The sequence below is a fragment of the Astatotilapia calliptera genome, chromosome 7 (genome assembly GCF_900246225.1).
Source record: "Astatotilapia calliptera chromosome 7, fAstCal1.2, whole genome shotgun sequence".
NCBI lineage: Eukaryota > Metazoa > Chordata > Actinopteri > Cichliformes > Cichlidae > Astatotilapia > Astatotilapia calliptera.
The window spans coordinates 44,889,292-45,033,470 of record NC_039308.1 but is presented as its reverse complement, the minus strand read 5'-3'; the positions used below and the strand labels follow the sequence as shown (position 1 = coordinate 45,033,470).

Genomic DNA, 144,179 nt, shown 5'->3' with positions numbered 1-144,179 from the left:
TATTGACTTGAAGAAATATAATGCAATGGCCCTTGAAGTGGGGAGGATTTGTTTGTTGTTGAGTGCAATGTTAAAATAATTTATTTAAAAAGCAAAAAACTTATTTAATATGAAGGCAATATGAGCACAGAGTACAAACATGTTGAGGGATTGGCTGTGTTAGTTCAGTGAGCGAGTTATTTGTAAGTTTTCACTAGCAGTCAAAAACGAATGTGTACACTTATGCCTGCTTTTTTATTTTGTTAAATACGAATAAAATCATAGCAGAAGTGTCGCCACATGTCTGACATAAAGAGAGTAGCAATGTGTTTATTTGGTAGTTCAATGAAAGGCTTCAGGTAGTTAAGAGTGAGAAATGAGAGCCGTTTGGAAAGAATCCATACATGTAAATGTGTTTTACACTCTGATCATGAATGGCTTTGGAAAACACTATCTGATAGGGTTAAGGTTAAGGTTAAGGTTAGGGCTGGAATAGATGGCTGAGGGTGTGTTACCACTGCGAGCGGCGTCCTATTGCATTCAACTGAGAATCTGCAGCGTATCATAAGGACGCTGAAGGGTACCTTTCACGTTACTATGAGACGCCTCGGGACGTGACAAATCGTTGGTATGTTATGCACTGAGAATGAGAACGCTCTGCCTGAGATGTGTGCAAACCTGATGAACAACTACAAGAAGCATTTTACTACTGTCTCGATTCATGCTCAATTACTCAGGTAAGCAAATCCCAGAAAGTTGATTCCGTTCATCTGGATGTTGCATTTTCAGTGTTTCTCCCACAGGAAACACAACATCCAGATAAACAGAATATCAGCTTTCTAGGATCTTACCACTGTGTTTGCCAAAAACAGTGATGTGGTTTTTTTTGGATTTTCGGTTGATATTCTATCTCTTCCTGTTAAAATGAAATTACAGTACACCATTCAGTTCTAATGTTGACTGGGTGACCAGATGGAGAACCATTTAGAGATTTCTTCAATCATCAGAATGTGTGACGCACATCTAAGCAAACAGTTTGATCCACCATTACCAGTACACTCAAATACCTTTGGTCAGACATAACAGTCACTGGGACAACTAACCAGACTGTAGATACAACACTGCTTCTACACAGGATAATCAGAAAAATAGCCTTAATAAGATCTTCACCCTTTCAGCGGTCTATAGGTAAATATTTGTCACAGGAGGTTCTAATGTTACTCACCTACTGCTCATTACTCCTTTACAAACTGAGAGATCAGATCCAAACAGCTAGGCGTGTATTTCAGAGATTAAACAGCAGCAGAGTGAATGTGTTCGTTAACATGCGCATGTCCTTCTGAACGCAGCTACAGCAGTGAATGACAAAACATGTCGTCTCCTGTAGCAGCTCTGTGTCCTTCATAGCACAAATGTGCAATGAAGCAACAAAGTGCTTTATTAGATGTCCCCGGATAAATCTGGTCTGAGGCACAATTCGTCTTTCTACTACACCAGAAATGTTTGGCTGCAACTCAAGAGGGAGGATCCACTGGGTGTCTATCACTGGAGGGGACTGCCTACAAGTTTCTTTTTAAACCATGTAGGTTGATTCTTCAGAATGAAAGTCGATACATTCAATACAGGCATTCGTCTAAAAACAACCTTTGCTTTTCCTCAAACTACTCACAGGTACAATATTTACAACAGTTCTGGGCCACATGGCTTCAACCTGATAAGACGATGATTTTTTTTGTAGAAAAAAAATCTCACAGTCATCTCCAAGCAAACCTGCCATGTCTTTCTTTATATTCAGTCATATATTGTTTACAATGGGACCCTTATACTAAATATGGCCAAAGGTTTAAATAATAAGGCATTTTAAAAAATAACAAAGATTCCTCAGAAGCAGCTTGTTCAGCTGACTTCAGTTTACTTTTATTTAGATAGCACCAATTCACAACAACAGCTGACTCAGTTTTATTTTGCAGAGTAATGATGCTACAATATTAGAGAGGAAACCCCAACAATCACACAGTCTGCTCAGAGAGAAAGGAAAACTTCTGGCAGGTCCTCGTGGAGGTGCAGACCTCTGCTGGGACCTGTTGGTGGGTGGAGAAGAAATGCTCTGTTAGGTCCCAGACCCAAGTATGTCAAACAAATATATTGTTTTTTAGTTATCAAATAATCAGTCAATTTTTAACTGTTCAGAATAATAGACAGACAAAATTGTTCCTATTAGTTGCACAGTTACTGTTTTCAGTCTCAGCTGATCAGCTCAGTATTATTTTATTTCTTTGGATAGGAATTACGAGGGGAAAATGCATGTCTTAGATTCCAAGGAAGCTTCTGTACTTTTACTTCATGTCTTGTGCAACCAACATCAAAATGGCACATTCAGTTTCCAGTCACAGAAAACAATCTTCACTCTGGACTAAAAAAGTTATTTTATTATTTACTTTTTGGAAAATAAATTAATTTATAGTTTAATCACAATCAGAAGTTGGAAGCAGATATGAAAGATAAATAAAATGACTTCTGTCATTCACATAATTATCTGAACTCTGTGAATTATTTTCTTCTTTAAATGAGCACAGAGACATAAAACATAACAATTATCTGGCAAATTTCCACTCTTATTGCAGAAAAACAACCAGTGCCGGTTCGTATTTTTGACCTGAGAGATGATGGGGATAAGAGGCCTGGACTTATTTTTATGTTTCTAATTTTAAGTGGGTAAAACAGGAAGGAAAAAGGCAGCAAACCAGCCTTTGATTTATATTCAAATGAGAAGTATACAGAGGAAATTGGATTTCTCTTTCATTTCAGAGAATGAATTTCCTGGTGGCAGATCGTATTGTATCATCTTGTGGCGTTAATATCCAGCTCTGAGCGTCGGTAGCTGCTCTTCATTACAAAGACTTGGAGGAACTTTTACACCTCCTTGCTGCATAAATGCAATGACAATTTCCATTTCTGTTCCAATGTTCAAACAATACCCCCACGGCCATTTAAGACATTTTTTAACCCATTTGAATTTACACATGAAAGGCGATAACATATCAAAGGAGTTCTACTTTAAATTCAAACAGAAAAGTTGTCTCTGCCTTATGTACCATATGTCAACGAACTGCGCTAATTCTGCACCTCAAAGCAATCCAGCCGGAGGAGGATCCTTTTGTAGGTGTAATTGAGTTTGGGGTGTTTATACGCTGATGAAAAATTCAACAACATACACAAGAACTCTAATCAGACCACACTGGCTCAAGGGGGGAAGAAAAAAAAACCCGACCACCAGCCACTCGCCATTAGCAGCGAGCTTTTTCTGAGGCAACATCCTTTAATCACTGATTCTGATTTAGTCTTTAAGTTTGGTCCGTATGTGGTGTAAACCCCAGTGGGAATCACCAGGCTTCCAGGCTTCTGTGATGTTGCTCATCCAAGCACACACGAAGGAAGCTGCAAGTTGATACCACAGCACCCTATGTAACTCTGAGGACCAGCCAAGGGCGCCAACAGATTTGTTCCTTTCTATTTTTCATGCTTTAGTAGTAGAAATACATATTAAAATTTAGTACAATACATGCACAGTCAATACAAAATACAGTAAGCTGACAGCCATATCAAAACACAGGAACAATGTCAGGAAATTGTTCTTAGTATGCTCTTCAACTACTGTCAGACATGTGCTAAAGAGAACCTGTTATTCTCATTTCAAAGTCTTTATTTTTATTCTTGGACTCTACCAGAGTAGTTTGTCGTAATTTAAAGTTTGTAATAATCCCTGTTTATCTTATTATTCAACCTTGATTTTCACTATCAGAAAAAAAGCAGTTTGAGTTACTCTGATCTTTCTTTAGATTGGCTGCAGCTCATAAACAGAAGCCTGGTTCTGCCTGCGGTTTCTTCCTGTTAAAAGGGATATTTTTCACTTTCCACTGTCACCAAAGTGCTAATACTGAGTCTTATGATTGATGGAGTTTTGGCTGTTTTCTCTTTATTTAGGATCTTCATCTTCACCTTGAGGCAACTGTTGTTGCAATTTGGCGCTATATAAATAAAACTGATTTGAACTGAATTCCTGCTTCCATCTTTCCGCTGTAGTACCCTTGGGCAAGATGCTCTCTAATGCACCCATCTGTGTTCGACTGTTAGAGAATCAGTGTTTTTACCATACAGGTCTGGCAGTGGGGAAAACTGTTTGGGGCAGTCTGTAGTCTAAGGCTCACGGAGTTTCCTTGCAAATATTTTTATGTCATTATTTGGGATTGAATGTGGGCACTGCCACTGTAACAGTGTACATTCTGTCCACTCACCAGCCACTTTATTGGGTATACCTTGCAAGTATCTGGTTGGATCCTCTTTTGCCTTTAGACCTGACTTAATTCTGTGCGGCACAGATCCAACAAGATTCTGGAAACATTCCTCAGAGATTTCGATCTATGTTTTTTTTTTTTTTTTGCCTGTCCTGTTTGGCTCTTTTGCCCTCAGAATTGTTGTCTAAAGGCAAAGAAAGATGCCCAACGGATTTACTTTACCAAACTGACCATCCCAGCCTTGCCATAATGGTCCATTTGATTCACCTTTTATTGTTTATTTTATTTTCACTTACTGAATACAGGACAGACTTGACTGGGGGAAAGAAGGGGAGAAAGAAAGAGGGAAAGAGAAACAGCTGAGAAGAGGGACGGGGGAGAAGGGCAAAAGACAAAAACCAACAGAACGGGCAGAAAAAAAAAATGCATCTATCGATCACCTGGATCACCTGCTGAGAAAGAAAAAAGAAAACAAGCAGAACAGAACAAGAGTAATAGAATAAACAACATCACAATGATATATGGGAATATGACAGTAAATACTAAATATTAAACATTATTGTGCAGCACATAAGATCAACAGAACACAGTGTGCTTTGAGGTAGGAGCCAAAAAGGGTGTAGTTTGTGGGTGTGATCACCCGTGTGTACACCTGTGAGCATGGACGCGCTTGTTTTTTTTTTAAAAAAGGTTCCTTCATGTAATGATCTGCTAGAGGGTGTGGGGGGGCCACAGCCCCGTCCTCCAGGGTATGAAGCAGGTATGGAGGAGATCAAAACTCCAGACATCCAGAGGCCCCCAGAACACAAGAGACCAAGGAAGACCAACAGAGGGGCAGCTGCGCCACTGTCCCAGAAAGAGCTGAGGAGAGTCCCAGATGAGGGTTCACTCAGCAGCCGCGGAGCAGAAGCCAGGGGGAGTTGCAGTGACGCGCCCGTGAGCTCCGCTGGCAGCCAGCTGTGCCTGAGTGACCGAGCCCCAGGCCGAGAGGCCGGGGGCACCCCACCTCCGAAGTGGCCCGAGCGAGCCCCAGGCTCCAGGCCCCGATAAGCGGCCGCCAAGGAGTGAGCCAGTGTGTACCTGGACGCCCATCCCCGGACACAAAGAACCACCAACGCACCGATGTCTGAGGGGGTCCGCCACTGGCAGGGGAAGTGGTGGTAGGGGGAGATAGGCCTCCAAACCTTGGAGGGCCTGAGATGTCCCCAGAGAGGTGGCGCCTGACACCCAACCTGACATATAGACACAGACATACAGGCACACACAGACACAAACATCCATTCCCACCCTCATGCTCTCATATGCACTTACTCCACACTCAACCAACGTGGAGACAGACATAAAGAGACGCTGTACACACGATCACACTCCCCAAGCGTACTCTACGAACCGGGTCTAGGTGCCCCCGCCCCTGGAGGGGGGAACTGCACCCAGACCAAGGTGGTGTTTCCCTTTTCCCTTCGGTGGGGGGAGGCAGACCGCCCCGACTCCGCAGCAGCAGGAAGGCTCCACACTCCAGACCGCAGTCGGACGGCCAACTCCTCCTCCTAGCCCCCCCGCTCCAGCAGGTCGCAGAGAATGGGGGTGAGAGAAGACTCCAAACCTCCCTCCACCCGCTCATTGTAATGTTGATGCATGTGTGTTCTAAGGTGCATTTAAAACCCAGGAGGGCTTGGAGCTACCTGCCAGAGAGCAGCAGGTAAGCGCATGGTCCCTCCTGCTAGCCCTCAATGTCTACGTGTATTTAACATTGAGAGGTGGGCAACGACGCCAGGGGTGAGGTGTACACCCTGATGGTACTTTGGACTCCGTGTATCGTGCCCACCCCCAAGATCCTATATGTATGTGTAATGAGAGTGTGAGTAATGTGAATGTCTAAGTTGTGGGATAAAATTGAGGCAGAGGCAGCCAGAAGGGGACGGGGGGGAGGGGGGGGGGGGGGTTAGCCTCCTCTGCACCCTGGTGACATACCCCTACTCCAAGGCGCTGCATGTGTGGGTGGTTGTGGTGGAGCGGGAAGAGGGAGGCAGCTGGAGATGGGGAGGGAAGGAAGGGAGGGGCAAGTGACCCCAGGGAGGGGTCACTTGCCTGTGTGCTGTCATGATCTATGTTAACATGACAGCACACAGATTTGTGGCTGCACATCAATGATGTGAATCGCCCGTTCCACCACATCCCAAAGGTGCTCTGTGGGATTGAGATCTGTTGACTGTGGACGTCCTTTGCGTACAGTAAGGTCATTATTATGTCTAAGAAACCAGTTTGAGATTAACTGAGTTTTGTGGCATTGGACATGGTCAGCAACAATACTCATGTAGGCCGTGACGTTTCATTGATGCTCAGTTGGTGGCCAAAGAGAGCCAAGAAATCACTACCACATTTATGCACATTTCTGACCCTACCATCCAAATGTTGCAGCAGAAATCAAGACTCATTAAATTAAACCAGACTGAAGAAGTCACTTGGGTGAGTGACGAAACGTTTCTCCCACTGAAAACGTTACGTCCAGACGAACAGAAACCTTTGGAAACCAGGCAATGTATTTCTAGTCTTCTATTTTTGTGAGACTGTGTGAAAAGTAGCCCCAGTTTCCTGTTCTTAGCTAACAGGAGTGGCACACAGTGTGGTCTTCTGCTGTTGTAGCCCATCTGCATACCTCAGTTGTAACAAGTGGCTATGTGAGTTACTTTTGCCTTCTCATAAGCTCGAAGCAGTCAGGCCAATCTCTTTTCATTTCTGACATTAATGCATTTTCACCCAGGTAAAATGCGTGAGCTTAGAGCCTAAATTACCAGACTTTTGCCCATTTTCCTAGAAATGTTTTCTCTTCCTCAGAGAAATATAAACAGGAAATGGGTACACTCGCCCACTAGCTTTGGTCCAGCTCAAAATTGAAACAGCACTAATCAAAAATCTCCAAAGCAGCAGGTTATTGGAAGCTGTTATTGTTTCTGAGATTTTTTATACAATAAAGAAGATTAAAAGTCAGATATTAAAACACAGGAAAGAAGTAGCATCCATTAAAGCTGGTCGATTGAGCATTTATGCCACAGGCTCTGTTAGTGATTGGTGTAACATATGTTTTGTTTTTATTATTATTATTATTATTGAAGTTCCTGCCTTCACAACACTTAATTCATTATTTTGCCTAATGCTTTCCTGCCCATGCAGGATTAGGATTATCATTGATTAAATGTAAAAAATTAAATTAAATTAAAGTTGTGAAAAACAGACATTAGAGTCCAAAGTGGTGTCTTTAAGTGCTTAATGTAATTTATCAGCAGTCTTCAGTACAGTCGATTTATTATCAGACACAACAAACTTCGAAATTATTAAGACAATTTCACATTCCCTTTTAAAAAGTGATTAACAGATTCAACTAATGTTATCGCTCTAAAGCACTACAAATGTTGATCAGGGTAAATAAAACACTAGGGCTGCACAGTGAGGGCAGCTAAGCTTTAATCTTAACTTGAGGTTTTCATTGCTGTTAGACATGAGCATCCATCACTGTTAAAAAGGATATGACATAAATCAGTGTGTTATAAACTCTGTTCTAACCACAAATGAAGCTCTGACACAAGGAATGAAAAATAAAAACAGGTGGCCTCACAGGAGAAAGCTGTTTTATTTATTTTTACAGTGACAGTGAGCATGTACAAGCTAACAATCATTCACTCTCAAGTCCTAACATCCACACTCAAACAGCTGTTTATGGGCAATGAGACACTCAGCCAGTGAAATGTGTTATACATGCACCACCTAGTGGACCAACATGTCCTCACTACAGCTGCTGCAAAGTGTTCAGGGCCACCTTAAAGCCAATTTCTAAATTAGTTTTACTGGCATTTACACACACACACAAAGGTCAGTGATGCATCAAGAAGAGAAAAAGTGTCTATTTTCTACCTAATAGAAAATAAATTGTTGAGAGCATGTTACACGGGCACGTCTTCTTGACAGCTTTTTTCTCTGCTTTCTCTTCTTAAAAAGAATAGAGGCAGTGAACATGAAACCACATAAAATCCCAAATCCATCCCCTGTAAGGGTAGCGAACATGGCAACTACTCAGTAGATGAAGCCATCAAGTTAACCTGATCAATTTCCCCAAAGAGATCAAAATATAGCAAACTGTTATTACATTTCTGCTTATTAACAGGTCAGCATGTAAACCTTTGGTGTGCAGACCAACAGTCAAAGTTAATGCTGACATTTGGTGCAGTGATCTGAAAGCCTTTTTTGTAACAGAAGTCAGAATCCAAATGTTTTGTGTCCACCTCAATTTACGTGTTTTTATCCTTCCTTACGAAACCTGAGCTATCAGCGTCTATATACAGTCCAAACTTTCTATTTTTCACATATTTTGATTGTGAACAGGCTTGTCACAGCTGCTCAAGCAAAAGCATCCATTTAAGGTCTCCCTTCCCACAAAAACCCAAGTACACAAGATTTCTGATTTTACTTCCACTGCACAATTTCGATGCTCATTATGCAATAATACTTCTTTTTGCTCTTTATATCCCAAAATGAAATTTTAACATTGCAAAGAATGCACACAAGCACTTCCAGGATGGGATATGATGACAAAGTAACTCAAACATCATGATTACAAACACACATTTGTAACGATCCAAAACTAACGCATCACAAATTATGGAGCAGGTGGCAAGTGTTAGGAGGCTGTCCACAAACCTCCAGATCAGCAGCTTTAGATGTTTTTATGTTGCTCACATTCATATCAGAATCTTTAAAACATGCAAAACATCTCAACAACTCCCAGCTTGATTCCCTTGGGTCACGTGTCACGTGTACCTATGAATGCACCCAGAAGGTTATTGATCAGGATAGCTTGCAGGTGTGAAAATGTATTTGCTGATCTATTGATTACTGGCATGTGTGTTCAGCAAACCCGGCTGCAATAAATAAAAGAATACACATAATTGTTTGTGACTTGGAGAACGAACCCAAGCAGCTGCAATCGCACACAGCCAAGCTGCAGGCCTCTTTAAATGTTACAAGTCTTAGATTCTCTCCAGCTGGACAGAGCTGCTGTTCCTCCTGGATGGAGAGTTGCACGGAGACTCAGGTAGGAAGCAGCTGTGTTTATTTTCAAGAGTCTACTTGGTGGCGGATTCCCCATCAGGCCTCATGCTGAAGGGCTCCAGGCGTTCACTCTCAGGCAGCATGTTGTTGAGGCGCTCCATCAGCGGCACCGTCTGGTCGATTCCCATCTGGATGCGTCTCAGGATCATGGACATCTCGTTGACCTTCTGGATCTGCTCGGCGTACTTGGCATACCGTTTCTGGCGTTCCTGCATTATACTGAACAAGGTTTCCACCGACATGTCCATCTGCAGAAAAACAGATAAGATAAGATAACCTTTATTAGTCCCACACGTGGGAAATTTGTTTTGTCACAGCAGGAAGTGGACAGTGCAAAAGTTATGAGGCAAAAATTAGAATACAATAAGAATAAATACAGTACACAGCTGTACAGAATAGAATAAAATAATATACTATATACAGTAGAATAAAATAAAATAAATATACAATAAGATAAAAATAGAATACAAATACAAATACTATATACAACTGAGTAAAAATAATAATATAAATAATATATATATAAATAATAATAATATAAAAATAATAATATAGAGTAAACAGAGGTGAAAAAAACCAAAATGTCCTTTTAATTTGATTATTTATTTATATTCTTTTCATTTTTCTTCTACGATATGTAACAATTTTAGATTGATAAGGAGGCCCAATTTTATTTTAATGCACAGACTTGTACATGTTTATTGTTTTTGTGAGCAGCTGTGTGCTTGCACTGAATTGTGGTTCAGCATTACTGTTTATCTATTCATTAAGAACATTCCACTGTGTCTTTAGTTAAAGGAGGTAATAAAGAAAGCACAGAGGCTCCTTTCCCGAGTATTTAGGGAATCTGTCCAGCTCTTAATACAGCTGCCCTGTGGACATTTGAGTCACTTCTCTCAGTTAGGAAACTTTCTAAGTAAAACAGACTATTCCCACCCACAACTGAGTTAATGGAGATTATATGGCTATAGGTCAAATCTGCAGAATGGCCTCATTCTCCTCACCTGGTCTTCTCCCTGACCTTTTCTTAGTGATTTCTGTTTTACACCCTCCACACCTACCATTTAGCAAGTGCACACCCTGCAGACTTGTTCCATCTAACTGTATATTGTATATTTAATTGGGATATTTTGAGTTTATTTAAACATGTTTGTGGTCTTTGTGAGTGGCTCCATAGTGTAGTGGTTTACACATGCACCCAACAAGCAAGAGATAAACGGCTCAGTCCTGGGAGGAGACGGAAATCCCTTTGGTGCTGCGTCACAAAGAGAATCTGGAGTAAAAATCTGCCCTTGTAGAGAGAGCAGCCAGCCTGTGACAACAGCCAGCAGTGCTTATGGTACTGGTACAAAATATGTTTACATCCCATGTAGTTAATATAGTTATTTAAGGACTTAAAAACAGTCTTACCTCTTTGATCCTCTTTACAAGAGCATTCTGGTCGAAAGCCACAGCCTCAGCACACTGGTGTAGGTGGTCCTGGTACCGGATGCAGAGCTGCAGAACCTGAGCGGTGTCCAACCTTTCAAGACACACACTGCTGGGTGACGTCTGGCCGCTCAGCACTCCTGTGGAGAGAAAAGCCAAAAAATGACTTACTTGAACATGGAGGAACACGGTAACACTTGACAACAGTGTAACACTTGGTAATTACAGTAATTAGCAATGCACAGGATGTGACAGAGCTTTGCAGGCTGCTATTTCAGGAGTGTGCCTACACAGGAACTTTGGTTCATTATCAGCCTTCTAACACAGTGCTAATAGGTTGCAGCGGCATTCAGCTCCACTACACAGAATTTTAAAATGAACTGATTGGAATCAAGATGAAAACTCAGCACATGTGAAAACTGAAAAGAAGGATGCCAGACAAAACATCTGAAGAGAGTAATGAAGGCGTACCTCAGGTGATCACAGAAATCCAAACACTGTTACACTGCCTTTACAGCTAATGTTGCAGTGCGAAGTTATTTAGTTTTCTATTTTTCAATCAAGCAAAAAATAAATAACTAAATAAAAACTGTGGTCACTATGCAGTCTATGTATTTCAGCTAACGTGTACATTGCACCAAATTGGATTTGCTGCCACTTGATAAATGTAAAAATACAACATAGGTCATATATTGTGCTACGGATGCATTTAAATGCATATTCTGTTATTTACATCAATTATTTCCAGGACCCAGTGCACCAGCGTAGGGTCTGACAGTGAGTCCAAGGATTTTATTCCGATACCCAATGGGAGTGAGGTTGCTGTCACATGCACTCGGAGTGTACCTGCTCTCATCTTTTCACAGATGAGAGCAGGTACACTACGAGATGGACCTGCCAATTCGGGTATTTAATGGCCAACGGTGCCAAGCAGTAAGCACAGGGCCCGCTAGAACATGCTGGGCCCTCAGGCTACCATCATGAAGTATGTTTCGCATTGTTTTTTCAGAGACATTCACATCAGTGGCCTGCTGGAGGTTATTTTGCAGCTCTGGCAGTAATGATTGGTTATGGACCTTCTACAACCCTGTCCAGTTCTCCTAGAGTAAGAGTCTGTCTCCCGGAATCTCCTCCATGCTCTTGAGACTGTGCTGGGAAACACAGCAAACCCTCTGGCAAAGGCACGTATTGACGAACCAACGTGGAGGAGTTGGACCACCTGTGCAACCTCTATATCTATCTATATATCTTTAAGAGAGAGAAATTGTAACAAATATCAAATCAAATCACTTTTATTGTCACATCACATGTGCAGGTACATTGGTACAGCACATGTGAGTGAAATTCTTGTGTGCGAGCTTCACAAGCAACAGAGTTGTGCAAAAAACAATAATGTAAACAAGCAAAATACAAGAATGGCTACATCTGAAACTAATAAATATATGTACAATATATAATAGTATATGCATTTCTGGATGTGTATACTAAATATTTTTCTACGTGTGTGTGTGTGTGTGTGTGTGTGTGTGTGTGTGTGTGTGTGTGTGTGTACACATATTTTACAAATTAAATAGAGTAAACAATAAATAAAATATATAAAAATATTCAGAGTTGAGACATGTATCAAATATATCATTATAGTTCTTTAAACATACTTTGGGTCACCAAAAAGAACTAGATTAACTACAAAGGGGGCAGGGATAGCTCAGTAGGTAGAGTGGTGGCCCTATGATCGGAAGGTCGGGGGTTCGACTCCACTGAATGGCTACCCTGAGGTACCCCTGAGCAAGGTACCGTCCCTACACACTGCTCCCTGGGCGCTGCACTGGCGGCTGCCCGCTGCTTCACTGGGTGAATGGGTTAAATGCAGAGGAACTATTTCCCTATGGGGACTAACACGCACACTTTACTTTACACTTTACACATGTAGTAAAATTAAGGTAATTATAAACATACCATGTATTTACCAATATAAGTTAAGATATAAGAAACACAGAAATCACTTTTTTGGCACAACATCAGTCCTTGTAAATAGGAATGCAAAGATCTGGTACTGTATTTTTATTTCATTTAATTGAAATCGGTCCAAAACTGACTTGGGTATGGGACATGAGTCAATCTTGCCCTGTGTTTACTCCACCATGCAGCAGCACACCGGGTGGTATACTGCTTGTTTTAAACTCTGGCCATATTTAATATGAGCACCCGCCACTAAAACCCTATACCCAGATCCTCTTTTACAGTCTCTTAAAGTGCCAAACAAAAATCCGTGACAGCACTCCGGAGACTTAAACGTTACCTTTCAAAAGCGGCTGAAATGTAGGTATCTCCTGAAGCTTGATGACATCTGGGTCGTTGTGGATATTTCGCATTGACTGAGTCCCCTGAGCCACAACCACAATATCATCCATCTTTGCCTTCTGTTTTGCTGGAGATGGCACCACTGCAACGACAGAAATGTAATGAAAACCAAATCTGAAGCACAGCACATGTGGAATATGTGTAACTTTTAAAAAGCTCAGTACCCACACAATTTGACAGCAGGACTTTCATTATTATATGTATACTACTAGTAGTGGTGCTACTACTGGAGGGTGAACGGAAATAGGATTTGTAATACCGATGACTGTTGGTGGAGGTGGCTTGACATATAATCCTAACCTCAGCTCGGTTTACTTTTCATTAAAACTAACCTTAACAGAGAAAACCACCACGGCAGACAGCCTTACCTGATGAGCTGTAATCGGAATGTTTGTGCTCCACATCTCCGCTCTGTTCCGCTCCCATGGTGCTGACGTTAGGTTAGCAAACTAGCAGTTAGCTTCAGTTAACGTTTTCAAAAACTGGAGTTTCCTGCTAAAAACCAGTTTGTGCAGAGTTCATACGGTCTACAAACGGACCAAGTATGTAGGACCAGAGGAAGTAAAAGGGCTGTGGGCTCACCGGTTTAGGCTAGCTACTAATTGCCAGCTAGGATGTGTTACAAACGGGGTTACCGGAAGCTCGTTTGATAAATGAATCCCGAGCAAATGCTTTTCAATGTAGCGATTTAGCTCTGAATAATTAAGAAATATCTGCATGACAGCACAACAAAAATGCCTGTGAGCAGACTTCAATTCGAAACGAGGATACACTTCCGTAAATAGTGATCACGGGGTCTGCTTCTTAGCTGTAAAGTGCTCAATATTACCGCCCCCTACTGGTGGCCAGGTCGCATATACAGCCTTATTGTACGTATATTTATGTCTAAGGCTCTGCGTAAACAAGACTGTATCTCAACAAAAAATGTCAGTGGAGCCCCTACAAAGTGCTATTTTTTTATTTCAAGTTATTTATTTTGTAGTTTACTGTGAATACTTTCAGATGCAAACAGCCATCACAGAAATAACTCAGCTACTCAGCTACAACCTTTACTTCCACCTCACTATTATTAAGATCTTTTTATAACCAGGTCTCATTGCTTTTCAAGCTATGCAGTATGGAGTCTTTAACACTTTGCTACTTTTTAATATCTACAGTAAATTGTATCTTAATGTTGAATCAGCAAGAATTTCAGTGAATCACAAAAATATAAAACACATTGCTGTGTTCTCAATTATATGGTAGCTGTGTGCATCCTAAATTCAATTTAGCACTAAAATTATGTTATGACTGTATCTATCCTGTGCATACATAATAAGTTATTTGCATATTAATGCGACAGATGGTCAGGAGGTTGATATCACAGTATCTTCTACACTACATCTTATTAGCACAAATAATTTGTCTGCAGTAGACAAAATATCTGTCATGATCCTGGGTCTTTTGACCCAGCGTTTTAAGTTTTGAGTTTATTTTGTTCATTGGGTTATCTAAGTTCATTTGTTATTAGATTCCCCTTGTGTATCCAACCCCATTAAGTCTCCCTTGTCCTTCATGTGCTTCATGTCTGTGTTTCTTATGTTGTCATGTTTGCGTTTCATTATGTTTCCCATTTTATTTTGAAAGAGGTCCTGTGTTCCTGCATTTTGTTTTACTCTTCCCCTGTGGCGTTATGTTCATGTTGTATCTACTGTGCCTTTCTGTTCCATGTTTCAGGTCCTTATGTTCTGTCTCCCCAGTCTGTTAAGTTTACATATCTTGAGTTCCGTCAGTGTGTTTCCTGTTTTACTTTCACAGTCTGTCCTATGTTAATGTTTCTAGTTTTGCTTCCCTTGCCTCGTCCTGCCTAATTACTCTCAGCTGTGCTCTCCTCCTGTGGCTCATTCCCCCTCGTTATCCCTCAGTGTATTTAAGTCCCATGTTTCTCTTTGTCAGTGTTGCGTCCTCCCTCATAGCTGTGTGATTTTTCCCTGTGGCTCATTGTGCTTTCGTTAGTTTAGTTTAGTTTAGTTTAGTTTAGTATTGTTTTTCGTGTCCCACGCCAGCAATAAAGCTGTGTTTTTTGAGTTTACTTTTTGTCTCTGTGAGTTTGGGTAATATCACCTTATGCACCTTCATGGGCTCTGTAATTTGTACATGGCAAATAATATAAAACAACGATATTATGCTTTTATCATAACTCAATCCACAATGGTACTGGGTAATGGGTAGTAAAGCAGAATTTGTTGCATTTAAATGGGAAACACTTTTTAAAAAAGGCTGAAAATATAACAGCAACACATCACACTTATTAAACTTAGTGGATTTAATGAACAGAGCATTTTCCAACTTCAGTGGTAACATTTACACCAATAACTTCAAAGTGCCTAATGGGAGAACAAGCACATAAACACAGTCCTTCAAAGGCTGTAATGTGTGGTTGCTACATTTTATATGAAGGGTTTTTTCTTCTTCTTTCATTTTTCACCTCAGTTAAAAACTTTGCTTTGTAAGCAAATTAAAACACACAACCTTCTCATAAACATAACTTGAGGTCAAAATTTATCTGAAAAAAAAATATTCAGTGAATTGCAATTACTTTAAAGAACAAGAACGACTCTAAAACAGTCAAACATAAAGATCATCATTTGATATCCAAGATAACTCCACTGCCTGCACATTTAGTCTGGACAGTTCCTCTGTGTAGTCAAAATAGAAGAACACTAAGAAACAACCACATCCATTAAACAATGCAACAGGCCACTAGACAAGAAGAAAACATAATGGCTTCATGCAGCTGATTCCTGTAAAGCTCAATCCTGCCTTTTGTCGGAGCTGGTCTCTTTGTCAGTCTGTTTCCCATTGTCATCTTCAACCAGAGGATAGGGACGCAGGTCTAGGGTCAGAACGCAGCTGAACATGCATTCATCAAACTGCCAAACACAAAAGAATAATGACTCTATTGCCTGGCATTGTAGGAATTTAAACTTCTTCACTAATTTTCATAATTAATGAAAGCTATGTTACATCTGAATAGACGCCCAGCAGAGCGTCTGCCTTGGAGAAAAATTCCTCCTTGAGAGAGATGATGATGATCTGCATGTTCTCCCTGGACTCCTCTCTGATGAAACTGGTCACCTGGAGACAGTGAATATTTGCACTTGATATATCGCCCACAAAAGTTTCCTTTCAGAATGCAGTAGGCAAAATGTATTTGGTAAATATACAAAAATAATATAATCTGAATAATAATACATGGTTCTCCTGCTGCAGTGCATCCCTTTCTATTAGAAGCCCCCAATCCAATCCCCCAATCCAACACCAGCTTATGTCACTGCTTCTTACAACTAAGAATAAGTTATTAGCATAATTATGTCCCATCCACAGTGCAGGTCAAACAGTTCTGCATTAAGGTGCTTCTGTGCCAAACTGAATAGTCCTTTAAATCTAGTCTTCAGTCTGACAGGCTACTATTCAAAGAGTACCAGTAGTGTGTATCTGTGGGTCAAGTTCCGTACCCACAACCACAATCATGGAGAAGATTGGTGACACTTTCTCCTGAGGTTGATCAATGGATATAATCAATATATTAATAGTTTCCAGCCAACTCCAAATCACGCCTAAACATGTAATATACACACTGGTCCACCGTGTCGATTTCACGTCTTGAAAGGCAAAGCGTGAAATAGACACGGTGGACTGGTGTGTCTATTACACGTTTTGCCGGGATACTGGGTTGTCCCAGTGGTGGATATTAATAGTGAATGTTTATGCAGCTTGACTCTTACCTTTCCAATGTTAGTGTTGTCCAGGGCTGCATCCACCTCATCCAAGATTAAGAAAGGAGCAGGCCGGAAGCTGAGAGAAGGAAACAGAACAGACACAGTATACTGGGAACGTGGGTCAGGAATATGGCATCACTTTGTGTCAGTCAACATAATCAAATACTGATCACTAGGGCTGCTCAAAAACCATAATCACATTATTTTGGTCAATAGTAGTTTATTATTTAACATGATTATTCTGCAGCTTAACAAGCGACATACATTTATTAAAATAAAAAAACAGGGTTTTCTTTGACCTTAAACTATAATTCACTGAAAAGAATACATTTAATATATGTAACACATTTTTCATGTATTCTACCATGGGGTGACTTCAGTGTTACCTGTGTATGGCGAATATGAAAGCAAGGGCTGCGATGGCTTTTTCTCCACCAGACAGGTTGTCCATGGACATGAAGCGTTTCCCTGGTGCTACACAGTTGTAGTTGATGCCACCCAAGTACGGCTCTTCTGGATTTTCTGCACTCAAAATGGCCTGGAGCACAAATCACAGACAGCCTAAATTTTTAATGAGGTTTTATTATTTAAGGTAACAGCTTCTAAAATGCTCAAGTTAACGAAAATTATGTCCAGTTTAGCTTGTGCTGGATCACATATATTCAACTGTACTAAATGCCCTTCATGAGGAAATCAGAGCAGGAGAGAAACTTTGATATATGCCAGTAGATATACAGTGGCTTGCAAAAGTATTCGGCCCTCTTGAACTTTTCCACATTTTGTCACATTACAGCCACAAACATGAATCAATTTTATTGGAATTCCACGTGAAAGACCAACACAAAGTGCTGTACACGTGAGAAGTGGAACGAAAATCATACATGATTCCAAACATTTTTTACAAATGAATAACTGCAAAGTGGGGTGTGCGTAATTATTCAGCCCCCAGAGTCAATACTTTGTAGAACCACCTTTTGCTGCAATTACAGCTGCCAGTCTTTTAGGGTTTGTCTCTACCAGCTTTGCACAGAGACTGAACTTCTTGCCCATTCTTCTTTGCAAACAGCTCCAGCTCAGTCAGATTAGATGGACATCGTTTGTGAACAGCAGTTTTCAGATCTTGCCACAGATTCTCGATTGGATTTAGATCTGGACTTTGACTGGGCCATTCTAACACATGGATATGTTTTGTTTTAAACCGTTCCATTGTTGCCCTGGCTTTATGTTTAGGGTCGTTGTCCTGCTGGAAGGTGAACCTCCGCCCCAGTCTCAAGTCTTTTGCAGACTCCAAGAGGTTTTCTTCCAATACTGCCCTGTATTTGGCTCCATCCATCTTCCCATCAACTCTGACCAGCCTCCCTGTCCCTGCTAAAGAGAAGCACCCCCAGAGCATGATGCTGCCACCACCATATTTGACAGTGGGGATGGTGTGTTCAGAGGGATGTGCAGTGTTAGTTTTCCGCCACACATAGCGTTTTGCATTTTGGCCAAAAAGTTCCATTTTGGTCTCATCTGACCAGAGCACCTTCTTCCACATGTTTGCTGTGTCCCCCACGTGGCTTGTGACAAACTGCAAACAGGACTTCTTATGGTTTTCTGTTAACAATGGCTTTCTTCTTGCCGCTCTTCCATAAAGGCCAACTTTGTGCAGTGCACGACTAATAGTTGTCCTATGGACAGATTCCCCCACCTGAGCTGTAGATCTCTGCAGCTCGTCCAGAGTCACCATGGGCCTCTTGGCTGCATTTTTGATCAGCGCTCTCCTTGTTCGGCCTGTGAGTTTAGGTGGACGGCCTTGTCTTGGTAGGTTCACAGTTGTGCCATACTCCTTCCATTTCTGAATGATTGCTTGAACAGTGCTCTGTGGGATGTTCAAGGCTTGGGAAATCTTTCTGTAGCCTAAGCCTGCTTTAAATTTCTCAATAACTTTATCCCTGACCTGTCTGGTGTCTAAATCCAATCGAGAATCTGTAGCAAGATCTGAAAACTGCTGTTCACAAACACTGTCCATCTAATCTGACTGAGCTGGAGCTGTTTTGCCAAGAAGAATGGGCAAGGATTTCAGTCTCTAAATGTGCAACGCTGGTAGAGACAAACCCTAAAAGACTGGCAGCTGTAATTGCAGCAAAAGGTGGTTCTACAAAGTATTGACTCTGGGGGCTGAATAATTACGCACACCCCACTTTTCAGTTATTTATTTGTAAAAAATGTTTGGAAACATGTATGATTTTCGTTCCACTTCTCACGTGTGCACCACTTTGTGTTGGTCTTTCACGTGGAATTCCAATAAAATTGATTCATGTTTGTGGCTGTAATGTGACAAAATGTGGAAAAGTTCAAGAGGGCCGAATACTTTTGCAAGCCGCTGTATTCTTATATATACTGTTTCCTGTATACAGTGTAATGTATAGTAAATCATCACTGAAGACTTATATACAACATAATACATATTCAATATGAATATATACAAAATTCACTGTTTTTGTTCCGCATACGGAGAAGTAATTAAACACATTTTACAAACATAACGTTGAAGGAGAAAAGAACAACGAAAATGTAAAAATTGAAGAAAAAACATCAAAGTGAGGTTTGTCTGTCTCACCTGGGCGCTGTTGTTCCTGCAAATTCTTTTATAGACCTGATCGATTATGACAGACACGTGCTCAAAACACTGACTGAAGAGGTGCAGGCGCTGGGATCTGACTTGCTGAAACTCCTGATTACACTTCCTGGCTGCTTTAGTGCTGGCTTCAAAGGCTGAGTGACAGAAAGAGGAAGCTTAATCATCAGTCCAGGTGCTTCACTTAACACACTATAACATGCAAAATGCACCCGTGGGAATAAATGAATTTCAACATGAAAAATCTGTCTGCTTAGACAGAAGCAGTCCTCTGTTCATTAATTAATCAAATAAACAGTTTGAATATCTTATGAAAACAATATAAACGTATAGATAAACTGGTTCTGCTGATTGTAGAAATACACCAATCAGATATCACATTATGAGCACTTGTGTAATATTGTGTTGTTCTCCCTCCTTCTGCATGCAATGTAGCCCTAACCTGTCGAGGAATGAACTCCACTTGACCCCTGAAGTTGTGCAGTTGTATCTGCCACCAAGATGCGACCAAGAATCCTGACACCTTAAGGTTTTCAGCAATCACTGTTCCTTCTTTTGATAAATGCTGACCACTACAGACGGGGAGGTTTGGAAATGCTCTGACCCAGTCGTCTGGCCATCACAATTGCTAAACTCGCTCAAATCTTTACACTTGTCCATTTTCCCTGCTTGTAACACGTCAGCTTTGAGGACAAAATGTTCACTGCTCCCATTAAATAATCAGTTTTATTCGGTTCACCTGTCAGTGGTCATAATGTTATGCCTGATGGGTTTATATTGCACCAGCTGTTTCAGTTTGAGGTGAAAAACTCAACAGATTCATACAAATACCTTCCTTCACTCCCTGTAACTTGTCCTTCACCTCCCTCATTTTGTCCAGTGCTTTCAGGTTAGGGGCAGTGGTGCGCTGCAGCGCTGTCTCTATGGAGGAAACTGACTCCCTCAGGTTCTCCAGGGAGGCCTCTACTTCCTGCTCAGCCTGCAAATTCTGACCATACACAATGGGTGATACTTGCTGGTTCTATAACCAAAGAACACCAATAGAGAATAAGTATGCTGCCCTGTTTTTCACCTTGAGCTCTGTCTCCAGCTCAGAGTAGTCAATGACTAGTCGTGCCTCTCTCTCATAGATGTCCATGGTGGCTGTAGTGCTTTCAGAATCTGTGTCCAGCTGCATAGACCGGACAAATCAATGATCATCTATACCAACACTACAGTACTTTAAACCTTTCTTTCAAATTATAATTTGAGCTGAATTTGATAAACAGTCCAGGACAGGAATGATCAGTCAAGTCAGAGTAGATACCAAACATCTCTGTGTCCTACCTGCACCTCGCTGATTTCATTCAGGCTCCCTGACAACAGGCTAATGGGCAGGTTCTGGATTTTGCAGGCCAGCAACAAGTTGTGTCTAGTCAAGCGCTTTTGCTCTATAGCCGTCTCTGTTGTCATCACCTCTCGCTGAAGCTTCGCCAAATCCCTATTTGGCAAAATAAAAAGAAATAAAGTCAGAGAACAGAGTCCATGACAAAACATGATACACAAGTCAAGTTTTGACATGGACTTATATGGTAACTCATGGCATTAGGTTGCTTAGGAAGAAGGGAACGTTTTGGGAGTGATGGTGGAGAGAAAACAGCCAATTATAACACATTATTGTTACTGGAAACAAAGCTCAAAGAAACTCATTTCATGTATATTACTGATGGAAAAAATTACTTAAATGCATCAAAAACAGAATACTTTTTTAAATAACAGAAATAAAGGCATATCAGCAACTGTAGTGGGTTAGATGCAACTTTTCTGCTACCTAACAAACGGGAAACCTCACAGCAACACAACAATCAATACAATCAGCAGTGGTGCAAATGGTGACAGTAATAACTGCACAAAATGTCAAAAACAGTGGCACTAGAAGCATTGCAGAGATGTTACCTGTTCATCTCTTGAAGGACTTGAGTTTTTTGATCCAGCTCAGCCTTGGCAGCAGCCACCTCACTTTTCTTAGCTAAAAGCTTGTTCTTGTGCTCAAGTAGCTTATTCTGACCTTCCTCAACCACTGCCAACAACTTTTGCTCTTCCTGGAAGGGAAAACGAGCGCTTGGTTGAAAAATCTGCAAAAATCGAACTTAAGATCCACAAAGGTAACAGCCAGAAATAACCAGAAGTAACCAGCACTGTTGCCTCATAGCCAGAAGGTCCTGATATCAAGTTCACCATCACCCCGGGGCTAATCTGTGTGGAGTTTGCATGTTCTCCCTGTGTTTGCGTAAGTTCTCTCCGGGTACTCTGGCTTTATCCCACAATCCAAAGACATGTAATTAGTGGGGTTAGGTTAATTGGTAACTCTGAATGTTGAGTGTGTAGGGTTGTCTGTTTGTATGTGTAAGCCCTGTGGCAGACTGGTGACCTTTTCAGGGTGTAACCTGCCTCTCGCCCTAAGACAGCTGGGAAACCCCCCCCCCCCCCCCCCCCCCCCCCCCAAGGATAAGAAGGGGAGAATGGGATGGATGGAAAATATATTGCTATGAATGTTTGTCATGTGCTTTATAACAACATAAAAAACTGAGACTTACCTTTCTCTGCTCAGTCATAAATTTCTCTTCCTTACTGATGGTGTCCTCCAGTTTTTGGACCTTCTTTCTCTGTTGCTCAAGCTGTTTTTGTTCATATTCAATGCATGTATTTAAGCGGGCATGTTGACTCTCAAACTCCAGCCTGAGTTGTTTATCATAAAAACCCATTAAAGATTTGGCTTTTAAAGTTCGTCATGTGACACAGAAAATACTGGTGTGTGACTGAAGTACCGTTTCTTATCAAGCTCTGTCTGCTGTTTCAAGCGCTCCTGCTCAAACTGTCTGATGCTGTCCACTCCGATCTCAGCGCAGAAGTCAGAAAACACCAAGTTTTCTATCTAAATACAGAGAATAGAGAGGATCCATACAACATCCGATATGTGCAAGTGTAACCAGCCACAAGACAAACACTGTATTTGGAAACCCACCATTCTAGCAGACCGTTAATAAAGTTACTCACTGAACACTTCAAATTCCATTTTGCTTTTGTAAAAGTCTAAATCACTTTACAGTGTTAAGAATTAAATGGGCCAACATTCATGAAGCCAGCACAAAACACTGCAAAAGTTATAAGTTCTGTCAATTGTTAGGATTTACTGATTAAAAATACTGAAAAACTGAAAATTCAGAGACAAAGAAATTTCTCCAACAATGAATTCACTTGCAACAGAAGTTCAACGGCAAACATTTCAATCTAAGTCATGATATGTTGAGAGCAGCACCTGGTCAAGCTTGTCTCTGATCTCCTTAATCTTTGCCTCTTTTGTCTTCACACTCTCCATCTGCATCTGAATCTGAGAGTCCAGGTTTGCCAATTCACTCTCCAGACAAGAAATGTCCTGAAAACATATGACAGAGTAAATACCAAGAAACTGTAAGCTCAGATGATTTCAACACCTGTGTGAAAAACACTTTTGCGCCCTATTAAGTCTCTAAACTTAGAATGATTGTGGCAGTCCAGAACATTTTATATCAGATCATACCGCTTGGCATTTAGGGATATTTTTCTTCTGAAGGTTTTCCAAGTCATTTTTGGAGTATTTGAGCCGGGTTTGAGCACCCTGAGCCTGTGCAACGATCTGTTTCAGGTCCAGCTCTTTTCTCTTCAGCCTCATCAAATCCTGTTACATAACCAAAACACAACTTGATTCCTGTGCATAAAATACAGTGTGTATAAACCAAAACAACAACAAAAAATACAACAATTTATTATATTTCAGAGTTCTAAATTCCTTTTCTTTGCACTAACACATGCTCACAGATTTCAAACACATAGTGAGAGGAGTGCCTACTTGTTAAGCTGGTAGTTTAGTATATTTATCAGTTCTCCTGGTTGTAATAGAATAATCCTTTATTCCCCCACAAGACAAAATTTGGTTGTATCAGCAACCAAATGTAATATCCCAGTGACTACTGAAATTATCATCTATCTTTAAATATTTAATTGCTCTGTTCTCTGGTTTTCATGTCCCAGTCCTAAAACATCTCTGCATGCTTGAAAAACGTCTGCAAAGGATATCAGAGTAGATTATTATTGCTGTGTTCACAGCTCCTCCAGCTAGCGTTCCCTCAATTAACATGTATTATAAGAATTGAGACATCCTTCAAATAATGGACTGAGACGTCAAAGGGAAGAGGACAAAGGAGGAGGAGAGGAGGCAGAAAACAGAGAATAAGGAGAGCACTTAGTGTGACTCACGCGTAACTCAGTGGTCAGCTGGGTCTTGCGCTCCTTCAGCTGCAACACGTCCTTCTCTTCCCAGCAGCGAGCTTTAGTTCGCAGGTTGCTGGAGCCTCCGGAGATTACGCCTGACTTTTCAAACATTGTCCCTTCAAGAGACACTGTCTAGAGTAGACGTGACAGATTAAATTTTTTTATGGTTCCGTCTCAAATTAGTGGATCTCAAAAGAGGAAAGTTTACCTTAAAGCGTTCCTGTCCATCAAAGGCCATACTCCTGGCTTCTTTGACTGTTTCACACACAAGAGTGTTACCACAGACAAACTGCACCACTTTCCTCAGCTGGGTAGCAACTGTGGTAGCAATAACCTGCACAACATCCACCACCATCTTGGCACCAGGCATCTCCCTCAGTCGCCCGTTCAGTGGACTCAGCTGTGCACACAGAAGTGATGTTAGGAACGACAAATTTATACTACTTGGTCTACTTGAACTACACCATTATTTCTCAGGGCCTTTTATAAGGTTTTCCATTTTTAACAAACCCAAAAAGTCAAGCTATGATTTAGAAAGCACAGCTTGATTTTTCCCTTACAATCAAGTTGTCGATGGGAAGAAACGTCTCGCGTCCCCTCCGCTCCTCCTTGATGAAAGCGATACATTCGCAGGCTACTTTCTCTGATGCTACGACGATTGCATTCATGTAGCGGCCAAACACCTTAGTGACAGCCAGCTGGTACTTCTTATGGATAGGGCTGCACAGGTCGGACAGACGGCCATACTGAAACAGCACGTGTCACAAATTAGTTAAGAAAATTGTACAGGCAGTGCTAGTGTTAAGAAGAACAAGGTACGTTAGGTGTTATGTCCCGAACCACAGTTTTGGGGAATTGCTGCAGCCTCACTATTTACTGCTTCTCACCACAGTTTCCGGGTAGAGTCTGCGGAGCTTTTCTAGCAGCTCTTTGTGCTGCAGCTGCCTTTTGTTCTCCTGTTTGTCCAAACAGGCATTCCCCAACTCCTCCATCACCTGATTCAGCTCCTGGTTCACCTCCTTAGTACGCTGGTGGCCCCGCTGCAGCTCTGCACTAAGGCTCTCCTCCTGCTGCCGGTACTCCTCAAGGGATGACCTGAGGCATACAGTGCTTTCAAAACAACATATATATATCTAACGACCAACTATACAACATATATTAACACCTCGCTGAGAGTGAAAAAAAAAAAGAACAAAAACAGCACAACTTCCTTTTAGCGTTTAGTGGTTGAGCTAAACACAACATACTTGCAGGTCTTGGTGTACTCCTCTAGCTTCTCTGCTCTGCATGTCAAATCTTCCAGCTGTGTTTGGTTGTACTTGATAGCGTTCTGTGATGTGAAACAGAGGTAAGATTAGACTGAACAGCTATTTTATTGATTTAAATATATCAATGCTACAAAAAGAACTGTGTCATAGAAAGTACCTCAACTTCCTTCTTTCTGCGCTCATCAAAGGCTATCTTTACCCAGTCTGCTTTCACCTCCCAGTGAAGCTTCTCTGCCTGCTGGCTGAGGACAGCCCCCTGCTTCAAGGCAAGCTCCTTCAGCTCTTTGTATCGCTCTGACTGTAGCATAAAAAAAAAATAATAATCATAACAGAGTCCCTATATAACTATAACTTTTAAATGTTACTTCACCAGCCGGGCCCACATCCTCATTTTAGGTTTGACAGCATTTTTAGTAGATAAGGGCAGAAGACTTGAACATGAATTGAGGCTGCCGTTTGGGGAAGTGAGTCACCGCCAGTGCTGTACTAATGAGAAGTGAAAGAATTGAAAAAGGGAGGATGGGGCATGAAAACGAGAACAACAGCTTGTAGAGCCGGGGGTCATATATAGATCGAGAACCGGAAGGGGCATGCTGGGAGGTATAGTCCCGCTCCTAAAATTCAGATAATTTATCTCCAGTTATTGTTTCTTTTAAGGCATGGTGTAGTGAAAAGTACCCGACACTTCAAACAAAAATTAGCAGGAATGAAATCTAACAGACCTGATCCATGTCGAGCTCAATGTCTCTTCCACGGGCAGCTCCCTGTTCCTGGACCTGCTTCTCATAGTTCCTCCAGGACCTCTTAAGTTGAGAAATCTCCTGCTGATGCTCTTCCAGCTCCTGCTCTTTGGTTGAAAACATCCTCTGACTCTTCTTCAGGGCATCACGGAGATCCTCAGCCTTCTTTACGTGATGAGACGTGTTCACTTTCGCTTTTATGTATTGGGACCGAGACTGGGACAGGATTTGCTCCTGTGTGCTGTGTGAAAGAATGTTTCCAGTTTACTTAATTTAATAACAGATTTTTAATTATATCTGATTTGATTTGGATTAAAAAGGTGTCACCAGTGGCTTTCCTGTAAATGAAAACAAAATTAGTGAAATGAAAATATAATGCATCCATTTATAGACCTTCAAATTTGAAGCCATATACGAAAACTAACACACCAGATCTCTTTGTCAATGTGTTGCTGCTCTCTTGTGAGCCGTCCGTGTTCTTTCTTTTGAGTTTTGACTGTCTGCTCCCCAATCAGCAGTTTACTGTTCATTGCAGCTGCAGCCTCCTGTCTCTTCTTCAGGGTGTCACTAAGAGCACTGATCCCCTGCTCATTATGGTAGAGCTCAGCGAGGCTCAGCTGCAGGCGGCTTTGGTGAAGTTCATCCAACAGTGCCTGGTATTTCTGTGCCTGGAAATATGAGCAAAGATGAATAACGGCAACTCACTGTCATTCTGACGCAAAGGCCCGCGGAACATCACTAACCCTCTCATATATCGGATCGAAAAAACTGTTTATTGGCAACTATTCTCAGAAACATGGAGGTAGAGATTCTATCAACCATACCTGACTGTATTCATGGGGCCAGAGCAGGCTGGGTAAGGTTAAATGTGGATTTGGTAAGACTGTAGGGCCGTTCGATATATCGATATATATCAGTTGACGATATGAAAACGTCTATCGTTTCATTTTATGCTATCGTTTGTTTCGTGGTGTCGCAAAATAAACCGTTTACAGCAACATTTTTTCATCGTTTTGATGGTCACTGTAGAATTTCTTAAACTTCTATCTTTCTCTTATATTTAATATAACCACACTACGGAAGGACAAGCGACTGTTTTTATGCGTTGTCGTTGTTTATTTTCCACATAAACCTTTCACAATAAAGCTGATGATCCTTTTGAGATTTTTCAAAATAAATTGAATCACATGAAATAGTATGTAGAGTGTTTACAGACGAGAAGCTAAAAAGAACCGTCAGGTGCTAAAAAAAAATAAACCTTAGAACAGGCTTTTCCCCGCAGCACACCGTGTAATACGTACTCACAAAGAAAATTGCGGCCGTTTCAACTTATTTAACACTCGACTCCAGGTACACAACGCCCAGCTGAAAACACTTCACGCAAGTCAAGTTGCCCGAGATTCACAGAATTTACAGAAGATGTAACATTTTTGTGATATATATTGTTGTCGGGACGATAAATGTCTTATATCGGGATATGAGATTTTGGTCATATCACACAGCCCTACAAGACTGTAATTCACATTGGGAGTGATGACACACTGCATCAATCCAAGGTCACTAAAATTAGTCGGTGTGTAATTCTGCTAAATCATTGCCATACTCTGTAGTTTTCTCTAGTGACATCTTGAGCTCTATGCTCTCCTTATAACTGCCTTCTGAGTGGTGTCTAAATATGGGCTTCATGGATAATTGGAGAAATTTTGGGTAAAACCTGGTCATGTTAAATGGAGTGATTCAACAATTAGCTTTACTCCTCATTGTAATGTTGGCTTGGTAATGGTGACTATGAAGATGTTTCCAACGCAAATGAATTCACACAGGTAATACCAGGGAAAACGTGAATTTGCAAGGATGTGAACACCCCATTAGATCTCACAAGTTTAGACTGGGAGAGGAAAACTGTTCTTCAACATCATTTGAGACTTTTGGGGTGTTTGTGTTTGTGACATTATAATCTATCTGCTGTCAGGCACACTTATGCCATTTGTAGGCGCATGTATCTAGAGACTCCACATTTGGGGATGTAGAAGCATGACAGAATAGAGAAAAATAATTTCTTGGTATGCTACCTCTATTTTTTCCTGAGACACCTGTTTCCTCTCGACAGTAGCAGATTTCTTCTTGTTAAAGTGAAACTGAGTGTCTTCTTTGGCCTTCAGCAGGGCCTCTTTCTTCTTGTTGTATTCTGCAGCATATTCTTTGGACTGACTGATCGATTCCAGCATCTTGGTTCTCTCCTTTGGGTCCTTCAAAGCTATGGACTCCACTGCCCCCTGGTGAGAAGCAAGCGGAGTACAATCTTTGTAAGACATCTCTTACCAACAGTGCCAGTTAAAAAAAACTCTCACATTTAGTTATTTATTAACAATTAGATGCAAATGGCCTGGTGAGCTTGCTTTTATGCAATGTCTACACATATCTACACATTCAGCATTCAGATAAGGATTCAATCCTTGTCTGAGTGTCACTGTGGATGAACAGCTTGTGCCATTCAGGGTTAGGTTCAAATTTCTACAGTACATGCCAAACAAGCCCATTAAGTATAGCCTAATGATCTTCTGGGTTTATGATGCATGCATCCCCTGTGCAATACTTGGAATGGTTTACAAACAGGGGAAGAAGGTAAGAAGAATCTGAGGGGAAAACATTGTCCAGCACTTGTGCAGTAAATTGCGAAATACAAGAGACAACATCACCACAGATAACTGTTTCTCCAGTGTGCCTCTTCCACAGTGTCTGCTGCAGACACTATTGTGGGGACTCTACAATAGAACGAGGCAGACATCCTTCCTAAGATGAAGGTTTCCGAGTCCAGGGAGGTTTACAGCACAGAGTTTACACTCAAACCTTTGCATGGTCAGCTACATCACCAAGAAAGGAATAGCTGTATGGCTATGAGTCCTCAGCATGATGATCACAACAAAATGGTGGATGAAAATACCAGAAAGAGGAAAAACATAATTTATCACATTCTACAACAAGCCCAAAGGAGGTGTAGATACCAGTGCCTACACCTTTTTCATGGCTCAGCACCCTGAATTAAAGAACGGCATCACCACAGCATGGCAGGCCTTCCTCACTGAGCTCTCAAAGGAGCTTGTCACACCACATATGAGAAGTCAACTGGAAAGTTGCCCCCAACTGCAAACCCCGATCACTGAAGCAATGGGAAGGTGTGGGTGACAAAAGCCACAACTGAGCCACAGAAAAAAAGCAGACCCACTTATGGAAGAGTGTAGGGTCCAGTCTCTTGTGCATCTAAGGATTAATGCAAGGGTTAATGTGACAGTTTACTGTTAGCAATCTTCTATGTTTGAGTTAGTATTTTTAGCGTGTTATATTTGACTGGTTATGTGTTAATTAACTTCTTATTGTTTGTAAATCACTGACCCTAATCCCTGCACCACAAAATATGCCATTATATGGTAAATACAAACACTTTGGGGCATATTTTTCAGTTTGTTGTACAATACTGCAGTCACCACAGCTATAATGTGAAAACTGACAAAAAAAAAAACACTACAGCAAACAAATCTGGCAAAGTTAATTTTTTTCATGTTGACTTTCAGTAAATCAGTGAAGTGCAAGGCTCTGGCACTTTACCTGGAACACCAGACAGTTTTGAGCTTTAGTCAAAATGCCAATCTTCTCAAGCTCCTCCACATACTTGGCAAAAGTGACACGTAGGCCATTAATGTGATACTCAGAGGAGTCCCCTGAAAAATACAACAGATATCAAATGAAAATGATTGGATTAAAAACTGTATCCTAAGGTAAAACATGAATCAGCCTTGGGTGCCAAAAACCTGATTACTTCTAAAAATCAAACAAAACACTTAACCTCCATAAATCACACAAGGAAAATTATCAACAGCCACAAATACAATTTTTTTGTATTTTTAGGAAAAAATCGAATCATTCCTGTCTTAATGGTTCTTTAAGTTACATGTGAGAATAAAGTATAAATAATAATAAAATCATATCCAAATTATTGCTCATTATACCAAATTATGAAAAATGTAACCACTGTGAATCACAACTAAAGGAACACTTGGGATAATAAGTATTAGGTAAGATCACTAATCATGCTATGCTGGTGTATAATAGTTATAACTGTGTACTTTGTGTATGCTTATTATATGATCATTGCCAGTACATGATAATAAAGGTGGTTGCTGCTTTATTAGCATTTTCCATATAAATCTGGCTTCTTTATGAGTCAGCACCCAGCTGTCAGTTTATATTATCTTTTTTTCTTAGATGATTCTCTTATCCTAGATAAATATTGAATGTTATTAATGTGATAAACTTATATTAAAGGACCATCATTATATATGAAAACATGCATAAACAAATATACACATTATTCGCTATAATTTTAATTTACGTTTTACAGTTGTTATTTTTGGCCTTGCATATGCAATATGTAAGTAAGAAAAAACTTGGCAGAGTCTACTGACCTGTAATGATCCTACAAAAGACCGTCTCTTCCTCTTTATCACTGCAGTACCTCATGGCCACCCTGGCAGTGTTGGAGACGGGCTTACCAACGTGAGCTCCATGGATCAGGTCTTTCAAGTGCTTGACTCGGAGAGAAGAAACCCGCTCACCCATGACAAAGCTTAGGGCATCCATCACATTAGATTTACCTAGTATGATTTAAAATCATTGACATAAAGTTTTCAATATGAATTTATTTTAAATAACCCAGCTCTGGTAGGACGACCATACAGCTAGCCTGACTTTTTAGGCAAAGTCTGTTAACATAACAGGCGGGATTTAGAGGTTGTTTAACTATTTTCTGTATTCCTTACATGAAAAATATAATTTCTAAGTAGATGATGTAGTCCTAAGAACTACATCATCTACTTAGAAATTGTATCTTTACTTAGCAAACCAAAAAGAAAGAAAGATATACTCCGCAGGCTAGCCGCTAGCTTAACAATTATTTACCATTAGCTAGCTAGCTAGAACACGTCACCAATAAAAACTTTACTTACCTGAGCCATTTGTGCCAATTATGCAATTAAATCGCAAGAATGGCCCAATAATTTGTTTTCCTCTCCATGACTTAAAGTTTTCAATATCTAGTTGTTTTAAATAACCCATCTTTGTAAGTGAACCCTGAAGCTAATCTTAGTGTCTGAGGCCAGGCCCTCTAATGTGGCAGACAGGACGTGGAGAGGCGGGAAACTACTGTCTGCGTTTCCTCACATTAAAAATATAATTTCTAGTTTCTAGTTTTAAACTGAGTCAGCCGCTGATCTGTTGTTGTTTGTTTGTTTTTGTTTTTTTCATTTTGTTTCACATGTACTTATATATGCTTTATTATTACAAAGGGCTACTAAAAGTATGAAAAAAATAAGAGGCAGGTGTGGGGGGAAATTCAAAAGATTTTCTACATTAAAATGCAAAATTTGTGAGGGAAAACTATCAAATGTATAAGGAAAAAATGGCAAATCTTCAAGATGAAAGTTGCAAATTTATAAGAAAAAAGTAGGAAATTTGAAGTAAGGAAAGTTACAAATTTTAGAGTAAAAAATGGCAAGATTTACTAGAAATTTTACAAGACATTTCTAAGAAAATCCTCTCTGGAAAACCACCCAAGCACTTAACACTATAATCCCTATACCATAAGGCTTCAGTTTATCATTTATTGTGGTCCATGTGCCAAACAGCTAAAGATTAATTTTATAATCTGTCAGTTGTTTCTCGCTGTACCAAAAATCCCATTTCAATAGCACGAAGGTGTAACCAGCGAGCATCTGTTCATACTGTAGTAGTTTTTGATACACAATACACAAGAGTTGGGCGTTCGCCTTGTAATCGGAAGGTTGCCGGTTCGAGTCCCGGCTTGGACAGTCTCGGTCGTTGTGTCCTTGGGCAAGACACTTCACCCGTTGCCTACTGGTGGTGGTCAGAGGGCCCGGTGGCGCCAGTGTCCAGCAGCCTCGCCTCTGTCAGTGCACCCCAGGGTGGCTGTGGCTACAATGTAGCTTGCTGTCACCAGTGTGTGAATGGGTGGATGACTGGATATGTAAAGCGCTTTGGGGTCCTTAGGGACTAGAAAAGCGCTATATAAATACAGGCCATTTACCATTTACCCACAAGGCTCATTAATTTAAGAAAAACAGCTCAGTGTAACATCTGCAGCTTAATAAATCAAAGCAGTGAGCAAACCTGATTTGCATCCATTCTGGTTTTGTCACGATCCTGAGTCGTGACCCAGTGTTTAGAGTTTTTTGTTATTATCTTCTAGTTTATTCTGATTTTGTATTAATTCTTTAGGTTTGGTTCTCGTGCCTTACTATCCCTACCTGTGTCTTCCCTTTGTGCTCTGTTTGTGTCCCCGGGTTTTGTGTTGTAAAACAGTCTGTGAGTTTCCTGTTTTACTTTGTAGGTCTGTGTCTCCTCTTGTGAATTAGGTTCAGCTGTGCTCCCCTTCTGTGTGTCATTCCCTCTTTACCCTGTGTGTATTTTTAGTGTGTGTCTGCCTGTGTTCCTGGTCATGTCGTTTGTGTTTCTCCGTGTAAGTCAGTGTTACTCCGCATCTCTCTGCCCAGCCTTCTTCGTGTCATCTCTGTGTATTCCCCGCTGCCCTTATGTTTTCAGATTTGTCTGTTAGTTTTTCTCAGTTTAGGTTCAGTTCTGCCCTCACCTTGGTTTATTGTTCACTGTAAATAAAATCTCACTCGCATCTCCACCGCCGTCTGGATCTTGGGTCCTCATTCATTCCACCACACAACTGCTGCCCCATGTGAACTCATGGGCTTTGATCAGTGGCTTTGGGTCAGTGGCTTTGGGTCAGTGGCTTTGGGTCAGTGGTTGTTGATCAATGGTCATGAGAATTTGCATAATTAAGATTAAGGAACTGACCTCCCAGCGTGTTGTTCCTTCACTGGGCTGGTTTCAGTCATTATGCAAATGTACTGTTTATAAGATGAAACCTGCAGTCAGCTGAGACTGAAGAAGTCACTTGGATGAGTGACGAAACGTTTCTCCCACAAAACGCTACGTCCAGATGAACAGAATCCACTTTTGGAGATTTACTTACCTGGACGATTGAGCATGCATCAAGACATATTATACTGTATTTTAACTGCATATATGAGATTATTTCCTATAGGACTGCTGTTATGGATATGGGTCATGTTAGATAAGATCCCAAAATCTCATTTTACCAAAATCCTGCTTCTGCTACATTAGCTTTATTTACCTGCCGTGGAAACACCAGTTTTGGTCAAAGCCATGGTATTGATAGGATCTTGAAACACTGTGTGCACAACTTTCATGTTACTTCCAGGTAAGTGAGACATCCTCATTATTTCTTAGCAACAGCAAAACCCTGAGAAACTAAAAAACCCTTCATGCTGGTGATGCTATCGTCAACCAAATCCTGTGTTCATTTATTTAGATAGTTCTCTATTTGTGGTCAGTTTGTGTATTTGTGTGTGTATGTGTGTGTTCACTTATACAGTAGTTTATTTATAATGCATTCACATATTTTCCTGTTGGGCACGACTGCAGTTTTTAACAATAAAAGTTTCAATACCGATATGATGCCCAGAGATGTATGAGCATAGACTCTGCTACAGCAGTCAGTTGGAGTCTGCTCTATGCATGACATATTTGACTGATCTGGATAGAGTCCTTGCTAACTTCAAGCTGGTGTTCCACAAAATCAAATTGCAGCATTATTTGAAATGAGATCTAGTCTAGACTGTTCTGACTGTGTGTGGTTCTTCCACATGCTACCTGATTGTTAAATGAATAAATCGCTAAATTGTAAAAATATCTTCAAAATTCAATCAGTCAGTTCAATAATTGCCAACAAACAAGAGTCAAAAGGAGGATAATCTGTCTGGTTTATTCTGCAGGAGATGATGTTAAAAGTCTGATCTATAGCTCCAGCTGATGACAGGACCTGAAGGATCTGCTGCTAATGTTTTAGTGCCAGATACCTTTAGTCCATTGTAAGGAACCTATATAGGCTTGTATCTCATTTTATATGGGTTCTTTAAATAAATATACTGAACTTAATGAAATATTCATTAAATGTAACTTATATTTCGAGTCATGAACAAAGAGCATTCTTTGAATATATGTCCAACAGTCTATACTGAACAGTGGTTCCTCTAAAGGCTTTTCAAGGATTCTTGATGGATATTCTGATTTCTGATTGTTTTAAGCCATCTTTTCCACAACTACCCTCAGATTTGCTATGGAAGCCTGTTCAAAAAAGGGCTTACGATGATCTGAGTTACTAAATCGTTTAGTTAAATAGGAGCAAACCACAGTAGTGGCATAGAATCTGAAATAAAATAGCTCAAATTTTATTCTGTGAAACTGAAATGGATTTAAAAAAATACTATCTTAGCATTTTGTGTAAAAAATGTCAATGTTAAAGACTGAGTGAATGCTTAATTTCTCTACTTTTGCTAAACCCAGCCAGTAAATCAAAGTAAGGTCAGATATAAATAACTGATCATAACTGCCTCATTTCCCCTCACACAATTAATCTTTGCACTCCCAAATTATTCTTGTGTAAAACTATTTCACTCAAAAGAAGGACTACAAGGTCTGCTGAAAGACAGATAAAACGGGTATGTTGGGTTTTTATTGGTCTCACAATGATAAAGTCGAGGAAGCTTTAAATTCAAAGCTGAGTCAGCCAATTTTTAAGTTTCTCCTCTATCTGTGGTTATACAGTCCTCAATAAGGATGGTCACGGACATACTCCATGATATGCTTCAAGGCCAGCCATGTCTCTGAGGCAGTGGGGATGATCTGATCAGCTGGCAGGATAAAACCGTAGCGGCCAGTGTCCCTCAGCTCGAAGGCAAAGGAGTATTTGATTCCCGAATTGTAGGACCAGTCAATGCTACCCCCGCTGGCTTGATCTGAGCACGAAAAAATATAAAAGATGTATTACTAGCAAGAATACAAGAACTCTTATTAATACTGCTAGTCATAACAATAGCTATATCACTTTTAGTTTTGATTTGGGTTGTTTATTAAGCTATAAAACATAACGTGAAATGGAAATTAAACAAACATAGGCACAATAAATAAATAAATAATAAAAATAACTGTGCTTGCACTCGAGCGAGTATTTATTTTCCTCAACCAATTATTCTGCATGATTGCAGCTCGTCGTTTCATTTATCCATCTGTAACTTTAGTATTGAAGTCACTGTGTACTGGTCTGGTTAAATGAGAGAAAAGATTTACTTACAGATGATATTGCAGATGCTTCCAACCTGGTAGGCGGTGCCATAGAGAGACGTCAGTTTCTGCGCTGCTGCTCTGCCAACAGAATGCTGCAGAGAAGCAAAGCGAACAACACTGTAGCGAAGAAGCCGTATCAACTCCTCTCCCTTTATTGGCATTGCCCTTAAAGCCAACTTTTCTCACTTGGTTGCTGCTTGCAAACAGAAGGACTGAAGAGCTGCTTACAGCCAGAGCTGTGTACCTAACACCATGGTGAACTAAACGTGGAGGTAAAAACATCTCACTTGCCCATCAGCTAATTTTATTTTTTTGAGACTTTAGGAACTTTGACCATGCTCCATTGTAACAGTTTTTGAAACGATCAGAGAAACAGATGATGGGAACTGAATCCTTGCAGGCTATTTGGAGGGAGAAAATCACCCAATGTCCAATTACAAGAACACAGGCCACAAATCACTGCTGATGTAGGGGTGGCTGTGGCTCAAAAGGTAAAGCAAGCTATGTACTATTTGGAAGGTTTTTGGTTTGATCCCCGACTACTCCACCCTGCATGCCGAATGTGGGCCGTGGGTAAGATACTAACCCAAGTTGCTCTCTGATGCTTCCATTGGAGTGTCAAAGTTTGTAAAGAAAATACTTGATTGATCAGGTAGAGTAGAAAAGTGTTGTGTAAGAAACAGTCCATTTACAGAGAATACACATGATAGTGTAAAATCAGGGGACTTTATCATCAGTTGAAAGTGACTCTCCTGTTCAGGAGTTTTACAGTTCATGGCAGCTTGATTAATATAGCCCAAAACCACAAATTTGTATCACGGGGGTTTAGTCATGTATGAATAACTGCAGGATTATGGGTCCATTAGGCATTTTTCTCAGACTTCATTTGCAGTGCTGTATGAATATGAAGCAGAGTACTGCTGAAAAAGAGCGTACCTGGCTAAGTTAAGGCAGACAATTTGTCATGTTTAGTAGTGATGAGTTTATAATTCACCTACCCCAAAGCTAATTATTCACATTCACAGCTATAAAACTTTAATTAGGTGGAAAATTGCAATCCCCAGCTGAATGATATCAACAGTCAAAAAGCAGCCTACAGGAAGACCTCAGATCAGGTTATCAGACCAGAATCCTTTGTCTTTTTGACAATACGCATAACTCACAGATGACACTTACTTACCTCTCGCACGTATAAGATTACTCTTGAAAACATTGTTTAAGCAATGGCAAACATTTCGAGCTTGCTCTGTTTTCTGCTTTCTTACCAGCTCGGCCTGATGGTTTGCGCTGCTACAGACATAGCCGTAGGGGTACATGAGCAGCTGGGAGTAGGAGTGGACAGAAATGAAGGCCTTGAAGTTGCCGTGGCTCTGGATCAGGTTCACCACGTTCTTCACCTCAATCTCAGAGTTCGCCGAGGGGCCGTGGTAGGAATCGGAGCAGGGGTAGCTACTGGCACCGGGGCCTGGACATATCGCAGAGAGATCATCACAGAGCAAACGCTCACAAATGACAGACATATGTCAGAAGTTTTTTGTAACATCTCATTAGAATGTAAGAGGGCTTAAGGAATTTCACTGACGTGTTACAAGCAAACATTTTGCACTGAGTCATTGGGTATTCCAGAGGAATCCGGTTCATTCAACTACAACAATTCTAAAGTCTAAAGTGACTACAAGTCTAAATCCTTAACACACGTACGAGCGGTTAACAGTAGTAGTAGTAAATGATGCTATTCAGATTCTTTTTGATAACAAGTAAAAAGAATGTGATTATTTACCCGGCAGGTAATTGACAAAATCATGAGATGCATTCAGTTTTTATAATACTGACCACCAAAGCCTGCGTCCCAGTTCCTGTTTGGATCGACTCCACGGCACGCATAGCCAGGGTTCACAGAGCGGGTCTTGCGCCACATCCGATCCTGTGTTTCACAAAACGTCATTCGGTGTGAATCATCATTTCTTTTTCTCTCTCAGATGATACTGTATTGATGGAAAACAAACACAGTTCTACTTGTTTCTGCATGACTAACATCTTGCTCTTCTTTCGAGTATCTACTCTATATATGCGACACATAAATAACATTATCTGAGGAGTGCCAGTGACGTACATTGGTGTGGGAGAAAACATAGCCATCAGGGTTGGCAACGATCAGCATGTAAAGATCCATGGTGTTCAGGAGGGAAGTGAGGGAGGCGTCGGTACCGTAATCCGTGGCAATCTAAGCAAGGATGAAAGGTTTTGTAGAAACGTAGAAAAAAAGACACGCTTTCACATATTACATATTTAAGATGAAGCTTTATAAATAAGGTAAACAAGGTCTGCGAGAACAGAGAAGAAGGAACTGATTAAAATAAGAAAATGATAGGAAGGAAAGTGAGGCCCAGTGCACTCAGACAATAACTCATGCTTTTTTAACATAAACACCCAGTAATATGTTTAAAAGGAAAAAACTTAATAAGTACAGAAAATTAATTTGGTTCAAAAGCACAAAGTTCTTGCAAAAAATAAGTCAATTATGATCATTTAAATTCAGTTTACTCAGTTTAATTGACATCTTGTACCTTGTTGGCGGTCCACACTCCAGTAGCCTGAGTAACCCATTCTCTGGCGTGGATACCAGTGTCAACCCAGATAGCAGGACGATTGTAACCACCGGTGCTGAACTAAACACGAACACAGATTCAGACATGCTTTTACATTTTGCTTCTAAAGGTGCAGTCAATCACGATTAACACATGTAGATGTATGCACAAAATAAAGCGCATCCTCTCTTTACCCCACTGTGTGAGTGACTTGATATTTGATACCGGATTAATTTTATTAGATAGTTAATATTAGCTATATTTGTCCACATTTTTATAGAGCTCAAAAGTGCAGTGCTGCTGCATTCTGTGAGGCATAACCAGAGTATCTTACCTTGAGCACATACATGGGCCTGTTCTCATAGGACACCCCAATATGCTGCTTGGTGATCAGGTTAGGGTAATCGGCCACCAGCGTGTCCATCCAGCTGTAAATCTGCATAGATTCAGTTCTGACATTAAAACACACATAGGTACACACAAAGTTGACTGGATCCAGTCATGTTTTTTTTCTCTAGAGCAGCATACTGTATTGAGATCATGATAGGCTCCAAAGTTTAAGCTCCTGGTGCTGCGTTCCTTCATCTGGTTCGCCTCCATCTCAGCTTTCTCTTTGTCAAGAAGTTCCTACAGGTGACAGGCAGGAGATTAAAAATTCACTCTCTGTGCCACCGAGTCTCCCAGTGGAAATCAGCTCTATGTTAATACACAACTGTGTTTTGAGGATGACAGACCTGGACGTTTTCAATCATGACGGTGAAGGGAATGTTGTGGAAAGTAAGGTGCTCCTTCACAGGGATCAGACTGAAGCGGGGCACTCGGATGTCCACAGGGAGCTCAGTGGAGACTGGGTCAAGCCAGAAGTCCACCTGTAAACAGATGCGCAATGAGATATCACACATGGGAATGAAGGAACATGCTGCGGGGAAGTCCTGTACATGTTGCATCTAGCATATTCCATAATAAACTAAATAATTTAGAAGAATTCAACTTAAGATGTTTCTCCAGACAGAGTGTGCTGCTGTAAGATCTATCATCTGTAGTTGCTTCAATCTTAAAGGAGCAACAAAATATCTTATTTAATAAATAAATAATGGCAAGGTTAATGTCTGGGAATTTAATGCAGTAAAAGGTGAAGTCCAAAATGACTGCAGGGCCAGAGACGAGCACCTAACTTTCTGTGTTAACCTTCGACCCAGCTGAACTTGATTTGCCTTTTGCGCTGCTAGAAAATTGATGAGAAATCACTTGGCACAAGCTGCCGAGAAAACATGAACATCAATTTCTGTGCTGTTTACCAAAGCTGTGCGTGTGTGTTTGCGTGCGCATACCTCCCACTCCTGCGCCGTCTCCAACGCCTGCAGGAGATGGATCTGTTCCTCTGACTTCACATTGACCCGGATAACCTGATCTCTGCACATCATTATGTTAAGTTTGTAGTTAAAACTTTTAAATGCTGAAATGTGAGCTCAGCAGAAGAGAAGAACTTTATTTATTGGTTACTGATATAACAAGCAATTACTGGTGCAGCACAGGTACAGACCGTCACTATATTCCTTAATGAGACTGTAGCAGAGACTTAAGCTTTCTCTTAGCATAAGCTGTGGATTGTGCTACCATTTGAATAACAGTTACAGATACAAGAACAGTGCAAGACTGCATAGCTGAAAATCTCCTCCACATAATCTACCAATTAATACCCTGGATTTAGAGGGATGTCTGGTTTTAAAAAGGTTTGCAGTTTGTTTTTTGAGAGGATAAAAGACATGACACAAAAGTTTAATGTAAATAGGTATTGGTTTCTTTGTTAGCAATTCAGCTATAACCTGCAGAGTTAATGAACAGAAAAATACTTGACATTTGCAGCCAAATGGAGGATTCCTCTCTTGTACTGGTTCTTTTATTTAGAAGAAGGTACAGTTCAAAAAATGCTTTCACCTTAACCACAAATAATGGTTATTCAGATTATTGTTGTTGAACTGTGCACTGTTGTTATTGCTGTGCAAAAGGTTAATAAGAAGTTCCTGCCAAAGCAAAAGGGGACCGAACCCTAAAATGTTATTCTGCGATTCCATTTTAGTCACTTTAAACTCATAGTAGGAGTACTAAAGAATGACCACATGAATTATTAATAAGTAAATCATGTTAGTGTGCACTTTAAACTTACCCAGTGAAGCCCTTTTCAGCTTTGGCCGCAGCCACAAGCACCAGCAGCAACCAGAGGCCTTTCATCTCACCTGTATAGTTCTGGACTGTTCAGAGGAAGCAAGTGAAGCACCTGCTCCTCTGCTCTCCTAATATCCTGTGGATGCAGGTGGGCTGTTCTCATACGTGTGAGTTAGGTCACTCTACTGATAATGACACAGCTCTACTGGAAAAACAGCTATTTTGAGCAAAGAACATGCAGAGTAAGCACTGATCAGTCTTTTCAGTTCTCAGGAGCAGATAGTGGAAATTTCCACAGATACAGTATGTTAGTGGCTTTGGTGATTTAGTCTGTTCTCATTATACACTCTAGTCATCATATGCAGAGTGTCACTTGGAAAGCAGCCCACAGATTAAGGCACATTAACTGTCATTATCTGAATATCACTGTTCTGGATCATAGAGGTTAGTCATGAATAATAAGCCTTTATACACACAGACTGACTGAATGAAAAACGGTTCAGATTGTGTGACAGATGATGTCTTTCTGTTTTTTTGGCCTAAAACGACGTATGCATGTTGCTAATTGCTGTTAGCAGGTTAGATGTGAAAGTTTCAGTCAAAAAGTAATCCTTCATTGTTACACTGCACTTTTATTTCGTCTAGTTTTTGAAAGGTAAATACACAAAAAACAGATCCAAACTAATTATAGTGATTTGTCATATTTCCCAGTTTATTGTAATGGAAATTTCTTTATTTTATGTATTGATCACTTTAGTAATAGTAATATTACTTTGTCACTTAGTTATATATACATATAGAATAGCATCACAACTGAAGTTATGCTTATCACACTTCCACAGTGAGGCCATTGTGAGTAGGCCAGAGACATCCAGGCGCCATGTGTGACGAGGGGCTGGATTGACAGCGTGGGGCCCTCCTGCTCTTCTCTGGAAGCAGGGAGGCAACAGCTAAGTTGCCTCCCAGTCGTAATTCTCTTTTGGAAGGGAAGGTTTCACGGACGTAAAGATGTAAACACCTGATCCATGTTTACTTTTGTCCCAAAGGCAGGGCCCTAGAGAGCTCAACACAGCCAAGCTTTCTTTGGCTTAACTGGCTTAAAAAAAAACCCTGAAACTCCAGTTATCACAATCTTTATCAAATTTTCTGTTTCCTTTCTTCTTTAGGTTCTTTGTGGGCTCACAAGAAAATGGGCGTCTCATGACTCTTCTTCCACAAGAAGTGATCCCTGTGAGTGCCCACATGATCAGAAGATGGGAAAATAGTGATAGAAAAATATAAATGATAAAGAATATAACAGTAAAATCAAACACTGTTGCAAATAAGACAAGATACTTTTTTTCACCAGAAAACCAAAACGAGTCATACCTTTAAAACCAGTCAGAGCGGGCACGCTCCGTTTTGTGTAACTAATTTTAAATCCCTCTAGAACCGCAACCACATAAACTAGCGCAATAATTTTGTTTTGCATATGAAACCGGAGGAGTTGTACTTACATATTATGCCATCAGCTTGTCCTAAGTCAAGGTTTCCTTCCACATATAGCTTTGCAAAAATTGCATAAAAAGCATTTGCAACAACAAAAACATACTATTCCAGAAACACGTTCAGCTGTTCATTACACTTCCTACGTTGGAATAGATGTCAGCACGAACTATGCAGGGTTTTTTGGTTTTTTTTTTTACCTTCAGGGCCTTATGATCCTGTACTGGTGTTTGGCTTTATGCTTTTTTATATCGTTTCTGGGATGCTTAGACAGACAGGCTTTTTTTTTTTTGCATCAGCCGGTTTAACAAAACGACAGATTAAGTAATAAATACTTGCATATGCACAAACTAACCAGCAGATGGCAGTGCATTACTAGAATAAAACAACAAGGGAAACTACCATTTATAGCTAGGGTGAGTGATGTCAGGATGGAATTACCTTCAGTCTTAAATTATTCATCTCCAGCTGAGGAACTTTTTGTTTTTGTTGTTTTCACCAGTCCTCGTTTGACTTATAGCATAGTTTATAATGTGCATAAAATGAAATGGCAGAGTTGTAATACAGCATAAAAAAACAGCAACAAAACTAGTATCCACCTTTTAAATGTGAATACTTTGCAAATATAGTTGTATTACATTTTGTTTGATATTTAAAAAATCATTGTAGTAATTGGTAGATTGGTAGATAAACAAATTATGAAAAAATACATTAGTTGCAGACTTGAAACATCCACATCATTAAATGTAACCAGCTGATGTTACTGAAATGTATCAAATTAAACATCTCCAAAGTACTCATGGTAGACCTGAAATATAGGTCAGCTAATTAATTTTCAAACATAGTTTACGTGGATGGCACGTAAACTATTTCAATGGCCATCTTACTCTGGTAATATTTAACAACCAACTCCTCTTTTAAGAAATCAGGCTGCAATATTGTTCCTGAGCATCTCTCCCAGCATTTCTCGAGTGGGATAAACACAATCATATTTTATTACTGTTCGCAGAGGATTTGGGGTTTGGCATTAACTTATTCATGCTGATATCCGCAGCATTGATATCAGGCTGTGCATCACTCAGCCTCCCTACTCACATCAGCTGCTGTGACATCCCGCCAAACCCTCCCTGACTCTCAGAATTAATAAAAAGAGGTTTTAACATGTCACTTCCCTTCCATTTCACTCCCAAACAATCCCACGAGACAACGTGAGAGGAGGGGGTTTAATAGGTGTGGGAAGTGAGCTGGGACTTTCCATCTTTCTTGCCATGGAAATTATTTATTGCTATTCCTGCCGTGTGTGTCTAAAACTTTAAGGGGCTCTACATGCAAATGTGGGTGTAGTTTGCTTCCCCATCTCTTTGTCCGCTGTCATTTGCTGCTAAAAGATATATGAACAAGGCAACTCCCAGCCAGCTTGCTCTACATGAGCTCCTTTGCTGGGCTATAAATAGATCCATTGACATTGCATCCCATGGGTAAGCAGCCTCTCAGCATTTCTGAGGTTCACCGGTAAATTGATCATTATTTATTTACTGTATTGCTCATTTGTACATCTCATTTATGAGCAGATGTCACAGAACATTTTCAAATGGTAATGAGTCTTTTTGATGTCTATTGTCGATGTTTACCATTTACAAAAAATACAGCATGAGAAACAATATCACAATACTAAGAAATTTATAATCAGACTAATCCAATGTCATTGGGGGGTTTTTAAAAAAATTTTTTTAGATAGTCTTGAAAACTAGGGTGCACAAAGACTACATACACTCACCAGTTGCATCATTAGGTAACCCTGTTCAACTACTTGTTAGCATAAATCTCTAAACAGCCGATCAAATGGCAGAAACTCAATGTATGCTGGCATGTAGATACAGTCAAGATGACAGGCTAACGTTGAAACCGAGCGTCAGAATGGAAAAGAAAGGTGATTTAAGTAACATGCTTTTTAACCAGATGGGCTTGTCTGAGTATTTAAGAAACTGCTGATCTGGTGTGATCTGATTTCCCACACAACTATCTCTATGGTTTACAGAGAATGGTCAGAAAAAGAAAAAATATACAAGTTTGTTAAAAATTCCTTTTTCATATCAGAGGTCACAGGACAAGAGCCAGATGGCTTCAAGTTGATATGAATAGAAATTCAAGTAATCACTTGTTACAACCAAGTTATGGTCGGTCAACCAAGATGATTGTGAAAGGAGTCCGATACAATGAGTCAGTGAAACTCACTTCAGACACTCTGTAATTTAAAGATGTGAGAATGTAATCGAACTGCTGATCAGAGGGAAAGTGTGATTTATAGGATACTCAAGCCTAACATTAGCTGGCATAATGTTAGCTTATAAATCAGCTGTTTTTGTGACTTAGCAGGTTGTCAGCTGTCTGATGACAAGAGGGTCACATGTCTAACCTGCTGACAATAATTAATTAAGACAATATCAGGAATCAGCGAGCACATTTATGAATGTTTTTGCATGCATGAGCCATGACTTCAGTTCAGGAGATGGGGCTCGAGGTGAGGAGGAAGAGGATGACGTGTTATGCCATTTGTGTTTTCTCTTTCCTTTCCATTTTGGCTTCTTTGGTGAAGGGGAGCCTTTTCAGATGATAAAGCCGAGATAAATCAAGATGCGATCCATCATATCTTTCCTCTGAAGGTGCAGACACAAATTAAAACTTGCCTAGAAGTTCTCTCCTCCTCCACCTTCGGCGTACTCCATGTGTGGTCGGTTTCTAGCCACATCTCGGCTGCTGTAGTCAAGACAACAGGACAACGTGGTGGCTTACGTAGACCAGCAAGTGCGTCTATGCATTATTATTGTTATTATTAGATAATTCTAAGCTTATGAGAATGCAGCTGTTAATTGGAAGATGTAATTACACACTCAATCCATAATTATGAGTACAGTATTCTGTTTTCTATTAAATAACCTGAAAGTAAAACTGACCATACCTTTAAATCTTGTGTTTGCAGTACCAGTGTCGGTCTGTGTTTTCTAATCTTGGTCAGTTTTTGTAGTTCTTCTGAGTGCTCTTTGTTGTCACTTCCTCTTTTACATTAGCACATAGTTTTCTTTTGTGTCTCAGTAAATTGGACTTCTTGTTTTCTCAGCGTCTACAATATTTACACCTGTTCCCAACTATTGCAATGTATTTAGCCTTGTGTTTGCCACTCTATTCAACCTGTAGTGTATCCTGTTGCCTTTCCTGAGTTTCTCCTCATGTCTCTCTCCTCTTTGCTTTTGCATTGTCATTCTGGTTATTATTGTCTTTCAGTTCTAGTAGATTTTTTTGGACTTTTATTGGTGGATCTCTTTTCACCTTCATTAGATCATTAAAGACACCTGTATTCTTTCTACTTTCCTCATCTTACCCTAAAGCAAAATTAGTTGGCAGTTGGCAGTGAAAAAGGTTAATAGCACAAGCAATATTAAGTGGCACTTTAAAGTCCCATCTACTTCTCTATTTACTTTGACACTGAGGCAGAGCCAGTCAACATTTATTAAGCTGGAACCATTATTTATATTTATCTGGCACAGAAACTGATATCTATTTTTTTTTCTTTTTGTTTATTTTGTTCTTTCTCTGAATAGCAAACTGTTGTAGGGAAGTCATGTTTTGTGTATGAGTGTGTATGTGGGAACAACAACGCTAGAGAAATGGATCCAAAAAGTTCTGGAAACATAATAACGGGTGTAACTCCAGTTCAAATTAGCTTCACAGTGGTCTGTCCCCTGCTCGCAAAGATAATCACACAAAAAAAGGAAAAAAAATCGATCATTTTCCCATCAAAAGTTCTTGTCCTGGATCTATACACATTATTTTTCTGTTCGAGAATTAATGAAGGATGCATTAAGGTGCACTCAATCATCAAGGTGCTGCTGATTTGAAAACATCTATTAATGTACTAAATATAATCAAACCTCCAAAACAGAGACGCAGCTTCTTTGTTGACAGGAATTTCCATTCACATCGACTTTGTTTTTAAAAAAAATGCATTCAGGCGTTTACACTGATCTGCATAAAGATTTTATAAGCTCTGAAACCGAGCCATATCTCTAGAAAATCCTCTATGGCACTGTCACATTTATATTCTCCATTTTTGCCAATTGAGTCTTGATGGAGCTGTACATCTGTGAGACATCACAGATGCAAAGTCTGGCTCTGCTAGCTTGTTCTCACTAAATGAGGACGAACTGTGAATGTTAACTGTCCCAAGGCGCATATTTTAATGCTGAAAATCAGCATTTTCCCCCCCTTTTAAATGTTGTTACTTCTGCATACTCAAGGCGACATATCTCCCCGAAGACAAACTCATTACCTATCCCTCCCTGTCAAGCGTCTGAGCTCACAGCGAGCTGACAAACTGTCCTTTGGGCTGCTTAACTCTGTCAAGATTCCAGCACATATTAGGCTTGTTTTTCTTTTTGTTGTTTTTTTCATTGCTTCACTGCTGCCCAGAAATCCCCAAGATACATCCTGCATCAAAACCATTTAAAACCTATCTAGTATTGGACTTAGATTCCTCAGTCTGGATTGGATGATGGGGGACTTCACTCTGTGTCAGACTCCGCATCATTGCATCATGCCTTGAGATTGGTTCATTACATAATAGACTAAGAAAAGACCACAACATCCCAGGAAGGCCTCAGCATGTGTAAAAATAGATTGGTAGGCACAAAACAATCTGGCAATTTTTAGCAACAAACCGCCTCCTCCCCGCCTTCCCCCCACCCTCCCAACCTCCATCCAGGTCTAAGAATAGCAGCAGAGACGTTTCATATCCATACTTAGCCTCATACTTGCCAGCACGCTTTTACCCTTGTACTTTCTGAGTCGAGTGGACAGACGCTGCATTCTGCAGGGTTGGTGTATGTTTGTGCGCTGGCTGCAGGGTTTTCTGGGTGTGTCATCAAAATTTTACGCACACTTCCTTATTCCATTACTCATCACCACCTATTTCAGCACGCAGGCATCTCGCAGTTGATAAGCTTAAAAAGGGGGAGCGAGGGAAATAAAAGTGGCGAAAACGGCAGCTCAGAGACACTTGTAGCTCCGCATATTGGATCAAGTCATATTAGGCTCATGCTGAGCTTGTTCAAGGCAGCTTTAGAGTCTCAGCACTCATCGCAATCAGTCCCCATAGTGAGAAAGGCCCGGAAATGCGATTCCCTTAGAGGTGCCTATAAAAAAGTCATTTTTAGTGGGACAGATAGAAATGGGGATTCCAGTGAAACTGTGAAAACTATCTTTGGGGAAATGATTCCTTAATTTAGGTTATAATGTTGTGAGATATTGTACTATTTAATTAGATCAGTCAAATAAGTATCCTCTAAAACACTTTACAGCTTACTCAGACTATCAGTCTTGCCATTCTTATTAAAGGAGCGATCTGACGTTTGGGAAATATGCTTATTCCTGTTCCTGCTGAGGGGACGATTGGGAAGATCAACATCCCTCTTATCCCACCCAGCAAAAACACAATGAAACAGTGCTGAAGATGGCTGCGCCAGAGGTCTGAACAACATTTAGATTTAGTTAAAGAAGATAAAAATCACCTTCTCAGGGGAGGCTAACTGCTCCATCATGCAGCCCTAGCGTAATATGAGACCAGCAAGTTCTGACTGTCACAACAGCTCTGCAGAGCAACTCAACATTTAGAACATGAGACATAAGAAACAGAGTTTACATGCAGCACTGTGGCTGTGTAACCATAACCACTCCACAGCAAAAATTCAGTCAATTAAGTGTAAAAAAAAAAAACCCCAAACCAAACAAAAACAAAAACAAAATAGAGACATGCTTGAATTTATTTGAAGCAAAGGATTTCCCATTTTGCTAGAAGAAAGATTGGAGAGAAGAGACTTTGCTGGCGGAGTTTTAATTTAGGATCCATAGGTGTATCCTTTGGCATTTTTCCGTCCTCCAAGCACAAAAGGTATGGCACAGAGGTGCAATATACAAACCATATCCATGGTGAGCGTAGGACTCTTTTTATTCATGCTGTTTCAGTTATTTAAGATTTAAACTTTCAGTTTGTTGGTATGTGATTTTTTTAAAAATCTATCCAATTGTACAACACTGAGAAGTGAATTAAAAGTAAATATAATTTGTCATGTCACCATTATGCTGAGATTGTGGCAAACGGTGGTATTTTGGCTATTTAGAAAACAAAAAACCAACATATTTGTGCCAATTGTGTCAGAGGCTGACATTGCTCTAAATCATGGCTGGAAGGCAAAGGTGTCTCATTTCATTTAACGTGCGTTCCCTCGAATTCTCTCTCTCCTCGTGTAACTGTCTTGCCACTTTCTCTGCTCGTGTCTCCAGTGGGTAAGGAGTCAAGGGAAGGATGTGCAATTTGGGAAATGTGAAAGGCGGGACGGGGCTATTTTAAGTCGAAGATGGGAAAAATATAAATGCATGGGGTAGCTGCTGGGCAAAGAAGAACAGAAAAACAGCTCACACATGACACATAGTGTCGTTTTGTGATGGGCCACTTTCTTGTCTACCCATAGTAGGTTCGGTTTGGGCTTACTGTATGTAGGCATCTAATGAACTTTGCTTTTCTTAAAAACCAAATTTAACCAATTTTAGCCTTGATAAAATTGGTTAAATGTACCATTTACATAGCTTTTAGGCCCTCGATAAAGAATAATCTTCAGTGGGTGAAGATGAATTAGTGAATGATTAGAATAATGCTGGATTCCAGTCTTTGTAAAAGCTTAAAAAGACTACATTTCAAGGGATGTCTTTTTAAATGCAGTAAGTGGCATTAAAATAGTTATGAATGGAGGTGACCAGGAGACGGATACAACAATAAATGTCTGCAGCCATCTGTAAAACATGGTGGAGGCTCTGTTGTGGTTTGGGGCTGCATTTCAGCCAGTGTTGTTGGGAATCTTGTTATAAAAGCTGAAACGTCAGAATTTAGTCTACAGCAACACCAACTGGAAAGCATCTGACTGACAACAGCAGAGAATTGAACAAAAGCTAACAGCATTCACCCAAGCCTGGGGGACTATTCCTGAAGACTACTAGACAAATGACGAGAAAGCTTGCCTAAGACAGTTCAGGCTGTGCTGAAAAATAAAAGGTGATCACACCAAACACTGACTATTCAATTTACTGAGTTAAATCATCCCCATCATACCACAGAAACCGTAGTATCATGCCTGCAAGGTATGTCCAAATCAGCCTATTTTACACTTACAAATCTTTAATCTTGAAAATCAACTCGTATTCCTAACCTACATTCCTTCTCCTTATATTTAATAATACGTATTATTATTACATTTTGGTTATTTACAACAAAGTGAGGTAACTGACTACAAACCAACTGAAAGTTGACCATGAGGAACAAATTAAATTCTCAACTCTAAAACAAGTTTTCATATATTTAAGCTGAAATACTATATGGCTCCAGCTGCTCACTGTGTTGATTTCTTATTTTCTCTGGCACTACCTACAGAGTCTGCAAACATTAAGTGAACTGTGTTTGGGTCACACAATAAATATTGGTATGTTATATAACTCTTTGTGCTTTTTCTTTTTCTTGTTGTGTTTTTCTGCTGACCTTCCAGTTTCATTAATAACTGCTTTATAAGGTATAGATGAGGTGACACAAAACCCTGAACTAACAACTAAACCCCCGAATTAACCACAAATGAAAGAAGTCAAACCTCTATTAACCTCTAATACTTAGACTTTCTAAAAGAGACCATTAACAGTCATTAACAGTTCCTAAATAACTTCACCTATAAATACTTCATATAAGACTTTAGAAACAGTTATTCCATTGTCCATTAATGCACTTATATCCATGTTTATAAATGACATACCAAGGAGGACTAATGCTTTATAAACAATACCTTACTAATTCTTAATATTGTGTAGTATAAGGCATTAGCTTACTTTTTTTTAATCATTCACACAAAATTCTAATGCCTATAATGGTGATAAAAACTGAATCCTTTATGGATATCAAAGGTGATATGTGCAAACATGACTAATATCAAGTCATATCGAATGTACTGTGATTCTAACATTCCTACCAGTAAATTATAGTTCCAGCCACTGCATTTCATTTCCTCTGGTTGTTATTTTTCTTCTATTTTACATTATTAAGTTAAGTTAAGAAATGGATGGTTAGATATTAGCCTACCATTATTTTGTGTGAGAGCATCTGAAAACACCAATTAAAGCTTCTGATTATAGCCTCAAGTGGGAGGCGACCATAATAATATAATATCTCATCATGAAGTTAAAAGTAATATGCAGATAAACACAGAGAACAGATAGCGGCGGCGACTCATTAAAATCTTGGAAAGAACAGAAACAAGGAGGAGAGAAAAGTGTACTAGCTGTAATTAGCACAATGACACTTGTTACAAAGCAGCCCCCGCTCTGAGCGCGTCAGATCACTTCCAAGCAGCATCAAGCGATTGTTTTGTTGCTGCTCTGAAAAGCAGCAGGAAAACAATTCCTATCCATCAAGGCTGGCGGTCTGCAACCACTGGACATTTTCAGTGGATCTGTCATGAGGCATTTGAGTGAGAGCATGTAAAAACTGGACTAGATAATAAAGCAGAAAGCCTCAGACTTATAAGAGAAACGCTGCACTGTATATTTTAGACAGGAACCTACTGCACTCTCACACAAAACACTGTCTCTGCATTTCTTGCTGGATGACCAATTCAGCAAACCACTGATTAAGTACTGTAGCACACAAAATAAAACAATATTCACTGCACTGCACATTGTGCACATTGTGGAACATTAATTTAGAGGTCCGAATTCCTTCATTATGAACAGAAAGTTCCATAATGTGTTGGTATTTCAGCTATTTAAAAAAAAAAAAAAAGCCATGTCATTTCTTTGGTCTTTTGACATTCCACATGGTACAAAATAACAAATTAGAGAGTCCATAAAATGGAATAGCGAAACAAAGGTCATTGTCACAAAAATAAGAGGGCATTGATGAATCGTTATGCTGTAAATTCCATATGGGCCACCAAGAGAAGGAAAATTCCTAAGTATCTGATGGCGGCAGCGTCTGACTGCTACCATGAGAAAACATCATTAATCCCTTTCAAAATCCTTCAGATCCAGAACAGGAAAATTCATGGGAGTCCAAATATAGTCACGTCTTATTGGTTTGCTCAGATTGTCTGGTATTACTTTAAAACTGAAATAAATTTCTCTTCTTTGTCCCTCCCCTAGAGATCATTATATACACTATATTGCCAAAAGTACTTCCTACTCTGCCTTCACACACATATGAAATTGAGAGGCATCACATTCTTAATCTATAGGGTTGAATATGATGTTGGCCCAACTTTGCTATAACAGTTGTAACTCTGGGAAGGCTTTCCACAAGGTTTAGGAGTGTATTAATGGGATTTCCCCCCCATAAATACACTGATTTTACTCATTTTTCCAGAAGCACATTTCTGAGTTCAGACATTGTTGGATGAGAAGGCCTGGCTCCAAGTCTCCACTCTAATTTGTATTGGGTTGCAGTTTGGACTCTGTGCAGGCCAGTCCAGTTCTTCCACACCAAACGTGCTTGATTTGTGCACTAGTGTGCCGTTGTGTTAGAACAGGAAGGAGCCATCCCCAAACTGTTCCCACAAAGTTGGGAGAATGAAGGTGTCCAAAATGTAGCATTAAAAGTCTTTCACTGGAACTAAGAGGCCAAGCTAAACCCCTGAAAGACACCCCCACATCCCCATAGCTCTCACTCCACCAAACACTTTACACTCGACATGATGCAGTCAGACAAGTACCATTCTCCTGGAAACCTCCAAAACCAGTTTCATCCATTGGATTGTCAGATGAATAAGCGTGATTCGTCACTCCAGAGAAGATATCTCCACTGCTCCGGAGTCCAGTGGCAGCATGCTTTATACCACTGCATCCAGCATTTTGCACTGTGCTCATTATGCAGAAGCTCTCAGCACACTGTTCTTGAGTTAATCTGAAGACCTCAGGAAGTCTGTAGCAACTGACGAAAGTTGAAGGAAATTGGCAACTTCTGCACACGATGTGCCCGACTACCCTGACTACACTCTGTCACATGTCTGCTATTCAAATGTTTTACATACTAACATGCTAACTAGTTGCGATTATTTAAAACATCCTGCTGCAAGCTGCTAATTATAACTTATTACAACCGCAGTTTGGTATTATTCTTGTGTGAGGTGACATCAGCTGTTTCGGTAAATGCTTTAAAAGGACATTTCATGAACTTAACTTCAGGTTTATTAACATAATTATTTGACTATGTCAACCATTTTCTATGCTTAACCAAACATTTTTCATTCAAGTCCAGGGCTCATTTAAATTACAAGTTTTAGTAAGGATTAGGCTGATACCACACATAGGGTACAAAGTAATCAACTACTGTATTTGTTGCACATAGTTTGTTTCCTGGTGCTTAAGGCTTAATATTATCTTATATTACAAAATAATACCACCCTTATCTTTCCCACAGCTGGCTAGTCCGTTATAGTTTTTACTGTAACAAGGATGCAAGGGCTACACTCATTTCTTCTCAATATTCAGGCAAAACGTTGCATTTCTGAGCCACATTTTTTGGACTCCTTGGAAGCATTTCAGCCTGTTACTCTGCTGTAATGCATTCAATTTTAAGATGAACACTTTAAAGGTGTAATGGTGTGAATCTATTCCAGCGTGCTGGCTCTTTTGATTTTATTGGCAACACTGACAAGGACAGGTGTCCAATAACAGAGTGGGTTGAGTTGCTTCAGTTTTGTGTTTTACAGCAGTGTAAGTGGTGTAGGGCTTACTTTTTAGGTACATTATGTAGCATGTTTAGGAAATGTTTGTGAAACAGTTTGTGAAAACTTAGTCATGTAGGCATCCCAGGTTCAATCAACATTAATACGAATGCTAGCTTTTTGTTTTTCTGCAAAAATATTTTTTCTACACTTGATTTTGACAAAATGGCATTATTCAATACATTGGAAAAATGAACCAGTTGGAGAAAGATGCTAATGCTATGCAAATTAACCTTATGGATCTTTAATTTGATCAACGCCGGCTTCCTGAGAACTTTTGAGGAATTCTAAATTGGATTTTCAATCAAATTTTATTTTATTTCATGCATATAGCCCCACTTCACAACTGTTTGATTGAGTCAATTTATATTGCAAGGTAAAGAGCTTACATTAAAGAGAAAATCTCAGTTAGCAGCACTTTGTGAAAGTGGTAAAGAACTCCCTAACAAGAAGACACTTCTCCCTGAACCAGCCTGAGCCTATAGCAGCATAAGCAAGCAATGGTTCAGGGTCACCTGATCCTGTACTAATTATTGATGATTAAAAAATCAAAAAGGAAAGTTTTAACATGGGTTACTGGTTTCCCAAACTGGGAAGTGGTTCCACAGGAGAGGCTCCCATAGACCATGTAATGGGGTCTGATTATTCAAAGCTCTGTACATGAGAAGATGGGTTCTGAGCACACAAACAACAAATAAACAAAGAACAAGCTTAGATAGGGATATTTATTTAAAGACGTCAGTTGTTACAGAAACAGTCATTTTTATCAGTAAGTTGTTTGTGGCCTTTATGTTTCCTGTTAGAACAGTAAAACCTGTGCTGTCTTGTAACATCACTAAGCTCGAGAACTGGTTTAAAATAATTATATATCAATGGAGAAATCATATTTGATTGGCCTTGTGTGCCACTACAAGCATCATGCAAAATTGTGAATCACCCCTGATGAAATAAAATGGGGCAGATGAACAGTTTCAGTATTATCTCACGGTAAATAAACATGGCTGCATGATGCCACACAGCACTATCCCCAGCCCAATAATTCTGTCCTCTCAGCGAGACAGACCATTTTTTTGTTTTTCGTCTAGTTTTGTTTTTTTCTGTTTGGATCATACACCCTGTTATTCACATCACTTCAACCACTGACTCTGAGCGAACAATGCCGAGACGAGTCTGACAGAGAAGTGGCCGTGCATCAATGTACTGACAGATAAAACTAAAAAAAAGAGAAGAAAAGAAAAGTCATCAGAGAAGAAGAAGGAAACATCTGAAGGCATTGCACATTTCCAAGACTAATCAGTTGACATTTTTAAGGCAAAAATGTTTTCTTAAATATTCTGAAGTAACGCACAAAGATGTCACAGTACAATTTTTCCTTTAACCTCACAGGTGCATGTCTGATAGAAAAAAAAAAAAAAGTTGCACACATGCAGTTTTAATCCATGCTATAAAAACATCAGGATAAAACAGGATATTCATCACAAGCATTCAGTTAAACCACTTTATCAAGATAATTTACAGCAAACAGAGTTCATGTTATTTGTGCAGATCACATGGGCGTTCATGTGGCCTGGCATGCTGACATGCTGCTGCTTTAGCAGAGTGACGTGGATGCGACGATGAGCAGTGGGAGGCAGCGAGGTGTAAGCCTACTTCATTAAAGCTGGTTTGTTTACCAGCAGTGATTTTTTTTTCTGTCCTACACAATAAATGCTTTTGATTGTTACTCCTACACTGACACAGCCTCACAGAATCAGTGATTTCTGAAGTCTTCTTCTTGAGGGCAAACCTATGTATCCCAAAGAAACGATCTACATAATCTCACATGGGATAGTGTTAAAGTCATTTAGTTGTAGAATGTGATATTTTATTCTTGAGGACTTGTGGAATTAATGGAATTTCTTGAGTTTAAGACACTGTTGAATGCTCACCTACGTACGATGCATAAAACATTTTTGTCAGTAAAAACAAAACAAAAAAGAAAAATCAACTAACCGCTCTGTAGTTTGACAACTTTAGAGTTTCTTCCCATATTGAAGCAAGAGTGAGAGCAGCACTGTAATCTGGAACTGCTGCTATTTAAGAATTCTATACATCCTGTCACACCCATTGACTAAGAGTTCATTTTAAATGGTACCTATTATACTTTTACAAAGGTGGAAATAATACGTAAATGTGCAAATAACCCGTATGAGCTCAGCTCTTATCCATAACATAACCAGCTATGCAGCTCTGGCTTTGAAAAGGTTCAGCCCGACTGTTGTTCAAAACTTGTTTTTGTGAGGTGCAGCCAGTTAGTAGAAAAATGTGTTAGAGGCATAGTTAAGTGTGCTAAAAACAAAAAAAAAGGTTTCTTTCTGACGGAGGATAAACAAGGTTTTTAGCTGTGACTTCGAAGCTGCTTTCACACAAAGAAAAATCCTACTTTAATAGAGTCCAAGATTAAAATATGGACTTAATAAAACAGGTTCCCCTCTAACTGAAACTATACAAACTATATAAACTTCATATATTTATGGCCCTTTTATAAGATTGTGTAATGAAAGAGAAGTCAAGTTACATTTACTTTTCACGAAAATCAGAGGCTGATTGTTAGGGACAAACAAACAAAAAAAGCACTACACCTCCCATAGTTATCATTGTATATTGTCCTGTACGAGACCAGAAAGCTCAATGGGCGCACAGAGTACAAGGGTCAGAGCATAGCAAATGGTAATAACTATAAACAGATATCTACATATGAATATGCTGAATTAACAGGCAAGAGATGAGGCATTTGGTCATTTTTCTCCCATTTGTTTAATTAGTGAAAATGTCAACCATGCTTCCCATGCTAACACTTTTAGTAGGAACCTGAGCCATTTTTAAATGATCTCTAGCTCTGCCAGTTGGGCATTTCTGAGGATTTCTGCACTGATACTAAAAGAAAATAAATTGGTAAAATTATTCTCTATCATGTGCAGATTTTTAATAAGATCCAGATTTAGATTTTTTAAGAGTTGCCCATAAATTCTTGAAAAATAAAACAAAACACAAGCTGCATTTCAAAACAGAAACAAGAAGAAGGAGGAAGAGAAGGAAACCCTTAATCTTTATACAACCCTCACTGTTATGTAAGTGTCATGCATGTTTCATACACAAATACATGTACTGCATGTACAGTATATACGAGAGAGTGGGCGTGAGATGAAGCTCACATCTTGTCTTGATGAATAAATAAAAAGGCCATGCCTTGTGTTTCAGGAAGAGAGTCACAGAGTGCCGGCAGTTTGCTGCAAGTCAACTCTCCAGAAAACCTACGCACAATATATACAGATTATACTGTATATTTACATGTACTTATAAAAAGACTGTTCCTGCCTGATCTGGTCTTATCTGGTTCAGGCTGACGTTGCTCCAGTCTTGAAACTAGTGCTACATTTTGCAATTCAACATCCCGACTGTTGTACGGGGTCCCCGCCATCCCGTCACCTCTCCCCTCCACGTGGAGGGACCCTATTCAGTCAAACCGAATAAGCGTTTTTATCCTGGGATGAGATGCTACACTTAACAGTATTTCAGATTTGGCAGAAAAACGTTGCTACGGAGTGGATTTGATCATTAGCTTTTAAATGTCTTGCACACATTAAACACGCATCACTATCTAACAGTTTGCTTATAAAAAATACAGGCCTGTCGTTCATAATTTAAATATGAATAACCTACGTATAAACATTGATAAGGCCTGTTAGTCATGATTTAAATATGATTACAGGCCTCGGTATAAAATGTCATACTTAAATGAGCAGAAAGAAGCAGCATTACACATACATTATACTGACCAATACACAAAAAGGCAGAAATTTTGTACAGTGTAGAAACGTCTAAGAAACTGAATTTACAAGCAGTTCATAACATATTACATAACAGACATATTCATTAAGCATCACCAGCCAAGAAGTATATCGTTATTTTGAGGTGTGAGTTTAGAAAAAAGTGTTGTAAACCTTCTTTTATATTTATTCCTTGACTAAATACGGCCCTACCACACACATAAACTCTACACTACACGTCTCAAAAGTATAAAGAAAAAAAATGCTTTTCTTTGGACATTTACATGGATTAAAAGGGACCTCTGGACAAGGTGGTTGATGCTTGTCTAATAGGACATGGTTTGTGCTTTGCTTTCTTATACCCATTAACGGGAAGGCCGAAACATATCTGAAAGTGACAGTGCAATAACCTGAAAACTAAGCTTGATTCATATAGGCTTTAGCAGTTCTGTAGCTTATTTCTTTAGAAAGGAGAGCAGCTGTGGTTAGCTTGGATTCACAGCAGTTGCAACAGATTGCAACAGTTACCTACTTGTTTGTCCCCCCGTGACCGTGACAACGACAAGTGGAAGAGAATTGCTGAACAGATGGACGGACGGACGGCTGGACGGATCTACTATTAGGTAGAACATTTTTTTAAAAGTCTGTCAGAATCAAACAAGTGCAGTTACTATTGAGAGATATGGTAAATGGCCTGTATTTGTATAGCGCTTTACTTGGTCCTAAGGACCCCAAAGCGCTTTACACTATACACAATCATCCACCCATTCACACACTGGTGATGGCAAGCTACAGTGTAGCCACAGCCACCCTGGGGCGCACTGACAGAGGCGAGGCTGCCGGACACTGGCGCCACCGGGCCCTCTGACCACCACCAGTAGGCAACGGGTGAAGTGTCTTGTCCAAGGACACAACGACCGAGACTGTCCGAGCCGGGGCTCGAACCGGCAACCTTCCGATTACAAGATGAATTACAAGACGAACACCCAACTCTTGAGCCACGATCGCCCCAATATATAGAACACTTGCTGTATCTAAACCAATGGTATAGTTGGATTTTTTAAGTACATCAGACATTATTATTAATATTATTATTATTGCTACAACAGCCAATTGCTTTTTGGGCATTTATTTACCAATAGAGACAAATTCTATATCCTTTTTTTTTTTTCTGATGAAGGTAACTGAAGACTGATGAGAGGTGGAATATATTTTAGTGTGACGTATCAAAGACACTATTTCACAGCACAGAGGGGTCCAAATTGTATAAACAGAGTAAGGGGGTCACTTTCTTGTAGTGGCAATGTCTTTCTATGCAGCTAAGGTGGCTACAGCTAATATGGAGTCCAGCAAGCCAAAGAAACAAATTAAATTCCTTCCAATTTTAAGCTAACTTTTATTAGATGCCATGCTGACTGTTCTTGCTAACAATAAGTATAACAAAGAAGAAAATTTATGTAACTTATTAGCAGCCATGTTGAAAAAGAGAGAGTGTTAATTGAAACCACTGCTGTGAATCTAAGCAAAGAGCAGCTGCTGTCACCTTTAAAGCCTTCAGGATGCGAGTATTTGATGATGAAACATGGGTTTTCTGTGGAGTCTGAATTTAAGGAGATATATGAAACTTTAGGACTTTTAGTTACAATACTGATGCACAAACATGGACCCAAACACTGTTGTTACAGTCATTACTTTGATCCATGCAGACAGTTGTTAAAAGAAAAGCAATCTGCACTTTTACCTGTTTTCAAATTCAATTTCATATCAAAAGTGTGTTGCTACCACAAAGGTGTGAGCCATCTAATCTGATAGCAACCAAAATGCTATACTTCCCAACGTACAGTTTGGCAAACATGATGTATACGTGGTGAGAAAGGTAAAACTGTGTGACGGACCACAGACTTGCCAAATATCACTTACAACACTTGCTGTTTTTTTTAACAATATTTTTTGGCAATACTGAACAATGTGAGAGGTAGAGAAATGTAAACCAAAAACCAAAACCAGAAATGCTTCTGAAGTACAGTGTTGTTTCATGAAAATAACAAGACTCTGAAATGTAACAACACAGTCAGGTTCGGTAGTGAAATGTGTGTTTTTGACTTCTGGGCTTGGAGAAATCCACGTTTCCATAACCCATTGTGCCAGTAATGTTTTCTGACAAAAAAGTAAGGCTGGTTCAAGTCCCTGTTGCATTTGATTTGACCAGACTCCCAAGGAGCACAGCTTCCTTTCGAGTCAAGGCAGGTGGATGGAGCAGACGATAGGAGCGTGGAACGATTTCCGGTGGGTTTGTTCATGATGGAACATGGCAGTGGTGGTGGGGCAGTGTGTGGTAGGGACAAAGCCCTGAGTGCAGGACAACAGTGCATGCTTTATTTTTCATAAACTGGCACATGCTCTATTTCTATAAAAAAAAAAAATCATATATATATATATAAGTGTGTGTGGCACTGGGGCCTAAACATTTTTGTACAAAGTCAGAATCTCCTGTTTCTGTAGCTGAAAAATAGGACTCTGAAAGGTATTCACATTTATTTGTATAAATTTCGTCCTGGAAAATAAAAGATCCACTCCACTCCTCAGTTTTGTAAACATTTATATATCAAGTGACATGACTTAGACAGAGGAAGTGGAAATGGGAACAGCTTGGATTCAGTCTGTCGAGTTTCTTTCCCGTTTACTCTTCCTGGTGCAGCTCCTTGATTTCAGGCCACCACCACTGCCCTTCAAAATCCACACCTTTTTGTCCAGTCTTCTAAACAGAAGAAGCACTAAGGGCTGTCTTCATCACCCTTCACGGCCAAATATTCCCAAAAGTGCAACATGCGAGATGCAGGCAAAGTTTGCCATGTGCTTAGGAGCTTCCAGTGAAGAGTGAAGCGTAAAGAGAGGACAGTAGACCCGGCTGGCCAATACTGGGGTGGAAGCCATTAAATTCGGCTTACCCTTCTTGTGAGAAGGGGGTTGATAGCTGGTGGTGGACAGGGAGTGTAAGGAGGTGGCAAGGGACCAGGTTTGATCCCCCGGGTTCTCATGTAGGACAGGAACTGGTCGGGAATTTCAGCCAGCACTTCTTTAGCCAGACGGGCCATGCTGAGGATGTGATTTCCTCGTCGGTCAATGTAGTCTCTGAAAGGAACAAACTGAGAGGGGAAGCAAGAGGAAAGGACACAAGGAAAGGAGAGAACAGGAAATGAAGAAATCAGATATAAGTAATGTAAAGAGAAATAAGAGGCGGAGAGTACAGAATAGGAAACATGGACATTGAGAATAAGAGAATAGTAAAGAAAATGACAAAGATGAAAAGATAAGACAAATGAAGACAAAGAGGAGAGGAGAGTATTGAGAGTGGAGAGATATTTTGCTGCTATTGTTAATAATAATCATCATTACCATTGCATTAATAATATGCATTATAATTTACAGTATTGATATTGCATACAGATGTTTAAACATCTTGGTACCCAATTAGCCTTTATTACAGGTGCAGTTATAACCACTTTAAACTGTTGGCTTGAATCTATAATCTTAAATGCTTTTGAATGGTTGTTATAATCTTAAGTGTGTATGTGCTGATTCTGTTGATTTTGAGTACACTTTGTACAGAGTCAGAGTGACAGGAAACTGCAGGCTTGCAGAGCGTTTGCAGAAATGAAACCGAAAGCAGAATCTAACTGCAGGTTATTCTGAGGAGCTGGTTAGACGAGGCTATGTGAATAACTAGGGTATTCAAATTGTCTGTTATACTTTTATATTCTTTTATTAAGCTTTCAGTAGAGGTTCTTGGTTAAAACATTTATTCAATTTATATTACATCTATAGTTTTAGTAAAAGGTTGACAGTGGCCTCTGTTTGACTGTGAGCGTTAGTAGGTGAGAGGTGACACAGAGTGCCACGTAAGGTCGTGAGATATCATGTTTGCTTGTAATTGTGGGCTTGCAGAAGTGCTCGCTCACTGCAAAATCATTGTCTGCGGTTTTGAAGAAGCGCTAATCAGAAAGGTTGACAGGAAACATCTGTTATGAAGATGAAGACAATGTTCTTTTAAACTGTGTTAAAAGTCATTTTGGTTTTGATGTGACCTATGTATGAAATGTATCTGTGACGTATGAAGGGGCGTCATTAATTCAAACCCTGATGCTATAAAAATCTGTGTATGCTTTGATTAAGTTGAAGATCAATCCCTGTCTGCGTACAGAGTGGTCTTCCCACGCGTGTATTCATTAAAATCAATTGTTTGACCAAGCTCTTGTTGGACCATGGTGGTTTTTGGCTTCCTCAATATTTGAACCTTAACAAGAGGAAACAAAGAAAAGGTGAATATAGGAAATGAGATGTGGACAAAAAACAGAAAACGCTTATGCAAAATTATGAAAAAGAAAGCAAAAGAGAGGAAAACAAAGAGAAAAATATTGCACGTAGAGGAAGAAATAAGGGTCGAGACAGCGGAGAGAAGACAGAAAAACCAGCAGACTCAGAACAAGAGCACAGTAGAAGGTCAAGCACAATGACCCTTTCCCATTAATCATAAATCCCACATTTCTCTCAACACTTTCTGCTGAGTGAACAGCCTTCCAGCCAGTCAGCCGTGTCTTCGGGAGTATTCTGTACCTGAACAATGTCCCTCTCCGCGTATCGTCCTTGGGATGAGATCCTCTCTTCGTCCCCATCCAGCTCAATCATTTCTGAGGAGGGAAGTGCATCAGTAACACCCCGTCAACGTTGCGGTGAGCAAACATGACACACGGTTTTTGTGTTTCAACCTGCCAACGTCATTAGCATGCCACAGGCTTACACTTAGAGTGTTGATAGTCTCAAATGGGCAGGAGTACACAGAATTTGCACGGCTGAGCGTGAAGCCACGGGGCCGTGAGTTACACGTAGCTGTGCGCATAAGAGGAACGTGCCCGAATACATGTAAGCACAGCCAGCAATGAGCACCACAGGGACATAAAGCGAATGCGCACTCTGACTTCATATGCGTGCTAATCCCGTTGACTCTGCAGGCTCATTGCTCCCCGTGAGTGAGCTTGTTTTTCTTTTCTTTTTTTAACAGAGGACTGCTCTGTGAACTGTAAACACCAATGTTTCAGGGAGAAAACACAGCAGAGTGATGTAGCCCTTGCACATTTAAAATAAAGAAGAAGAAGAATGGAAAAAAAGGAGTGCTACTGGACTGAAAAGCGAGAATTTACCCTTTACCTCGGCTTCTGTGAAGGAGGAGAGGGAGAATTAAGGGGAGGGTAAGCGGAGGAGTGAAGAAAAGAAAAGCTGCACGAGGAAGGGCTAAACCATGTGGGAGACAAGATAGGAAGCAGAACGAGGGGTGAGGGCAAAAGATTACTGCATGCTTTTAGACACACACGTATTTGCACACGGACACACATTCAGCCTGCTTACCATCGAATTCCGCTGGTCCAACCCCAACTATTATAATAGACATGGGCAGAGACGAGGCCTGTAAAGGGTGGAAAGTGACAGAATAACCACATCAAAGGCGGCGAAGAAGCAGCGTTCATTCTTTTCACCATTTGCTATCTTAAACCGTGCAGGCTGCCAGTGAAATAGGCCTGCAAATTACCAACTATACATTTACTGTTACAGTCCAAGGAAAGGAAGCTCTATAGAAAAAATTAAACACCATTGTTAAGGCAGACGGGGCCTTACGTCCTTACTCTGCAGCCGGTTTTATAAAGCCCCTCGCCTAGCGAGATCTACGGTTTCTAATTTCATGCATCTGCAACCTAAATCTCTCGAAGCTTGACAGCTTAATAATGACTCCCATTTACATCTTCCTCTGCCCTGAGCTGCAGCTGAACTCCAGGCCTGCATAGCAATATTGTTTATTAAATCTTAGTTGAGTGGGACAGCAAAGTACAGTTGGATTGATGAAGGATGAATGAAGCTTTTTCAGTGTTTCATAACTTCCCGGGTTATTAGACGGACGCCCAAATTGCTTGAGATATGAAGGGCATGGATCCTCCACGGGCTAGTAAATAATTACTCTCAAATCTCACTTTACAATAACATTACGTCACACGGGGGGCAAAGTGGAAAAAGAAGCAGGAGAGCGGATGCGCGTTGAGGCCGTGCGGAGCATTAAGCCCAAGCAGCCGAGGCTCCAAATATATGAGCTCGCCCAAAATCGTTACACACATTAACTCTGATCACTCTAATTAGAAAGCAGAGTTATTAGAGCTGAACATAGCAGCGTTGGGGGGGGGGGGGGGGGGGGGGGGGGGGGTAAGGGACGTGGTGGTGACCAGACTGACCCTCTCTTCCATTACTTCCCTCATTAGTAAAGATGAGAGACAAAGAGAGGGAAGAGGCAAAGATAGCAGCTGCACTGCTTTTCGCCCTCTCGCTTTCATATTAGATGTTTGTTAGTTTATTAGGCCTCTATTGGGGTTTTAATCATACCTTCAGGGTTCCTTGCAAGTTCTACAGTAAATTAACTGAACGATTATAAGCACACATTTCACGGACAGTAGATCACGTTTAGTAACCCACTGTGTGCTTACCAGTTTAAATAAGTTGAAAAACATTTTAAAATATACATAGACCAGAGGTTAAATGTGAAGTGCTACTGTACATTTACTATGGACTCCTTGGTCTGCGCCATGTCTGTGATCACGCCATCAGAGATGATGAGCAGGATGAAGTACTGTGAGCCGTCTGTCACTGCCGAGGCATACCTGGTGTGCAAAGAGATGATGTGTCAGAGGTCAGGCGATCAAAAAATGACAAAAAACTGCCCCAAAAATCAACTTCTGGGTGGAAAAATGAAGTGAAAGTCAAAGCGCCACAAACTGCAGTTCCTATAATTTCCACATGAGGTCGTCTCCAAAAGCTCCTCTGTTAAAGTCACCAAGTTGAAACCATGATGTTTGAATCATGTCACCCTTTATAACAACTGCATGTAACTGCATTTACTTTTTAGTACCATATGAATACTAGTAGGCCTGAAAGTTAGGGGCATGGCCATTTTAACAGGTATGCCAACACAGAGTCTAGTTAATACTATCCCAGCCTCACCTCTGTTAATTGTAGCCAGTAAACTGGAGACTCATAAATGGCTTGCTATGTCCTGCTTCAGTTTCGGAGAATAAACCTATACAGTTTATGGACAATGCTTCTTACATAACCAAGCTAACTAGCATAAGCTAATAACATAGCATTTCACCATGGTAAATGGCCTGTATTTGTATAGCGCTTTACTAGTCCCTAAGGACCCCAAAGCGCTTTACACATCCAGTCATCCACCCATTCACACACACATTCAAACACTGGTGATGGCAAGCTACATCGTAGCCACAGCCACCCTGGGGCGCACTGACAGAGGCGAGGCTGCCGGCATGGCATCCTAACTGTAACTGCAAGATGCAAAATGCACTTCCATCATTAACAAACTTGATTTCTTTATTTTTAATCCTGTTGGTATTTCATTAGCATTTTTTTCATCTGAAGCTGATTAAAGTTTTAATATGTACTGCACTTACCAGTTTATGTGTCAGAGGGAGCAAGTTTATGGAAGATCCAATTTTATGAGAGCACAATATTAACTTGCTGGAGCAGCCCTTTAAAATCCCCCTGTCTCAAGCCCCACACATTGCCCTCAGCAATCACCTTATTAGATAAAATCTCATATTAGGTTATTATCCCTCAGAGATCAATAAAATTATAATCTTATTTTATGGAAGACAACTGGACCAATTACAGCTGCGTGTAGTTGCCAGGCCCAAAAAAATTACGTAAAAAGTGAAATAGGCATATTTGAAGGGCATGGCTACACTAATTAGTTTGAGGTTTGGGGTATTTAACACACAAAGCGCACAAAAACTGGTTTTCATTCAAGTATTTCACACCTATTCTCAATGAAAGCCAGACTTTTTTCCAACGTTTTTTGTAATCACAACATTTCTAAATATTACATTTCAATGAAAAGTATTTATTAAACTTTTATTAACACATTCACAAACAATGATAATATATATTAAAGAACACACATTTATACCTGCATTTAATTACATACTAAGGAGGAGTAATGCTTTATAAATGATTAAGTAAACACTAATGCCTTACTAATGCTTATTAGTATGTGATTATTATAGCGTATAACATGTTACTTGCAGCATTAAAAGTTAATATAGAAACCCAATTAATATACAAAGATAAATACTTTGAAATATAGTTTCATGCAGAACAAGTTTATTACATTGACTTCATAACAGTTAAAAAAAATACTGTTAAACATGATGGATTCAGCCAATGCCTGCAGAGGTTTTCGTTATATGAACCAAAACTTTTGAAGTGATGTGCCATGGCATTTTGAGACCATACATTAAACAACACTCTTAGGTGAAAACAGTCAAGCAATTAGTGATTTGACGTGACTTGATGCCACTGTTTCTAAGTGCCATCTTCCTGGATTTCAGTCAGATGCTCCACACAAGTGAGGAGTGAACAATGCATCTATTCTCAGGCTGAGTGGGCGGACGACGCTTGCAGAGATGGGATTTGAAAGCCGATGATGAAAGGGGGGGGAAAGTGCTTGTTACAGTCAATCTTGAGGATCATGAGACAAGATCTGGCAATAGAGGATGTCAGGTGGGAGTTGGAAGACACAGAACTAGGAAACAGCACGTAACTTTCTATCGGTGATTTTTTTGTGTGAATTGAGTAAGTGCAGCTGACAGCTTCTTTCAGTATCTGCTAAAGGTATTACTTGTTTTAAATATTTGAAACATTTAGAAGAGCATATTTGCTGATCCAGTGAAAAGTCAACTTGGTATGTCTCACGCTGATCTGGTTTCGAACTCTTTAACACTGAAGCATAGGGAATTTTCTATTTATGGCTCTTGGGAAGGCCAGAAAGGGATTTATCTATTGTATATCTGTGAAGCGGTAGGAGGTGTGACATTTACTGTTATTCACAGCAGTGGCGCCAGCAATCATAATCCTGTATGCACTGAGCTTATAAATGTTATTTTAAAACTATGTTCAAAAGAACAGTTTAAGAACTTTAAGTCTAATCTTTGGATTCAGTAAATGATTCAATCGATGGCTTTTTGGAAAAAGAAAGGAAACTACTCTATACGATAATTATAGTTATACATTAAAAGATTTATCGGGCGATTAAAATTTGAAAAAAATAAATTAAATTCAAGCTTTTCTGTAAATTTCAATCATTCTGAATACTAATCAAAAACTTTATATGCTCAAATATTTGTCTTTATATGACTTTACAGTAAGAGCGTGAATGTTTTTCTTCATTTTTTGTATCTTTACCAAATTACAGATCCTGATTCATTTTGATGGTGGCAATGACCAATAACATATTCAGGCTTTTATCTTTGATAGTCTGACGCAGATTTCAATGTGCAAAAGAATAGCCGTAAAGAGGGTTGATGAACCATTTTTTAAAAAGATATATCCAGAAAAGTATTAGAACCTAAAATTTTTACAGCACTCATTATATATGTTTTAACAACTGAGTAGGAATAGTAGTAGTGGTATGCCCGTGTTTATTTCAGAATGATGGAATGAGCCGACCATCATGAAATTAGAAGTGATGCTGAGCCTTGTATAGACTTTTGACAACATGGAGATGCAGAATGAACTTCGAAGTTGATTTCAATTATTTTTTAATTTATCATCTGGCTTTTTGATTGTATAATGTAGCAGCTTGGTTTGGTGTTATTACTACATATAGCTGATACTTTCTGTATTGCTGCTAAATAAGGGAATCCTGCTTAATGCCAACTGTTTGTATACTATGAAAACACTGAGTCACACTGCCATTTCTTCAGAGGTGCATCTCAGCTGTTTTCTCTTTTTTCTTCAAATCTCATTAGCTCCTATTCTTGCTCCTCAAGCCAGTCTATCAGCCACTGTGCAGGCTAGAAGCAGACTTCTGCTGAAAGCACTGTGATGACCACTTTGCATGTTCAAACCACCACAGCAGGTATTGATTCCTCTCAGGTGATGGTGCTGTTAGCACATTTATCCCCATCTTTTCCCTCCACTTAAAGCTGTAACTTCACCAAGGCTGATTAATCTTTTAGGAATCTTTCCTGCTGAGCTGCACAATTCTTGGTGACATGGTGCTTAATGACATTAACACGTGTCAGACCACATGTTTCACATCCCTCGGTGTATTTATAATGGACGTACCTGGCCACATGGTTAATAACAGGGGAGAAGTGGGTGGGTCCATAAAGACGTACACTCTTGAGACTCTGGTAATAGGCCTCCATCACACCCTCAATACCAGTGCAGTATGGGTTCTGTGGATTACCATTCTGCACAAAAACACAAAGATGTGAATGAGTTAACAATAAGACATTCAGAAATTTCATCTGCACAAAAGGCCCTTGGAAGATTTTAGAGTCACTAATAAAAAACTCAAATATGCAGTCTAAGTCATCTTGTCACAGCAAAAAAGAGCCTTAAATTTCTACTTAACATATTTAAGACAGTTGGCAGTGCAGTGGATAGTGCTACTGTGTCACAGCAAGAAGATTTAGGTTTGAACCTGCCTGGGGACTGTCTGCAGGGTTTGCATGTTCTCTTTGTGGGTGCTCTCCAGATGCTCCCGTATCCTCCCACAGTCCAAAGACAGACACGTGAGGTTAATTTGTGATTCTAAATTGTGGATGAACAGGTTTCTCTCTCTCTCTGTGTGTATTAGCTTTCTTGCCTGACAGCAACCTGAACAGTGTGTCTCGCCTCTATGTCTATGTCAATTTTGTGTTATCCCTGTAACGCAAAGTGTACTGTTTTTGATACAGGAGTCTGGGAGTTTTTGAGACCTCTAAACCATTAGATTTTTTCCCCCTGAAAACCTGAATAAATAAATTGCAAAAAATGCCAAATGTAGCAAAAATGATACCAATTAAAACTCAGCAGGTTCTCTAAATTCTCACTTTCAGACAGTTCTTTCTACACTTAGCTCTCGATGATGTCAAAAAGTAGATTTTCTTAACATGTTAATCAAAGTAACACAACTCTGGCTGTAAGCCCCATCCACCTGATGTTCAGACCTCCTTTGTAAGACAGGAAGTCATTCAGAAAAGCATTAAAGAAGGAAGGGATCTTAAGGAACTGCACTAAGGATCAAGAGTAGGAGGATAAAAACAAAAAGAGATGCAATTTAACGGGCGATTTGTAAACCTGCGTTTACAGTAACATCAAATGTTAAATGCCCAAAATTAATTACAGATTATATTGACATATATTTCGTTGATATGTGTTGATATGTTCACAGCACCATAGGCTAAACGTTTACACATCCTGTCACCTTCACTGATTTGATCTCAATGTTTATTCAAAGGCACTCAGTGTCTCGATTGTAGCATGTATCTAACATCAGGCATTAAACTAAATGAAATTATATTGCAAAGTGTTTTGATATTTGAAGACACTTCCTTATTGCTAAAAGGAATAATAAAAACATCCCCATGCTGCAGGGAAACAAAATATAAAGTTGTATTAAATTTGATCTCCCTGGACTGGGACAGAGTTATAATTAATTATCATAACGAACATGTTCGGATGCAAAGTGTCAAACAACAGGATTCCCTGTTAGCATATTGAGAGACGTGAAAAGTGGTCAACCCGGGGCCAAAACATCGATAATACTCCAATATTAACACCAAGTGTAAAAGATCTTTTAAGGATGCAGAATCTCAGCTAGACTTATAAATTACATAGTTTAAGGAAGGCTTTAATCCTTCTTTTGCATCAGTTCGGTAAATGGTATCCTCAGGCAAGTTGGAGCTGCAGTGTTAGTTATAAAAAGATCAAACATGATGATAATTTGTATTAGACTCTGACATAAGCCCATCCTCTGGCTTCTTCCTCTGTGTCTCCCACATCTGTAATATTAAATCTGTGCCTGGTTGACTGCTTTTGGAGGCCCAAAAGAAAGTCGCAAAAAAGGAAACAATGCATTATTTAAACTACCCATATGTTTTAGGCTTTCAATTATCTGAGTAAGAAACCATCCTCACTAACTCTGCTTGGCTACCCATGAGTACGAACAGTGCACATGAGACTCCATTGTTTTGTAAATGGAGCTTGCATAATTAACGTCAGATTCAGTGGTGGCCTTCTCCCACTGTGGCTACACAGCTGTAGCCTTCCTCTTTAAGAGCTGACTCAGTCAGATCCTCAATCGTTAAATTAATGCATGTGTGCCTTTAGGGAGTAGCCGATGCTGAGCAGCTGTAATGGCTGTAAATGCCTCTGGAGCAACATCTGGAGGTGAGAGTCGACCAAGAAGAGATTATGTGCGGCTTGAGTAATGGTCAGGATGTCTACAGCCCTAGAGCACTTGACACTGGCAGAGTGGTAGAGACAAATGGATGAGTGGAATAAGGAGAGATGAACAGTCAAAAGCACAACTATTTCTACTCAATATGAACAATGTGGGATCTCAACCCTAAGTTTAAAGCTACAGTAGGTCAAATCTTCACTGCTGCATGTCAGTAGAATGCCCCTACCCATTTGAGTGCATTACCTTGTTGTCAGCCCACTGTATACCTCAGCTGTCAATGCTGGGTGAGAAGCGTATTTACTCGGGAAAAGGCTGTAAAACTTTGTGGAAGGAGTCAGATACAGATCAATGAGTCTGAGAAGCTCACCTCTGTCCGATTACAGCAAAGCTAAAATGAGTTGCTGAGAACATGCTGAGGTTTTCTGTCAGTAAGATGCTCATATGCTGTGAGAATGTAATCAAACTCTTTATCAGAGGGAAAGTATGATTTTTAGGACACTTGACTATAACATTAGCGAGAGCAATGTTAGCTTACAACCAGCTGTTGTTGTTTAGTCAGCTCTTTTTTAGCTGTTCAGGTCACATGTCTTATCTGCTGACAATATCGTGGAATAAACTTATGCACGCTGTTAGAGCCCTGACTTCAGTTTAGGAGATGAGGCTTGATGTGAGGAGGAAGAGGATACTATATTTTTTAGATACCACTGGCATTTTCTTATTTTTTGCAATTTAATTTCTTTAGTGAGAGGGACTCCTTCTCCAAAGGTAAAACAGAGCTACTTTATATCTTTAGTCTGAAGGTGCAGGCACAAATTGAAATGTCAGCACGCAAACTCCTACAGCCTCTCTTCTCCTCTGCCTTGTTTTGTTTATGGAGCCATTTTATAGCCACGTACATAAAACACAATTAGTCAGAAACTAGAAGTTCTTCCTGCCGACTGTATTTATACACGGTGGAGGGATATGGCAGCTTCCACAAAGTACAAACCTGCTCCAATCTATTTTAATGAATTAATCATAGGTTTATGAGAAGGTACCAATTTCCTAGACACAATTACACACAAATCGATGTAAATTTATCAGAATCCTTTAAAAAATTAATCTCAAAAAATTACCTTCAGCGACTGCAATAATCCTTTCTGTATAATACTAAGTGCAATAATCCTTTCTGTCATCGTTGTATTTTTACTCAGTTGTATATAGTATTTGTATTTGTATTCTATTTTTATCTTATTGTATATTTATTTTATTTTATTCTACTGTATATAGTATTTTATTTTATTCTATTCTGTACAGTTGTGTACTGTATTTATTCTTATTGTATTCTAATTTTTGCCTCATAACTTTTGCACTGTCCACTTCCTGCTGTGACAAAACAAATTTCCCACGTGTGGGACTAATAAAGGTTATCTTATCTTATCTACAATACAAATGAGAGGGTCTGGGAAAAAAGTGCAAAAGTTACATCCATCAATTCCAGACTTGAACCTTTCCCAGCTGACACTGACAGATCATCAGTCCATCGCAGTACTAACACAGAGGCAGACACCCAGACATGCACAACTGCAGCCAATAAGGAATCATCGCTGAACCTAACTGGAGGAGATTCATGAGGTAATTCATGAACCAAGAACCAACCAAAATCTTCATGCTGTGAACTGACAGTGCCAGTCACTGCATCACAGTTACAGTTCAAAAAAGTCTTAACGTTACCAAATTTCATAATGTTGATGGTATAAAACTAAAAATGGTCCTTAGAAGCTAACTGTCACGGTTCTGGGTCATGTTGACCCAGCTTTCTGTTTCTTGTATTTTGGTGTTTTTCTAGATTAGGATTTATGTTCTGATTGATCAGTGATACTGTTTTGATTATGATTATGATTATTATTTAGTAGGTTTTGTTCAGTGTCAAGTCTGTCTCTGTCTAGTCCGTGTCTTGGTAAAGTGTGTTTTGTTTCCTGTTTTACTTTGAAGGTTCTTGTTCCTGTCTGATGTCAGTGTTCCAGCTTTGCTCTCCCTGTCTCGTTAGGTCTTATTCCTCCCAGCTGTGTTCCCCTTCTGTCTCTAATTCCTTGATGACTCCCTCAGTGTATTTAAGCCCAGTGTGTCTTTGTGTCAGTGTCGTGTCGTTAACATCTACTCACCCTCACGGTAACCCCACCTGCCCGCCCAGTTTAGTTAACTTTATGTTCCTTTTCTGCCCAGCAATAAAGCTGAGTGTTTTGAGTTTACATCTGCCTCCGAGTCCTGCATTTTGGGTTCTTCCTCCCTGCCTGCCTTCACACAGCCATGACACTAACTAGACATAGTAAATCAGTTAATTTGCACTGTCTTTGGTTTAATAAAATAAAATGCAGCCTACAATCTGCCCATTTTCAACAGAAAAAAGATTGATACAAAGAAATTAAACTACAGTTAAAATACTATGTCACTCTTGTATGACTAACAGTGGCCTTATACAAATAATAAAAAAAATAAACTTGGCATGTTATCACACCTAAAAACAAACTCACTTGGCTCTTTTGGCTTCTATCTCCACAGTGCGCAGGCAGTTTGGATGCTGTGTACACGTTTTTGGACAGCAGCACTGACCACCCACCAATATATTTGTTCACTGTAACACCAAGTATGTAAGAGAGTGCCTGTTTGAAAGTGTTTTTTGTTGGATTTTCGAAAAGTTTTCTTTTTTAACTTGCATGCAGTATTACGTTATGTTTTAGATGTCGCTTTAGTTTTCTTGTGGTCTCAGTGTGACTGACAGACTCCTCCAGCTGGCACCAAAGATATGAAAAGATTTGCTTTCGCAGCCGTATTCAACAGCAGTTTGAGGACAGGCCAAATCTTTTATTCTGCCAGTTCTAATGATGTTCATCAAATCAGCACTGAATTTCACAAGACCCGTCACAAAGCAAGGCTTTATTTCCTTTGGTCAAAAACATTGTTTGGTTGGAATCTCACATAACACAAGATTTAATTATCAGATGAATTGTGGCTTTGTGAAGGACTGAAAACATCTCCAGCGTATGCCTCACTTCTTGCCCAGTGTCAGATCTAACAGACTACAAAAATGACAAGATTTCCAGAGGATGAAACCACGCTCTTTGACGGTTCCTCACCTTGTCAGGTCAAGTTTCTTAGTAACTGATTATCATATAATTCACAGATGGACTGGCACTAATATTAAAGACACTGTTGCTTCCCATGCAATTTAATTTATCCTGTACTTTGATATATTACCAAATAGCAAACATAAAAGTATATTTGTGTTAAGTGCTAATTAAGAAATGTTAGCATACTAGCACGTTACACTGTGAGGACCAAAGCAGATGCTAACATTTAGCATGACACATGTTAACTTTAGCTCAAACTGAGGCCATGTCTATGCACAGCTTTAAAGAGTTGGTAATAGAGGCTTAGATCCTTGCTTCACTTTATTATTTAAAGTTTCATTACTGCCTAAAGAAAGGTTTTGCAGTGTTAAGACTAAAACCTTAAAACGTTACTCAAATGGAATTTGGAATCCAATAATTTCCCGTGTCAATTATTAAGCAAACAAGAAGTAAACAATATACTGTTAGTCAACCCTTCATCATTTTTCAACATCTTACGTGGAAGAAACAACATAACGTTTGCATGTTTAATCCAGGTTTAGACTGTATGTGCCTAAACATAATACAGAAGAAAAAATGGAGCAAAGCTTTTTTTTCATGTATGTATCTGGACAAATGGATGGCTGGATATGAAGAAAAAAAACGATGTCCTCACCAGGGCAAACTCATGTGAGACCCGTCCATCTGGGGGAAGCTTGGCACCAAAACCCAGCGCCGGAAACATCTTGTCGCTGTCGTAGTCCTGGATGATCTCACCGACAGCCCGCAGTGCCATGGCATAGTCATTTAGCTGGTAAGGGCTCATGTAATGGAGTGAGGTGGGCTGGGATGGGTTGCCTGGGACCCGAATGGTTCAACAAAATAAAACACACATCAGCATCACACTGTAATTATGCCTGCTCCCCCTGGGCTGTGAGTCATATTGAAATAAAAAGGAGGAGAGAAGGTGAAAGGGGTTAAATTGCAGACAGACATTTCTGCAAGGCACAGCTGCACTGGAGGAAGAAACAATCTCAGTGGCTGCCTCACACCTCAGTGGGTCATACAATTTCCCCAAATATTGCAGGATAGATAGGCAACATGAAACGTACTGTAGTCATTTTAAACTTACAAGATATTGAGCCGATCCTTCAGAGCTTTATTCCAATTTGCACAAACTAATGAAATAAGCAAAAACTGACAATATTCTTGTGTATAAATTTCAAAAGCCACTCCTGACAATTAAATAATCAAACCCAATAATGGCAAAACTGGTATTAAATAAAGCCCATCGTAAATTGTGTCCTATTTATTTAAGAATAGCTACATGAAAGAAAAGTTAATATAACGACGAGAGCAAAGACCAAAAATCATGTGTTATTTGATTTTTGTTACAATGTGAACATCAAAACCAAAAATATTTACATTTTCTCAAATTAGCTCGTAACTTATGGACCCTGTCAGGCAGTTTGGATTCATTTATTTACCACATAGATCTATTTTTAAATAGTTCAGTAATTAACTCTTAAACTATTGGCTCTTTCAACCTGAAGCAAACATTACTGAATTTAATCGTAAGCAGTTACAAAACTGTAAGGCTAAAATGAAAAACCTTAGGCTCTATGGACTGGGTAGAATTTAACAGCCTTGAGAACAGATCACAGATATTATAAAAGAAGCAACAGCACTCAGGATGAGGATAAAGACAGTGGCCTTTCCCACCTGCACATAAAGACCCAATTAGCGGGCAAAACAGGAAACATGAGAGCCAATCGTGTTTCTTAGTAACTGATTGTCATATAATTCACGGATATAATCCAAGACACTGTTGCTTCCCATGCAATTAAATTTATTCTGTACTTTGATATATTACCAAACAAATGTAAATGTTTGTACAAATATACTTTTACGTTTGCAAATGTAAAAGTATATTTGTATTAAGTGCTAATTAAGAAATGTTAGCATACTAGCACGTTACACTATGAGGACCAAAGCAGATGCTAACATTTAGCATGTGTTGCTGCACTAACGCGTGCACATAACATACGTTCACAAGAGTTTGTTATGCTGCTCACTATCATGGTGAAGGTTTTTGTCAAATCTTTTTTGTTTCATCGCATTTCTGGCCTTTGTACAAAATCTTTTTGTGGACATTACCAAAGTCCTGAAGCTAATCTTTATTTCATTTATGTTCCAACTGTCACAACTACAGTCCTCCCTTATTCATTTTCTTGCGGGCTTTGAAAGAACTGTCCAAATAACTGCTTGAATGTGTTACCAAGACAGCGTATGTGACGCGAGGCTTGCTTTTTGAACGACTGTCACCATTACAGAGTGAAATTTGAAAAACTGAGAATACTGATAAATGCAAATTTAAGACTAAATAACAGCCTTACACCAGTGAGCCAGTTATATTAATGTTGTTGAAGCTGCGCTAAAAAGTAGAGTGAAGACTGTACTAGAGCAGCGGTCCCCAACCCCCGGGCCTCGAACCGGTACCGGTCCGTGAGTCGTTTGGTACCGGGCCGCGAGACTTGAGGCTCAGGTGTGAAATGTGTGGTTTTCAGGGTTTTTATCGGTTTTCAGCATTATTTTGTTATCGTTTTTATCGTTAACTCTGTTTTCCTGGGTCTTTTCACGTGTGTTATGAATAAATCTTCTTTTTTTCGGTACCGGTACTAGTTTTATTTTGTTGTATTTATCCGCGACACCTTAAAGGCCGGTCTGTGAAAATATTGTCGGGCATAAACTGGTCCGTGGTGCAAAAAAGGTTGGGGACCGCTGTACTAGAGGACCTATTCTAGGCCCCTTTCAGCTTCAGATTAATGCACATTGAGGTGGTTCTCCATCTAACATTTGCAACAGCAGGATGGTGTATGTGAGCATGAATCCAAATAACCGACAGTATTTGGAAGCTGTGGCGGCGAGGAGGTCACTCATACTATAAATCTTGCACCCCTTACAGGACTATGCGGTGACACATCTGCCAGATAATAATAATAATAATAATAATAATAATAATAATAATAATTAGAAAACCAAGGGTGCTCTGTGGCCCAGATGAACATGCTGTATTAGATTTGGGTCACAATAATAATATTCATTTGAAATGAGTTCAGCGTTGGCTTTGGGTTTGAGAAAACTTGTAGCCTACGGCTTTGTTTGCGCAACATTATTAAAGAAATGAGACAGCTGTAACAGTCTGGAACAACCTGTTTTACAAATAGGATCAAAGAAAAACTAATGAAGATAATATGCATACATTATAAATAGATGCATCACACCACTATTATTTTACAGTGTGGGAGCTGCTTTGATGGCAGCACAGAAACTCATTAATATCTCTTGTGGCAGAAAGAAGTCTCTAAAATTGTATAACATATATTGACTCACTAAATCATCTTTTGCTGAAATGAGAACATTACTCATCCCTGACAAAGTCATCCGTGCAGAATAGCTCATTTTGTTTGTCTGACGTTAAGTTGTTCTGATAAATGCAATGTGGTTTTCCTGTGGGTTTTATAAACTGCCACTACATGAACACAACAATCTAAACTGAAAATAAATTTGGGCAAAATGTGGGAGTAATGGCTTTCGTTCTCCAGAGAGGCAGAAACTTTTGGCTAACAAGTAAAATCAAGCTGAGCTCAGAGATTTAGAGCAACAGATAGCGTTCTAATAATTATCCAGCTTTCAGCTGTTCTATCTTCTTAGTCAAGTTAAGGGGTGAAGAGCCATCAAATGAGCGGATAAGCAGTCTCTTAAAGGTTCAAATCATATAAAGATCTGATCGTTAGCCTGCAACATTTTATCTGTTGATACTAGGGCTGCTACAAACGATTATTTTGATAGTCGACTAGTCACCGATTATTTTTGCGATTAGTCGACTAATCAGATCATCATCCATTGGACGTAAAACTACAGCTTATTGCACCAGCAGCATCTGCTCTTATAACTGTCATTAGCTTACAGCTTTAAGTGTTTAAGGTCTGTGCTAACTAAAAATAAAGACAAGATGATAGTTTATTAAATTTTAATGAAATTTGCAGATTGTTTCGGTGAAGTTTAATAAACTCCTTGCTATCTAAAATATAACAGGACACTGGAGTATATTCTGGAGCATCTCACACTTCTGATAATCAGCTGTCTGCTTGATGTTTATTCAGCTGTGTAAAAACTATAACTTTAATCTCAGACAAACTGATTTACTCAGGAACAAATAAAATACTAAAAAAAAAAGCCAAACAATAACATTTTAAGTTATCTAAGTGACTCATATATATTTAACCTGAGTAGCGAAAGACGGCGGTGGGTTTGAAAACGATTTGCGGGGAGTCCGGTGTTCTCACGGCGCTAGTGACCTAGCCCCCCGGCTCGCTAACGAGCTAGTGGGTAACAGATGTCTCCGAAAACGTCGGAGCGCTTTTGAAAATATGTGGTGTCCTGATAAACTGAGCCGATATTTGAGGTTTACACAGCTACATTCTCGCCTGAAAATATGTTAAACGTTTATTTTGTGACCCAGAAAGAATAATAAGAGTAACATTAAAACTAACTAGCTGCCGCCATTGTTGGAAACTGCGCTGGGCCGCGCTATGAATTCTGGGACACAGCTGCTTCTTCTTCTTCTTCTTCTTCTTCGGGGTTTAACGGCAGCTGGCATCCTTGTACATGCAATGCTGCCATCTTCTGTTTCAGTCCGTTATTACACTCTTAAATCCTGCCACTTATTCCTGCGTCTTTTGTGATCTTACAAAGCTTCAAACGACGCGTCGACTATTAAATCAGTCGTCGACGATTTTGATAGTCGACGTAATCGTGACTAGTCGACAAATCGTGGCAGCCCTAGTTGATACACTAAAGAGATTTCAATAATATGTGGGCAGAGCTTTAAAACACTCACCATTTGATGCTGTGAAATCAATTGCCACTGTGAAATTAATCTGAGTCCTACAAGAAATAAAAGAACAGAATAAATAAGTCACATGAGGAGAAACAGAGAGCCATCAATCGAGCCAGATTATATGATAGCATGTTTCAAAGCACGCAGCATGAGCAATTAAGCAGCAGGTTATCGGCAGCTGTCTGTCTTCATTTTGGAAGTGGGAGATAAAAGGCAGCGGAAGTCCTCTCTGCTGCGTCTACACTGCTAACTCCAGGCCATTCAGAATTTAATGATGACATTAATGTTGCTGCCTAATTGAGTACTGTATGTTATCAATTATTGTGACCTTACCCGCCTCTGATGTAGTCCAGGAAAGACAGCTCAGTGTCCACCAGGCAGGACAGCAGAGTGACCTGCAGGCAGACATGTGCACCAATTAGACAGGAAGTACTTGTGCAGTGTGAATCTGTCACTGTAGCACCTGATTCTCTGATGAGACATTTTTACACCACTGATCAAATGTTTCTAACATTTATTTTTTAGGGCTGTGATCTTTTCTGTTTTGCTCCACTGTGGTTTTTATGCTATTTTATAATTCTAATAGTATTTTATTAAGCTAAAACTAAATAAGACTAAACACACCAACACATGCAGAGATGACATAGAGAAAATAAACCAGATTAGGATTTTTTTATCTGCGTGTGTGTGTGTGTGTGTGTGTGTGGTGGGGGGGTCTCTTTTGAACCCAGATGAGCATGTAACATCACCACAAAAATTCTGCACTGGGAGCTTCATGTCAAGCAGCTCCCATAGAAGCAAAGTGCAGGTGGCTCAGAACTTTTTCAGCTCATGGTACAGATGACAAGGTGTGTGTCGAGATGCCAGAATTAAGGTAAAACCATAAAGGAGAATCAAGAAGTGCTGAGAGCGAAAAACCCCACCAAGGCAGCACGTTCTCTAGGCAGTATTTACTTTTAAGGAAACTGTCTTGTATTTTCTATATGTTGATTTTATTTTCTTTGTTCTTGTAGTTCAGTAAAAAATAATGTAATTTTGGTCAACTTGAAACAAAGACAGATGTGAAACGTTAGAGTGAGGTCAGAGGTCAAATATGATATGATATTTTAATGTAAACTATAATGTGATATTTAGAGTCCACATAAACCAGCAGCATTTCCTACATGTTGGTAACAAAAACAAAGTCAGCAGAATTTTAAATGTAGTTTTAAACATAAAAGACATTTTATGAGTTTTACATGTTTGACCTTGAAGAAGAAAGAAAGAAGTCCAAGTAATGTCATATTTAGGATCAGTATATATCATTATATAATTCTCTATATGCCAATGTTTTGTCAAAACAAACAATGGCAGTAAGAAATAGTTTAACCATATATATAGTATCATTATATAGACTTAGACCTTGAAGGAGAGGTCAGAGGTCAAATGTGAAATATTTCAAATTGTTATCCAGTACATTCCATATGAGGACAATATACTTGTAAAAATTACAGTTTTTAAGTTATAAGACTTTTTTAACTAATAAAATATTAAGTTGACCTTGAAAACAGTGGATGTAAGCCGATTCTTAATGGACTGTTAATATGACGTTTGCACCACTGTAAGGAAAATATGAGAAAACAAACCAAACATTTCTGAACATTGAGGGGGATATTTGAGAAAATAACCTGAGATAAAATCCTCTATACATCTCACCAATAAAAAAAATCCATTTTTGATAGGGCACTTTAATCCTTAAGTTTAGCGATGATAACAGTAAACATCAGATGCTTCACGCACATAAAAATGAGGATGGCACTGTTATGATATTGCAGAAGAAAGGTTTTAGGGAACACTGGAAGTACAGAATTTATATGGCATCACTTTGTATCGGTACATGGCATGAAAGTTCAGCCAACATATTAGGACAACTTGAGTAACAATAACAGCATACCGTTCCTGAGTTTTGGTACTTTTTCTTCTTCTTCCCCTTCTTCTTTGGATTTAGCACCTGTGTAGAAATCAGTTTGAATCATCAAAACAGATTATTCCATAAATTAAAACACATGCCTTCTTAAAACTAAACATGTCTGAATCTCCATCAGCACACTGCAGTGGGTGTTACTGATGGAAATAGCTCTGTTTACTCTCCCTCTTCAGATTCATGTATTCCAAATGCCACAGGACACTGCTTCCAATAGAGGCTTCCAACAGAGTGTACACACTCCCCAAACATTTTTCAGAACATGTTCACACACTTCATTTTGTATTCTATTACTTGTCCTCTGCTCAAGGAACAATTGATTTTCTCTGTTTTGGAGAAAATTAAAAACTGAGCTAAGGATTGATGAAGCTGAAGACAGCACTGGTCTAAATGATTTGATAACCCCCAGTTACATCACACGAGAGTGGAGAGAGCACCCTGCTCTCCCCACATCTATTCTCCAGATTATGCTTCATAGTTTTACTGACTCTTAACTTTCAGTGATTTATGCTTAGCTCGAACACAGCTGATACACCAGTCAGCAAACTGCAACGAGGACAAGAGGGAAGCACAGCCTTTTAGGGAACTTGCTTAACAGCGTGCAGTACACATATTAGTGAGTTCCATCTGGATGGCTGTATATCAGCCTGTTAATCACTGTAATTAAAGAATCCGTGTATAATCCCAGCTATAATGCTCCATTTCAGTCTTTGGAATACAAATGAACACAACAATAAAGTGAGTCTTTTACATTTTAGATCATTATGTGAGCTACAAATAAATAACAAGAGCAATCAAAGACTGTATAGAAAAGACTATTTCTACCATTGTTTTCTTTTTACAATTTGCTCGTTCAAATATGATGTGAAATTAGCAATTTTGTCCTATCAAGCAATGCTGAAGAACTCTTGCCAAAATTGTTGGATCCAGACTAGAAATTCACTTCTAACTTGCCCTAAACGCCACCTCACGATCAAGCAGAAAGATATCCTTGAACCCTGAAACAAACCTCCTTGGGACAGGCAAAAACTGCTGAAAACTATAGGAAGATAATATACACTCCCACTGGTGAGAAATGACACTTGAAGGTGGCTCTAGAAAATGTTGACTCGGACAAAACTCAAACATAACGTAAAATATGCAACTCAGAACATGTGCACCTGGTATTATAAACTACCGGATCAAGGTGATGCATCGTATACTGACAATCCACGAGCGTAAGAGCAGTCAGATTCCAACCTCTGATGAATGTGTTTGTCTGGTTTTATTCATCTAGCTTTCTGGCCCCAGGGGGAAGAGAGACAAAACTTATGTTCACATTACACAGAAAAAAATGACTTTTCCTGACTTTGAGCCTGTGCTCACGCTGCAGTGTGTGGGGAAAAACTACTGTAAATGTTCTTCTGTATGGACGCAATGCTGTGATTAAAGATAGAAGTGAGCCTCATCCGACCCACTTCAGTCCCACAGACCTGCAGTTCTTTACTCTAGTATTCCAGTTTTTCATGATAATGTCAATTATTTTTATTTAATGACTTGATATCATTACTTAGCTGTTTCTTTTTATTTAGTGCTTTGTAGCCTATAAAATTTTATTAGATCGAAGTATTTACTTTATTTGTCATGGCACCAAATTTAAAGTATTAAACCTTAATGGCACTGAGGTTGAAAAATACAGCTGTCCTGAGCATGGCATGAACTAAATCATTTGTTTAAACTGTGTGACCACAGTTGGTTTCAACTTGAAAATATAGCATGAAAAATGTGTACTTTAAATCAGTGAAAAGTGAATGAATCCAACAATAATTTTCTAATCTTTTGTAGACTGACCACAACGTAGAAGCTTTCCAGATCACATGTCCTCCTGGTATTGCTCTAATTATTGTGCAGCTTCTGTTGTATACTAACTGTTGTACAGAGATTACGCTATAAATGCTTTGAAGTTGCACAATGTGTCCTATATTCAAGTGAAAAACTACATGCGTTTGAATTATTTCCACTTTTTTCAAAGCATTCTCTTTGTTAAAAATGCCCGATCTCCTGCATGGACTAGTTAAAATGTTTGTGAGGATATTTTTTAATAACAACTTGCCTCGGGTATGTTCAGTTTGAAAATGGGGCACAGCATTTTGCTGTTTCCAGGTTGAATGACATGTTTTATTTAAACATTGTGCAACGGCATGCAACAGTGGGTAACAGTCTCTGAAGCATGTTTTATTCTCGTTCAGTGGGTGTATCAGAGAGTATTACCCTTACAGTGTTGACACGTAAGCTGTGTAAACCCCTCACATTAATAATATGTTAACACCGCTCTATGAGCTCAAATAGCTGTTTGAAGGTTCATGTCTTGGTTAGATATCTGGATCAGGTGACCCTGAATCCTCCCTTAGTTATTCTGCAATAGGTGTAGGCTGCTGGAGGATTCCCATGATGCACTGAGTGTTTCTTCTTCAGACACCTTTCTCACTCACTATGTGTTAATAGACCGCTCTCCACTGAATCATGCTTGTTATTGATCTCTGTCTCTCTTCCACAGCATGTCTTCTATCCTGTCTTCCTTCTCTCACCCCAACCGGTTGCAGCAGATGGCCGCCCCTCCCTGAGCCTGGTTCTGCTGGAGGTTTCTTCCTGTTAAAAGGGAGTTTTTCCTTCCCATTGTTGCCAAAGTGCTTGCTCATTGTTGGGTTTTTCTCTCTATGTATGTATTGTAGGGTCTACCTTACAATATAAAGCGCCTTGAGGCGACTGTTGTGATTTGGCGCTGTATAAATAAAACTGAATTGAATTGAATTAGATATCTTGATGAGAGAATAATGAATAATTAATATTATGAAAGGTGTGGGGAAAAGGAGTTGGATTATCACCTCATAGACGTGGAACTGTGACTGGCTTCTGGACATTTCCCTGTAGCTTGTACTGAACTCTCCGATGAAATCGTGGCTGTAAGAACACACACAGAGTCACATTAGGCCATTGCTAAAAACAGGAAACACTGTAGTAAAGCTGTGTCAGGAAAAGTAAAAATAATAATAATGACAAGAGGAATGGTCCAAATGCCTGCTAGAGAATAACAGATTGGATCAATTTGTTTGTAGTGTGCATAATATTTGAAGTCTTCTTCAAGGAGCAGGACAATCACTGAGAAGCTCATTGGTTACTGTAGGCGTGGGTGTAGAAACCATTTATGTAATTTCACAGAGATAATCAGCAGAGTTGGAATTCAGGGTCAGATATTAATAGGAGCTCAGGGCAAAACGCCCTTGAAATGTCACAAACTGTGTATGAAATGAACAATGAAGGGGCAAACTGTGCCCCTGAGTACTGGGAATTCACTTGCTTCAAAAGATAAACACGATCTTTATTCCCTGCCTGACACCATGAAGGTAACCATTGAGAGACAGTTCAGAAAATATTAATAATTAATGTGTTGTATATTTGAAGTAGAAGGGAGTGTTGTCACGTGCAGGGCTCTGCTGAGATATTTTTCCGCAGTGTCTACTCTTTAACAGTGAAAAACAAGAGTGTGTATAAGGACATCCACTTTGGAGAGTGGTCTGTTAGCAAAATCCCAAAAGCACTTCCCTACTTTGCACATATGCTCTGATGTTATCAGGGCAGCTTTTTTGGATTTTAAGAACACACAATAACAGTCTCGCTGGTATCTCTCTTTTTAGAATGTAGTTTTAATACATTAAATAATGATACTGCATAAATTCATGGACCATTGCACCACACACTGTAGCTTTAACATGCAGGAAAGCATTGCTCTCTCACCCTCCATCTCTGTCCCAGTCGTACACCTCCACCTTAATGCTCCTGTGCAGAGAAACAAGTGGATTGAGTGAAATCCCATTAAGAAAAATCAATCAGCACCACAGATTTACTATTTTTCTGTTTATAGAGCTGGCCACTGGTCTGTGGAATGCACATGTCCTCAGCAAAGAGAGGAAGTTCTAGACAAACTAAAGAAGTTTCTACATCTCCTTTCTAAGACTACGGTCTGGTAAGCTTTAATGTTTAAATGTATCCAGGTTTAGGTTCCAAATCTTTAATCTGTAGCTGTCACCTTAGAAATAGACACCTGTACAAAGAGTGCACTCTGCAACAAAATAAAATTAAAATGTTAATTACAGCTCTGTGTTCTAACGATTTCTGAAGCATTTAACTGTAACAGTATTGCATTCTACTGTTATATTTTTATGCATGCTCTTTTATGGCACGGCAACTCTTTCATGGCATGCATTTTTAATTTCTCTCTGCTATTTGGGCTGATTGGGACCTGATGAATGTAAAAACAAAGAATTACCTGATTTATTTTTTTTTTAACCTGATTTTTGTTTCTGAAATTCATTTTAAATTTTGATAGAACAGTGGGAGTATAATGTCCTCGTACGAGGATATCAGGCACTTGTAGAGCAAAATTTAGTATTTTGGTCTAGACAACCCAAAATGTGATGTCCACATATGTGGATGCCAGGTCCTAGGAGGTTAAAAATAAATTATCCATGCAAAAACAAAGTTTGACACTCATATCTGTTGACTGTAGTCCTTTAAAACAATTGAAAGAATGGCTTATAGCTGTATCAGTCAGGACTTTCTGAAGATCCAAGTTGTCTAATTTTATTTCCGATTGGATCTTCATGTTAATGCTAACATGTCAGAACCTGGTCATTTCTGTAACTCTTCTATAGCATTTTCTTTAGTTTAACTCCTGGCCTGTCGCACTACCTGAGTTACACTGTACTAAAATTGTAAAAACCTGGGTAACTACAGTAAACTGTCATTAGCATGCATCATTTTTCTGCAAGCTAACAGTAAGGAAGCGCTTTACTTACTTACTACTTATTACTAAATAATTTTTAAAAGGATCTCAAAGGTATGGAAGCCCGTTTCTGCCACTAAATTTTAAAAAAAAGTATCCATAACTTGATATGTTGAGTTATCTTTCTCAAAATTTTGAGTTATTTTCTGGAAATTTTGAGCTAATAACATATTAACTCAAAATGTCAAAAAAATTGACTCAAAATTTTGAGTTAGGGCTGCCAATCGGTAATCTACGTGATTGATGTCATTTCCTTGTTACCCGGAAGCTGAAGCCCTCAGCTACAAATGCTACAGCTAAGTTACCGGTATTACAGCCAGTCATGAACGCACAAATTGCTAATTATTTTCATCGTGGCTTCACAAATGATGGAATCTTTGTGTTATTAGCTGAATCACATGGCCTTGCTATCTACAAACGTACTCTCGAAAGCGCCAGTTTGTTGCGATCCAGTTTTGAGTGCGCATTCCACATAGATTACTGATTGGCAGCGCTAACTCGAAATTTTGAGTTACTTTTCTCAAAATTTTGAGTTAATAAATCAAAATTTCGAGTTATTAAGTTAAAATTGCGAGAAAGATAACTTGAAATTTTGAGATATGGATACTTTTTTAAAATTTAGTAGCAGAAACGGGCTTCCATACAAAGGAGCTCCTAAACATCGCCCAAACATCTAGTTTACCTAAGTCTTGTAAGTCTGTGCCTATTTAGTATTCAAAGGACGATAAAGAGCTAAAAACTTTAACTTTCAGACCAAAACAGAATTAGACACACAAAAAGGAATATTAGCATATACATGAGTTATCAGCCAAATTATTATTTTAAACAAAGTTATTAACCCAGAATTTCTCCATCTGTGCCGCAATAAGAACACAAACAAATCCAAACATGTCTTGGCTTGACTCTGCTTAAAAATATGCTCACCTATATTCCTGTTCCTGTTGTGTATATTAATATTCTCTCCATTTAACTGTAAACATTCATGCATCCCCTTGTGTGTCCTACTATACCTGTCATAGTCACCATTACACAGCGCCCTGACGGGAATTTTAAAAGCCTGCCACACTGGATCCAGAGTATTCTTCACCACCTCTGTTTTGTGGCAGATGGTGTACCTGCGAGACATACAAAGTTAAAGAAAAAGACAAAACAAAAACAAAGCCCTCAGTGCTTCATCTCCTTATCATTGAGGGAGAGCTTCATTTAAAATGCGTTTCAGGAAGCTTGACCCTTAGCTGAAGAAACAGCTTCCAGTTTCTGTTTTATGAGGGATCAGGACTGGCTCTTTGTAACCACGGCTTGCTGCTGTTAAACCCTGCGGCGGAACATTTAGGCTGCATCAGTAAATACCCAGCTGCACTAAAAGAAAATGTGTTAAGTGCGAGACGCTGAAGTCGACTTGAATAAAAGCATCTTCAGGGCAAAGAAACTGCAACCTCCACACGCAGTTTTCACTTAACTCTGTCTTATCCATCCATCCTCTCTTTATGTTTCTCATGTCAACTCTGTGCTATTATTTCCGCTCACCTCTGCATCTACGGCTTCTGAATGGAAGGCATAAGTCACTCATACAACAGGAAGCATTATGTAACATCACACAGGCGGCTTAGCTCCTACTGTACGTCCTCCGTGTATAAGCTTTTAGAGCATTAACCGTCATGCTCGGAGTCTATATGTACTTCAGAAATTTTTGCATGTGTGTTTTTATGTGTATAATAGCTGAGTATGTAATCGCTGGATATCAATAAGAAGTCACTTGTCAACTTACGATCCGTCCTCGTTGCTGCGGTAAAACACAAGAAACGGATCTGATTTTCCGAAGAAATCCTTCTTATCCAGCTTGTTCCCACAAAACTGTAACATCACTGACTCCTAAAGAGGAAGAAAGGGACCAAAACAAACATGACACACTGCCTCAGAAGTGCTCTAAAGACATAAAATATGACCTGCTATTAATACAAAAAGTATTCATATTGGTCAATAGGATGGTGAAGACTTGTGCATGTGTGTTATATATATTTGTTTTGTGTTATTTTCCTTTTGATCCCATGGCTTTTTGTTTGGTGAATTGATTTAATTAATTGAATTGGTTGATTTTATTACACAGTCAACTGGCATCTCTGTCACTTTTATAATTAATTTATCTTTGTAGCAGTTTGCTGCAAAATGGTTCTTTGGTTTTAAAGGATTGACGCTAACACATGGGTCTGACTGTATGATGTTGTACAAAAATGTCAGCAAATAAAAGACTTGAGCCCAGAATATCAGAGAACTTCCCTTGGGAAATATCTGCTTTCTATATTAACTGAATGCTTGGGTGGACAGATTCACTACTGGGAGCACAAGATGATGCCTGCAGCACATTCAGGTTGCACATTTGCACTGTTGCAAGAAGGTCTGCTGTATCTCCCAAAACAGCCTCAAGAGTTTGGAAGAGATACTAGGAGATAGGCACAGGGAGCGCTGGACATGGCTGTACCATGCAGCAGGACCAGTGTCTGCTCTTTTGTGGGAGGAGAAACAGGAGAAGTACTGCCAGAGCCCTACAAAACGCCCTCCAGCAGACTACTCATGTGCATGTTTCTGGCTATATTGTCAGAAACAGACTACATGAGCATGGGATCAGGTCCCAGCATCATTTATTGTGCACACAGCTCAGCACCATTCAGGACAGAGCAAAGGTCTGTGGCCACCTGCAAAACCTGCAAAAGCATTCCAGTTTTAGGGGGGATTTCATTTCATTAGCATCAAAAGCAGGTGAATTAACCAACAATGGATTATGTGTCTCACAGAGGGAGAAGCACAGTTTCTCATTTATAGTTATTGTTAAATATATGAATATATTGACGACACAAGTAACTAGCCTTTCTAACTAAGATGGGGGTATTTGACATTAAATTAAATGCTTTTTTTTTATCCTTCCAACTCCATAGTGCAAAGTCGTGTGTAAAGCTTATGAATACGTGTATTCTATGTGTGAAACCAATATTAAAATGTTGGACAATTTTAGTTCGATCTGTGTGATTTTTACTTGAAGAAGACAAAATAACCAGAGAATACAGATAAATAAAGCACAGCATCTCAAAGTCCGAAAAGTCCACTTCAAAATGGCCAACAGGTGAACCAAACAGACTCTTACCCTGCAGTTGCTCACTTCTTCTGCTCTCACTATGATAGTGCCACATTTCTTTCCTGGGATTCCACTAGAAAAAAGAAAAACAAAACAGGAAATTGACCGCATTGATTCCAGTGTAAATGCTTTAAATGTAATCTATTTTACACTGTATATGTCTGTTCTATTACTGCATGCATACTATATTTAGTGCTTCACAGTATTATTTGTCATCTTAGTTTTTTTTCTTAGTATATCTATACTACTCATTACATTTTAAACTGCATTTTGTCATTCTAATCTGAAATTGTGAATTCTTGGTTGTTCATCTTCCTGTGGCATTTCTTTTCACCACAGATTGGGGTTTTGGGCAAATATTTATGATAAGAATATTTAAGGTTGATCAGGAGTTTCAGCAAAATGCTGAAAATGAGAGAATTTCAGGAGACGCTGCATCTAATTTCTCCTCTTCATGTTTTCTCTTGCAGTCACTGCCTGATTGCATTTGTAAATATCAATTAATGCTGAATGAAAACCTTCAGAAAAGAACATCAAAGTAATGCAAACCACATCCAGTGACATTTCAGCTGAAATGTTTGTTTGCATCCTGAGCAGGCGAAGCGTAATATTCAGCCAATAAAGCCAAGGGAGGCTGACCACTAAAAATAGACAAAATGAATGCCACAGACCCCGGGCCTGCTCCAGAGTAAGGAAGGGTAGAGATCATTTATTTTGGCTAAGTAATGTCCAGTAATGCCAGAAAGCGCCTTAAACAAATAAGAAAATTGAGACATTTATGGCTGATCTAAACAAGTTTTTGACAATTTCTCCATCGCCTGAGATTCACAGGCATCTTTGGATGAACAGGGAAGCTTCAGTGAAATGAAGCCACTGTACATGGAGAGATTGCTCAGTAAGGGGCCAGATGGAAGAAATGGTGAGACAAAGAACAAAAAAGAGATGGACAGAGCCACAGAGAGAAACAGTGGAAGAACACAGTGCATAAATCATGGAGTACAAAAAACTGTAGAGGAAGCCTGACACCATCAGTGCGTGACATCACAAGTGTCACTGAAATGGAATTTTAGTCTGTGATCCCCTTCAGTGCTCACAGTCAGTATCTTACACGTGTGTAAATTAGCCTCAATCTTATGTTCTTTACTGATAAAGCTATATGCTATAAAGCAACTACACCTTCACTCCTAAAAAACTGATTCAATCTTGATGAAACTGGCACATAAATTACCCAGGGTATGTAGCATCAATATGGTGATTGACTCAACATTTACTTTGAATAAAAAGTGCAGGTTTTTTTCTGTGTATTTGTATATAGAAGCTGCAAAATCGAGGCTGTTTAGTGAACATGTGCTGTTTTTACAAACTTAAGTACACAAAGATTCAAAATGAGCTAATATTTTTCTTAAAATGGTACATGTTCTGGTTGTCACTAAGCAAATGACCCATATGCTGTGAGGGTATTGCAGAGAGCTGGGTTTGTATCCTCCCCGGGCCATTTTCTCTCCATCTTCCACTTGCTCTCTCTCCCAGCTTTCCTTTTGCACTCTCAACTCTCCTATCATAATAAAGGCTAAGAATTCCCCAAAAATACTTCTTAAAAATTGTGCATTTTCTCACTTCTGTTCTGTTATTAATAAAATATGGATTTATGAAATTTGCAGTTTACACAGTATTCCATTTTTGGAATTGGCTTTCCAAAACATCTGTGCTGAGCTTTTTCAATGATTACATTTATGTTAGCTTTAATTACCAAGTATCTGGATCTGTGCCATACACCAATACAGTTGCTGGATGTGCCTTGTGTTACGTTCACCTAAAAGGGGTCTAGGCGATGAGGGGGGGAAGTAACAAAATGTGTCCGGGTCAGAAAAAGGAGACAGAGGCAAAATGGATAAATTAAAGAGTTTCATTAAAGTTTCTATTAATATTCAGCTAAAAGAGACGGACAAGCCACTTTCACCATTTAAGGAAAAACAAAACTCAAGCGTTGGTCAATAAAGTAAAACGTAAGTCAAAAAGAGAGAGCAGCTCACTCGCTGTAACCATTCACATGGCACTCTGGCCCAGAGCTCACCTGTCCCTGAGCTTAAATCCCTTTAATTACTGATGTGAGTCAGCTGTGTAAAAGAGAAAGGGTGGCACCTCGGGCAGAAGAGATTGAAGGACACGCCCACACAGGCACCTTCAGGAGGAGGCCCTGCTAGGGCCGTAACACCTTGCTAACAAAGTAAGCTAACTTCAGCCGATAACTTTACATTCTCATCCAAATTTTGTCACGTTTGGCATCCAGAAGTCCAGATGACAACAAATAAAATGCCACATTCAAGGGTTCAAAGAGGTAGTCCAAAAAAATAGTCCATCATCCATATACAGTCTATGGTTTACAGTTGTTCTTCTATTTTTGTTGTTGTTGCTGCTTTATTTTTATTTGTATGATCCAGAGCCACTCGACTGAGCAGGAGTGAAATGCTTTCAACTTGGGAAGGAGCACAAACAAAGTAACACACCCACACATACACACACACACACAGCTGCCCAGACTTGCAAATATCAATTGCAGAATAATGACGAATATCTAAAAATATCTTCACAAATCCTAAAAAAGTTACAAATAAAACATGTAGGTGCTAGAAAGAAAGCACAAAGACACAAATAAACACACACAATCACAAATCTAAAAGACAGTGAATGACTACGGGCAGAGATGATTACATAACTTAGTGACAGCAACACATTCTTACATCATATTTCTTGTGTATCATTCTTTAGGAAACCCATTCAGTTCCAACCGCTCGTTGATTCTGACACACACAGACACACACTCACTGACAGAGAGAGACACACACTAATGGATGTAGATGCCAGTATGGCCACTTACTTTCAGCTCACTCAATTTCTCCCTTTCGCTCACTCTAACACACACATATGCACACACAAAAAGGACACCCACTGGAGGACGTGGGGATCAGACCATGGTTGGACAGCTGATGGCTCACTGTCTTTGGTGGAAAATTAAAACAAGACGAACAGGTTCTTTAGTTCTGCTCTGTGGGTTGAAGCTGCAATAATATCAGGATGCAGCTAACAACCAAAAAGAAGTCTGAAGACCTCTTGGAGAATTTACAAGAAAGCTTTCCAAGGAAACTTTGGTCCATGATTTATGAGGAGCCTTCGTGCAGTAAACAAAACTCTCACTTCTGTGTAATTTTAAATTGGGCTGTATTCGTGCAGTCGCCTTGTTTATATTTAAAGTATTATTAATGAAATATTTTTAAAGAACCTTGAACTGTTTTAGATTTTCTAAATACCCATGAAGCATTCAAAACTCATGAGAATATATTAGCAAATGTCTGTACTTTTGACTTCCCCATTTAAGTTAAGACTTACATCTGGATACAAATCTGGATAGCCGATCAACTCCATCTAAAGGTCTGACAATCCACTGCCATGGTTTTTTAAAGTGTGCCCGTGGAGTTGAAATTGTCGCAGACTAAAACGCATTCTGTGCATCACTGAAGTCAATTTGATTATTGTATTTTGTTCTTCGTGAAAAAAAAAAATTAAACTTCTTTCTGGATGTTAGCTGCCTTCTGTTCCATTTATTCTGTTAAGACGATCCTACGTTGATGTCCAAGATCCGGGGAGACCCAATATGAATGATAGTGTTCCATTATGCACTTTTCTACCCAGGTATGGTTTTTACTGGATTGGCAGAGTGTGATAGTAGATGAGCTCCTCAACAGAGCTGGATAAATTGCAGCCTCAAACCATGACAGAGCCTCCACCGTGTTTTACAAATGGCTATGGATACTCACCGTTGTACCTCTCTCCTAACCTTTGCCCTACATACTGATAAATTATTTGTATTTGAACCAAGAAATTGCTGGACTTGCTCTTCTTGTCACTAAACAGTGAACAATATACAAGTACATTTAGAAAAGAAAATAAGAGAGAAAAAAATACTATGCAAATTACATACAAAAAAACCCGTTCTGATTAATTTACATGTTGAAAGGGAGTGGGAAGAAGTACACACTTATTTAATCCCACCCCTTTGCCATAAATTATCAGTTAATATTTAGTCAGCTTCCTTACTGATATAATTTGTAATAAAAATAGCGAACAGATTTCTGATATACTTTATACTATAATATCACATCATGAGTTTTTTGTTTGTTTGTTTTTAAATAGAGACATTCACTTAATTTCAATATTTTCCTTGTCTTTATCGTTCGAGAAGATCATATTTTTATAACTCTTTTTGAACAGTTTTATGTTTGGACATTGCTTTAATTCCATATTCAGCCTGTTCCATAGTTTCACTCCATGAACAGAAACACAAAAGCCTTTTCTTGTAGTACGTACCTTCATTGTTTTGAAGTTACAAAAACCCCTTAAATTATAACTTCCTTCTTTCAAAAAAAACATACTCTGAATATTACCTGGCAGTTCTTTATTTTTTGCTTTGAATAGAATTTGTGCTGTTTGGAATTTCACTAGATCGTCAATTTTCAGTATTTCAGACTGCAAAAATAGTGAGTTTGTATGTTCCCTATAACCTGCATTGTGGATGATTCGAATTGCTTTCTTTTGAAGAGTAAAAAGTGAATGTAATGTGGTTTTATAGTTATTGTCCCAGACCTCTGCACAATAGCTTAAGTATGGTGAAACCAGTGAACAGTATAGAATATGAAGTGATGTTCTGTCGAATACCTGTTTTGCCTTGTTTAGTACTGCAATGCTTCGTGATACTTTGGAATGAATATATCTTACGTGAGCTCTCCAGTTAAGTTTTTCATCTATTATTACCCCCAGAAATTTATTTTCACTGACTATTTCAATATCAACACCATTTATTTGAATCTTTGCATTTGTATTTAAACTACTATTTCCAAATAACATAAGTTTAGATTTATTCAAATTTAATGATAATTTATTTTTATCAAGCCAGAACTTCACTTTACTTATTTCATTAGTCATATCCTCCAATAAATTCTGCAGTTCATCACCAGAGCAAAAAATGTTTGTATCGTCAGCAAAGAGAACCACTTTTAATACTTTGGACACTTTATATTATGTGATTAATAATAATATAAATACCTCAAGTAGCTAAAACCTTTGCATAGTTCTGTATCTTCCAAAGTTGTTTTCACCTGTAATTTGAACCAATTCACAGGTTTGATCAGTTGTGAACAAATTTATGCCTATGAGATAAATAAACCTGAATCTGCTGATCTACTGGTGAATAATGAATCCTACTACAACTAGTACGATTAAAAAGCTGGGAACCTTGACAATTAGTCATTACTTCAAAATACAATGTTTTCAAACCAGACTTGTTAGTACTTTTTGAAATTAATGATTGAATTGTGATTGTGTAATGTCAAACCTTGTGTGATGATAATTGTAATTCTGTTCAGTATGGAAGGCATGTTGGCAGTTAGGCTAACAGCTCGGTTCTTCCTCTGAATGTACTACTCCACTGTTTATGTTTATTTTTGTCAGTACTAGCTAATACTGGAGAGAAACTGTCAAAAATGCTAGCAGGGGACAGACTTCCTGTGCACTAGAGGATGCTTCCAAGCTAACATAAACACCCCATCGAGCGTAAATCTGATATGAACTGCTACAGGTCTAATCACTGCTTTTTTTCCTGCTATAATTAGCAACCGAGAAGATGAAATCACAGATTCATTCATTTTAAAATATCTCTGATGAGATTCTTTAAGTCTTAAGTTCAGTTAAGGCTTCTACAAAAAGGAGGTGTGAGCTCATCACTGACACATTCACTTTGGGTGAACTGTCCTTTTTCAATATTTGATTTTTACCATCTCAGCATGTTTGCAGTCTGTCATTAGCTCTACTGCTGTTAAAGTGTTCATCTCATTTGGCTGTTGGAGGCAGCGTAGGCTTTCATCAACATCATTACTCATTTTCATGCCGCTGCTTCACTTCGAAGACAAACAATGGCAATCTTAAAATCACATGCTGCTTTTCAGTTCACGCCTACATGATCTAAAATTTTAACAGCTTCTTTGAGCTACCTATTGACTCCCAGATTAGAGTAATGTAATACAAATATTTTTGCCCATCACTTTAAAATGGCAAAAATCATATTCCAAGAGTGTGCTGACTGTTGGTCATTGTGCGTGCATTGTGTGGTGTGTGCCACTTACGTCAAAGGTTTTTCTAAGCGGCTTCCCAGGGAGCCGACAATTTCACCCAGTGTGCAGAAGGCCTGGCCCAGGAAGTCCTGCATTAAACAAGGGAAAAGAAGGTTTATGAGTTAAAGAGGAACATTCATTACAATTTTCTTTATACATCTTTTGCATTTGTTCCTTTTCCTAAATCTGTCCTTAAAGACGGTTTAATATTAATTCAAGACATTTAATTATTAATTTGTGATTTTATAGGCTAAAATACAACATATTCTCTTATATTTTTTAGCTTGCAAAATCCAGTGATTTCAGTCTTTATTATAGGATTTTGTACCATTTTACCCTGCCACTTATCATTGCAATATCTTTTTCAGCTGCAACAAACAAGGCTGAGCCGATTATGTGACTGGCTGTGGCTTCAGCATGACTGAACAAACAGCCATCATACAGAGATACCACACAGCAGCGCCATGTGGAAAACAGAAAACAAAAAGCTATAGGTAAAACAAAATAATTAAGTAACAAAGTAAACAAAGTTGCATTTGCACCTGCATTGGAAATATCTCATTTGAAGCTGTTTCTCCAGCAGATTTAAAGTGAAGGGTAAAAAGAAACACATCACTCAAATTAAATGTCACATTCCCTTCTCCATCCACATTTATTTTGCACACTGACATCTAAGCCCACCGTGCAAAGAGACTAGTGTCCTTGTTGATCACTGCAGGGTGACCACATGAGAGGAGTCAGTGTAGAGATGAGGAGCCCTTGGCCAGCAAAACAGAGAATTCTTGCATAAAAAGTGGACTGCTCATGCACTGATACTAAGTCCTCCCCTACGAGACTGAGAATGCACGCGTATAAAAGTGCTTGACAGATGAGCCGTGTTGAGTCCAGTGGGCAGAAAGCTGCTCCAAAGATATATTATACTGATATATATCAGTATATTTCTCCCCCAGCCGAGGTCTCAAAACAAAAAGGGATGACAAAAACACTCTGGCCTTTCCTTAACATGTGTGCTACTAGCGAGGAGCCCTAGCCTGCTGCACCATTGAAAGTCTAAGGCTAGGAGTTGTGGTGCTATAGATTCACTGTACAGAGAGAAAAGGTTTGAGGGGTTTCTCTAATAAAAAAAAATTATATATATATATTTTTTTTACTGTACTTCCAAACCCCTTATAGTCCCACGTGTGGGATTATACCAAGGCCCAGTGAAACAGTGGGCAGCTACCAATCCAGCGCCCGGGGAGCAGTTTGTAGTGACGTTCCTTCTTACTGATGTTGCTGTCATTCGGTCTCACTACATCTATCACTACGGCGGTCTTCCTCTGCTTGTCCATCACCACTATGTCCGGTTGGTTAGCCACCACCATTTTGCATGTCTGTATCTGGAAGTCCCACAAGGTCTTAGTTTGGTCACTCTTGACCACCCTACGGGGGAGATCTCCCATTTTGAACTCTGGACTTCCAGGCCATACTCGGCACAGATGTTTCTGTATACAGGGAGTGCAGAATTATTAGGCAAATGAGTATTCTGTCCACATCATCCTCTTCATGCATGTTGTCTTACTCCAAGCTGTATAGGCTCGAAAGCCTACTACCAATTAAGCATATTAGGTGATGTGCATCTCTGTAATGAGAAGGGGTGTGGTCTAATGACATCAACACCCTATATCAGGTGTGCATAATTATTAGGCAACGTCCTTTCCTTTGGCAAAATGGGTCAAAAGAAGGACTTGACAGGCTCAGAAAAGTCAAAAATAGTGAGATATCTTGCAGAGGGATGCAGCAGTCTCAAAATTGCAAAGCTTCTGAAGCGTGATCATCAAACAATCAAGCGTTTCATTCAAAATAGTCAACAGGGTCGCAAGAAGTGTGTGGAAAAACCAAGGCGCAAAATAACTGCCCATGAACTGAGAAAAGTCAAGCGTGCAGCTGCCAAGATGCCACTTGCCACCAGTTTGGCCATGTTTCAGAGCTGCAACATCACTGGAGTGCCCAAAAGCACAAGGTGTGCAATACTCAGAGACATGGCCAAGGTAAGAAAGGCTGAAAGACGACCACCACTGAACAAGACACACAAGCTGAAACGTCAAGACTGGGCCAAGAAATATCTCAAGACTGGTTTTTCTAAGGTTTTATGGACTGATGAAATGAGAGTGAGTCTTGATGGGCCAGATGGATGGGCCCGTGGCTGGATTGGTAAAGGGCAGAGAGCTCCAGTCCGACTCAGACGCCAGCAAGGTGGAGGTGGAGTACTGGTTTGGGCTGGTATCATCAAAGATGAGCTTGTGGGGCCTTTTCGGGTTGAGGATGGAGTCAAGCTCAACTCCCAGTCCTACTGCCAGTTTCTGGAAGACACCTTCTTCAAGCAGTGGTACAGGAAGAAGTCTGCATCCTTCAAGAAAAACATGATTTTCATGCAGGACAATGCTCCATCACACGCGTCCAAGTACTCCACAGCGTGGCTGGCAAGAAAGGGTATAAGAGAAGAAAAACTAATGACATGGCCACCTTGTTCACCTGATCTGAACCCCATTGAGAACCTGTGGTCCATCATCAAATGTGAGATTTACAAGGAGGGAAAACAGTACACCTCTCTGAACAGTGTCTGGGAGGCTGTGGTTGCTGCTGCACGCAATGTTGATGGTGAACAGATCAAAACACTGACAGAATCCATGGATGGCAGGCTTTTGAGTGTCCTTGCAAAGAAAGGTGGCTATATTGGTCGCTGATTTGTTTTTGTTTTGTTTTTGAATGTCAGAAATGTATATTTGTGAATGTGGAGATGTTATACTGGTGTCACTGGTAAAAATAAATAATTGAAATGGGTATATATTTGTTTTTTGTTAAGTTGCCTAATAATTATGCACAGTAATAGTCACCTGCACACACAGATATCCCCCTAAAATAGCTAAAACTAAAAACAAACTAAAAACTACTTCCAAAAACATTCAGCTTTGATATTAATGAGTTTTTTGGGTTCATTGAGAACATGGTTGTTGTTCAATAATAAAATTATTCCTCAAAAACGTTTTTGTTGTTGTTGCCTGCAGTCAGGAATGAATCATTCCCAAGTTACACGGCTATAGGCTCAGGCTGTTGGGGGGACTTCCCATGAGCATTACTTGTCATCTTCCCATGTATATGTCGCTACTTCATGTCATTAATTTAGTCTTTTTCTTCCATAGTTGTTTTGTCCTTGGTCACTGTACTCTTCTTTTGACTTCCCCCTCAGTTCCAATTGTTTGTAGTAGATGCCTGTCCTCCTTGTATCCTGGGGCTGCTGGAGGTGTCTTCCTGTTGAACAGGAGTTCTTCCTTCTCAACATTACCAAGTACTTGTTCATAAAAAATCTGATCTCTCAGTACCTTTCTCAAAACAACTGTTGTTGTAAATTGGTGCTATATAAATACAACTTCCTGTGCCTGCGTGGGTTTCCTCCAAGTACGCAATAGTCCTCCCACATCCCTAAGAGATGTTTGTTAGGTTAAATGATGATTTGAGCCGTAGGTGTGATTATGATTACTTTCTATCTCTGTCTGGTCTGTGATGGACTGGCAGGCTATCCAGAGTGAACACAGATTCTGCTAGAATAGACTTCATCCATCCATCTAAAGAGAGTGGATGGATATTACTGATCCAATTAGAATTTTGGCAGAATTGTATATACAATATGTACATATCATATGCACAATCTCACACATTACAAGAAATTGTTTTAATATGGACTAAAAATTTAGCTTGAATAATATGAAAAATATGTTGAACAAAACAAAAATACACATAAAATATTAAAATCCTAAGTCTTCAGAAAACTATAAGAGGTGTGTCATCAGCACCAAACAACACCAAAGGTAGAACAGAACTTTGTTTGAAGGACCCTTGGGCTTTAAGCCTGTTGCACTCAGTAGGTATTTCTTGCATCACACTTGTGAACAGTCTAATAAAGGAAATGCCACTATTCTTTTAAAAGCTGTTAAACAAATAACAAGATGTGATGTGCTTTTCTAACCACAAGACATTTAATAAAGGGAATAAAAGCTCCAGTAAAATCCAGCCGTCTCTCAAGCAGTCATGAGGGAACACCAGCCAGTTAACTTAATTACTGCCTGCAAACAAAAAAGCAATTTCTCCGCCTGGATTCATTTGCTTATCATCGAGTGCTGAATAAAGACTTTGTAATGAGACCGCTGTTTGTGAGAAGCACTGGTGTATTTTTCCACAAAAAAACATGAGTTGAATAACTGTGCGTGGTGACAAGCAGCGCTTAGGAAGAACGTCATACCCTAGCCTTACATCCAACTTTACTGTATGTCCCCTTTCTGAACTGTTTTTCCTGCAGCTTTAAGTACTAAAGGTATGTGAACCATATGGCACGGGGGAAAACATCTGTTTTGATTGGAGAAGGGAGGCATCCTCTAAGGGTGCCACTGAAGCTGCCAAAAAAGATACTGTACTTGTGTGCGTTTGCATTTTTTCTTCATTTTTAGCCACACGACTAGGAATGAACTGGACAATGGAGCCATCACTGTGTGCCAGATCTCCTATCCCACACATCCACAATGACGACAGGACGCATCCAAGCGTCCTCAGCCTTCATGCTTAGAGTGAATTGCAGCACTCACATTGCTCACTGCTCACAGAGGAAGCCTCGGGGCACGCTGAGGTTGGGGCTGAGGAAAAGAGCTCCGCCAGCAGTTGGCAGTGAGGTCGAAGCTGGGTAATAGGAAATGGGGCTGGGTGTTGAGGTGAAGAGAGAGTTTTATACTGAACTAGTGCTGCTCAAACCTCTGTTTGAACTGAAAGGGAATGTTGTAGCTTTAAGCCAGGGATATATCAAATTTCAGAAAAGCAGAATCCTTAATCAGCAGCAGCATGACAAAACAAAACCAGAAATAACAAAGCTGATCAGAAGCTGTGTCTGATATTTATGCGTTTTATTTGATCATTTTGTTGAGCTTTTTCTATTTCCTGGAGTTGCTGTCTAATGCCCAGGACAGTGTTTTTCTCCAAATTTAATCTCTTTGTTATATTAATAAACCACCTTTTGATAAAGATGACATGTTCAACATATTAAATTAGAAACAAAACAATGGAACCTACATGAATGAGAACTTTAAGATATATAGCCTCTGTAGCATTGCTGCCTAAGTTTAGGGGTCAGCGCAAATTGATTGATAACTATCCATTTAAACTAGTCCTCAAAGAAAGTGTAAGTTCCATAAGTACTATCACAAGAAAGACAAACAACATGTATTTATTTGAAGTTAAGGCCACACTAACTCATATGAGTTGTGGCCAAAATGTTCTGGAAATCAGTCCATAAAATAATAAAAAAGCAATACCTCATTTCAATTTGTCCAATCTCCCCTTCAGGCTCCTCTTTGTTAAATGGCCGGTATTTAACTCATATTTACTTAGTCCCTATGGACCCCAAAGCGCTTTACACTACATTCAGTCATCCACCCACTGGTGATGGCAAGCTACATTGTAGCCAGAGCTGCCCTGGTGCGCCCTGACAGAGGCGAGGCTGCCGGACACTGGCGCCACCGGGCCCTCTGACCACCACCCACAATGGGTAGGCAATGGGTGAAGTGTCTTGCCCAAGGACACAACGATCGAGACTATCAGAGCCGGGGTTCGAACCGGCAACCTTCCGATTACAAGACGAACGGCCAACTCTTGAGCCACGATCGCCTCACATGTTAGCATGTCTGGCATTTATATTTTGTTTCCGTGCAATAGATCTCATTGCATGGATCATTCATTTTACCTCTGCTCTGATTCTCTTTACATTTGTGAAAACAAATGTGTGCTCACAATCAAACACCTGACTGATGTGCTGCCTTCGGGGACCGTCTGTTTTTATTAAGCACTGCGGTCAATTCCCAGATGTGTCAAAACACAGCTTCCAAAAAGCTATTTCAAATTATCAGCCGAACTGAACGTGGTCTGGAAAATGCACAAGATGACTTTAACGGCAAGAATGGTAAAATATAAATTCGTATTTAACTTTCAGGAACTTTTCGATCGCTTTGCATTTAACTTGTGCTAGAAAACCCAAAGTATCAAAAAAGTATTATTTTAATGTGGATTGCACAACACTGGTCACTATATTCTTCATTTCCAGTTAATACTTGTACAGCTGCTGTTATTGTGTGTATATATATATTTATTTATTTATATTTCTTCATACATTCTTATATAGTTCTATACTGTGTATTGTGTATTTTGTTGTACAGTTATTTTATTTTCAACTTTAATTTATATATTTTATCTTATTCTTTCACAGTTAAATTTACCCTTCATTCTAATTTGTGTTGTACAGTTATTTCATTTTTAACCTAAATTTTTTTTATATTTTATTCCTTCCTAGTTAAATTTACCCCTTTTAATTTTTCATATTTATTTCCTATCTTATTCATAGCCTTTTCCTTTTTTTTTTCTTTAGGTCACGAGCAGTTGTCTAAGCATTTCACTGCATATCGTACTGTGTATGACTGTGTACGTGACAAATAAAATTTGAATTTGATTTGAATTTGAATTAAAAGAAAGAGTATATGCAAAGTAGCAGATGCACCCATAATTCAGTGCCCTGATTTATCTCTAATCAGCTGATATTTTTTGTTTTTCTTTGTTTTTTAAACATGAACAGCATCTATGAGGTGTGAGGTCTTGGTGACCTACAGACATAAGGAAACACTTTAAACCTCAGCCCTTGGTTGTTGTGTGGCTCTCAGCCTTTATTCTGGCCTTCAGTAAATGGAACAAAGTTCAGTCAGACTGAGATCATTTACTTGACTTGGTCAGTAAAGAATAGTCCACCTTGTCACCCTGAAAAGCTCTTTGGTTGCTTTGCATGTGTGTTTATGATCACTACTTTTACCCCCAACATTCAGATTCAAATCAGGCTGCTATTGTTCTGGAAGGTTAACTGTGGCTGTATAAAATTTAAATGAATGCATGGCTGATTGTTGAACAGCTGAGGTGAAAGAGACACTCACATGTCTGGAGAGGTTGTCACTCTTGCAGTCTAAATCATACCTGCAGAGAAAAAGAAAAAAGATTAAATATCCGAACATGGACAGTGGCAGCACAAACTGACTGACAGATATGTGACTGAAAGGGGACCGTAGTGTCATTTTTTTTGCCTTCATTATCTAGAGGCATTAATGCAAGGTACAGCAGTTCTCACTAATCACTGTAAAGAAGCTATTCATGCTTAACACAGGTTTTGTGATGGCGGGACCAAAAGCTTCACTAAAACGATTTCATGCATGTGGGTACATAATTACCAGGCTCAGTACTTTTAGGTCAGGTGAAGGCTTCAGCAATTTTACCACCCAAATTTTCCAGCTTTCAATTATGACGGTTTAATAGCTTTTGGTTTGTAGTCAGTATGTATCTACAATGCCAATTAGATTATTTTAAAAACTGCATAAAATATATTTCAAAAAGAAAGAAATAACACAGAGAAATATTCAGGGAATCAACCAGAGTCAGCATGCTACGTATTGTATTCAATAAACACCACATTTATAAAAACTTCATATAACTATCATCTATAGTATTTATATTATATAAATTCAAATTCAAATTCAAATTTTTATTTGTCACGTACACAGTCATACACAGTACGATATGTAGTGAAATGCTTGGACAACTGCTCGTGACCTAAAGAAAACAAAAAAGGAAAAGGCTATGAATAAGAAAGGAAATAAATATGAAAAATTAAAAAGGGTAAATTTAACTAGGAAGGAATAAAATATAAATTAAGGTTAAAAATGAAATAACTGTACAACACAAATTAGAATGAAGGGTAAATTTAACTGGGAAGAATAAGATAAAGATAAATATATAAATTAAAGTTGAAAATAAAATAACTGTACAACAAAATACACAATACACAATATAGAACTATATAAGAATGTATGAAGAAATCTAAATATAAATAAATATATACACAATAACAGCAGCTGTACAAGTATTAACCGGAAATGAAGAATATAGTGACCAGTGTTGTGCAAAACCAAAGTCCAGAAAGTCCAGTGTGTGTGTAAGAACCATATGTGTGGGTCAGTACTGTGTGGTGGTGTGATTGAGAGACCGTATCGCTTGCGGGAAGAAGCTCCTCCTCAGTCTCTCTGTGTTGGTCTTCAGGGAGCGGAATCGCTTTCCTGACCTCAGCAGAGAGAACAGTCTGTTGTTGGGATGGCTGAGGTCCTTCACCATCTTCCTGGCCTTGGTCCAGCACCGCCTGCTGTAGATTGAGTGCAGGTCAGGGAGCTCGGAGCGGATGGTGCGCTCAGCTGACCGCACAACCCTCTGTAGAGCTTGTCTGTCCTGCATGGTGCTGTTCCCGAACCAGGTTAAGATGTTTCCCGCCAGGATGCTCTCTATGGTGCACGAGTAAAAGTTCCTGAGCACCTTGGAGGGCAGTTGGAAGTCTCTCAAGCGTCTGAGGTGGTAGAGACGCTGTCGGGCCTTTTTCACCACGGTGTTGATGTGACAGGACCATGACAGGTCCTGCGTGATGTGAACTCCGAGGTATTTGAAGCTGTCCACTCTCTCCACTGGGCACTCGTTGATGACGGGGGTCTGGTAGTTCCTCTCCTGCTTAGTGCTGAAGTCCACTATCAGCTCCTTTGTCTTACTGACGTTTAGAAGGAGGTTGTTCCTCTGGCACCAGTTCTCCAGATTCCTAATCTCCTTCAGGTAGGCCGTCTCGTTGTTATCAGAGATCAGGCCCACCACGACGGTGTCGTCAGCAAACTTGATGATGGTGGTGGAGCTGGTAGTGGCCACACAGTCATATGTGTACAAAGAGTACAGCAGGGGGCTCAGAACACACCCCTGGGGGGCTCCAGTGCTGAGAGTGGTGGAGGCTGAGACATGTCCGCCCATCCTTACTGCCTGTGGTCTGCCAGTTAGGAAGTTGGAGATCCACTGACACATAGATGAGCTGAGTCCCAGATGCTCCAGCTTGGTGGTGAGTGTGGAGGGAATTATGGTGTTAAATGCAGAGCTGTAGTCTATGAAGAGCATTTTAACATAATTCCCCCTTCTAGTGTCCAAGTGAGTGAGTGATGTCTGGAGGAAATGAGAGATGGCATCGTCTGTGGAACGATTTGGACGGTAAGCGAACTGTAGTGGGTCCAGTGTGTCTGGTAGTGAAGAAATGATGAAGTCTCTGACCAGGCGTTCAAAGCACTTCATCACTACTGAGGTGAGGGCTACAGGGCGATAGTCATTGAGAGAAGCAGGGTGGGGTTTCTTCGGGACAGGAACAATGATGGACTCTTTGAAGCATGTGGGGATCACCGACTGAGATAAAGAGATGTTGAATATCTCAGTGAACACAGGAGCTAGCTGGTATGCGCAGTCTCTTAGGATACGACCTGGGATGCCGTCTGGTCCTGCTGCTTTCCTGGTGTTCACTCTCTTGAAGGCTCTCCTTACTTCATGCTCGGAGATGACGAGCACGTTTCCGGTGCTGGCAGTATTAAGATTAAGATGGCGCCGGTGAGGTCGGCTGCCGTCACGACTGCTCCGACCACTTTTTCCTTGCCTTTGTTTTTTAAGTTAGTTTTCAGCGTTTCTAAATCGGCAAAATCATCACCATTGGGTACATTAGGTATGACAGTGACACTCTTGTTTCTATTGGTATACAATGTACTCACAATTCGAAGTTTTTAACTCCGGATCCGAGCTGGCCGAGTGAGATCTCGAGGGAGAACAAAGGGAAGCGGCGGCGGCCTAGAGGGAAGCGAGCCGGTGTCAGGAACAGGCTGAGAGCTCGTGCACACCGTACACCTCTGCCTAGCATCCTGCTCGCCAACGTCCAGTCACTGGAGAACAAGCTTGACGACCTCAGGGCCAGGATAAAGTTCCAGAGAGACATTCGGGACTGCAATCTCCTCTGCTTCACCGAGACATGGCTGAACCCAGCGGTGCCGGACCACGCCATCCAGCCGGCCGAGTTCTTCTCGGTTCACCGCATGGACAGGACACGGGACTCGGGGAAGTCAAGGGGAGGCGGCGTGTGTTTAATGGTGAACAACAACTGGTGCAACAGTGCGAACGTTGTTCCTCTCACACGCTCCTGCACACCAAATCTGGAACTACTGTCCATCATGTGTCGTCCTTTTTATCTACCTCGGGAATTTACATCGGTCATTGTAAGTGCCGTTTATATTCCACCACAAGCGGACACGGTCACCGCCTTATGCGAGCTGCATGAGGCACTCACACAGCACCAGACACAACACCGGGACGCTGCGCTTATTGTGACGGGGGACTTTAATAGCGCCAACCTCAAACGCGCAGCGCCGAACTTTTATCAACACATCACCTGCCCCACCAGAGGTGAAAGGACACTGGACCACTGCTACACTACGGTCAAGGACGGCTACAAGGCACAATCCCGCCCCCCGTTTGGCAAATCTGATCACGCCGCCATCTTCCTCATGCCAAAATACAAACAAAGGCTAAAACAGGAAGTTCCGGTTCAGAGGAAGGTCGCGCGCTGGACGGATCAATCGGTGGCCGCGTTACAGGACGCACTCGATGACGCAGACTGGGGCATGTTCAGAAACAGCTCCGACGATGACGTCAACGTGTTTACGGAAGCGGTTGTGGGATTCATCGGGAAACTAGCGGATGATACCGTGGAGACAAAGACTATCACAACGTTTCCCAACCAGAAGCCGTGGGTGGATAAAACCATCCGGAACGCTCTGAGATCCCGCACCGCTGCCTACAACACGGGACTCATGACGGGGGACATGGACCCGTACAAAGCCGCGTCATATAACGTGCGGAGGGCGGTGAAAGAGGCGAAGCAGCGCTACGGGAGGAAACTAGAGTCACAACTCCAACAGAGTGACTCTAGGAGCCTGTGGCGGGGACTAAGGACAATAACGGACTATAAAGCACCAACAACCGGTATGACGAACGTATGCATGTACTCTCGAGTAGAGTCTGGGTAGGTCTGGAACCAGCCAGAGAGGCACCAGTCCTGCAGTTTTTGTTGCTGCATCAGGTTATTGTACATGTATTAACATGATGAGCGTGTCACTCTAGGTTTGTCATTTTTCATACAGATGTATTTCAACCCAAACTATAGTCTTAACCTATAAGCAAGTGCATCTAAGTGCCTAAACCCAACCACACAATTTATTTAGTGTCTAAATCTAAATAACAAGTAAAAATGAAATTAAAAATTAGGTCAAAATTAAACAACTTGAACCAGGTTAAAATTTAATGAGATTTAATGACCTCTCAATATTCCTCTCAAAGTTTTTAACTACGGTACATATTACTACTAGTGTTGAGGTTTTTTTTTTACCTGCCTGTTTGCAACTGTGCTATTTGAAATTGTGTACCAATTAGAAGAGCAGTAATATAGTAGTTTTTATAGTAATTTTCAGTATTGATTTAGTATCTGAGCATCATTTTGTTTGACAGCCCTTCACGCAAGTGACAGGAAACCCCACGGGGTAGACCTGCAACCTACTTGCAGGTCGGGGGACACTCTACTTAGCCTGCTGCTACCACCACCATACTTCAGCAGTATATGATGGATGGATGGGAGTGCTCTTGGCACCCAGTATTGTTGTAGCTAGTCTGTCAGTGCACCAACACCAAACAAGATCTCATGTATGGTAAGAGAATGCATTGGATGCACAAGTCCCCTGGACTTTGGTAATACCTGAGAGGATGCTAACACCAGATGACAAAAACATTAACAGAGCGATTGTGACACTGCCTGTAGCACTATAAGCAACAATTCATTTTTACAGTCTGTCCAAACTGAAAATGATATAAGGTGATGTACAATCACTAAATATTCATTCTTCCCTTAATCTATAATGAGTTGTCTGGATAAATCAGTATCCCACCAGGGGCAATCTGATAACAAACTTTTTGACTCAATGGAAAAATTGGACCAATAATTTTTTGTTTTGTTTTGTTTTTTTAGCTGGATATTTGGTTGTGTTACACTAGTGGGTAGGAAATGTGGCCTTGAGCCATTAACCTGAAACAGAGCCCTGAAGCTTCGTTCTAACTCCCTCAGTTTTCACTTTTTATTCAGACCCAAAAGACACCGACTTAAATGTAATCACTTTAGGCAGCTTAACAAGCTTCACTTGGCTCCTTCTGATGCTGTTGAAGGTTTTACTAAAAACTAACAGGCTTTCTCTTGAGGCATGCAGTGTTAATTTTCTGGTGCCCACCGAGCTTACAGTTGTCAAATGAAAAAATAAATGTGGCAGATCTTGCAGATTTATGACTTCCATCTGTGATTGCCGCTTCCCAACAAACGCTCGTAAAGGTCAATCAATGGTCAATGGTCAATGGTAACTTTATTGTCCCTGATGGGAAATTGATTCGCAGTATGTCAAAACAAACAACAAACATACAACCAACACATCACGTACACTCATTAAAAAAAAAATACTATAATATAATATAAGCCTGATAAAACAACCTAGATATTCCATCGAAAAAAGTGCAATGTGCAATGGCAACAACACTTACAATTTAGTGTTGTTAATTAAGATAATAGCACTAGGTACAAACGACAATTTGTGTCGCTTTGTCTTCACTGCAGTCATTTTATAACGACGACCTGATGGAAGCAGTTGAAAATCGTTAAAGAGAGGATGATCTGAACACAACAGGACAGAGGTTGCCTTCCTCAGCACCTGCCTGTTATAAAAGTCCACAAGCTGGACCTGAGACCTCCCTGAAATCTTGCCCGCCACTTTAACCAGATTGTTAAGTCTGGTCTTATTATCCATGGACATACTACCGTACCAAGCAATGATACAGAAAGTTAAAACAGATTCAATAAAACTTTTATAAAAGAGAGTCATCATTTCAGATGAAACATTAAAACCTCTCAACCTCCTTAAAAAGTACAGTCTTTGTTGGGCCTTTTTCACTGTAGCAGCAAGATGTGACTCAAAGGACAGGGTCTTATCAAGAACAACCCCCAAGTACTTGTAACTATCCACCATTGAAATGGTGGATAGTTCAAGGATTCAGAAATTAGCAATTCCTGTATTTGCCCATCCTAACATTGGTCCAAAACCAAACGCAGCAGCTATGTTGTGCATGCCATCTAATCTACTTGGATCCCCACAGAGCAATTTATCCACCTTTATTTATTTCCTGCACCACGAAACCTCCTTCGGTGTGTCAGGTGTGTGTCAATATGCGAGTGCGGTGTATGTGCAGCAGTGTGCAGCCGAGTGTGTAAATGGAAGAGCCTGAGCGTTTCTTTCTACAGACAGCATGCCATGTACGATAAGGCGCCTGCTGACAAAACGGGGAGATGCCGTGTGTCACTACAGGATGTGGAAGAGAGCTCGAGTACAGTGCCATTACTAATATATTTCCATAAGCGCAAGGAAGACACGCTACTGTTACGCAACACGCTGCCAGCAAAATGCACAGGTGCGCTTCATGTTCTATTCGCCCCTTGCCTCTGTCACTCCCAAAGGTTCATAAATGACTCATTTAATTTTATTTAATTATAAGAGACCCAAAGAGAGCAAGAGATAAAAAAAGAGAGGGAGCACGAGAGGGAGAGCGGGGGAAAAAAAGATGTATGTATGATGATTTGGCGGCACATGTTCACCCGCACATACACACGAACACACACAAGAGTGCTAGAGTAGATGTCCCATGGCGTCTTGTGAGTGCACATTTGCTGTGTATGACTGGACGTTCGTGCGTGAATGTTTATGTAGATGACGTCACTCTGCATCGGCACTGGGCCAGACAGGATTTCTCTCGGTCCTGCGCTGTCTGTCTTTGGGAGTGGGGGGTTGCTGCTCAGAGCTCTGTTTGAACTGAGCAACGATGACTAATGACAGCGCACAAATAAATGGGGCCGAAGAGGCAGGCAAACAACAGACAACGGCTCACTGACACTTCAGCGTTGTTTCCTAACAGCTTCATAAACCACTGAAAAGCTTTCAGGCTGACTGACACAAGATATCACACAAATATTTTATTAGCGGCCTCTACACTCACATGATCGAGATGATGTTTTACCAAAAATACTGCTATAAAAGGAAGTGAAAAACCATCCGACCTTCAGCTCATGTAGTCCAAGGCCGCTTTACTAAGTTGTATCTTTCTCCCCTTTTGCTTTCAGAAAGCTTTCTTCTGATTGGCTGCCCCTCACAAACAAAAGCTCTGAAAAAGCAGGTGGGTGGAGCTGCAGAGTTATGTGTCTGCCATGACGACATTAAGGATATATCCGCTCACTGAGATCATACCAAACCAAGAGTAGAAAAACTCTCAGAAGCAGCCTGAGACCTGATCTTTTGGCTTTCAGAGATTCAACACTGACCTCATTATTTGACACCGACCCTGTTGCCTTAGAGAAAAGTATGGTGGCTCTAAAAGGTCAAAAAAAAACTTAAATATCTGTAAATGGAAAAATGGGACACAATAACGTGATGGAACAACTGCAGAAGTAAAAGAGCAAAAAACTTGTAAAGGATTGCATTTAAAAGTATAATACTATATATTTGTTACAGTTAGCAAACGTCTATCTACTGTTAGCTTATTAGCTCGATTTTTCTGTGTACTTTTGCAACATTTTTCTATTTGCTGTTGTTTCTACTGTTACTAGTGTTTTTAGTGTCAACGCATGTGCGCATTTTCACTAGTCACCGTTTTTTCTTCTAAAATGCGTATTATTATGCATTATAAGTATTTTATGATTAAGAATATTGACATGCATGTTATATTTACAAAAAATAATTAATTTTGGATAGAAAAGTTCGCATCCCAGTGCAGCACTGTGGCACGATTAGCACTATTGCCTCACAGCATGAAGGACCTTTGTTGGACTCCACCATCTGGCCGGGGCTTTTCTGTGTGGAGTTGCATGTCCGTGTTCGTGTGGGTTCTGTTATGTTAATTGTTACTGTGTTCCTATGTTAATGTGATGAGTGAGTGTGAATGCTTGTCTGTCCCTCTATGTTAACCAGGGTGTACACTGCATCTTGCCCTATGGTAGCTGGGATAGGCTTCAAAACTTCTGCAACTAAACACAGAATAAAACAGACTATATTCAATTCTTCTCACACTCTTTTGTTCGATTCCTTGTGTACATACACAGGGAATATTTTGTTCTTTCATCTTGGATTGTTTGTATGTTAGTTTTCAGCCTGCTTCTTTGTCCCAATCACATCTTGTCTATATTTTAAATCTCAATGTTTCCTGTTGTTTTCAGCGTATTTTAATGTTAACATTCTGGATTACAGCAATAATGCAGTATTAATATTACCACAGTGAAAGAGAGGCTTCCTCTAATGCACAAACTTTTACATTTATATATAAAGCTGTGTGTCTTTCACACCGTGCCATCATTTATTTTGTTTTTCAGTTCAAATTCAGTCAATATTTATTGTTTTTTTTCTTCCCCCAAAATGGAAAAGAAACATGACATGCATTCTTCATGGTGAATTTCTTCTTCTGCTCTGTAAAGGTCTTTGTTTTGCAGGAGATATTCAACATTAATATATTTAAGCAAATCTGACCTTGAAATTGGTTCCACTCTTTTATTCTTGAGTACCTTAAATATTTTTATATAGCTATATCTTTATTGTATTCCTTTTTTGGTGAGCATTTCACTTCATTTTTTGAGGTCTGATCCAATTTGCAACACTTGATTAGACCACCATCCACCCAGGGGGAGCATCTCAAACCATCAAATAAATAAATAAAGTAGGGGAGCATTCGGCATGGCCAGCGTCTATAAGGGCAGTTTGTGGGGGCTTAGTGCTAGCTGGCTATATGGGTCTATTGAAGGGATTTGAAGCTTTATAAAGAAGATGGAGGTAAGGAAGGAGTGTAGGAGCAGCAATAAAATGAGTTTCAGACCTCAGGACAAAGCAGGAGGCGAGTGCAGTTACTGGTCCCGTAATGAGAAAGAACCTGTGTGTGTACATGCATGTTAAAGCTCAACATGAGTGCAAAAGACTGCTTGAGCAGTAAAGTGTATGCATGAGTGTGTGTGTGTGTGTGTGTGTGTGTGTGTGTGTGTGTGTGTGTGTGTGTGTATCTGGACATTTGTCTTGGTTTGAGGGCAGGCAGTGTGTGGGCGTCGCCATGTCCTAGCTGCGAGTGATCACAGGACCATCAGCCCAGAAGACAGTAACAAGGGCCTGATGCTCACCCACTCACAAGAAGCCCCACAGGGAGTCGGCTAGACGGCGCGCGCACGCACGCACACACACGCACGCACACACACGCACGCACACACACACACACACACACACACACACACACACACACACACACACACACACACACACACACACACTCCCCATCACCCACTCTTCACTACTTGTCAGCTTTTAACATCTTGTATGATATTCTGGCAAAGTCTGCACTACATTCCTCTGGTCCACAGGGATATACACACAAACGTTAAAGCACATGCACAGAAATGCTTGAGTTATTTATACTTTTACAAACAGAGACATTCAAAAACACATTCTCTATGGCTGAATGATATAGATGAACATCATCTCTCCTTATTTTTATTGTGAGATGGTGCAGTACAGAATATTTAGGTCTGTATTTTCTGTGAGAAATATTACAAGCAGTTCTTTTAAAACAGACTGGTGTGTCAAATGAGAATCATTTCTTTATGTCATTTGATTCATACAGTAAAGGTATGAAGTGAGGTTGAGAGGTTATCATCAACAGTCAGTATTTTACAACTCAAATACAATGCAATATATTGTTTAGTTTCATATCATAACTCAATGCATCTGGGCATGTCGACATGTGTTTTCATGTTAACTTTGAACACGAAACAGTTGTTAGTGCCAGATAGGCAAATGTGAGTACTTCAGATATATGCTGATCTACTCTGGGATTTTTTCCACAACCATCTTGAGGATTTATAGAGAAATAGACTGAAAAAGAGAAAATATTCAATGAGCAGCAGTTCTCTGGTGAAAATGCCCTTTTGATGCCAGAGGTCAGAGGAGAACGTGTGACAGGATATGTAAGAGTGGATGCATCCTGTTTTGTATCAATGGTTGGGGGGTATTTTCCAAGTGCCCCCTTAGTACCAACTGAGCATAATTTAAATCCCACAGGCTAACACAGTACTGTTGCTGACCACATCGCTTTATAACCACAGCATACCCATTTTCTAATGGTTGCTGTTACCAGAATAAGCTTAGATCATCTCAAAATATCTTTCTGAACAAAACACTGTTCTGCATAGTTCACTGTACTCAAATGGCCTCCACAGTCACCAGATCTCAATCCAATACTTCTCAATCTGTTTTAGTCAAGACAGGCTGCATATGAAGTGCTTAAAAAAATGTTTAAATCAGAGTACAGCATCAAGTCAGTTAAACTTGTGGGATATTGATCTGATCAGTTAAATAAAAGAGGAGGTTGTTAATCAGTTTCAGCTGCTTTGGTGTTAATCAAATTAACAACAACACGTGCACTAGTATATATGTATATTATATATATGTATATATATATATATATATATTATATTATATATATAACACCCAGCACGCCCCTGCGGGCGGTTTTCTTCTGGACAGAGATCTCCAATGTTGTTCCCGGGATCTGCTGGAGCCACTCGCCTAGCTTGGGAGTCACCGCACCTAGTGCTCCGATTACCACGGGGACCACCGTAACCTTCACCATCCACATCCTCTCGAGCTCTTCTCTGAGCCCTTGGTATTTCTCCAGCTTCTTGTGTTCCTTCTTCCTGATATTGCTGTCATTCGGAACTGCTACATCGATCACTACGGCCGTCTTCTTCTGTTTGTCTACCACCACTATGTCCGGTTGGTTAGCCACCACCATTTTGTCCGTCTGTATCTGGAAGTCCCACAGGATCTTAGCTCGGTCATTCTCCACCACCCTTGGGGGCATCTCCCATTTTGACCTCGGGACTTCCAGGTTATACTCGGCACAGATGTTCCTGTACACTATGCCGGCCACTTGGTTATGGCGTTCCATGTATGCCTTGCCTGCTAGCATCTTGCACCCTGCTGTTATGTGCTGGATTGTCTCTGGGGCATCTTTACACAGCCTGCACCTGGGGTCTTGCCTGGTGTGATAGACCCCAGCCTCTATGGATCTTGTACTCAGAGCTTGTTCTTGTGCTGCCATGATTAGTGCCTCTGTGCTGTCTTTCAGTCCAGCTTTGTCCAGCCACTGGTAGGATTTCTGGATATCAGCCACCTCCTCTATCTGCCGGTGGTACATACCGTGCAGAGGCCTGTCCTTCCATGATGGTTCCTCGTCTCCCTCCTCTTTCTTGGGTTTCTGCTGCCTGAGGTATTCACTGAGCACTCGGTCAGTTGGGGCCATCTTCCCAATGTATTCTTGGATGTTCGTTGTCTCATCCTGGACTGTGGTGCTGACACTCACCAGTCCTCGGCCCCCTTCCTTCCGCTTAGCGTACAGCCTCAGGGTGCTGGACTTGGGGTGAAACCCTCCATGCATGGTAAGGAGCTTTCTTGTCTTTATGTCAGTGGCTTCTATCTCCTCCTTTGGCCAGCCTATTACCCCAGCAGGGTACCTGATCACGGGCAGGGCGTACGTGTTGATGGCCCGGATCTTGTTCTTACCATTCAGCTGACTCCTCAGGACTTGCCTGACCCTCTGCAGGTACTTGGTGGTTGCAGCTTTTCTAGCGGCCTCTTCATGGTTCCCATTCGCCTGTGGGATCCCCAAGTACTTGTAACTGTCCTCTATGTCTGCAATGTTGCCTTCTGGTAGTTCAATCCCCTCAGTTCTGACTACCTTCCCTCTCTTTGTTACCATCCGACTACACTTCTCCAGTCCGAACGACATTCCAATGTCATTGCTGTATAGCCTGGTAGTGTGGATCAGTGAATCGATGTCTCGTTCACTCTTGGCATACAGCTTGATGTCATCCATGTACAGGAGGTGGCTGACAACTGCTCCGTTCCGTAGTCGGTATCCGTAGCCAGTCTTGTTAATGATCTCACTGAGGGGGTTCAGGCCTATGCAGAACAGCAGTGGGGACAGAGCATCTCCTTGGTAGATCCCGCACTTGATGGTGACTTGTGCTATGGGCTTGGAGTTGGCCTCTAGTGTTGTATGCCACATCCCCATTGAGTTCCTGATGAAGGCTCTTAGGGTCCCATTGATCTTGTACAATTCTAGGCATTCCAGTATCCAGCTGTGGGGCATTGAGTCATAGGCCTTCTTGTAATCAATCCAGGCAGTGCACAGGTTGGTCAGTCTGGTCTTGCAGTCTCGGCTGATTGTTCTGTCTACCAGTAGCTGGTGTTTTGCGCCTCTGGTATTCTTGCCAATTCCTTTCTGTGTCCCGCTCATGTATTGACCCATGTGCCTGTTCATCTTAGCCGATATGATGCCTGACAGGAGCTTCCATGTAGTACTGAGGCAGGTTATTGGTCGGTAGTTGGAGGGGACCGGTCCCTTCTTGGGGTCCTTGGGGATCAGGACCGTCCGGCCTTCAGTTAGCCATTCCGGGTGTCTCTCGTTAACTAGCAGCTGGTTCATTTGTGCTGCCAGACGCTCGTGGAGTGCAGTCAGCTTCTTCAGCCAGTAGGCGTGAACCATGTCGGGCCCTGGTGCTGTCCAACTCTTCATACTGGAGACCCTTTCTTGGATATCTGCCGCTGTGATGGTTACTGGACCCTGTTCAGGGAGGTCGCTGTGGTCAGCCCTCAGATCCTCTAGCCACTGAGCATTGCCGTTATGGGTTGCATCCTTCTCCCATATGCTCTTCCAGTATTGCTCCGTCTCCACCGGAGTATACATATATACACACACACACATGTATATATATATATATATGTATATATATATACATGTATATATGTATATATATACACATGTATATCTCCAGAAAATCTTATGTATGCAAACACACGTTGCAACTTCATATCTTGTGTGCGTTTTTTGTTTTTTTTTTACAATGAATGCGCACCTGCGGACCACTTATGTGCAGCCCTGGTTATTTAGCTCGTCATATTGCAGCCACAGAAATTCTTTTGTCCATGAAACCATAAAGCTGCACTTTCTTTTTGCCTTATAGTCTGATTTGTCATAACTTTTCCGTTTTGTGGTAAGCTTTTCTTTGGCTGTCACTTCTTCACCCTGACCTCTCTTATTTGGCTCAGCAGAACTAAAATATAAATCCTGCTGCTTTTACACACACACACATAACGGTCAGCGATTCTCTGCGCGATCAACCTCTCACATGTTTAAGCTTGCTGCGGGAGATTTCACTTGTCATGTTTGCATAGTAAGCTAACGATTGATAAGACGATGTCAGAGGAATTGGTGCGCAAATTATCATCACTCACCAATCGGTGCTGTCGCTCTCTATACACAGTTCGCACGATTGCAAAGTGAAAGCAAAAAAACAAGCGCAAATTCAAACACGATTTCAATATGTCACATATTGACAGTGGCTCACCGATGCCAATGATATAATTACCCAGCTACATTTCCGAAAGAATGCAAAAGCATTGACATATATTTTTCCTTCCTACAATAGCCCGACGGGCAGGGCAGAGATAGATTTTGGTAGTCCGACTGGAAAAATCGCTAGCCCCGGGACGTCGGGGTTGTCACTAGGGTCAGAACATGGGGTGCCACCATCATCCCACTTCTGACACCAATGTGGCGAGCTCAGACAACGAGGAGACGGAGGTGTCGTTTGGTCTTGCTTCCCGTGAGCTAGCCAGGGAGCACAGCCGTTTATTGACATCTGCAGAAGAACACTGCCGCTAGCTAACTGCTCAGCACGGCAACCGCACAGCAACAACAACAACACACAGGGCGCCCTCTGACCCCGGAAGGACACACCGTCGCAGCGAGAGGGCGTCACCCTCTCGCTAGCCCGACGTCCCGGGGCTAGCGATTTTGCAAGCCCTGTGTTACAGGCATGGCCCTTTAAGGATGAAGCCTGATGGGAAATGTATTCGGGATGTGTGTAGCGGGACTGCCTGGTGTGTGTATGAAGAGAGAGAGCGGAGAAGGGGAAAAAGTAACGGTTTGCTACAGAAGAGACGAAAAGAAAATAAATAAAAGGAATATAATAACTCCCTCGACAGCCAGAGTTGTGTCGGCGATGCTCGCTGTGAGTAAACTGTTTCAGCCCACTGTACGCGGTGTTCGTGCCTTAGAGAAGAAATAAAGTTCGGTGAAGCAGTTTCCTACGCCTCCTTCGATCTTTTTGCTAGCGGAGTTGACCTGTATAGTAAGCTGTTGCCGGTGTTGTGCCAAAAAGTGATTGCCTGCCAAAAAGTGATTTCCAATGTTTCCGTGTATTTTTTATGTGTAATATCTTTACGTATGTTGGTAAATAGACTTCGGTGAACAGCGTTTACAAAGGGGTTATATATAGAATTAAAAGATTATCTGTTTTTTCAAGTATCTTTATAACTCTGTGTTATTGTACTCACATTATAACCAATCCGGTCCTTTTTCCCCACTTACAATATTTTTACAGAACTATTGTAATATTTGCTGCCATTTCTGCTGTCTTACTCTTACAAAAGACATTTTTAATGTTAATGAGATTTTTTTTAACTGCATAAATAAAGGTTCTATAAAAGTCGCTGCCAAAAACTGATTGCGGCTTCTACCTTGTTACACGAATGTTGTTTGTGGCTCAATATGACTTTGTGTCATCCATGAGGGATGCATTTGACATATGTTTCACATATTATAGGCCAACAAGTTACTTATACCAGTTTAAATACGAGCAATCAGTTTTTGGCAAATACCGGAAATCAGTTTTTGGCAGACAATCACTTTTTGGCACATCACCGGCTACGAGTCAGTTACGGAACCTTCAAGTAACTGCCAGAGGTTTCCTTACTACGGTTCGGGGCCGCGGATCTGGCGCGGTTAACACCTGTATCTGATTGAGGAATCGCTCATCTTTGGAAAAGAGAGTTTATTACAGAGAAATGGCTCTTTCCAAAATAAAAGCTATACTATACGCTTCTTCTGGGCTATATTCTCAGCAGCATATTGTAGCGGGTCAGGGCTGTTCGGGGTTCTGTTTGTACAGTTATGTTTTGTTTATGTTGCCATAGTGACGGGTGACGCCCTCTCGCTGCGACGGTGTGTCCTTCCGGGGTCAGAGGGCGCCCTGTGTGTTGTTGTTGCTGTTGCTGTGCGGTTGCCGTGCTGAGCAGTTAGCTAGCGGCAGTGTTCTTCTGCAGATGTCAATAAACGGCTGTGCTCCCTGGCTAGCTCACGGGAAGCAAGACCAAACGACACCTCCGTCTCCTCGTTGTCTGAGCTCGCCACATTGGTGTCAGAAGTGGGATGATGGTGGCACCCCATGTTCTGACCCTAGTGACTTTTCCCCGCCGGTCGTGACCGGCCGGTGCGCCAAAAGAAGGCACCTGGACATTTGCAGGACTTTGTGTGGGGTAATGGGGTCATCGGGGACGACTGACCCCTTAGGTGGGGGCTATGTAGCGGGTCAGGGCTGTTCGGGGTTCTGTTTGTACAGTTATGTTTTGTTTATGTTGCCATAGTGACGGGTGACGCCTTCTCGCTGCAACGGTGTGTCCTTCCGGGGTCAGAGGGCGCCCTGTGTGTTGTTGTTGCTGTGCTGTTGCCGCGCTGAGCAGTTAGCTAGCGGCAGTGTTCTTCTGCAGATGTCAATAAACGGCTGTGCTCCCTGGCTAGCTCACGGGAAGCAAGACCAAACGATACCTCCGTCTCCTCATTGTCTGAGCTCGCCACAATATTAAACATATCAGGTCCCCATAAGGAGAATCATGTGCTAACGGCTGTCTAAATGACTCGGCTAAAGTTAGTAGCATGCTTGTTGTTTTTGTCTGCTTCCACTTGTCTTTGCACTAGGATGATGTCGGCGTAAATGTGCAGTCATATTCGTTGTGTTCCCACTAGTGCTGTCAGCGTTAATCTCGTTGAAATGATGTTAACGCCACAACACGGCAAATCTCCGTTAACGAGCTACCCCTGCGTGGGGCTAGACGGCCAACACGTTAACGAGCTAACTGCGCTAACACACTAGTTCCCACCCATGTAATTGAGCATTGCGTGGCACATCCAACATACTGTTTTACTTTAGTCCATGACGCGCTTACCTTCAGGGTCATACGTCACATGAAAACCAAAATAATTCCAAACGCCAGATCTGAATGAGGGTGGGAAAGGTTCAATTTGCCATATTGCAAGGAGAGCTTAACTTCTGTCTCGCTAGCTTGCCCTGCGCTCTTCCTTCTGATGATGCTGTCTGTGTCGAACGCTCAGTGGATCTGCACTCGACAGTGCAGCCTAGGCGGAGTAGTCGAACGCAGATTCACTGAGCGCTCAACACAGACGGCATCGTCAGAAGGAAAGTTGATAAAATAAATTACAAATTTTGTATTGTTCGATACATATGCGTACCGAACCGAAAGCACCGAAAGCACTGTATCGAACGGTTCAATATCGATATTGCACCCCATATATATATATATATATATATATGTATATATATATTACCCTGAACACACGTGACAGCCGTGAAAGGGTCTGGAGAAGCCATGGAGAGCATTATACTGCCTGTAACATCGTTCAGCATGATTGGTTTGGTGGTGGTTCAGTGATGGTCAGGGGAGGCATATCTCCGGAGGGATGCACAGACCTCTACAGGCAAGGCAGCGGCACCCTGACTGCCTGCCATGGATGAAATCCTACGCTAGTACAGTGGGTCCTGGGTTCCTCCTGGTGCACAACAAGGCCTGGCCTCATGTGTCTAGAGCAGGGGTGTCAAACTCAAATACACAGTGGGCCAAAATTCAAAACTGGAACAAAGTAATATTTATTGAAAAAAAAAAAATTCCTCCAGATATAAGAATGAATCTTTTCTTATGGACTCAAACAAGTTTTGCAAATTTGGTATGGCTTCACGGGCCAAATGTAATTAGCCAGAGTTTGACACCTATGGTCTAGAGTATGCAGGCAGTTCCTGGAGGATGAAGGAACTGATACCATTGACTGTCCCCCACACTTGCCTGACTTAAATCCAATAGAACATATCTGAGACATTATGCTTTAGTCCATCATTTTTCATTTTTATTTTTTGGTGTTTTTGAATTTAGCCGCCGGTAGGCTGATCATTTTCATTTCTACCAAACTGTTACCCACTCTATGTCAGTATAGCTATCCAGCATAATATTTCTTTCCTTTGTGATCTGATGTCTTTACAAAGTGTTACTTTAATTTTGTTTAGCAGTAAATATTTTTAACAAGAATAAAAGAGCTATACATCTCCCAGCCCCATCATATATTCTTAACATGTACCCTTTAAAAAAAACACTAACGCACACATATAAATACTTACACCTCAAACAAAGTGGAACACACAGTGCATATCTACATGACTAAATGTATTCAAACAATCCAGAGTGTCTGACACAAACCATTAACCAACTTAAAGTACAATACACTACCTGCACAAGCACTTTGCATCTACACACAAACTCACACCCAGAATCCCTCCTTGACCTTAACTATAACCTCCCACAGCTTGTGAGCAGCATGCGGCCATGCTGACAGGCCAACAAGTGAACAAACAAAAGAGCCATTCCATATTTCATGAGCTACCACAGGAAAATACAATGATGATGTGTGAGGCTTGAACACAATAGGAAAAAAATGCACTGCAGTCTTGCTTTGATAGTTTGTCTATTAATGCCATTTCTCTGTTCATTTTCATACACCACGGCTGGAGATGCATACAGCATGTATGTACAGTATGTGTGTGGATAACAGAGCATGTACATGTTATACCATTAGCTATAATAAGCAGCTTGATTTTGTCAGATTCCTAATTCATAAGAAAATCTGTCAGTGTCAATATGCCTCATGAACCAACTAGGACAACTTTCACACTGTTGCACAGGCTTCATAGCCAATAATGCAAATAAGCCTAACTGCCAATTGTCCACCAGCTATTTTACTAAGCTGAAATAACTTTACGTAAAACAAGTGTTCAATAAAACTCAGCCTTGTGAAAATTTTGGAAACTGTTCTTTTGTTCATTGAGCTACTGATTAAATTTGTTTGAGGGACATACGTACTAGCTATATTTTATATTTTCCTTGTGTTGTTTTGTGTATTTTCTACCAGATACTGTGGTACCACACCATTTTTAAAAAGCCACGTGCATTTAAAAATGCATAAATATAAAGAGAGCACAATTAAGTGAAAGAAAAAGGGACCAGAACCAGATCAAATCTGGCCCTCCTCGTATTCGGAGAGTGGTAGTCTGAGTCCGAACCATCAGTTTTACAGCCTCGTACTGACAAAGATAAAACCGCATTTAAGTAAAGTGACTAAGCCGAGATGTGTAAATGTCTGTTTTTGACTTACAGCAATAGAAATGGAGAAGTGAAAAGACTGACTGAGAAAAAAAGGACTGAGCTCTCTTTTTTCTAGAAACATCTTAGGCTGTTCATCTGGGTACTTTTTTTAAACTTCATTAAATGCAAATGTTTCAACATGTACTTTTAATTCTTTGCACTAAAACAAAGGCAAAACTTCAGAGGTGTTTTCAATCGGTCATTCTGCAGCGGTTTTACTGGTCAGCCCACTAGAGAGCCAATCGAGCTGTGTGCGGTTGACAAAATGAAATGATTCGACACCCTGATTTAATGGCTTTGTCCTCTGCCTACACTCGACCTCTCCGTCAAGTTTTGTTAAATTTAGCTTGGGGGTTTTCTCTAATCTTGCTGACAGGGAGTCAGATGAAAGAGGGGCACTCTGAAAGTGCAGATCTCCACTAGAGCCAATACCCAGCCAGCACAACGTTAAAGAAAAATGACCCAGAGCCACATCGTATCGGCTTCTTTCTGTGGCCGTAGTAGTTTGATGAAACTCAGCCTGGTACAAAGAAACAAACCTGACACAAGGCTCTCAGTGAAAACACAGCCTCAGCAGGGATAAATGCGATGATTTAAATGTTTGAGGTTTTTTATATTTAGTTTCACAATTTTTAATCTTTAAAGAGATGATCTGCTTTAGCCATGTGATTCATGCTTCGCAATCACAGTTATTCATCAGCTTCTTTTCTACCAACAGACTAGCAATGCCTACTCATAGTCAGTCACATGCGCACAAGCACAGCCTTTGGATTAAACTTATTAAATGGTTTATTGTGGTCCACCCGCACCAATGCAGTGTGCCAATGCAGATCAGTCCACCACCACCACAACTCACTCCTCTGAGGTCAGCTTTTTCCCACTGGTAATTTATTATTACATATTGTAAATGGTAAATGGACTGATTCTTATATAGCGCTTTTCTACTCTCAAAACGGACTACTCAAAGCGCTCTATACAACACACCACATTCACCCAGTCACACCCATTATCACAAGCACTACCTCTATACTGAGTGCTTTCTAACTACACTCACACACATTCATACGGAGAGCAACTTGGGGTTAGTATCTTGCCCAAGGATACTTGGCATGCAGACTGGAGGAGCTTGGGCTCAAACCTCCAACCTCCCGATCAGTACCGGTAGGTGACCTGCTCTACCTCCTGAGCTACAGCCAACCCAGGAGTATGTATTTATAAAAGATTTGTAGAAGGTTTAGTGTGATCTCTAAAGTCAGCGAGTCAAAACTACAGCATGGCCTCAAAGTGTTGCCATAAAGTGAGCCGATGTTTTTAGATCAAAACTCTGGACTAAAAAAAATATTAATGTATTCGTCAAATTTGTGTGTTGCCTGTTGTGACACAAACTCACACACCAGGAAATATTCTGAATTTTAATGAGCGTACAAATTATGTCTGCAAAGAGTGCAAAATTACATGCAGGAAAGGTGGGAGGGGGAAAGAACAGGAGGGGGTCTTGAGGGAAGGTGTCGGTTGTTTTCTGATGTGGCAGATGGAAAAATCAGCTCCTTTAGCATAACAACTTCTATGTGAGCGGCAAGAAACTCTGCACTGACCCAGAGATACCCGCCCAGTGCTTAAGGCAGTCAATTAAAATTGTATGATCAACTGTGTCAAACGATGCACTTAGGTCTAAAAGGATTAGGACCGAGCAATCTTCTGCATCTGCTGTTAAAAGGAGGTCATTTGTTACTCTCATAAGGGCTTTTATGCACACCACACAGAACTTCACATTTAGAAAAATAAGGCTGGGGCTTAAAAAAAAAAAAAGGCAGATGTGGTATGTTGACGCTCTTAAAATATCTCTATGACAAACTTGTCTTTTTAGTAGAACCCAAGATGAAATAACCAACAACAAGCGAATCATAGACATCAAAAAATGTGTGATTCACCGTGGCCATCTGGCCCTATTTTGTCACAAAGCAATGAACAAATGGGATGAGTTCAAAATGAAAACGCTGGTGAAAAAGTGGCACGAAAACTTGTCTTTTATTTAGAAGAGAGAAGACGTACATCTCCCTCAGCGCAAGCCATGAATATTTCAGTCCTAACTCAACTTCGCCTCACACAGAGCAGCACCCGTGTCTGCGCAACACACGCTAGTACACAATAACAAACACACGCGCGCACACATTAGCACGGATAAGTCAGCTGTTAACTTACAGGTCAAAGCGTAGATTCTGTCTCTCCTCGAAGAAATAGTCAAGGATGAACTTGCGGACAAAGTCGGGGTTGAGGGTGTTGTCGATGACTTCTGTCCTACCAAACTAGAAGGGAAATGACAGAGGTGATATTTTATTACTGGGAGCAATAAGGGGGCGGGACACACTGACATTGACAACTGACAATCTGAATCATACAGCATATAAGCACACCAGCTTCATGTCAGACACTTTTTCATGAAACTAGGCTAATTATAGTAATATTTAAATTTCCCCTTCAGCACATACACAACATGTGCCACTCCTTTAAAAACTGCTTTCTTGTTCATTCATTTATTCACCAGGAACTCTAACTTGGTCACATGAGATATTGTGTGTGCTATTTGACTTGGGATAAGAAGACGTTTTGTGAATGGAATCATATTAGTGTTTCCTGAAACTGTGTCTTTCTCCTTAACTGTCACGGGAATATCTCCATGCAATGATGGAGCACAGCAACATAACCTTACTCATATTTATAGTCTCATCTTATAGTAGCAAAGACAATTTTATGACCCATGCACAAGTAATTCAGTCGTCGCAGACTGAACGTCGACCCGACATGTAGTTACATTTCTCGAGAAGTGCATCTCAAGTTATGTGGAAAGTTACAGCATAGATTTATTGCATTAGTCCAAATCAGGCCATGGTCTCACTGACACCTGAAAGATGGCCTGTAAAGATCTCTAGCCCACATAGCACTCGCTAAGCTAGTTTAATTACACAAATGGATAAATATGGATGCGCACCAAATGACAGCAACATAATTAAACATTTTCATGCTTTCCAAAAAGAAATGTCTGCACATAACTGTTAAGATTCTATCATTAACACAAGAAAGCACAAGAACAGAGTGAGCTTGGTTAAATTTGGTCAATTCAAACTAACACAAATGTCCCAAAAACACCATTACTAGCAATTGTTTCATCATTCAACAAATGGCCCACAGGCAAACTTGAAAAAAAAAGGATTTAAACGGCTTTAGCGTGACTCACTGAAAAGCTGCACTGCTGCCATTTATACACAATGCCTTCACAATCCCACCGCTGTACTCACCTCTCTCCATTCCTTGTTGGCTATTCCTTGAGTGTACAGGACACAAACTGTTGAATTAGAAGCAGGGAGGGGAAAAGAGACAGGAGACAGTCAGATTGACTGAAGGGTATTTAACACTGAACAAAACAATGCTAAGATGTCAGCTGAGAGCTAGTCCGCCCCTCTGGACCACAGCATGAGAGGAAAACTCCCTAATTAAATGTCACTCGAACTTTTGCCTTGTAGCATGGTGATATTTCAGAGAGGAGAAGAGGAAGGAGGGAAGAGGAGGATGAGGATGATGGTGCTGGGAGTGGTGAGTGTTTGAATGCAGGAAAGTCCTCCTTTTGACATTTGAGGATCTTCATCCAAAGGAGTCTTGAGTGTGTTTTGATGAGTGACCACTTGTGGGAAGAGAGCGAGGCAATCGTGTAGCAATAACATGACATATCATTTGGATTCGAGCAGCCAATACTGTACTTACACCCACCTGTCATCTACCAGCGCATAAAAACTCTGAGCTCACACACTTGTAAATTTGTTTGAAGAGTGAATAGTTGAATGGTGGAATACTAATGCTGACAAAGCACTTAAGTTATGGATACGTTTTCAATTCCAACAGCAAAGCTATGAAACTGAAAATGAGGTCATACCTCAGCAACTGCTTTGTGTACTGACATGGTGATGAGGTTGACCAAGTAAAGGAGCATTACCACAGAATTTAAAAAATGCAGACTGTATATAAAAAGTTGGATGTTGTGTCCGGGTCTGAAAAATGAAGCCGATGTGAAAGTGCCGTTAACTGGCATTCCTGCTAACGGCCAGCAGGGGGAAGCTTCACTGTTTGGTTGGTTGCACAGAAGTCGTTAAACCACCCTCAGTTGCTTTTTGACGTCAGTTAATGCTTTTCTAATGATGAAAGCTCAATCGCTACTTAAAACTCTTAAAAACATCACTTTGAAAATATAATGTATTTTCTCCATTAGATTCAAAGAGAACAACGAAACAGTTTATGCATTAAGGTAGGCCTAGCTCCTGACAAGTCTCCAAATTGTATGTCACAAAACCAACACCAACACAGAATATTTTATTTAATCTATTTTATTTTATTTGATATGCCTTCAGCTGACACACAACTCCACACAGTACTGCTGCAGACAGGCGGGGACACAGCCCCTCCCCTCACTAGCAGCTGAACACATAAACAGCAGCGCAACAAACTCGGCAAAGCATGTTAAGGACTGATGCCCCAGTTTTTATAAGAAATTCGTTGAGGGCCACTACAGCTCCCGTTTTACTGTTAGTGGTTTAACTATTAGCAATATTATATACTGGCTAACGGCTAATAATTAAACAAAAACATTAATGCTAGAGAAAGATGGAGTTCAGCCCAACTGCAATATTAACATGAAGTCTCTATTTAACAAGATAACATGATTATTTGTGTCTAAAAAAGTTTTTCTTGACTCTGACAAAAGTCAACCAACAACTAGATAGAAACAGTGGCACTCTACATTAACGGCTCTATGTTATCAAGAATGAAAATGAGTCAAGTCACCAGAAGCTCAGGAAACAAACAGGATTCGCATAGACCAGTATTATTGTAATCCTCATTTTTTTTTAAATATGCCTCTTTCTTTCTTTCATCTTTTTTCCCCACATGGAAAATGATAGGGAGTATGCAGTCGGCCCTCTGATAACTGCTTACAGCTACATTTCCTCTTCTCATTTCATGTGCTGAGTCAGGTCTCTCTTGCAAATGAGAACTTGGTCTCAGTGAGTTTACCTACCTAAGTAAAGCATATATCAGCTATATAAACTCTGTAAGAGGTTCACTTGCACCAACAGCTCTTAAATTCAAAGGTTCATAATACAGATAAGATGAAATACAGTAAAATAAACAGTTATTTGTATATAATGAAGGTATACATATTTATTAATTTGCAGTTTCTGATACTTTCTTGATATCATCAAGCATTAAGGGTGAAGATGGAAATAAATACGTCTGAGGCTGCTATTTATAAAAGATTAAAAACAGAAAGGTCCTCTCAGGAAAAAAATAACAGAAAAAAACCGCAATCAGACAGACCAGAGACTTATTTTTGTGACATCTGATTATTAAAGGAACACCTTCCACTGAGACGGCTTGCGTTATAATTAACTATAGCATTAATTAATTGTAAATTTATGCCTAAGTGAATGCATTAGCTGTCATCAACTGATGATATCACATGACTAGTGCAATCATGTATTCATTAGCATTCGTGGCCGTTAGTGAAAATCTTTGTTTTGTTAGCTTCAAATGAAGATTTAGAAATCTTCCTGCAACATCAGGTTAGGTTGATTTGCTGATAAAGTCCCACCCACCACAAAACTGACATTTAATCCTTTAGAATAGACCTGGAGTCGAGTCAAGATCAAGATAAGCTATTAATAATGTTTTGTACATTTTATGGGTTTATTTTCCCCACCTCACAAATTTCACACTGAATTTGAGTACAAACTTAAAAAAAACATGTCCTAATTTATTCCCGCCTCCTGTGTGGCTGCAGAAGTGTTCAAACTTGCTGTGTTTTGGCAGTCTGTCAGTCTGGAGTCTGTATAAGTTGCATAGTGTACAGAGTGCAGTGCGCTAGGGCTCAGCTGGTTGAATATACTGTCATCCTTTAATCTTGCTATGAAGGACCGGATGACACATGGTCTCCATGTGAATGTGCAGAGAAAAAAAAGCCATTGATCATACACCCGTACACAATACGTCCTCACCATCAGTACTTTTAACTCTTCCTTAATTAAGGGGGGGAAGAGATTGACAAAGGCACCACAAATGCGACTTTTTTTAACGTAAACAGTTTGATAATGTTCCCGTCTTCTTAATGGGCTTTTCCCAATTGTCGAAACAGTGTGATCAAAGCACATCCACCCACCGCGGGAACAATTGCTAAAACACAAACACACATAAAAGCACACAAGCATGCACCAAAGAGAAACACTGGACCGTTGTTCAGTTTTATGAGCTAATATGAATATGGTACGTGAGCTCGCCCGAGGCCCTGGATGTGTGCGCTTTTGTGTGTGCATGTGAGTGTGAGCGTGGCTCTGCCGATGCGGTCTAATGCTGTGTGACTGGGGCCAGTGCTGTCAGCAGAGCAGAGACATGGACGCAGCACAAGTGCCTCCTTGCATAAACGCAGGGATGCTCATCCTCCTTTCTCACTATCTGACATTTAAAGGTCCAATCCGCAATTCTGGAAGCTCATCAATTATGGGTTCACACACCACCAACCAAGGAGAAATGCTAGTGCTTGCTGTGCAGTGCTCAGGTGCTAAAGTGCTAATATTTAGGAAATTCAGCTAAAGAAACGAAGGATAAACAAACCACGGATGATCAGAAGTTAAAAAATGATTTTAACTTTTAAGATGTCATGTAAATGTGGAGGTTTTTTTTTTTTTTTTCTTCAATCGTGGTTATTTTTAGCGGGCTGTTAACAGGCATGAGTGTCACAGTTTGCTGGTGAAAACAAAGTAGGAATGACAGATGAAAACAACAAGGAAATGCATTACAATCCCTAAGCCTGTCTGAGCACATGTGTCTGTCTATGAGAGGATCTGTACACAGTGTTTAGGACAAACAAAGCTATTGAGTTTCTCAGATATTGTTTAGAATCACATATTGTCAATTCTTTCCATTATGGGCCATCACAACAATCATCAACAAGTCATTTCCATCTGCATTTGATGATTTGTAAATGTCATTAAATGCATATTTGTTAATCCAACTGTCAGTCAAAGCAGAAATGCCTTAAATCATACTCTGCTTGTGTATTTGATTTTAAAATTAGACATCATTTAAAAAACAAACGTTATATTTAAGGAGACTTGGAACTAGTGAATGAGACCATCAAGCTTCGACTGAGATCAAGGGAACCAAACTGGTCTGTTCCTTGGACTTCTGTGCAATCTGACTTCTTTTTGAAAACAGAGGTGTCACCTCTAGCTAGCCGTTACAAAGAATCCAAATTTAAGGTGCTTCCTCTTTGGATTCACTTTTCACAGCAACAACCCCATTCGTCCCCTATCAAGGATGTCACAATACAAGAATTTCAAACTTGATACCAGTGCCAGTTGATACAGAGGAAAATTGATACTGATATCAATTGATAGAAAAAATAAAAAAGTAAGAGAAATCTTTTTTTTTTAAATTTTTTAGAGCAAGATTGGAACAATAGCCAAGCAGCCGTGACTAAGGAAAGTATGAAGTAGGTTCCAGGGTCCTTCTGTGCCACAAACGATTATGCTTGTGGTTAATATTTACATTTTAACCACCTGGCTTAATCGTCTCTTATGTTTTCCTGCCATTATTTTCATATTGACTTAACATAAAACATTCACCGCTGCTGGTACTGCAGTTTGATGCAGATTCTGCATGCCGGTGGGCCACGATACTGGGTTGTGCTGGGGGTTGCCGACTGGTATCTAACCCTGTGGTCTCTAACCCTATGTAGACAAGCTTATTGAAGGGTCAAACCAGCATTTGCTCATATCTTCCTTTTGTTTGTTTTCCCCAAATTTTACAGGAATTGCTTTGATTTTCTTGATATAACAATAGTTTTAGCCCCCCCACCAAACTTCAAAATAGGAAGATGCAATTGTACCAACATTGCTCGTCTTCTCTAAATAACAAAAATGCACTGCAGTACTTATTTAAGAAAACCAAGCCTGTTTTTCCCCCAATTAAAAATTCTATAGGTACATCTGAAGATGATGCCTGTATTCCTGCTATTCGTTAATATTATAAATGCACCATAGAAGGACTCTGGGTTCAAATGTGACAGTGTATGAGATATGAAGAACAAATACCACCAACATTAATTTCCATTTTTGAAGCAGCGTGTCTGTTTGGTTATCTTGTTTTCACTGGTGTTGATGTGACAATTCATTTCAATCAGTAACAGAAAAGAATGAAGTTCTGATAGAGAGCCTGTGTGTTAACAGTTTGCCTAAACATAAAACCCTTCTTTGAAATGAGAAGTCCATTTATTAAAAAATTTTTTTAATAAATGGACTTCTCATCCTGCTCTTAATGTCCGTCTACTGAGGCAAATTGCTGTTGGATTGCACACTGGGCCTTTAAAAACCACTGGACCAGTTGCCAAATTGAACCCCTGCTATCAAGTGAGTGAGGAGTGTGTATGTGTGCCGTTTAATCTGTAGGAGGGAAGCGGCTGGTTTGTGTGTGAAGATGATCTGGTTCCCCTCACTCACACTGGGAGCAGAGAACAGTGACGAATACGACCCCTGACATATGCAAATGTCTACTGATTCACACAGGCGAGGCAGAGTGTGTGTGTCCATGTGTAGTGCATGCAAGCTGTGTTTGCACAGTACCAAATCTGCCTGCATGTGGTGGATGTTTGTCTGCGGTTGTGTCTGTTTGCCTGTAGAATTTAAAATCCACCTGTACACGTGCATGAGAGAGTGCGCATATATATGTGTCTGTGGATTTGTGTTAGGTCTACTGGGAGCTGTTGCACTGATCTGTTTGTGTGCACATGTGTGTCACAGAGAGAGTGATAAGAGACAAGCTTACTTGGATCTGACTTGGAGAACGTGTCTCTATCCAGCAGGTTCCTAAAGAAAAGAGAAAGACAGAGAGAGAAAGAAAACAAAGACTTCCATTAACGTAAAAAATTAATTACTCAGCTGTCCTACTTCAACAAATAAAGAGCAACTACAAATTTATTACATCATTAAATTTTCCTTAATTAGCTCCCATTCTGACCCCGACAACTGGTTTTCTCAGAATCCTCCGACGACTTGATTAACAAAAGCCATTTCACCCAGTCACACTGCAGCGGTACAAATCAAGCTTGAAGTGCAGCCCATTTATATTTTAAACATACAGGAAAAGCAGCAGAAAAGAAGATGCATTTTTCACTTTTTTGCACTCTCCCGGAGTGCCAGAAGCAACTGTGGAAGCTGCCATCAAATTTACATGACATTCCCAGCACTGCACGGGCACGGATAAATGCACCGAAGAGCTCCATCACGAAGCAGATGCTCGGCGCTTCTGAGATATCCCACAGTAAGACAGCTCTGAAGGAATTAAATATTCAAATGAAGATGACAAGTTGCAGATGCCTAAGACCTGTGTATGAGGAAATCAAGAAGCAGCTCGAGCTCAGAATAAGGATAGGGAGACCTGGCGTGTTACGTCAGCAGAGGTGGAGCATTTGTGGTTTTAACTGTGTGTCAGTTGCTTCACAGTGTCCTGAGGTCTCAGGAGGAGGTAGTCAGAAGTCCAACAACAACCCAAGGGGCTAAAACAAACCCTTCGCTTATTCCCTCAGCTTGTACTCCTGCCAAATGTTACATTAGAACTTCATAAAGCTTTCATTGAGCAAACCAGAAAGGCTAAATAGTACGAGTAGCCTGGTCAACAGTATTTTACAGAACCACCCAGTTTCCAGTGTCTTGCACTAAATGTAACTCAGATTCTTGGTAATGCGTAAGTTTACTTGGCTTTTTATGAACAATATTTTCAGAATAAAGTCAAGTTATTATGCAAAAGTCTTTGTGTAGAGCTCTCTTACTGCGTGTTGTGATACAACATACTGCATCTTTACGGCATGAGGCTGTAATCGTCGCATCAAAGCATTTCTGACTTTGCACAAAAGAGAAATATTTCCTTATTACTAAAACCAAATTTGAAGTATTTTGTAGCATTTCACAGAGAGTATAACAGCCGTGGGAACAACAACTTGATCCCCACATTTCGACTTTTTGGTATATTGAATTTATTTGCAGAAAAACCTTTTGAGTTTGATCTCAAAATTTCGACTCTATTCTCAAACTGGACAATTTTTTGCATAATGTGGGCTCAATACTCGCATGATCAGAAGAAAAAAACCCACAAATGTACAATCTAAAACCAAGAGTCAGTGTAACAAAGAGACACAGACAGATTAACACTTTTGTCTATAGCAAACAACCGGGTTTGTTGGATGGGATTATGTTATCTGCATTTTAAAAGAAAAACATAGTTTAAAAATCAATAATAGCTTGTAATTAGCAGAGAATTAGAGCAATGAAATACTACACATTTCTAAAGTGTGGGGACTGGCAAATATACAATAGGAGACAAAAATAAATACAAAACAAGTCACACCTACAGACAGATTTAAAAGGATGATGAGCTCAAGCGTTTGTGCTGTCTCAGGCTGTGAAAAGAAAAAAAAAGAAGTTTTTAACAGGCTTTTGAGGTCATGATCCACTATGAAATGGTCATCACTGAAATCTATTATTACTGACAAGAACTAAAGCTGAACTGAGTCATAGCATGATTGTTGAGGTCAACTGTAACGTGTGCGTAAGAAACAAAAATCAGATTTAGACTCTTTAAAAGAAGGCTGTGTGGTGTATGAATTTAAACTGTGATAATCACAGCAGCACGACTTTGTCCATATTGTGCACGGCTCACAGGGAACAAAAGTTGAAGGGCTAGCTGCAGGGTAAGCACTCAGTCGCCCATCCTGTCCTGTGTGACAAGCAGCGAGTGACTTGAAGCCATTGATGGCTAGTGATGTATCTAGATCAGGCACTCGTGTTGTGCTAATCCCACTGCTACCCAGATGGTAAAACGCTACGCTCTGCTGCTTCTCTGTCAGGGCATGCCCATTGGCCCTTTGAGAGCTTTGAGATGTTAAATAAATGACAATAAGCGATGGAACTGAGCCTAGTCATATCGGGGATGTATTTTATGACTGGCAGATAGTCTGGAAGATTGCGTAGGAGTGAGAAGTGGGCAACTTCACCTGCCAAATGAGATAAATGTCCAATAAAGAGGATAGTATACCCGATTGTCTCCCAGAGGAGTACGCGTGGAGGCAGGAAACAAGATGCAGTGAAGAAAAAAAAGCAGCAGAAAAAAACAGAGTGTCTCAAGAGTCTAAAGACAGCACCAAGTGGTGTGTGTGTGTGTGTGTGTGTGTGTGTGTGTGTGTGTGTGTGTGTGTGTGTGTGTGTGTGTGTGTGTGTGTGTGTGTGTGTGTGTGTGTGTGTAGGCAGACATACACACACTTCTATGGATACGGTAACCTCCCTATGAGTCATACACACCCGAGGGCTTCCACCTGCCCCTCAGAGAGAGGGGGGACTCTTTAAAAAGCCCTTTCCTGCACAGGCAGCCTTGCAAACATCTGGGTGGTCAAAACAGAGTGCCTCGTTGTTCATCAAACATTTACGCTAGCAGTCCCTCTTCAACACCAGAATTACATTTGAAATCCCGCCAGTTATGTAACAGGCACCTAAACATGGCAGCTGGAGCTTTAAATACCTGCATGTGCGGGTGGGATGGGGGACTTCCATCTTTTGAGAGCATCTGAGATTACATTTTCCTTCAGCAGTGAGAGTGCTAGCCTGGGGAAATCAGCCAGTATTCTTTTTCTAATGACACACGTGCATTTCTAACCACAAATGATGTTGGGGGTTTTTTTAAAAGCAAAGTAAACAATTTCTACCATATTTAAAGCGTATAAAATGGTGAAAGTGTTCACAGGGCAATGTGGAAAACCTTCCTCTCCTCAGGAAGAGCCCGTTCCCACAAAGTCTGATAGTTTATCTGCTTATTATTCACCTTCAAATGATGGTTCCTTAGTTTCGACAAGATTCTTGGGGTTAATATTAAGGATACAGATGATAAACAGATACAGTAACAAAATAAAAACTTGCTCAAATTCAGTAGAAAAGTACACGTAGAGTTTGAGAGACCACAGGGCTGTCACAACATGAGATACTGTCAATAAGGCCTCTGCAATGTTCTGAAGACAGTTAAACTTGTCAGGTAGTGATGTCCAGCAGGTGAAAATGCAGCTCCATGAACACGCACAGCTGTGGATTCCAGCTGCTTCAATGTTGCATTAACTGGCATTAACTCAGCCAGTTAATGCGAAACAAATCTAGCTGTTCATTAAAGCTTTCTGGTTTGATCAGAAAAGAAACATTGGTCCATACACCTGAAAGTCCTGAAAACGCATTGTGAATTCTGTCTCGAGTCTACGAATGTATCCGTGTATTTCTGTGGTGCTGATGCTGTGCTGAGCGGAAAGCTCCTGAAGCTTCTGAAGTGTCGGAATGTAGAAAGCTAACAACGTCCTTCTCACCGATAGGCGAAGTGATTTTTAGCCAATTACAAGTTGAATCTGGCAGTTGGGGTTGTTAGCTAAGATACCGTCATTAAGTCGCGGCACAACTAATGTGTATGCGAGCGAATTTGCTCATTTGCGGCCATGTATTTTTTAATGCACCTTCTCAGATTGTCGTGCCCAGGGCTGGACTGGGACAAAAAATCGGCCCGGGCATTTTGACTAGAGACCGGCCCACCAGGTATTAAAGCCATAAAGCCTTTGAATGAAAACAAATGCTGTTGTGACAGTGATGTACAGTCTTGTCGGTATATGTATGATTTTTATACATTTTACGTCAGATAAAAACTTTGATTGTAAGCTTCAGATAATTATTTAATAAAAACCAGACATTTTAAATGAGAATAAGAAAGTATTTCTTTGTGCCCCCCTTCCCTGTTAATGCCCTACATGAACCCCTGGCAACATCTTGCTAGACCCACCCCTGCACAGTTACCAGCTGTCAGCTACTTAGAAAAGGATCCTGGTGTTATTTGTCTCTCAGAAACAGTTCACAACTTCCCTTCAACTCATTCATGTTAACTAAAAGGTAAACCTGTTTCTCCATCACAGCTCTGATGATTCAGTAAGGACATCTCCTGGTTTCATCTTCATGTTTCCCTCTCATCACATATCCAAACCAACATCATGACCAGCAGCTTTTACAGCTGTGGCTCCAGCAAACATCAGCTGATACTAAAGTAATATTAAATAAATTCTAACAACAGTTGATCAAGCTTAAACGTGCTGTTGTTGTTTAGCGCAACATCTGCTGGTTTCCTCTTTCTGGCGCAAAGTGGGCGATAAACAAACAAGAGAGAAAAGCCGATCAGCTGATCATTGATCAGTTTCATGATTGAAGTAGCAACAGGAGAGGGAGAGAGAGAGAATGAGAGAAGAAGAGGCAGCTGTGCGGCTTAAAGATGCAGAAAAACTCCAGCTTTGTGTCGTTTTCATTGTAGCTGAAGTCCGGGACAAACTGTGTTCCTTTTCGGCTCAATATGAAACACGTAATATTTTCTCTGAATACCAGACGATTCCGTTTTTTACAGGACAGTCGGCAACTCTACTAACTAACCTTATGAATAAAATAAAGTTCACTATCAATAACATCAAAGCACCCACCCAGCTGTATAGAAACTCTGTCATGCTAGCTAGTACGCAGTATAAGTTATTGTAACTGACGGTAAAAAGTCAGCACAACGAAAATAAACTCCACCTAAACTTGGTTTATATCTGACCCAGACAGACTGCAGGTCTTAACTTCTTACCTGAAGTTCAGTTCACCTGACACTCGGCGGCTGCCTCGGGGCTCTCCTCCTGCCTCCCCTTTCTCTCATCCACCTGCTGGCCTCCACCACTTGCTAATGTTACTGAATCTGTGGAAGCTCCGCCACAGCCACCACCAAACAACTGAGTTATTTTTACACACCGACCAGCATTTGGCCAATCCACCACCTTTCATTGTTTATACCGTTACAAAAAAAATAAAAAAAAATCATCGGCCCATGAAAACGAAAAATCACCATCGGCCCACCGAGCAAATGCCGGATGGCCAGTCCAGCTATGGTCGTGCCATCAGTTAACCCTTCGCGTGCCAGCTGTGGCACGCATGCCTAGGGTTGCCGACCCCTGTCTTAAAGTCAGATACCATGCAACTGTGGAGTGGGTGGTTACTTTTACAGCGTAACCTCACGCAAGCACACGAGCTTGACATCTGCCTTCCAAGAGTGTGGAGTGTTGTTCGGAGCAGCAGCAGTCGTCTGCAGAGCCGTAACATCAGTTAATGAAGAAGTTCCCACGAAAGATGCTGTAACCAACAGCACAAGCTGCTAGGAGGATAACTCCAGATCAATACAGTCAATCGAAGCTACAGAGATTACTCGGCTGGTTTGATCAGTTTAGCCTTGAAACACCTGAGAAACTCTCTTAACTATGAACGATTTTCTCAGATTCTGAGTGGGAGGGGGGTTTGTATCTTCAAGGGAAACTGATGTTCACCCAATAATGAACCACGAGAGTCCTGCTTTACGAAAAGAAGCCACAATTTGAGTAGTCTGTGTTAGTTGTATGACATAATTACAATAATAGGTGTTAAAGAAATTATGTAAAATTTGAAACTGTAACTATGGTGTTGCATTGTCATAGTTTAAATATTTATGTGAACTACAAAGTTCCATCCATCCTCTTCTTCTTCTGATGTTAAATCATATAAGAGGAAAATTCCCCTCAGGTGAACATACAATGCTTTGGAACAATGACATTCCTCTTATCTTTGCTATGAAACGATTTCTTCTTCATATGTTTTCAGTGCAGGCAACTGGGGACAAAAGTCCGATTTCTTGTTATGTTCAAAAGTCAAACGATTATTAGTTATTATATAGTAATAGGGTTATAAATGAAATTAATGCCTTTAAAAAAAGCTCTTCTGGTACAAAATTCCCTTGTTGTGTGCTTCATTATTAATATTTTAAATGTTGAGCTACCACTAAAGAGAACGCTTTTTACAAACTAAAGATTAGTAAGTCTCACAATACTTTCACTTTAAGCTCCTATTGTTACAGAAGGAGATTTTTAATGGCTATTATAAAGCAAGCAAAGCATATTTTGCTTGCTACGAATGATAAATCCTCTATAATGACCATCCTTAAGGATCCCAGAGTTTGTTTGCACAACCTATGGGCCATAGCTACACTTGAGTGCGGTGGATCATAGAAGGAGCAAAATAAAAGGTGAGATTTTTATAGAGCTTCGGTGTAGGCAGGATGTCAGGCCAGACAGGTGGGTAAGAAAAACAGTTTAATATGGACCCAGACTTTTCAAACAAACTATTTTCTCTCTCTGTTCAAAGGTGGAACCTAAATTCAGATGACAAATTGATCCAGTATTAAACAAGAGTGTTATAGATGATAGATGGAAGATACAATTAACCTATGACTTATGAGTCTGAAGAACATGGTCAATGCTCTTATTAATGTCTTTTAGTGAAAGTACAGTTTCTCTAATGGTGAGAAACTGATTTTTGGGGGGTCAAAGATAACAGTCTTTTTAATGCAATTAGAAGGTGGCATTTATATCTCCAATGAGGCGGCTTCAAACCAGCTTCAGTCCAGTAATAATGCAGGAATGTTGCTACCACAATCCAATATGCGTGCATTCCTGCTGTGGACTTTTGTAAGCTGAACTATGCATTTCAACTGGTTCCCTTGTCATTTATGACAAGATATAATAGAATAGCTGCTGCCATGACAGCACCCTACTTAAAAAAGATGGTTACATTTTTGATCAAAGTCCTGGTAAATTTCCTTCGAGTGAAGGTCAGAACCTATGTGGCAGGTACTACAAAGATTTATGCCTTCAAGTTCTTGTGAATCTGCTGTGAAATGTCAAGTTTTATGTCCTCTCAGGTACGATTTGTACTTTTGTTTTTGTGTTTTTTAAAGCCCAAAGATTCCAGCAGTTTAATCAGGAGCTAAACATTAATCTGAGGTTATATGTTAATTGTACTGACATTTTTTATAGGCTGCACCAGAACCTCTAAATGTCATTTGCATAATTACATTACACACATGCTACATCATATTCTATTTTTAGCCCATATATTTTTGATAATAGCTTATGATGAATCTGCCAAAGAATCTGTATTCAAGCGACTGAATCGGGTCATTCGGTGCACTTAGCAACACTTGTTTCTAAGACTGGTCGAGAAAGAGTATCCGTTTTTGTGAAGAGCTCCGCCGATTTGTTGAATAACCATTGAGACAATCAACGGAATATTAATGTGCAATCATTTTAAGGATTATAGGTCATTTTTAAGCAAAAATACCAAAATATTCAGACCCAGCTGAGGATGCCACTGTGAGGACTGATTTTCTGTTTTCCTGTTTCAAAGTAAACTGAAACCTTTTCAGGTTTTTGAATAGACTTTTTGACAAAAAATAAAATAAATACAATAATTGATAAATTATTGATATATGCAGCTACATTGATTGCAGTTTTGTTTTTTTTATCCGATTCTTTATTTTTTTCCTAAGTGTGACCTGCCAACACCAATTTTCTTCCGAGAAACTAGAATTGACAGAAAATACAAGCAAAAAAACTTTTCTACAATGCAAAATTTTGTTTTCATAATAAAAGAAATGAAATTTTACAGTTTTCTTTCAGGATCTTTTCTCACTGAAAATAAACATGAAAATAGAAATAATTACAAATAGAAATAATTAAATGAAAATGAGTTGCTTCTCACCTTTACTTGACATTTTTAACTAAAACAGGCTCATGCTTATATAACAAAACAAATTTCAGTGTTACTAACATGATTTTTAATTGCTTTTATTGCTTCCCCAGATAACACGACATCGACCTTTTTCTCCACAATGTTTCCTCAAACAAGCTTTTTGATCTTTTTCATACCCAGACTCTCGTCTTGCGGCTGGCTCTGAGCTCTGGACAGCTTTAGCTTTAGTCTGTTTGCATTTATTAGCCCTGTTCAGCGGGGCGAGGGTGGCATAAGTGTCTGATTAGGTTTGTTATTATAAAGATTTTGTGATGGCTCTCCTGCAAACGCTGTGTCGTCATTTACAGTGAGGAACTCCCACGACATAACAACATGTTAGCTTGTGGCGATAAGCATTTGTGCGACTGCATGTTGCACAAACATGAATGGGTCCAAGTCACAATTAGACAGATGTGAGGTTGGCCAATCGGTCATAGAGCCATCAGGGAATTCTGAAAACCCAACAGTTCCAGTCCCTGGCCAGTTAATGGCGACATCTCTAGTTTTTTGTCTTATTTGGTCTGTGATCACCGATCTGGTCATCCTCTTCATCGCTGCCATAATCTTTTTATCATCTAAGAACAAAGAGACAGTCATACACGCACTTTAACAACGCAGTCCATAGATACAGGTGCATATCTGTATATTATCTGAAGAGGACTTTTAATGGATTTTAGCAATAAATACCATATAATGTATTTAATATTTAAAGCCTGGAAGTAATGCTTCTTAGAACTTAGAATACTGCATAAATCTGCATAAAAATCCTCTATTGCGCTCAGTAGAAAGGCATCAAATACTGGACACTAATCAACATGATGTCTTCAAATCTGTCCACAGCAATCACGCAGATGCAGGAAAGTGGCTGTGGAAAAGATGAAAGCAGAGGAACAAAGGTGGGGGGAGGGAGGGGGATGGTTAGTAATGTGATGGAGGCATGTCGGCTCTCAGAGGTAACCAGGTAAAGCTGGTTACCTCTGAGAGCCGACAGCTGTCTGGTGCCTTCATTAGACCAAATGACTGCTTCAGAAAACTCATTAATGCAGCCACCCAGCACGACCCTTCCTGCGTTTAGGACTCGCCACCTGAGACCAACTTGATCTGTTGGCTTTGTGCTCTTTGCTCCCTAAATCCTTCACAATTTAGGTGGAACGGAGCAAAGAAACAAGGTAAAGCAGGATGAAGTGAAGCAGAGGGGAAACATGACATTAGCTTAGCCGGATTTCATTTCATTTAGCTTCATTAGAGTTTTATTTGAACTAAAGATTTAATAGTAATTCTTTAGAGCTAACTAGCAATCAGTGGATCTAAGCAGCAATTAAGAGGAAACAACAGTAGTGGAAATGTATGCAATAACGGGTACTGAAACAAAAAGTACAAAACATGATCAATTACATAAACTGTAACGAAGGAATTTTAGCACCTCATTATACAGTAAGAGTGTGCACAGCCACAAAGAGCTTTGCTGCTTTGAAAATACTCCCCCTCATGACAACACTTTCTTTGTTGTTTTTAATCATTTTAGCCCTGTGATTAGATTGTGAAACAATGTGCAAATAACCTGTGAGAGTTGGAGATCCTGCTACTGTGTGCAGTTCTTTTATAATGGAAAAAGCTTTATTGGTTATACAAAAAAGCTACAAAAAAACCCCATATTGATCTTTCTATTTCTTCATGTGATACTATTTGCTTATTGCTTACTAAGTCCTGGGCTTTTAGTCTGTATTTGAATCAGTTTTTTTCAGACATTTTTTGGACTTTGAAAATTGTAATTACTGTATAGTAAACACATTCCATTTGATCTGATGTTATTTGAAGTGGGCAAGCTATAATTTTACGCAACTTTTCATTGTTAAGTAAACTAAATGGTGATTATACAAAGTAGAATACAGTGTAGTCACACCACTGACATTTAGATATCTATGATATTTCCTGGGTAAATGAACATTATAATGCATAACTAAACAATGAAGACCAGCGCTTCTGTTTTCTCTGGTAGCTTTTCCCAGTTTGTGAAAACCACAGAACATTCATATCCTAGCAGGCAGCTGAAGCCCCTATCCGGTCCTTAAGTGATGACGTGGCGAATCCTATTTCCGGGCCTAAAGTAGTCTGCGTTTAATATGGCTTTTGTGTTGTTAACATGTTTAATGCTATGTATTTTCTTCTATTTAATCTCAAAAGGCTCCTAAAACAGTCAGTGATCACTGTTGACCTTCCTCGGCTTTTATTACCGCTAATCATTTATTTAAGCTCAGTTTTTAAAACCTTAGGATGTAACTACAGCCCAGCCCATGCAGCAGTATATGAATGACTAACCTCGTATTGTGGATGGATTATCTCAGTTGTTCTCCTGGCTGAAGTTTGGTCCTTTTACAGCATCCTGCCATGCGATTACATTTGTTCCTGACCACCGAGAACACTCACGTTAACTTTTATCCAGTGGAAAAAAAGTTAGCTTGTTTATATTATGCTAACATAGCTGTGTCGCTAGCGGTCACGTAGCACATCATTATATACCAGCTAGCCAAACTTCAGTAACCCTACAAACGTCACTGCTGTTTAGTTTTCTGTCTTCATATATGTTGGAAGTGATAACAGAGCTGTACGTTTTAATTTGTTTCCAAAACCCCGCAGTCAGGACATGCTATATTGTATTTAGATAGAAGCTAGCGAGCTAACTTCCTGCTAACTTCTAACTCTGTTAAATGTCATAAATTTCGTTTTCATGGATGCCTGGATGTTATACTCAATTGTTACACCTGGTAGAGCAGAACGCTGATCATTTTATTAAAGATGAAAGACTTTAGACAGTTTTTCAACGCTCAGTAATGCCATAGTGATCGTTTGATATATGGACCAGCAGCAGAGTTTAGGCCCAGACACGGCTAGTGACGTCAAACTTAACGACCGGATTGATCTTCAGCAGCAATGTCGCTGCTATCTTGTACTTTGTGGCTACTGTGTACCTTTTTGGTCCTGTTTTATTTTACTATCAAAGTTGAAAGATGGTATATTGATACAAAATAAATTGGCCTTTTTCATTTTGTATATGTCAAGGTCAAATTATACATTTTTTATCTTATGTAATTGAAATGTTTTAATATTTTTAACTTGTTTCTTAGGTGCTTTGCTGCAATCTCAAAATGTCTAAATAATATTTCAACGACGTAAAGCATTTTGTATGTTAGCTCTAATCATTAGCCCCAACTGGTTAACAGGTAATTCACAGTCAAACCAGTCAGCTTCATTTCTACCGGACCAAATGATTTTAATTTATCCTCGTCTAATTTCTTTAACCAGCCCCAATCAGCTGTGCTACACAAAGATCAAGCTCCACTGTTACCAGACAAATAAACGTGTCATCTTTTAGTTTGCTAAATGAGCCTCACTACAGCCATGCTTTCTTTCTTGTAATTACAGAGGAGTTTAAATTGTTGGCAGAACACAGCACCAGTTGGAGATCTCTGCAGACTCCACAGCGAGAGCACCAACCACAATTTATCTTCAGAGACTGTACCATTCTGAGCCTTCCGGTGAAGGAGTCATTATCTAGCTTTAAAGCCTCAATGTGTAAAATGCTGGTGTGATTACATGTTTATGTATGTGGAAAATGAGACAGTCGTACTGAAGAAAAATAGCGCAGCGTGTTCTTTGCTTTCACATCATTCTTCTCAGGCTCCTGGGGTGAGAGTGGTAGTGAAAGCTACTGTTATTTGAGTACCAGTACCAGAAATTGCTTCTTTTTAAAGCATACACAGAGGCTTTAAAGGGGACCTGCTGTACTTTTCTCTGTTTTCTGTCATACAGCTACTGTTACTATGGTGGATGTTGATATTAAATACAACATTTAAAATAATGGATTCAGCATAAAAGAAATCCCTGTCAGCCAAAAGTTTAAGTTTCAAACTGTTTCACACATTTTGTTCTATTGTTGCCTCTTTATGATGTTGGTGACACTGGAAATTCCTAATATGGTCATTTCAGACACAGAGCTCCTGCTGTAAGCAGAGAAGCTCCACCCTCCTGCTATTTCAAACCTGTTTGCGAGAGGCAGCCAATCAGATGATTGCACTTTCATCAGGTGCTGAGTAATCTTGAACTGTGCTTCCCAATGACATTAAATTTACTGGAGAAAAAACAACAACACTATTTCACTTCTCATAAAAGCCAGAGAAACCTAGTTATTTTTGTTTTAAGCCATTTGTATTTAGAACTAAAACAAAAGAAATCTAAGAAACCTGCACGCTATAGTTTCCTTCCCTGCTCCACTAACTCTTTCTGTCTCTTTCTTCACCTTCCTCGTGGAAAGTGCAACATCAGCTGTGACACATCGACCAGCCTCTCAGCAGGTCGGCGTCCGGCTTCAATACAGCTACACAGAGCACGTCAATTCTTCAAAGGGATACACTTCGGAGCTTTTGTGCCCAAAGGTCATGACTATCTCTCCGCTGTGGACCACTCAGATCACAAGACAGCCGAGCTGACGCGAACACCAACATCATTCCCTACAAACACTTCCCAAAACGCCCAACTGTCTGCAAGGTTCATTTGCCTGTGCAGCTCTACAGACTCGCCACGCTCACTGTCTACTGTCCACGCACAGAATTAAACTCCACTGACTTGTGTTTGTGTCATCAAGGCCTCGTGATCATGAGTGAGGAAACTCAGGCAAATGGCTGTGCGGGGGTTTTCTTCTCACTAACACACCATATTTGTCTTGAGTTAATCAATCTGTCACTTCTGCTGCTTCACTGCACATGTGACGGGTCCGGAGACGGTTTGGATTTATTGAGTGAGGGAGCTTTCACTCAGCGACGGACTCTATCTGGGCTGAATGCTTCAGTAGCTTCGTCAACACAAAAGTGGGAAAATCACACTCTCCACAAGCTGAGGACTGGTAAATTTTGTTTTGGTGTGGCTATTAATGGTTTCACCTCAGGCAGATCAAAAAGCTAAAGCATGTTTGTTCTGTCAAAAAAAAAATGAACTAGTACAGTGAATTATTGGACTAGATTTTCACACGAAAGATGCATTTAACAGCCAATATCCACTTAACCAAAAAACAAACAAAAACAGTAAAACAATATTAAGCTATAACCTGATTCAGATAGGTGTTCTGTTCTTGATTTCTGCCACAGTCCAATATAAGGCAGCTGCTCAGAGAACCAGACAAAATGCATGCGTTCATCCAAGGAATCTGTCTCTGTAGGTTTTTTTCCCCCTGTTTTAAAATCAACATAGAAGAAAACCAAGCTAAAACGGTGTCAAAATGATGTAGTATATCAAACTTTGGTAAAAGAAAATGCCAGGACTGCCAGTTTGGTGTACAACAATGAAGCAGTGCAGTAATCCTACAATGCAGGACTTGGCTTTTTTCTTTGACACACACGACACTAAAACTGAATCTATTTTTGATTTTGGTCGTCAGTCCTAAAAATTCGTTTAACGCTCCAATGAGACAGTGGTGAAATTTTGCAATTAGGAAAAAACATAACAGCAAATGCCTACATGAAACTGCAAGTGTTGTTAGTGCCCCGAACCAAAGGTGGTGCAGTTTAATGCGTCACCATTGCACAGCTTTTTTAGGATAATTTTTGTGCTGGTTGTGAACTGCAAAGCTTGTACATCCCAACACTATACACGACTGGCTCCCTGGAAGCTTTACTCATTTTGTCAAAGGTGACTTGTGTATTTTGTCTATCATTTGGCTCCACAAGCTTGAAAGCTTGTGGTGACAGAAACAATGCATTACCTAATGCCTCTGTCACTCAAAGTGCCTTTGCAAGCATTAAAGAAATGTCACTGCAGTTTGTCCATTTTCCATCCATGCCATTTTCTATAACTGCTCGCTCCTTTTCACGGTCAGGAATATGCATAAGGAAAAGCACATAAATTATGTTTGCATGAATAAAAAGAGCTTTTTATAAGAATGCGGAGATGAGTCATAATTTGCGGGAGCTTTTCTTTTATGATGCCATTTTTTCCCCTTAAAACAAACAAACAAACAAACAAACACATACATAATCAAACACAAAATATCTTCACAAGTTCAGATCTCAAAATCATGAAGTTCATTACCAAGCTGACTTGCTGTGCAAAGCTTTTATCTTAGAACTAAAACAGCAACAGAAGCTCCATCTGCATAAACAGCTGGCAGATTTTAGGTCAGCGGGAATTTAAATGAGTCCAAAGTCTTTGTTCTTCTGTTCATTAAAAGTCTCAAATAAGGTTTACAAGAATTAAAGTTTTGCAGTGAAATAAAGATTTAAAGACTACATGATCTCAGCCTGAACATAGACCTGAACGACCGACTAAATCAAATAAAATGTTTTATGACATGCCCTGAATTCCTTGTCACTTATCTTACTCTTATACAGCATTATGATATTGAAAAGTTGTTTGGGGCGTGACTGCCTCTTCAGTTTAGGGGCAAACAAACCAGGATAACTAAAAATCCCCAGATTGTGTCAAAACACGTTACTGATTTTACACATTCAGACGACAAACTGAAGAAGAGAAAATGGATGCACCCCCCCCCCCCCCCCCCCACACACACACACACACACACACACACCTGAAAAGTTACCAAATGAACCTTTGATCATAATAAAAAGAAATTAAAAATTCAGCTTCAATTCAGCACTGATCGTGTTGAATTGATTGATTGATTCTTTTTAATTCATGCTTCAAAGGAGGCTTAAACGATTTAGCGCTTATGCAGATTGTTTTATTATGTAAATCTTCAGTCACATTCTGCTCCATTTTAAAGATTCTGTGATGTGTGAATCATAAGCTTTGCTTTGATTGGACACTTTACACAGTGGGCTTTACCATCCACTGCATTAGCACACTGTACTGTAGATCTTTGTAGTTCACTAAACATTCAATTCTATCAACATAAAATTACTCGCTGATCTATATTTCAATTTAAAAAAAACTTTTGTCATTGAAGAGCACATGCTGCTTTTCATTGCGTCATGGGATTTAAAATGTGTCTTCTTGGCTTTTAAAAAAATCCAAGAGCTCAAAACCCATGATGACACCTTACTTTCTCAACTTTAAAATTTCATTGAATCTAAATTTAATCCTAATCTTCTCAACAATCCTGACAGTCCTGCTGAGAGACCCCAGATGATACACGGAGAGCAGAAATGATTGGATGGATAGAGTGACAGATATAGCATATTTCATATCATTACAAACAGCAAATCCTTCCACGTAAGAAGCAGCAGCCTGAAAATGGTCGGTGTGTTTTTAAAAGCTGACTGGACGTGTCCACTGTAGTAAAACTGCCACAGCGCGAATCAAACAGCCTGCTCCAGCATCCTCCACCCGTCCTCCCTGCAGGAAATTCCCACATGAAATAAATATTTCGTAAGGATGATGACGTGGTGAGGTGGTCACTTTGTTTCGGCGCAAACATAAATTTCTGCAGCTCTGCGTGTGGCAGCTTCACTCGGAAACGTGACAGCAGTGTAAAGACATGTCAACTCTGACCTCCATCCGGCGCTCATCCACAGGAAAACTACTGGCAACAGACGCGCAAGAAAACGTGCCTTCCTGCACAAATCCAATATATAATCATTCACCTGCCACTGCTCTCGTATAAAGAGAAAAGTGGCGTGACTCCACACCGCACTGTACAAACAAATCAAATTGAAACAACGAGCGCAAAGCGAGTTTGTGCTGGGTTTATTCCCTACTATGCAGCCTGCACGGAACTCCCGGGCAGATATCACAGTGAAAGGAATATTTATTGTTTTGTACATCTCAACGCAGTGAAGCAAAAGTGGTCAGCACTCACCTGCACGAGACCGTCAGTTCAACTTTGGTGGCAGGTATCGAAGCGGTGAAGGGGTCCGCGTCCCCAATAAACGCCATATTCATCGCTGCTTGGTCGGTCACAGTGCGTCCCCTACCCCCAGCGCTGTAACGGCGGCATGTGAAAAAGCGGTGTAAAAGAAATAGAAGGGGGGGAAACCTCGCAATGGATGCTCAGTGAGCCGTTTGCTTCCTGGAAGAACCAAACACCAGAGAGCGACAGAGAGAAAAGCACACGGACGCAGACCTGCAGCGTGCCACAGTCGGGTCTCTGTGCGGCTCTGTGCTCCGGAGGAGAGAGGACAGTGTGAAGGGGCGGGAAGACACACATATACAAACACACCACACACACACAAAGTGGGAGTCCACAGCTATTTGTGAGGACCAAAAAGAAGGATCGTTTCTATTTAGAGGTGAGTGCAGGGTTATGTGTAAAGCTCTGTTTTGGTTTGAAATTGCAGTACTCGGGAAACTATCATCTTTAAAGGTCTGGAATCGATAAAACATGTTAAATAAAATCAGTTACACCCAAGACAGTCAGGACTTCAGCACAGCAAAGCCTCAATGTGTGCATCCTGCTCAGAATAACAAAAAATGGGTCACAGAGAGGCAGCCATCAGATTCTATAAAAGATAACCAATCAGTGATGTCAAGTTAGTTCAGGCTGGCTGGTTATGGCAAATTTGGGTTATAGGTGGAGGCTTGTTTGTGTTTGTGTGTGGACAGCACAGGGAAAGAAATCCAGCTCTCAGAGGGCCAGACCTGTTCAGTTTTTGGTCCATGGTAAGCCTAATTTACTTTGAGGCATATAGGAGTTTAATGGAAGCTATGTTCAGCCTTGCAGAAGAGCATGGCCTTTGGGTTTGAAATACATATTGATTTATGAGAATGTGTCTGTACGAGTGGACGGTGAGCTTCACCAGTTAAACATCTCTTATCTCAGCAGTAGCCTGACAGTACTTTGTTTGGTAATGCCTATATGAGTGAGATTTAGATACTCAAGTAATCATTTGACCAATACAAAATCTTGCAAAAATCCAGTTTTCCACATTTAGGGAGTAATGAATTCTAAAAAAAAAAAATGGCAAAAAAGAAAAGAAAACATTTAAATTGGCAGCATTCACACTGAATTATTAAGGATTATTCATAAGACTACAAAAGTGACTTATCCCCATGGGTGGGAGAAAATGTCAGGGTTTGAGTTGGATTAAAAAGTAGTGGAAAGAAATGTGACTTAAATACTGCAATAACTTATTCAAACTTTTAAATGCTCACAGCAGGCATCAGCCAGACATAAAGAAACAAGTAATTATGGAATAATCAGGCCATGCCTGGGTTATTTTTCTTTTTAACTTTAAGTTGTACAACATCCTCTAATCTATGGCCACGTGGAGTGAGCTGCTACCTTCAACAACAGTCAAATTAAAGAAAAGCTTAGTAGATTGTGATTGGGCAGTGTTAAAAGGTGGCACACTGAAAGCCAGATGACTAAAACCACCTGAGCACAACAAACTCAATTAACCAGCCCAGCATGAACCTTGGAGCTAAAAATGGGCATATATGTCAGCTCCAATTAGTCTGAAGAAGCAGACAGAAAGTTCATGCAGCCGTTTAAACACCTTTTAATTTCCCAAATAAAGAGCCGGGAGTTTGGATTGGGTCGGCATCTCTCTAACACGGATGTTACAGCTCCCCTAAGTAGGTCTTATACAGTAAAATACTTTTATTCCTTATACTAATATTCCAAGACTAGTGCAGTTAGGTGTACGTAAATGTGCTCTAGGCTAATAATTCAGGTCACTGATAATGAGGCCGAGACTCATAAGCCCTCATATTGTATATGGTCTCATTAGACATTTAGACATTTTTTTGCAAACAATAAAATATGTTGTACTGTAACAAAATCCAAAAGGGAAATAATTAACACTGCAATATTCCT

General features: G+C 40.1%; 4 protein-coding genes across 5 annotated transcripts; all 4 read right to left on the bottom strand.

Annotated features, from left to right (window-relative positions):
* Positions 1-7,874: 7,874 nt before the first annotated feature.
* borcs5 (BLOC-1 related complex subunit 5) lies at positions 7,875-13,980 on the bottom strand. Its single transcript, XM_026175048.1, has 4 exons — positions 13,535-13,980; positions 13,105-13,248; positions 10,788-10,945; positions 7,875-9,625 (listed from the first exon to the last, which is right to left on the bottom strand). The coding sequence occupies exons 1-4, from the start codon at positions 13,590-13,592 to the stop codon at positions 9,392-9,394; spliced, it is 594 nt and encodes a 197-aa protein (XP_026030833.1). The 5' UTR covers positions 13,593-13,980; the 3' UTR covers positions 7,875-9,391.
* Positions 13,981-15,602: 1,622 nt separating this feature from the next.
* On the bottom strand, positions 15,603-31,061 carry smc1b (structural maintenance of chromosomes 1B). Its single transcript, XM_026175047.1, has 25 exons — positions 30,849-31,061; positions 30,309-30,497; positions 29,452-29,564; positions 27,918-28,121; positions 26,275-26,513; positions 25,828-26,086; positions 25,263-25,403; positions 25,085-25,167; positions 24,725-24,932; positions 24,398-24,583; positions 24,046-24,237; positions 23,823-23,969; positions 23,107-23,244; positions 22,846-22,962; positions 22,355-22,461; positions 22,124-22,265; positions 21,483-21,628; positions 20,874-21,027; positions 20,620-20,718; positions 20,379-20,535; positions 19,530-19,684; positions 17,314-17,465; positions 16,934-17,003; positions 16,173-16,283; positions 15,603-16,078 (listed from the first exon to the last, which is right to left on the bottom strand). Exons 1-25 carry the CDS (start codon positions 30,955-30,957, stop codon positions 15,959-15,961), a joined length of 3,738 nt encoding a protein of 1,245 aa, XP_026030832.1. The 5' UTR covers positions 30,958-31,061; the 3' UTR covers positions 15,603-15,958.
* Positions 31,062-34,429: 3,368 nt separating this feature from the next.
* On the bottom strand, positions 34,430-39,945 carry LOC113027430 (carboxypeptidase A2-like). Its single transcript, XM_026177044.1, has 11 exons — positions 39,832-39,945; positions 38,996-39,077; positions 38,399-38,533; positions 38,193-38,291; positions 37,999-38,100; positions 37,644-37,745; positions 37,190-37,300; positions 36,910-37,000; positions 36,342-36,541; positions 35,084-35,168; positions 34,430-34,748 (listed from the first exon to the last, which is right to left on the bottom strand). The coding sequence occupies exons 1-11, from the start codon at positions 39,894-39,896 to the stop codon at positions 34,561-34,563; spliced, it is 1,260 nt and encodes a 419-aa protein (XP_026032829.1). The 5' UTR covers positions 39,897-39,945; the 3' UTR covers positions 34,430-34,560.
* A 16,959-nt stretch (positions 39,946-56,904) lies between these two features.
* On the bottom strand, positions 56,905-142,531 carry LOC113026354 (copine-8-like). 2 transcript variants are annotated; one of them, XM_026175045.1, is made up of 20 exons: positions 142,224-142,531; positions 126,549-126,589; positions 120,980-121,026; positions 119,886-119,989; positions 99,282-99,321; positions 92,296-92,372; positions 86,129-86,192; positions 84,758-84,861; positions 84,000-84,104; positions 81,942-81,983; positions 81,032-81,107; positions 78,138-78,194; positions 76,538-76,599; positions 76,205-76,251; positions 71,978-72,159; positions 66,109-66,236; positions 62,528-62,630; positions 61,336-61,393; positions 60,547-60,620; positions 56,905-59,078 (listed from the first exon to the last, which is right to left on the bottom strand). In XM_026175045.1, exons 1-20 carry the CDS (start codon positions 142,304-142,306, stop codon positions 58,866-58,868), a joined length of 1,707 nt encoding a protein of 568 aa, XP_026030830.1. In that variant the 5' UTR covers positions 142,307-142,531; the 3' UTR covers positions 56,905-58,865. The 2 variants fall into 2 exon arrangements, with proteins under 2 accessions (XP_026030830.1, XP_026030831.1); XM_026175046.1 differs by lacking the exons at positions 92,296-92,372; positions 99,282-99,321; positions 119,886-119,989; ... (1 more) ...; positions 126,549-126,589; positions 142,224-142,531 and adding an exon at positions 87,870-88,504.
* Between the last annotated feature and the right edge of the window lie 1,648 nt (positions 142,532-144,179).

Excerpts from the sequence above, each read along its gene's own strand:
- borcs5 (XM_026175048.1), bottom strand. The coding sequence starts at position 13,592 with ATGGGAGCGGAACAGAGCGGAGATGTGGAGCACAAACATTCCGATTAC. Across the intron at positions 13,249-13,534 it reads TTCCGATTACAGCTCATCAG|TGGTGCCATCTCCAGCAAAA; the intron begins GTAAGGCTGTCT and ends CTGTCGTTGCAG. Across the intron at positions 10,946-13,104 it reads ATTTCAGCCGCTTTTGAAAG|GAGTGCTGAGCGGCCAGACG; the intron begins GTAACGTTTAAG and ends TTCTCTCCACAG.
- smc1b (XM_026175047.1), bottom strand. The coding sequence starts at position 30,957 with ATGGGTTATTTAAAACAACTAGATATTGAAAACTTTAAGTCATGGAGA. Across the intron at positions 30,498-30,848 it reads AATTGGCACAAATGGCTCAG|GTAAATCTAATGTGATGGAT; the intron begins GTAAGTAAAGTT and ends AAATCATACTAG. Across the intron at positions 22,266-22,354 it reads ACAGAGCTTGATAAGAAACG|GCTGGAGTTTGAGAGTCAAC; the intron begins GTACTTCAGTCA and ends TAAACAACTCAG.
- LOC113027430 (XM_026177044.1), bottom strand. The coding sequence starts at position 39,896 with ATGAAAGGCCTCTGGTTGCTGCTGGTGCTTGTGGCTGCGGCCAAAGCT. Across the intron at positions 39,078-39,831 it reads GCTGAAAAGGGCTTCACTGG|AGATCAGGTTATCCGGGTCA; the intron begins GTAAGTTTAAAG and ends AATGATGTGCAG. Across the intron at positions 35,169-36,341 it reads CAAACCATCAGGCCGAGCTG|CATTCTGTTGGCAGAGCAGC; the intron begins GTAAGAAAGCAG and ends GCTTCTCTGCAG.
- LOC113026354 (XM_026175045.1), bottom strand. The coding sequence starts at position 142,306 with ATGAATATGGCGTTTATTGGGGACGCGGACCCCTTCACCGCTTCGATA. Across the intron at positions 78,195-81,031 it reads CACAGTTCCACGTCTATGAG|GTGCTAAATCCAAAGAAGAA; the intron begins GTGATAATCCAA and ends ATTTCTACACAG. Across the intron at positions 62,631-66,108 it reads GTTATTAACCATGTGGCCAG|GTATGCCTCGGCAGTGACAG; the intron begins GTACGTCCATTA and ends TTTGCACACCAG.